The following is a 144,179-nucleotide window of genomic DNA, read 5'->3' as shown; positions in this document are numbered from 1 at the left end:
GATGAAGTAATGAGGCAAGGTATGGAAGGGGTGCAGAATGAGGTTTTGGTAGAATTGCCAGACAGACAAAATGTGAAAAGAATGATCAAGAAAAATCGAGACAGACGTTAACATTAATTATCCATACAATGTGACTATACAATGTCTATGAGCAGTTTCTTTTGTATGATAGTGGAAGAGATAACCCAGACAGGTTACTGATATTTTCAACTGAAAGCAACCTGTAACGTTACAGGTCACCGGTTGCCAAAACCTATATCACGAATGAAGAACGTGTAGAAAATATTGTTAGGCAATAGGAGGAATATAAAGAAAATGGACAGCTCAAACAAAACCGGTACTTGAGGGCAGTTTCTTACCATTTGAAATTACACAGCAACCGCAGAACCCCAAAGATGGAAATCAAAGAAGGAAATTACACTTTCTAAGAAATAGCTGCAAAGAATGTATGATCTTTGTTCTCTGAAATAACTGAAAATGAGTCTCATGTTTTATTTCAGTGATTCCTTTTTTTGCAATAAGCAAAGCTAGGAAAATTTCAAGTAAATAAATTTGGACTAAATCAGGTAAGGACAAAATATATATAGGACGAAATTTTACATAACACTAAAATGGCATGGACGAAAGATTTGTGGACAAAATTTGATGCAGGACAAACGTACAACTGGACAAACGTAAAATAAGGACCAAATTACGAATAGACGAAAACGTAATGGATTAAAGTATTTGTGGCTGCAAACTGTTGTTGTTGTTATCTAATGCCGTGCTTTGGCAACGAAGCCATTAGTGTTCTTGCTCTCCAATATTTCTCTGTGGTGGATTCATCAGGTAGAACCACAGTCTACCATATAGTAGACTGTGGTAGAACTTCACAGGTTTGTAGATGATATTCAGTCATTTCTTCTTCTTTGTTGCATAGAGGGCAATTTGAATTTGTGTAAATTCCTATTTTATTCAAGTGTTTGGCCAAATAATCGTGTTCTGTAAGCAGTCTGAATTTTGCTACTGCAGATTTACGTGGGATTTCTGGAATAATTTCTGGTTTTTTTATTAAAATGCTCCATTTTTTATCTTTGGCTTTGGTACATAGTGCTTGCTTTTGCTTGATTTTATATTTATTTTTAATTAGTCTTTTGATGGATGTAAAAGGTAAGCTTGTATTTGTATTCTGAATTAAATTGGATCCTTTTTTGGCAAGAAAGTCAGCAGTTTCATTTCCAGAAATTCCGCAATGTGCAGGTATCCATTGCAATTGAATTCTTTTCTGTAGTCTTTGAAGTTATTGGATCATTTTGTGACATTCTTTAATTTGGATTGACATCATTTTATATGAATTTTTATTGCATATAATGCTGCTTTAGAATCAGAGAGAATGACAGCATTTTGAAATGTATCTATTCTGTACAGTAGGTGTTGGAGTGAGATATGAATAGCCATTATTTCCGCATCAAAATTTGTTGTATGATATCCTGCTGGTTGATAAAATGAGAATAACGCACACGTAATTCCTGATCCTGAGTTATCGATAGTAGACCCATCTGTGTAGATATGTATCCATTCTTCTGGTGGGTATCTATTGTTCACGGCTTCTAATGCTAGTGCTTTTAGTACAGGTTTGGAAGTTTCAGATTTTGTAACTGGTTCTTCTAAATCTAGTTGAATGTTAATTGGTTCGAAGGTTAGAGGGTTTTCTCTGCTTAAAATGTTTTCTTTAGATTTAGGGAGATTCAATTCTGTTTTTATTTCCGTGACTTTGGACAGGAAACTTGTTTGTGTTTTCAACTTGGTTGGTTGTAACAGTCTTTTTTCCCATTTCGTTTTTAACCGCAGCATTTTTTCATGGTGTGTTAGTGCCTGCTCCTCTAGAGTGAGACATATTGGAGGGTTATGGGTTAAGGCTTGCATTGCCGTGATTGGGGTTGATTTTGCTGCACCAGTTATTAGTCGCAGAGCCTGATTTTGGCATACTTCTAGTCGATTGAGGTTGAAATTATTTGCTGTAATTAATACCTCCGCATTGTAGAGAAGTTTTGGCTTGATGAATGTTTTGTACGTGATGTTCAAAGTCTGCCAATTACTATCCCACTTTGCTCCAGCTAATCTCTTTAAAATTGGAAGTCTTTTTGTTGATTTGTTTACTACTGCTTCAATATGATTTCTCCAAGATAATTTTGAATCAAAAATTGTCCCTAAATATTTCGTTTCATATGTTTGTCTCCGGTTTGTTTTCTTGAACTAATTAATCTAATGGCTGCAAACTAAGACCACGTGTTTACCACTAAGTTATATACATCTCACAAAAGCCAGTGAAAAAAAGAAAAAAATGCCTTTAATTGGTGTAGCTTTTGTGGATAGTTACCTAATCAGTTGATAATTTTTAAATGTAGTTGGTTATGGAGAAATTGAGGTTATGTGATTATTTTTCATGTTTTAAAATGGATCTTTTTACTGTATATAATATGGTGGCCAAATTATTATTTGGCTATACTAGTATTGAGGCAGTTTCCTTCGTACTCCGCTTATACACCTTGCATATACGAATATGTGACAGGTCAGGTTTGGTTAGTTTAAGCTTTTATGATATTATGCCTAGATATATACGATCAACGGCTAAACTAGCGATGAGGTAGTTCCTTTCATACTCCGCGTATACACCTTGCATTTACGAATCTGTGACAGGTTAGGTTTGATTAGTTTAGGTTTTGTTATGCATTGCATGTACGATAAACTGCATCTCCACAAAAAAGTCCCTTATAAATTCAACGATTTTCACTTTAGAAATCACCGGAACTACCTCAGCGCTAGTTTGACTCGATCAACTGCATCTCCACAAAAAAATTCCTTATAAATGCAACGATTTTCACTTCCGAAATCGCCGAAACTACTTGCGCGCTAGTTTCACCGTCTTATTATAAATTATGTAGTGATTAAACGATTTAAATAATAACACCATTAGTTACCAGTACTTATCTTGTGTATAATCCTGTCCGAACAATTGTTCTGTTTAGTAATTATTTTCCTATGTTTTTCCGAATATGTTTCATTAATTTTTATTCCCTGACCCAGTATTATAATATTAATGCATGACTTCAAATAATTTACCCACTATATCATATACAATAAAAAGGATCAATTTTTAGAATGATTAAGATAATCACATGTAACCTCAATTTCTCTATACCAGTACCTGATTAAATTTAAAAATTATCAACTGATTCAGTAGCCTACCTACAATATAACCTCTTGGTATGTGAGGTTAACTTTTGACACGTTATTGTTCAGTATTTATTTGTTAATGGTACGTGTACATAATTTATTTGTTGGATTTTCCCAATAGGCGGAGTTTGAAGGGAACTACCTCAACGCTAGTTTAGCCGTTGATCGTAGGTATATGTCTAGGCAAAAAATTGTAAAAGCTGAAACTAACCAAACCTGGCCTGTCACAGATTCGTATATGCAAGGTGTATAAGCACAGTATGAAGGAAACTACCTCAATACTAGTATAGCCAAATAATTTGGCCACCATATTATATACAGTAAAAAAGATCCAAAATTGACACTAGTCCTCAAATTGCAGAAAAGTATACTTAAAATCATTAAACAAGTTCCTATTCAGACTGAAAATATAAAAATTTTCAGAGAACTAAAAATCTTACCTGTACCCTGCGTATAGTATAGTATAATGTATAGGTCAACTGATGAATTGTTTAATCTTACAAATTGAATTAATCTACTTCATATCAATTGTACAATTTTGTATAGCTTATCGAAAATAAGTTTGTAAATTGAACTAATTTGATTGTATATGTTTGTATAGTTTGGCTGATGAATTGTATATGCTTTTAAAATGATTACTAGTCTGTGTAGTTCTACTGATGAATTGTATATAGGGCTACTGTAAATTGAATGGTAGTCTGTATAGCTCAATTAAAGAAATGTATATGATGTAAATTGTATAGTAGTCTGTATAGCTCAACTGATGAATTGTTTATGATTATAAATTGAATTAATCTAAATACTGTTATAATCACAATCATGCCATGCTATGAAAGAAAAATTTCACAACCTCGAGCGGGAATCGAACCTGCGACTTCCTGTTCTCCGGTCAGGCAGGTGACTATAATAGTATTTAAATTCATTAATATGTCACATCAACGGACGTGTATATGTCACCAAACATCGTAAGATGGAGATTACATGAATTAATCTACTTGATTTTAATTGCACAAATTTGTATAGCTTAATGAAAGTATGCTTGTAAATTAAATTATTCTGCTTACTTTGTATTGCATATATTTGTATAGTTTTGGCCGATGAATTGTATATGCTTTAAATTGAATAGTAATCTGTATAGCTCTGTTGATAAATTGTTTGTGTTTGTAAGTTGAAGTAGTTTGCATGATATGTATTATCAATTTCTGTGTATCACATCTGGTTGAATTGTTTATGTCTTAAATTTAATTAACTTGTTTTGTATTATACATATAGCTCAACTTATGAATGATCATTTGCGTTTGTAAATTTAATAATCTGATTGGCTATGTATTGTATACTTTTAGTAGAGCCATCGATGTAGCTCAGTCGGCAGACTTGCTGGGCTACTGATCCGGAGCTGTGTTCGGGTTTGGGTTGGATCCCCCTTTGGTCTTTGGTTTCTTCCAAGGTTTTCCACAGCCATGGGACTGAAGCCGGATGGTCTATGGCGAGTCCTTGGCATCAACCCCTTTGATTGGATTTTTCCGAGGTTTCCCCAACCAAAAGGCAAATGCCGGGTAATATTTTGGCGAATCCTCGGACCTCACCTCATCTCACAACATCTCGCCAGAATATTGTAAAAAATTGCACAAAATTGTAAAAATTGTAGAAAATTACTAAATTGTAAAACTGTAAAAATTGTAATTGTAATATTGTAAAATTTTGACTTGTTCCACATCTTAAAGCTTCATTGCTCATGTAAGATCTATGGAATAAAATAAATGAATGAATGAATGAATGAATGAATGAATGAATGAATGAATGAATGAGTGTGCTTTATTCATCAAAACATAGGTTCCTTTAAAACAAATTCAACCTCTCATGAGTATAACACCAGAACATCCCAAAACATACATTTGAATTACCACAGGCTTATCAGAAGTTTTAACAGCATATCACATAGAGGTAGCAATTTATATAATAAACTTCTACAAAAAATCAAAGAACTTAACATAAGAAAATTAAAAAAACAGGTAAAGAACATTTTATTAACACATATGCCATTTTCCACAAATGAATATATAAATTTAAAATGTTAGTAGTAAACATTCTCTCCTTGATACTGCCCTTGATCATTTTATGTTCCAGGTAACCTAGAGTTGAAGACAAGACGGAAAATTAAACAGAGAAGAGAATGGATGGAAAAGTGGAGACTGAAGATCAAGCTTAACCTATATATTTAACATTTTTTTTTTTTTTTTGCATGTCATTTAGTATTAAGTTGTACTGAAATATACATTATCTTGTATAATCCATACTGTTTTTCACTTTCAATGTGTACTTACTTACTTATTTACATGTGGCTTTTAAGGAACCCACAGGTTCATTGCCACCCTCACATAAACCCGCCATTGCTCCCTATCCTGCGCAAGATTAATCCAGTCTCTATCATCATAACCCAACTCTCTCAAATCCATTTTAATACTATCGTCCAATCTATGTCTCGGCCTCCCCAAAGGTCTTTTTCCCTCTGGTCTCCCAGCTAACATTCTATATGCATTTCTGGGTTCGCCCATAAATGTTACATGCCCTGCCCATTTCAAACGTCTGGATTTAATGTTCCTAATTATATCAGGTGAAGAATACAATACGTGCAGTTCTGCATTGTGTAACTTTCTCCATTCTCATGTAACTTCATCCCTTTTAGCCCCAAATATTTTCTTAAGAACCTTATTCTCAAACATCCTTAATCTCTGTTCCTCAAAGTGAGAGTCGAACAAGTTTCACAACCATACAGAACAACCGGTAATACAACTGTTTTATAAATTCTAACTTTCAGATTTTTTGACAGCAGACTAGATGAAAAGCTTCCCAACCGAATAATAACAGGCATTTCCCATATTTATTCTGCGTTTAATTTCTTCCCGAATGTCATTTATATTTGTTACTGTTGCTCCAAGATATTTGAATTTTTCCATCTTTCCAAAGGATAACATTCCAATTTTTATATTCCCATTTCGTACAATATTCTGGTCACGAGACATAATCATATACTTTGTCTTTTCAGGATTTACTTCCAAACCTATTGCTTTACTTGCTTCAAGTAAAATTTCAGTGTTTTTCTTAATTGTTTGTGGATTTTCTGTCTGTTATCCAGAACCTTTCTAATGGCATATTCTAGAGCAGAGTTAAAAAGTAAAGGTGATAGTGCATCTCCTTGCTTTAACCCACAGTGCTGTAATTTTCACTGGGATACATTTTAATTAATTGAACTAGTTTCTTGGGAATACCAAATTCAATAAGACTATTATATAAAACTTCTCTCTTAAAAACCGAGTCATATGCATTTTTGAAATCTATGAATAACTGATGTACTGTACCCTTATACTCCTATTTTTTCTCCAATATCTGTCGAATTCAAAAAATCTCATCAATAGTCGATCTATTACGCCTAAAACCGCACTGATGTTCCCCGATAATTTCATCTATGTACGGAGATAATTTCATCTATGTATGGAGTCTTTCAATGTATATTTAAAGAAAATATAATTTTGCATGTGAAGTCTATTTACTCGTAGAATTAAGTTTATATGTATTATATTGTATGTTATGTCATTCATCTTGTGTACTGACAACACCATGAATGCTTGTAATTCTATTGACTAATAAAGATCTAATCTAATCTAATATTAGGGGATAAAAAATGAACTGACTAGAACTGCTTTAGCACTTCAAAACCCTAAACCTCTCATACAGAACATTACTGAGTATTCGCAGTATGTTATAACTGGAACTTGGAAAATTCAGGTGGCCCAAATTTTGTTTCTGGGTGTGTACAACCAATTTTTGTAACTTAATTTGCAAGGCACTGTTAGAAATTTATTATTATCAGAATATATGCTTTTAAACAATTTAAACGAAACTTCCAGTGCTCTGCTTTTATAATTTTGTAGCCAATCATTTCAATGTTAGTATTCAGGCACGATCAAACATAAAAGTACAAAAGCCCCAAAAGTTGTTTTTATTTTGTATTATTTTACTTATGGTGTAGTTTAATATTTGGAATATAAAAGCAAACTATTAAAATAATATTTATCTGATGCAAAATTGGTGTCCACCCACAGAAGATGATGTTGTATGTCTGATGGGATAAAGAAGGCATCGTGTACTATGAATTGCTTCCCAGGTATTTAACCATAACTGCTGACATTTATTGCCAACAACTCAGACACCTTGTGGGCGCAATTGAAGGAAAACAACTGGGGAGACTACTGCATCAAGTGCTGCTGCAATACAATAATTGACAGTCACACTTCACTCACAAGACGAAATCAGCTTTCCAGAAGCTTGGTTGGGGAGGTGATTTCACATCCCCCATATTCTCCCAATCTTGCGCTCTCAGATTTCCATTTTTCCCACTCTCTATCCAACAATCTCCAAGGGAACTCATTTGATAATGAAGATGCTTGACGATTACTTTAACTCCAAACCAGTAGATTTATTCATACGCGGAATCGAAAAACTACCCCATTTTTGACAGAGAATCTTAGATAATGTAGGAGAATATAGCAGTGATCAATTTCTGTCTTTTATTCATCTTAGATAAAAACTTCTGTCACAGCAAAGAAACGCTACGAATTTTTTTATCAACCCAATAGTTGTTGGAAGGGTGCTGTCCTTATAATCATTGGCGAAGCTAAGGTGTAAATACTGGGTAGGATGAAAAAATCTGCTTACATTACATTTTTTAATACAGCAGGTCCAGACATTGATTTTTCTTGGTTACAAAAGTAACAATTACTCGTTACTTTTAATTCTGATCAGTAGCAAGTTGTTAATCAATAGCAAGTTGGCGATTGTACTGAGAGAACTTAATCTTTCATTCTTCATTGAATTACGAAGATAATTGTTTACTGTCTTCAGTGTCCTCATACTCCTTCTGGAGAGAAAGCTGTAGTAACGGGGAGTGTCAAGACCAATTTGATAAGTTGTGTTACCGTACCTCTGTATACATGGTTTGAAGACCATTGCTAATTATGAATTTTAGGAGATCTGCAGGGGGTAAATACTTTTCTTCGTATATATAAATATTCTTTAATTCATTCTCTAATTGTTCTTTATTCAAAAGGGGATACGTATATGGACAGTAGGTTATTTAATTTAATTACAGGAATATTTAGTTTACATCCCACAAAGTTATTTGATCTAGCAATTCAACAAATTTTATCTTTTCAACATCTCAAAACGCGTTTCCATGTGTGTAGTCAGTGTTTCCAAAATTTTGTAGGTTAGGAGTTTGAGGAACATAAACTTACACTTATTTCATTTAAAGTCGTTTTAGAATTTTCAACACATGATCTCACAGTTTTCTGATCTCATATTCTTTATTACCCCAATGGTCTCCTTGATTTCAGTATTACCCATATTTATGTCTGATATATGGTAAGTTTTTTGAAGTAGTGCAAACAGGGGCGGGGGGTGTAAATGCGCGTGCTGAGGTGTGAGGTAAGCAATCAGTAACAGAACTACTAAATAAACTTTCAACACTTGTGCAGTCATGTTCAATATGGGATTTTTGGGATTTTGTTGTAGGGAGTACAAATTATTTGGCATCGAACTTTATGTATGGTACCGGTAGTGAAATTTGGAATACTTCGAAATCAAGCTTTGACAAGATTACATACTCCAGAAATGTTATATTCTTTTTAAGAAAAATAGCTTGATACATATTGTTACAACAGGATACACAGAAGTTGTGAGAATTAAGAAACCTTGGGTCACAGGGAAAATGTGAAGAAGATGGAGGAAAGTAGAAAATGTAAAAACTTCAACACAGAAGAAGGTAGAAGAAACTATAGGAAACTAAACAACGAACTAAGAAGAGAAACTGATAAAGTAAAGGAAGACTGGATGAAAAAGAAATGTGAAGAAATAGTGAATCTAGAGAGAAAAGTAAGATATGATTTAATGTACTGCGAAGTAAAATGTTTGGACTTCACAAATAAGAAATGCAAAGCCATGTGGTTGATGGAGGATGACATTGGAAATGAAATACCTTAACCGATAAACAGTTGGAAGGAATATGTAGAAGAGATATGAGACAAGGAATCGTCCAGATTACTTAGCTATAAAAGATGAAGAAACCATATCAAAATATGAAAAAAGGATTTTCTATTTTAAGGGAAGAAGTTGAACTAGCGCTTAAGAAAATTAAGAATGGGAAAGCACAGGAGTTGATGGAATCCCCGTTGAATTAGGGAAATGCTTGGGTTAAGACAAGAAGGAAATTCTATCACTATGCAAAGAAATATATGAAAAAGGGGAATGGCGTGAAGATTTTATGGAGACAGTGTTGCTTCCAAAAGCGAAGAAAAATAATACCAAGAAATGTAAGGAGTTCAGGACTATTAGAGATAAGCTTAAATGATATTTTCAAGTATCTGTGACAATTACATACTGGTATTTGACTTTTATCGGTGATTTTGTTACACAGATATTTTTATAATATTGATAAGCAAAATATGCATGCATTACACCAATATTTTGTCACACTGTTAAAATTAACAGAAAATATTAAAGAGCAGTGAAATGTGAATGCCACTTCTTTGTACATGTCACACATCAGTGATTTATATGGAAAAATCCAACAAATAAATTATGTACACGTACCATTAACAAATAAATACTGAACAGTAACGTGTCAAAAGTTAACCTCATGTACCAAGAGGTTATATTGTAGATAGGCTACTGAAGCAGTTCATAATTTTTAAATTTAATCAGGTACTGGTATAGAGAAATTGAGGTTACATGTGATTATCTCAATCATTTTAAAAATTGATCCATTTTATTGTATATAATATAGTGGATAAATTATTTGAAGTCATGCATTAATATTACAATATGGAGTCATAGAATAAAAATTAATGAAACATATTCGGAAAAACGTTGGAAAATAATTACTAAACAGAACAGTTGTTCAGACAGGATTATATACAAGATAAGTACTGGTAACTAATGGTGTTATTATTTAAATCATTTAATCACTACATAATTTATAATAAGACGGTGAAACTAGCGCTCAAGTAGTTTCGGCGATTTTGGAAGTGAAAATCGTTGCATTTATAAGGAATTTTTTGTGGAGATGCAGTTGATTGAGTCAAACAAGCGCTGAGGTAATTCCGGTGATTTCTGAAGTGAAAATCGTTGAATTTATAAGGGACTTTTTGTGGAGATGCAGTTTATCGTACATGCAAAGCATAATAAAGCCTGGTGAAACGAGCATTGAGGGACTTCCGCCGATTTTAGCAAGACTTCTGACTTCTGTTGCATTCAAATAATTACAAAATACGATAATTTGGTCCAGGGAGCATCCGTTTTTGGTGCAAAGATAATTCGTTTGGCGTGTTTCTTAATTGAAAGTGGGTCGGTGTCTATTCCAAAATCGGCGGAAGTCCCTCAACGCTCGTTTCACCCAAAGCCTAAACTAATCAAACCTAACCTGTCACAGATTCGTATATGCAAGGTGTATACGCGGAATATGAAGGGAAGCACCTCAACGCTAGTTTAGCCGTTGATCGTATATGTCTAGGCATAATATTGTAAAAGCTTAAACTAACCAAATCTGACCTGGTGAAACGAGCATTGAGGGACTTCCGCCGATTTTAGCAAGACTTCTGACTTCTGTTGCATTCAAATAATTACAAAATACGATAATTTGGTCCAGGGAGCATCCGTTTTTGGTGCAAAGATAATTCGTTTGGCGTGTTTCTTAATTGAAAGTGGGTCGGTGTCTATTCCAAAATAGGCGGAAGTCCCTCAACGCTCGTTTCACCCAAAGCCTAAACTAATCAAACCTAACCTGTCACAGATTCGTATATGCAAGGTGTATACGCGGAATATGAAGGGAAGTACCTCAACGCTAGTTTAGCCGTTGATCGTATATGTCTAGGCATAATATTGTAAAAGCTTAAACTAACCAAATCTGACCTGGTGAAACGAGCATTGAGGGACTTCCGCCAATTTTAGCAAGACTTCTGACTTCTGTTGCATTCAAATAATTACAAAATACGATAATTTGGTCCAGGGAGCATCCGTTTTTGGTGCAAAGATAATTCGTTTGGCGTGTTTCATAATTGAAAGTGGGTCGGTGTCTATTCCAAAATCGGCGGAAGTCCCTCAACGCTCGTTTCACCCAAAGCCTAAACTAATCAAACCTAACCTGTCACAGATTCGTATATGCAAGGTGTATAAGCAGAGTACGAAGGAAACTATCCCAATACTAGTATAGCCAAATAATTTGGCCACCATATTATATACAGTAAAAAAGATCCACCAGTATTAAAAGTTCCATGGGTGATATCTTCACAAGAAGTCGAAAAGCATAACATAAGCGACTCAGCTTCTCAGTTAGATGCTGTAAGATGCTTTTCTCATGTCAGACTGGAATCTATTCGTACCGGTATACCTAAAAATTTAGTGCATTCTACTTCCTTAATTATGGTATGTTTAAGTATTATGTGAATCTGGTCAGATGGATATTGGTTAAATGATATATAGACAGTTTTATTTAGGTTTAATTTTAGCTTATTATTTGCTAGCCACTGTTCTAGTTTTGTTGATGTTGCATTAATTTTTATTTGCAAATTCTCTTCCTTATTATCACTGAATATTATGATTAAAAAGGGTTAAAGTGTTTAGAATAACCATTATTTGAAAAATCAAGATATTAAGCAATTAAGTGAACATGTTTAAGCACCTACATATATAATTCTGTGGTCGTTATTGTTTAGTCATCTGTCCGAAGACAGGTCTGAACCTCACAAATGATACCAAACATAGACAACATATTTATTGGAAAAGAAAGAATAGGTATATCTCAAACAACCCCAATAATTAATGGTCTTTCAGATTATAATCTTCAACTCCTAAATATAAATAGTAACACATACTGGTAATCAAAAAAACCAACTAAAGTGTGATTAAGGAATATAAACAGAGAATCATTAAATAATTTTGAAATAAAACTTAAACATGAAACATGGGAATCAGTATATAGTCAAAGTGATATGAACAGTAAATTGAGTGAGTTCCATAAAACACTTCTAAATATTTTTGAATCCAGTTTTCCTGTAAAGTATAAAAATGAAACAATATGCAATAATAGATGGATTACACAAGGTATTAAAATCTCATGCAAAACCAAGAGATCATTATATTGTACATATAGAGCAGAAATAAAAATGATACAAACTTAAAACAACACTATAAAAATTATTCAAAAATATTACGCAAAGTAATCCAAAAAGCTAAAGAATTACACTATAATACAACAATACAAAATTCTGATACTAAAATCAAAACAACTTGGAACATAATTAAAAAGGAAAGTGGACGATCAAAAAGTAAAGTAACAAACTATAGGCCTACACTTATATCTAACAATACAAAAAAGTCAGACCCAAATGAAATTGCAAATATATTTAACAAATATTTTCTTACAATAACTGATAGGTAGCCTCAACATACCCCAAGATAATGTTACTAACAGTTTAGACTCTTTAACATAATATTTTCAGACAAAATTCCCAAATATTGAAATATTTCCAACAAACAAAGAAGAAATGATTGCAACTTTTAAAAATCTAAAGTATAAAACTCCTCAGGGTATGATGAAATAACAAGCAAAATATTAAAAGCGAGTTCACATATTATAGCTGAGTCACTAAGTTATTTATGTAACTATTCAATGTTCATTGATATATTCCCCAAGATTTTAAAACATTCAGTGGTTATTCTTATCTTCAAAAAGAGAGAAACAACCTGTCCAGAAAATTACAGAACCATGTCACTTCTACCAATCTTCTCCAAAATCTTTGAAAAAGTAATGTATAAAAGATTATATCAACATCTAGAAAGATGCAACATATTAGTCTCATAACAGTTTGGATTTAGGAAAAACAAAGGCACAGAAAATGCAACATTTAGTTTAACTGATAAAATTCTGGAGACAGTTATTAAAAAAATTACAAGTTGGAGGGATATTCTGTGATTTATCCAAAACATTTGAGTGTATAAATCATAAAATGCTGCTAGACAAATTAGATTATTATGGAATTAAAGACGTTGCACACCATTGGTTTGACTCATATCCCATAGATAGGAAAGAGAAAGTCGAAATCAATAGGTACAACTATGAAATCTACCTCGACATGCGGATGACATATGCTCCCGTTCCCAGCATGCTCTCACGCATAGTGCGGAGTGGGGGGGGGGAGGGTAAGAGGGTTATAGCATGCGCGCCGCGAGGAGTCCGAACTGAGTTTTCCTTGTAGGATACGTATAGTAGACTATATTGTAAACCTCTTCTGTATAATTAAGACTTAATAGTTGTACTAAGTTTTTTGACTTGTTCCATATTCTAGCTGTGAAGCAATGTACGAATACCATGGAATGTTAATAAATACAATACAATACAACAAGGCACCACTTATAAGGCAACTAGGCCAGGAGATAATGGGGAAAGGTGGCCAGTTCCTTTCCTACTCCATTGCATACATCGCTGATTAGCTATATATTACACTAATCAGATGTATACAAACAATAAATTGTTCTTCCTCTGACACATATTGTCAAGTGAGATGTACTGCCTGATAGATATAGGCTACATATCTGTCAGAACCCCAATCAGAGGTAGCTTTTTGCTCATATAATTAGTGGTATGTAATAGGTACCGCTGGTAATTATTGCTATAATTTATTGCATTGTCTTGGAATGATAAATTTTTGGTATTTGCAGGTGAAATAATAATAATATAATAATAATAATAATAATAATAATAATAATAATAATAGCCTATTATTATTATTATTATTATTATTATTATTATTATTATTATTATTATTTATTAACTTTTATTATTAAATTGCATAACACAATTATCATGGATAAATATAATATTATTTTTATCCATGCAATTAATCTTTAAAGTGATGTTGCTTCTCGCCATCTATTGTAAAATAGCAGAACTGTGGATTGATATTCATTTCATTATGTTGCGAATTTAAAGGATGTTACAATGGAGGTAAGGGATTACGAAGAATAATGTGTTGTATGTATACATTTTTATGAGTGTTATCCTTGTTATATAGATCGAGGCCTAAAGGTTATGGCTTTGTTGTAAATGTTTCACGAAAGGAATGATCATGTACTACATGTGTGCCATCTGTTGGCACTTAGTAATTTATGATTATTCAGGGTAATTCATACATTTATTTAAATGACAAGTTGTTTATAGTATTTAGTGTTTTATTTAAACTTGTTCTGATAAATTTTTTATTTATTAAATTAATTAAATAACAAAATATTTAAATGATAATCTTTGCTGCCAAGCCATCACATATTCTCTGCTTTTTTTTCGTAAAATGTGCCGTGCACTTCTAGTCAGATGTTGTTCAATGTTATGGACAGTGTTGCTAATTCAGCTGTTTTCCCGCTAGATCTGGTGTTCTTCTGTTTTAGTTTAGCGGGTAAAATTTATGGAATTTATATTGTTAATATAGGGATTTAATGGGTATTTTTATCACATATAGTAGCAAAATAATTTCATTTAACATTGACAATACAGCCACTTAGCGGTTTGTGCACACTTTAATAGCGAGTTTTTAAGTATCGGGTTGGCGACATTGGTTATGGAGGTAGCGAGATTTAACGGTTTGTGTTCAAATGTGCTTTCATTACTAAACTGTCAGTATAGTGGAAACCTTCGTGCAGTGTGTTAGCATTAAGGAAAGCGGTTGTAAAGCGGAGAAGTGAGTACATAACCAAGAAAATGATTTGTAGGTTATAAGTTGGTCTTGATGGAATTCGTTTTGGCGGGAGAATAAGTTACCTGTCATATTTCTTGTGGAAGTTTTTTTCCAATTCGTTTAATGATTAGCATTGTAATTACTTGAATGCCTTAATTTCATATATTTTAAAATATAATACGCCCGGAGTTTATCTCGAGAAAATATACGGGTTTCATGTTTACATTTATGTATTTATTTTAGGTTATAAAACATGTATATAGTTGAATTTTATTGTGGTTACGCAATTCAGGGAAATTTTCATTGTATGTCAGAACTAAATTCGTACATATTGTGTTTAAATTTAAAGGTTCTTTAATCTGTTTTGCACATTCCGAAAAGATATGTGATGTAATAGGTTACAGAAAGTGTACTTGAATTAATGTATGTTCAAGGTTCGCTTGTGCAATCCCGGGCGCTAGGGTTTCGTATCATACACAGAAACAAACTAACCTAAACCTACTACCGTTGTAAGCAGGAGTCTGTTCGTTTTCTCCGCACATCAATTATTCAAACTATGCAGTAAAGAAATCGGTAAAGGTTCAATATGTGTGCGCCACTAGAAAACATTCCAGAAGTACTTTGAAAAGCATTAGTATTTATAGTGTGGTAAAAAAAAGGTAAAGGTATCCCCGTAACATGCCATGAAGGCACTTGGGGGGAATGGAGGTAGAGCCCCATGCTTTCGATGACCTCGGCACTGGAATGAGGGGGATAAACTCCAGAACATGGATTGCACCCTTTCCCTCTTACTTCAAAAATTCCAATCCTGTGCACACAAAATAAATTATTGGCACTGAAAAGTGCCTTTTCGTAAATATAATGATGCGCATTCGACAAACGCAGACAAATCTGCTCTTTTTAGTATTTTAAGACATGATTTGGTAGGTGCAATCCGTGTTCTAAAATTTTCCCACTTAGTCACTCATAACGAGTGGACCTCTGCACATGTGTGTGGACATGGTCCCACTGTCATACATCTATGACGCAGTGCATGAGGGTAGGCTACTAGAGGGAACCCAAGAGGTGCAACTTAAACTGAGAGGATTCGATCCGACATTGAGATGGGAATCCAGTGTGGCTTAGTGGACAGAGCATCAGCACGTAGAGCTGAAAACTCGGGTTCAAATCCCGGTGCTGGAGAGAATTTTTCTCCATTCCACTCATCTTTCATCATATGATGACGCAGAATATCTGCACGGAAATATCGTATGTATTTCGGTACATCATAATAATATGAAATATACACCTACTCTAATCTAACCTAACTTAACCTAACCTAATACACAACTAACCTAACCTAACCTAACCTGTCACATAATACTACACACCTGTAGTAACATTCCTCACATTTAATATAATTTTGTCTGCATGAAATGACGGCCCTATTACTGGTATCGGTAGCCATCTAGTGGAAGTGGATCGCAATTTCAGGAGGAAAATATGGCGACTTTCATAATAATTAGGTTTAGTTTGTTCATTGTATGTTTTGTGACATATTAAATGTGTTAATGTTCGCTTCCCCCTGTGGCCGGCCAGCAAGCGTGGAGCATTAGTTAGCGACGTGTATCACTCCTCAAGCTTATCCTACTCATTTATTTTTATCACTTGAGTACTAACCTTGTTACAAAAGATGCTGAAAGTGGTGTCTATCTGCATTGATGCATTCTTGACATCTTCTGATAAAATTTCCGTTCACACGTGGCCTTGAGAATTTTTTTTAAAGTGTTACAGTAAAGCAAACTGATTGTTGAAACAGAACGCAATTAGGTCAGGTGACTGCAAAATGATGGACAGCTGTTGAGTTATTCTTAAGCACGTGTGGCAGCACATTGGTAGGCTATATTATTGGGCGGCCGGGTAGCTCAGTTGGTAGAGGAGCTGGCTACCTACTGGAAGGTCCGGGGTCTGATCCCAGGTGGTGACAGGATTTTTTGTCGTTGCCAAACTTTCAGAACGGCCCTGAGGTTCACTCAGCCTCGTATAAAATTGAGTACCGGGTCTTTCTCGGGGGTAAAAGGTGGTCAGAGCGTGGTGCCGACCACACCACCTCATTTTAGTGCCGAGGTCACGGAAAGCATGGGGCTCTACCTCCATGCCCCGCCAAGTGCCTTCATGGCATGGATACCTTTACCTTTACCTATTATTATTATTATTATTATTATTATTATTATTATTATTATTATTATTATTATTATTATTATTGCTACACTGCGTGCTTGCTGTTCATCGCTCGGCTGCAGGGGGAAGCGAACACATTATATATATATATATATATATATATATATATATATATATATAGATAGTACAATAAAATTGAAATTTGTTGTGGTTGTGATAGAAGTATTGAAAATTGGTTTATAGCGCCACATTGACAGTGAGAAAAGTGTGCAGTATTCGTTCAGTGGCTGGTGGAAACTCTATCTTGACTTGACCTTATTATTATATAATTTCATGTTTATAGGCATAAGAGATCATTTTAAAGATATGGTGGAAAGGTATGATATATCACTTAAAGGATTTACTTCTCTGTCAAATTTATATAGGAATGGCAAAGCAGCCTAGGTGTGTGACAAGGTTAGTGGGTTAGTTGGGGGGGGATGTATAAGTAACTAGCCTACTAATGTGACAAGGTCACATATATCCACTCAACTAATCCACTAACTTTGTCACATACCTCGGCCGCTTGGCCGTTCCTATATAAATTTGACAGAGATAGAAATAATTGCTTTCATGTTTCGTGTTTTCCGCTTTTATTCTCTTTTTCAACATGTAAAACCCAAAAATTGGCGATTTTGAAGAACAATATTGAGCCTATAAATTTGGCAGAGAAGTAAATAATTAACCACTTAAATAATCCCCTCAACTATCCCACTAACCTTTTCACATACATTCCTTATGGGTTAAATAAGGGAATAGCCAAGTGATATTAAGCCAAAGTATGTGAAGAGGTTAGTGGGTTATTTGAGGGAATTATTTAAGTGTTGACATCATACCTGTCCATCGTGTTATTAAAATTACTGCATAAGAGTTTTAAATCACAGATATGATCATAGAAAATGAGAAACACATTTATTTCTGGACTAATATCATTGATAGTGAAGCAAGAGAGTTCATATGGGAGATGTGTTGTACAAAATTAATACGTCTGGAGATTGGGTAATTATGTACTAACCATCTTCCCACAGTAGAGATCTAGGGCACATACATATATTACCAAATATATACATACAAGGTGAACTGTAAGTAATGGTATTAATTTCAGGAGGTTATTCTTTGAGATATTTCAAACTGAAATTTGAATAAATTTATGCTCGTTTTTGCTTTCTTTTCGAAAAAAGAAATTGTTTTGTAAGAAACATTTCATAGAGTGTTTTGGGAAAGCCATTGATTGAATTCCCAATAAGTTCAGTAATTGAAGAGAGCAGTGTATTATGATAATAAATTGAGAGAATTTTACATTTGCCCTTTAAATGGGCAGACATTTCATTCGGACAGATGCAACTTTTCATTCTGCACAAGAATTTTACAATGATTCGATCCAAATTCAGTTCTGTGTTCTGTCTAACAGAGTAATGGGTAAGTTTCGAGAAGACGCCGGTCTTTTACAAGGTATGTGACAAGATTAACGGGTTAGTTGAGGGGATATCTAAGTGACGTGAGGCTGAGGAATATGTGAGAAGATTTCAATGATCTTAAATCATTTTAATCACGTCGCTTAGATATCCCCTCAACTAAACCACTAACTTTGTCACATACCTTATAAAAGACTGGCTTTGTCTTGGAAATTACCGAGTAATGCATTAGCCATACCTCAACCTAATTCGGAATGTAATTTTTGTGAAGTGTGTTAGTAAAGATATTTTGAGTTGTTTTGTATTCTTATCACGCTTGGGAGCAATCTTCACTTTTCTGTTAATCTTATTTCTGTGTTTGAATATATTTTGTAAATAGGTGAAACATACAGGGATTTGTTTTTACACTTACAGTGAAATCATTGTAAGAACTTGGCTGACATTGTTACATGAGTTTATTATCAGTAATTATCTTTCAATTTCTGTATCTTCATCATTATTATGTGATAGTTTCAGAATGGCTGACCAAGATGGTGACATTCAGGCCTATGTGAATGGTCTGAGTAATTTTCAACTCTATACCGTCCTAAGGGCAAGAGGACTGCAAGTTGGACCAGTTGTTGGTAGGCTCATGCTTGTATGTCTATATCTTCAGCCTTCCTTCTCTTACAGTTTTAGTGACATGAAATTTCCATCCAGAAAATCTATTGCGATTTATGAAAATTGACGTAAAAAAAAAGAGTTACAATCTTTCACCCACCAGTGAGCTATATTAAAATAAACAATTTTACGAAGATATATACTTTCTCAATTTCTTAATAAAATTCAACATTCACGCAGTAGCATTTGGCAAAATCTGTTGGTGGGTCGCAAGTGGTCACATGTTGGCATACTGACAGGTTTATACATGCTTTCCTATGCAGACTTGTCCACTCCATCCTCTACTGCTTAGTTTCCTTGGGATAGACGCTCCACACTACCACTATAAAGCTGAGGGAACATGACTACCTGGGGCCAGCCTATATATTGTAACCAATTTTAATATTGTTTCTCTATTTACGAAAATCGGAATTTAAAAGTTGAAGTATACTTTAATACTTTGACGCAACTTAGTCCATATGTCTCATCTTCTTCATGACTACAATAGTTTGTCTGGAAACATGTAATATTTAATTTTCCATAACTAACAGCGATTGAGTTCTAACATTACAACTACACTGTTTTCGCTGTAAGAAAAATCCTAATGTAAACATACGCACATTGCTGTCGTATCCGTGATTGGCTCCCAGCTGAAACACTCACATGACGCAGGAAAATATACTTCGTATTTGGAAACCATAATCTTGTATTATTTGAAAATATAAAATTGAATTATAGTTAAATGCGATGAAACATATAACTTCACTCATTTATAAAACACTATGTAAAAGAAAAGCTACTTTTATATTTTGTTATGTACTATGAACGCGGATGAATACAAACAGTAATACCGAGGTAGTCTGTTCTTGTAACAAGCTGGCGTCACTTGAACTCCTAGTTGTTCACGTAAGCACGTGGTACTGAAGTAAAGCTTCTGCATCCTCGGTGTGTGTGGTTATTAAACATAAGAGTGGAAACCCTCTCAAAATCGGAGAAAAGCAGTCTTAAATGTATATAATAAGTTAAGTGAGTTTTAATTACAGTAATTATAAAGTAAATGTTTCCTAAGCAAACGAATGCATAGTAGTGAGGTTAGGCCTACTTGATGAGTAACGGCAAATGTTTAACATGAAACAGAATGTAAACAGTAGGTGGGAACACGTACTGAGAATCTATGGCGCCAAACAGCGGCCAATGAAGCCTCACTTCGGTCACGTGCTGTTGTTTATATTAGGATTTTTCTTACAGCGAAAAGATTATAGGCAACATTGCTTAAGTGCGAATGGCTTGTGTTGTTCCAGGTGGCTAAAAAGCTGCGACCACCATGAACTAAGTCGCATTAAGAGGAAATAGTACAGTAGTTTATAATGAGACTTTCAGAAAATTTCTCCTTTTCTTTATAAACCTTTGTCTTGCTTCAGTATTTCACCTACACCAAAACAAAAAATGCTTTTACAACTTTTATCTGTGCACTTGGATGATTCAGAGTGGTGGAGGAATGTATCACTATAACTCACAGCAAAAACGCCAGATCAAATGTGCACTCTTAGTGTTGCTTTCAGAAGAGGGGATGAATTATTTGTAAGAGGAAATTGTATTTTATAAATTATTGTTAGAGTTTCTGGCTTTATTCTTTATTTTATTTTAATATTTGTATGATGCTTAAAAATACAGTTATGTCCTTTTCTTTTAATTTTAACAACTGGTGTTTCTGGAAATGGGATAGAGTGGAAGGCGTGTTCTATGCATGCATAGAGTTTTCCATCCCCATCTTTCATACTTCTTCTGTCTTGCACAAAAACGAATTTGGAACGCACAAATAAAGAAACAAAACTCTAATTTGATCCAAAAATGTATGTAATAATAGATAAATAAGAATTTTTCCTTAGCACATTTGAAATGTTGTTCGAAATTTTGTCTTATTTCATTTTGAATATATTAAAATTCTAGACATAGGATCACAATTATCAGTAAATATGTAATTAAACTTCATGTGATAATTGTGATTTTCAGCCTCCACACGCCAGATGTATGAACGTATTCTTTATGAAATCTTGCAACGTGAACGAGGAGCAGGTGACCTCATGGTTGGTGATCAGATCTCTGGATCGCCAGACGAAGCAGCGACGCAAAGTCTGAGAAGAAGGTATTCAGAATCAATGCTCTCTTCCCGGGAATCTCAAAATGCAGGTGCGGCTGTGCCTGAACCAAGTTGTTCATGGATGGGTGCTGGCAGTTCTGCTGAAGAAAGGAGTGATGAAGCTGGAACTTCTACAGACCAGATTCCTGTCAGGAGCCGGCTTACACGACAGCGTGTTGGCTCAGCTATAAGAAAACGGAATGTCATTGGTAAGATTAGAATTTAATATTGATAATACAGTGGAACCTCAATACAACAAATTTCTGGGATTAGAAAAATCGTATTGTTGTATGAAATTTTTCACAAATTTATGTTCTGAAAAATAATGTGGTAGAAATAAGTGTAAAACTTTACATACTATGAAATAACATTTGCTCACCATTTGTCTAGGCTACCCTGCTTGATTTTTTCTCCAACTACCAATTTAATGTAAGTAATCTCATGTCTGTCTTTGAAACTTCGTAGACAACTACTGCTTGCTTTGAAGTTCAAATGCAAAATTAAGTGCTTTTTGACACACAATATGGCCTGTTATAGGAATGTTAAGTGTCCTTATTTCAATAAACCATTTTAAGGTAGCTTTTTCAACAGTTTTAAAATGTTTACATTCAGGGTTAATTTGACCACTTGTGTTCACTGTGTAGACTCCTACTTTCCACCTCAGTCTGCTTCAATCCCGTATTTAAATCACTAAATGCAGCTAATTTAGTCTCCAAACTGATTTGTTGTTGTGTTACACCTGCCGTTGCTAACAACTAACCGCGAATGTAAAAAGTTCCAGCAATGGCATAAACCATGAAGGTAAACCTTGTTAAGGATCATGTGTCTTCGAAGCAGGTTGTAACGCATTCCTTGCACAGAATGGCAAGATCGTTGATGAAAGTGAAAGACTGTAGATGAATAATGGGGAAACATCTGTGAAAGGACAATACCAAGTGAAAAGTGAAGTAGTGTTGAACATGGAAACCAATTAAATTTAAAAATGAATTACAATTTTTTAATTAGAGTTTCTCCAAAATTTGACTATCATTGTAATTATGGAGAAAACTTAAAAAAAAATAGGAAATACACTGGAACGGTTAAATGTACAGTTGCGACAGGGCTTTTTTGTCATATCAGATTTCATTGTAAGAAGGCTTGACTGTACAATGTAGGCCTAATTCACACACTGTTCAATGCATTTGTTGGACTCTGGCTGTACGACTCTAGTGGTAGCAATTGGTGATATATATCTCTGTATGGTGCATGAAGAGAGGTTCGTGGACTATATTTTACTGAAGTACAAGTTCCAACACATGGCATAGCATTAATCAACTAATGTATAAGTTCAAACTTTGTTAGCAGAAAGCTTCACGACATTTCGGCAGTTTCCAAATTAATTTTCCAGACAATCTTTAAGAAAATTTGCACAGCAGACTAAAATTCTTGTTTTCACTCAGAGAGTAACCACAAAACTGGAATTTAGAATTTACAAAGTGTCAGAAGTGCAAAGTTAAATTCCTAGAGATCCTGCCACCAGAATCGCTTATTGCATTTGGCTTCTTCAGTCAGTGGGCACTGTCAGTTTAAATTTTGAATTAATTTTATTTTCTTATGAGGTGTGGTTTTATTTGTTTGGAGGAGTTAATTCACAAGTCCCACACCGTGGCGTCGTGGTCTAAGGCATCCTGCCTAGGACTCGCGTCACGGAATGCACGCTGGTTCAGGTCCTCATGGGGGAAGAAAATTTCTCATGAAATTTCGACTAGTGTATGGGACTGGTGCCCACCCAGCATCGTGATGCACTTGCGGAGCTATGATAGGTAGCGAAATCCGGTTGCAAATGCCAGTTATAACGGCTGGGGGGATCATCGTGCTAACCACAAGATACCTCCATTCTGGTTGGATGATCGTCCACCTCTGTTTCGGCATGTGGGCGTGAGGCCAGCAGCCGGCTGGTTGGTCTAGGCCCTTCACAGGCTGTAGCACCACAGATTTTATTTATTATAGTTAATTCACAAAGTAATTAGTATTGGCTTAATAAAAAGCCAAAGCTAATTCACTCTGTTGTAACCCTTCCTGCACATTCATGGTCCATATATGATACACTGTTCAGTGGTTGGACAACTATCCATTACTTGTACTGAGAATACATCTATATGTTACGAAAAAAGAGCATGGACTGGTGGGATGATGGAGGCATTCCGTGATATTGTGAGCAGATATAGCTGGTTACAGGTGGCATATTGTTTCCAAGAAACATATCAACCAAAACTTGAATTGCAGTGTATTTATCGGATTATAAGAACTTTCATTACAGCTTTTTCTGTATTACCTCCAACCCATACCAGTGTGTCCCATCTAATATAATCGTTGTAATGAGTTCTCAAAATGTTTGTATTTGTCCCAAATTACTAATAGAGTTGTAATAAACAACAAAAGTAATTTTTTACATTGGTAGACAAATCCTGGGTGCCAGGTCACTGAGACATCTATAGTCCCAACACTGTTATTTCTGGCGTGACTCCGCCCCTTTGCTTACGTCTTAGAAAGTAAAGGCTCTATAAAGTCTACTAGTAGTAGTAGGTAGGTAGTATCGTTCGCCATTTTTGTTCTCACATTGCCGAGCTACCATACGAGGAATCTATTTGCCACACCGTTAAACATTATCATGTCGTAGCTCCTATGATAATAAATCAAACGCAATGTAATTCAGCAAATAATTGAGCGGCAAATAAAGTCTTCGTGTGCTTTCTGCGAATGCCAAAAAAAGAGCTAAAATGGCTGGCAATTATATTAAGTATTTATCGAGCCTTAAGAAATGAATCTGCGAATCACAAGACACACACGTTTAAATGTAGCCGACCTGCAACGCGATTGGCTGCCGGAAATTAGAGCGACGGGACTATAAAAATGTTTTTGTGGTGCCTGAGATTTTTTTATGGAGTTCAAAATTTTTATTACTTTTATGTTGCTGGGATTAATACATAATGTTAATAAAAGTGGTTTAAAAAAGTAGTTCGAGTGTGTAATGTGTTCTATTAATTAATTATAATATATTTTAGTAAATGTGTCTTTATTCTAACTTGAATGGTTTTCTCATTGGATGTGCGGGTAAAATGTAGTGGCTCCTGAAGAAAAGGGGCTGGCACATGAACACTTTGGAGTTTTGTCTATCCCTAGGCTTTTCTTCATTGTTTCTAGAAGTAACTTCTCTTGATTATGATGGTAACAATATCTGTTATTGTATTGGAAGCTTGTTAAAGATTTCCAAAAACAAATTTATTGTATGAAATATGTATTTCAATATTATAGTATCCACATAGTTGCTGTAAAAAGGATAATGTACTTATGTAGGTCCATGTCAATTGAATAACTGATAAGAGGATTGTGGGATAATGGGATACATGACACATTTTAATTTTCTATAGTTCCCTGAAGGTGGAATGAACAGTTTACAAAACATTGAAACAGTTTCCTTTACTTGTGTTTGAATATTCTGAAATTGTATGGACCCTAACATTGAACATTATCCTCTCATGTGAACCATATTAATTTTTTTCTGAAATACCAGTTCGCACTGTTTAGCCACATTCCATGGACCTGAGTATTTGTTCTCTCATTGATTGTACTACTTATAAATTGCAGTTGCCATGAAAGAGTAGTCATAACAAGCTCGTAATAAACAATTTACACGATTTGCATTCTGTTTAACTAATGGGGATTGGTATAATTGAAATAAAGAATTTTAAACATTTTTATTCCACCATTTGTTTACAGATCCCAGCATGCAGCTAGAACTGGCAAGACGCTATGGCCTCACATCTCTGTTACCTCATGACGAACAGCGCTCAGAGTGAGTGTCCTCTTTCATAAATAAATAGAGAAAATTTTAAGTTAAAAATTTATTTTTATCTTTATTACAGAAACATGTTTTCAAAAGCCAGAATTACTTGTAACTGTAGGCAGATCTGTGTGCTGTGCTATGAGGTCTGTCCACAAAAGTATTCAGCCATTATAACATCAAAAAGTAGCCTACAAAGAACGATGTCACATTAGTCCACTTCAGAGCTCACACAATTATTTCAGCACCCATTTCACTTTCAAAACGGTCTGTAATGCCCTCTTTTGCGACTGTGTTAGCTGTCTTGTCATATTTTCCTTAATCTCGTATTGTCTGCAATTCCTCCCTTTTAGTGACAATAGCAGAGAGCCAAATTTGGTCTTACAGACCTGGGTTATACGATGAAGAAATGGCAGATGCATTGTCATGATAAAACTGCCAGTCACCACTTGCAAGCAGCTGTGGCCATTTTCTTCTTAAGTTATCAGCAGCCTCAGACAGTGAAGAACTTCGAAATAGTGATCATTTTTGTGTCCTTGCAGTTGCTGCATGGTCTATACCATTGACATCTGGTTCGAGTCCTGTCCAGAGCTGGAAATTTTCATCGAAAAATCCATTGTCTATCCAGGAAATTGTGGTGGGGAAGGTCGCAGTTGGGTTTTTTGCTCAGGGTTCTCCCACTTCATCTGATCTCCATTCCATCCTCACATTCATAGCATTTCTCCGATCACTGGTTGGTGACATGTGAAAGGGTCAGGTTACAGGAATTCTGCATTCAACCTGGATATATAGCAAACCTTAGCGAGAATGCACCTATGCAGGGGTTAGTGTAAACTTCACTATGATGGACATAGTACTAATGGTTCACCCTTTGCCTTCAGGAGGAGAATGAAAATGGTGATAATTTTTGTCTGGTCTAGAGGACTGTACTTATTTTAGACAACACCTTTCTGATGGAAAGAATCAATATAACCTTGAAGTTGCTCCGAGTTCGCCATGCTTCCTCCAGATGTGGAGAATCGAGCACCTTCCATTAAGAAGATGGAATTTCTGTTTCAGGGTCATAGCTACAGACTCATGACTCATGCTGGTAATCGCCGTTTTGAGGAAATATTGGTCACTGCTAATGGTCTTATATAACTCCTGCGTAACTTCAGCATGAAATTACTTCTGTTCTTGTTAAGGTGCGTACACACTTAGCGAACAAACAACAAACAAATGCATTCGCTGATTGAAATCGGAACGTGTGTACATCGCAGCAAAGGCAAACCGATCGTTTGGTTTTCCTTCGGAAGTGATCCGTCTCTTGTCGGTACATCAAAGGAAGTTGGTATTTGTTGTGGACGGGATTTGCCACTAGCTTGTAGTTTGTAGAAGAATGCAGCGCTTAGTTCAATTTCACCAACAGGATGTCGAAACTTGAGTAGACGGAAGATGCTGTTATAAATCTTATTAATGCATATAGGGAGCAGGAAACTTTATGGAATCCCAAGCATCCTACTTACCACAATAAAGTAAGGAAACATGATGTTTGGGAAGCTATTGGAAAGATGTTCAGCTGCAAGATAGGCAAGTCGAACACGTGCAAAATTTGAAAATTATTTTTGTTTATTTATTTTCAGTGAATACATATTTTTCGTTTATTGTAGGGAGCAGAAGTCAAAAATAAAACTGAGTCCCTACTGACATCATTCCGGAGGGAAAGACAGAAGTCCACAAAAAGATCTAGAATAGGGAGTGATGAAGTGTAAGAGTCAACTTGGTTCGTGTATAAACATATGTCATTCCTTTTGGACAAATTGACGCCCAGAAAAAAACAAAGCTCCAACCTTGTGCACACAAAATAGATTATTGGCGCTGAAAAGTGCCTTTACGTAAGCATGATGTGCATTCGACAAACACAGACAAATCTCTCTTTTTAGTATTTTAAGATAATTATTGTCAGTGAGGGATCCGTATATTGAAACTTTCCCGTCTTGCAGTTGTACCTTAATAAAATCTTTCAGTTCCTCAATTATAGCTGTACATACTTGTGGAACAATCCTGGTAATCAGCTTTTTCGACACTTTGAATAAATACATTAAACTTGTATACAAATCTCATGTAGCAAGATATCGAAGTGTTAATGCTAGCCTTTCCTGAATAGGTATTGCTTCTCGTCAGCCTGTGTCTTTCTTGGAAATTTTTGGCCATATTTTGCACAGTTATATTTCGAAGTCTGTTTCTGAAATGTGACAGAAGTTGTGAAACTGTCCCGATTCCATTCGACGTAAATCATGAAGCAAGTCCCACTATATTGATTACGACTTTCGTAGAGTGGCGTCTGCCACCATCGCCTTTTGGTTATTAACTTTCTTTTTATTAAACTGCCTATAATAACAAGGCTGCACTTGCTATAATTATATTTTCGTCTGCTATTATTGCAGATAATCAGCAAACGTGAATGTTTTGTGACCATTTGCTGATGATTTGTACGTTGCTCCAAATAGCGAACAAACAACAAAATTTTGCTTCATCATTAGTTCGTTGTTCGTTCACTAAGTGTGTATGCACCTTTACAGGAGCTGCAGAACGAATTTTTTGCCACAAGTATAATGCCAAGATCGTTCATGGAAACTTTGAAAACAAAAGTTTATTTAATCATCAGATCTTTTCTAATTCTTACACTGTCAATTGCAATTTTTTTTTCCTTCATTCCAGCCCACATGAGTTAAACATTTTCAAGTTTTGTCTTTGTTCAAGGCTTTCCAGAATTAATGTTGCTTTCAGTGGATTCCAGGCCATCTTTGAAGTGTAGGCTTCATTCATTGAATCATCTAAAGCTCACTTAATCACTGAATAAGTTTCGAGGAAGAATGTAACTGGTTGGAAGGAAAACTTGATACTGATACACTTGCTCTGTCACTGTGAATAAGATGATCACACAGTCTACAATAGTGTTTCACTCCCAATAGAATAACCCCATGGAGAGTGACTGTTTACAGTTGTTCGTACCCCTGCCTGTCAAGTATGAGTTTCTGATAGACTCTGTGTATGTGGATATTTTGCATGACTTTCCTCGCCTAGAACATTTCTCTGCCATCTCATGGCATGACAACAGTGCGACTAACATATAGCTTCTTGCACTCAGTGTCACTGAGCTGCTTTTGAACCTAAGCTGACTGACTACTGTATGTGTGTCTGACTGCTGCAAGTGTATCTAGTTGGTGGCTCTGTTCTTTGGCCTTTAAATCCAAACAAACTATTGTTGGTGTGTAGACCAATGCTGGATGCATATCGACTTATGTATGAGAAGGAACCAGTACGTCAAGTAAAATAGACAGTGGTATGAAAAAGGGAGATGTGGCGAGAAAGTGTGGGATCAGTGTGTCGAGTCTTTTTATGTTCCTCAATAATAGAAAAAAAAAAAAAACTGAAGAAATTCTTGATTGATTCCATAGAACCAATGCAAAAGAAAAAATCAGGACAGCAAGGTTTCAAGCTGAAGATAAAGGTCTAAGTTTCTTATACAAATGATTTGTAGTGTTGTATACAGCTCGACCAAGTTAAGTCTGCGAGCCGAGAGGGGAAGTTGGAGACAGTTCTGTAGTGAAAGGAGGCGGTAATGAGAGGAGACCAGTACAGTCTCATATGACAGCAAAGTTTTCTTACTGCGCTTCAGTTCATAGAGCGGTAACAATTTAAGACGCTTTGAAATAGACTGTACTTCTACTTCTGCTTGACATTGAGGTTTGGCATTCTGATTGGCAAGCGTGGGCATAGGAGAGAAAGTTGCATGAGGGGGGGAGGCTGGGAGACAGTGTAACTGTTGCCTTTATCTGAAGACAAGGACAAAAAATGCGTGCGCTCTGTAGTGTATTTTAAACAATGTGCACACATTGAAATCTGAGCGTCTAGTGACCTATGTGGCAACTGTGTTTTGCCTCTACATTCCATCCCGATATCCCCACTCGCAGACTTGTCTTGGACAAGCTGTATGTGTGTTTTTATTAAAATACCACTTTTCTTTCCTTTAAAATGTGTATGTTTACTCAGAAGGAACACTACATACAGTATACAATATTCACATGGAAATATGATTCAAATTTTACTTCTATGTTTGATGTGATTAACATTCAATAATGCTGTAAAGGAACTTTTTTCCTTCATTCCAGCTACTAGAGTCTTTAAAGGTAATGTTTATCAATGCTAATGTGACTAACGATATTTCGTTACAATGAAATAATCTTGTGTGTCCTTTCAAATTTGTTATAACATTTTACTATATATGCCTCCACGTCAGTTCTTCAGTTAGTGAAAAATCTGCATGTGAAAATCACATTTTAGATATATACTTTTCAGAAAGGAAATTGTCAAACAAACAGTAGTGACAGATCTCAAAGCAATTTTTGCACCTTTAGATGATGTTTTTCCTTGTTTGCTTTTTGTTGAATTGAGTTACCCATAGTTACAGAAATGTGAACGAATTATGTTTCCAAGAAAAGTGTCTTATGCCCAAGTGCTGGTCAGTAATGTACATGTATTTGCACTCCATGTTATACAGTGAAAATTTTATTACAAAATATGAGACTGTTTTCTTTCTCTTGCCTTGACAGTGAAAATGAATATGCAGAGCCAGGCAGGCATTACTCCAGACTGCAGCTGGTGTTTTGCTCAGTGATAATATTCCTCATTGTTTGCCTGATTGTCTTGCTACTAATCTCGGTAAGTAATACATATGTAGGTATGTGTGTATGCAGGGTGTTAAGAAAAAAGGGTCTAATATTTTTAGAGGAGATAGTACAGTATTCACAAAAACAAACCAAAAAAAAAAGTCTAACAGACATGGGTCCTAAAATTAGTATCTTTGAAGAAACGAGGACTGTGAAATTGGTATCGTAACAGCAGCATATCTTTCAAATATCTCTTTGCTTGTTTCTTTTCTGGATATGTCATATCTGCCTGTTCACTGCATTGGAATAAGTAGCGAGCAAGAGCTCACATTAGAAGATGTGCTGTTGTTACAATACCAATTTCACAGTCCTTGTTTCTTCAAAGATATTTATTTCAGGACCCATGTTTATTAAATTTTTCTTGTTTTTATGAATACTATCTCCTCTCAAAATATTGGACTCCTTTTTAACACCTTGTATGCGAGGTGTGGAGATTACATATTTTTAAGATGGTACCACAAGTTAACTACAATGATGTACAGCCTTAGATGTAGAAAATTACTGATCTTCTGTAGCTTCAATTTCTCCAAATTCACTTCGGGCAGTGCCTGGTTCACACTACTAGGGAAAAGAAGTATATCTTGCACCTGATTTACTTCTTGAATATATCTTTGTTATAGTTTAGTTACAACACTTGACCTATAAACAGACAGAAAATGCAACAAACAAACAATTGTTAAACAGAGAATGAATATGATCAGTATATTTGAGTTTTACATGACAGCTTGTAGCTACGCTCAAGAAATATTCCTTTGAGGATGAATTTCTTAAGCATGCGGAATTGTAAATATTTCACACAGAAGAAACTGTATTCATCTCTTGAATATCTTATCAAAGATACCCAAATTTGTTGAAGGAAAGTGAACATGACATACTTAAAGAATAGTTTGCAAATTACCAAAGTTATAATTTTCCTGAAATAATTGTAAATGGACCTAGAATAGATATAAATTGGAGAAAATTGCTAATTTTATAAAATAAAAGTGTAAAAGTAAAATTTAAAATATTTTGTAAAGTTGCATTTGCTGTACTGAGTGTGTCTCGCAGTAACACCTACAGAAAGAGTTCTTAGTGTTGTGAGAAAGAAACAAATAGAATTCATACCTACGTTAAGCACATCAACATTGGAATTACTTCTTATGCAGAAATTAATACTTCACAAGGAGAATTACTTTTCAAGAAGAAATTTGCAAAACAGCTGTTAGATGTGCAAAACATGCAACAAAGAATGTTTTATCGCAGATATGACAAGTAACTTGTAATTATATATGCGATTCAGATCTGACCTACAAAGGGGGAGGAGGGATGAATAAATTGTGATTACTCTTAACTCATTTCAAAGGTCGGGACCTCTGCATGCCCCACCCAAGAGAGAGGGGGCCAAGAGATTCTTTTAAATATATAATTAAATAACAGATTTTCATGTTTTGAAACATTATACTAAGGTTTTTTTTTAATCCATGTGGCAGGCTTCAGAAGGTTCTGATCCCTATGAAGAGATTGAGGCAGCCGCAAAGCGAGCAATTGAAGAGAAGAAAGAGTTCCGGCCATCCGAATAACTTCAGCATTTTAATTGAATAATGGCCCATCCAACTGCTAGAGAATTTTCAGATTTGCAACATTAATAATTTCTTATTATTAATAATAAAGTATTGCATTAATATTTAAGTAGTGCAATACTGCGTACAATGTACGTCAATCTTTCTTCCTGAAATCCCTACGCTCTATGAATATATGTATGAATTACATGTTAACTGAAACCTGTCATTTTGAAAATAGTTCGGGATGGGCTGTTGGAGTTTTAATGCGATATGCAGCAGTCATATATATTTTATTTAAGGGTTTAAATTTCTTTGTTATAGACACAGTGCTGGTACCATTTGCCAATAAAGTTGCGTATCATTTTATTAATTATAAATATTATAAAATGTATTAGTTCCAGCATCGTGTAGCATACGGCACCTATATTCCAGAATTTTGTGTTCATGTATTTAATTTATATTTAGTCTTATTATTTGATTTCTTACTTGTTCTTACATTTTATTTTCTTTCTCAGTATTTATCATAAGGTTTTCTTTTGTATTTGATACATTCAGTAGTTTCTGTTCATGTACAGGCCCAGAAACAAAATTTGGGCCACCTGAATTTTCCAAAGCACTGAGCATGTGCAGTATGTTATAACTGGAAGTTGGAAAATTCAAGTGGCCCAAATTTTGTTTCTGGGTCTGTACGTATTTGATTCCTCTTCAGTTCTGTTATTTTATTTTTGTTCGTTCCTGTATGCATATTTCAGTAGTTTTGTTTAGTCTTTTCATTTCTTTTAATTTGAAATAGCTTATGGCCTTAAATTTCAGTATGTAATCCTGTTAGTTTTTGTTCTTAATTTATTATACAGTGATTTAATTTATTATTTATATATTTAATTTCAATTGGTTTTTTATTCATTGTATTGTAGTACTTTCATTAAATATTCTAAATTTATTCGCACAAATTTTGTTTCTGGGTCTAAGCATTTCATTCCTCTTCAGTTCTGTTATTTTATTTTTGTTCGTTCCTGTATGCATATTTCAGTAGTTTTGTTCAGTTTTTTCATTTCTTTTAATTTGAAATAGCTTATGGCCTTAAATTTCAGTATGTAATCCTGTTAGTTTTTGTTCTTAATTTATTATACAGTGATTTAATTTATTATTTATATATTTAATTTCAATTGGTTTTTTATTCATTGTATTGTAGTACTTTCATTAAATATTCTAAATTTATTCGCACAAATTTTGTTTCTGGGTCTAAGCATTTCATTCCTCTTCAGTTCTGTTATTTTATTTTTGTTCGTTCCTGTATGCATATTTCAGTAGTTTTGTTCAGTCTTTTCATTTCTTTTAATTTGAAATAGCTTATGCCCTTAAATTTCAGTATGTAATCCTGTTAGTTTTTGTTCCTAATTTATTATACAGTGATTTAATTTATTCTGTATATATTTAATTTCAATTGGTTTTTTATTCATTGTATTGTACGTTCATTAAATATTCTAAATTTATTCACAAGGCAACTTATTTTCATTCTTCGTAAGTGTTTTATGTTCATTTGTCAGAAATAGTTTATCTCAAAATAGATCCTTTGTGTATGCAATGGAAGAGCTACATTGCAAACCATATATTGTCCAAAAAATTTAAATTCACATGAGAGACAAAAACAAAATACTCCTAAAGTCACTTAAGATTTAGTTATAAAAAACTTTCTAGTGTTATATTGAAATTAAGATGGTAAATCATCTTAGTTGACTAGTTTAGACTGCAATGCTAGTCACCTTCAGATCTAGTGAGGTTCTTTCTCATTTTCAGTTTCTTCTGGAGTTGTTTTGGTGGGGGGGGGGGTGCAATTAGAAAGTTGTTTTTATACCTAAATCTTAAGTGATATAAAGTGTCAAGTGTGTAATTCTATACTCTTTAAGTATTGAACACAACATGGGAAAAACATGCTTCAATCTTAAAGATTATATTATCCTGAATTAGATAGCATGAAGAGTGAAATCACTTCGGAATTGTTGTTACTTACGACATTATTGGAATTTAAACCATTGCAGGTCTGACATCTCATTACATACAGAATAGAGAAAATGCAAATTGATTAAAATGTAGAGTATAGAATATATAAAACTGAACAACTTACAGAAAACTAAAAAAATGATTGAAATTCAAAATATCAAATCCAGAACAAATTAATTATGGTTTAAATGTCAAAAAATACGAAGGTGAAAAAAAGAGGGTTATGCCATGCTGCAATTTCTGGCATCTCTGATACAATTTACTAAAAGGTGTTCTGAATTCTTAACACATTTGAATGATTCAGAACCATAGTGGGCGAGGCACCATTTACTAAAACCGTAGAAAACACGGGTTAAAATGAAGTTATCACCATAATTCAATGGAAACATATTGTATGATGACGCAGAACATCTGCATGGAAATATCATATGAATCGCTCCATGCAGAAAGGGCTTCAGTCCATTAGACCTGGTTTTGAGAAAACTAAGGAAAACTGTCTGTACTTTGTATTCCTTTCTGCATAGAACTCTGAGCCTGATGCTTCAGTTTCTGTCTTTCCAAGCATTGGACTGAATATCTTTCTGCACAGGCTGATGGAACCATCCATAAAGATATGATTTCCATCGATATCTCGTTTTTTTTTAAATTTGTGACTGAAGCCCTTTCTGCATGGAGCGATTCATATGTACTTTGGTACATTAAAAAAAAAATCAGATGGCGCTTATTCCGTCGGATCCTGGCCAACTAGTCACTCATTACGAGTGCACCTCAGCACATGTGTGGACTTTGGTCCTAGGTTCATAGATATCTATGATGTAGTGCAGAGGGCAGCCACTAGAGGGAACCCAAGAGTTTGAACTTAAAACTGAGATGATTCTTCCGAATCCGGGGTGGAATCCGGTGTGGCTTAGTGGATAAAGCGTCAGCACGTAGAGCTGAAAACCCGGGTTCAAATCCCGGTGCCGGAGAGAGTTTTTCTCCATTCCATTACTCTTTCATCGTATGATGACGCAGAATATCTGCATGGAAATATCATATGTACTTCGGTACATTAAAATAATATATAAGTAATATAAAGTATACACATTCAAACTAAATGATATGTCAATCTTCATTAAACTATGGTATTCACTTAACTTTAACCTTTGCTTTCTCCATTTTTAATAAATGGTGCTTGACCACTATGGCTCTGAACCCTTAATTTGTTGTCTATTCGGGTATTCAGTCAAACAATCATGACCCAATATTAGTCGAAAGTTAGCTACTGATTCCTTTCTTGGTTTGTTACTAAATTATTTTCAGCTACTGTATTTTGTATGTTTTGCCCTTTTTTCCTTTTGATTTACCAACTCTGTTTTATATGTTTCCACAATTTTTTGGTGAACAGTCTTTTTGAGTGCCTTTGGTGGAATAGGTTTTTGGCTGAGAAATTAACACATTAATGTCCGTAATTCCCTGTGGAAGAGTTTAGTGTGATATTTCAATGATGTGTTCTTGGAAGTATGGGCAAAACGAGGTGTCTCAACGATTAGTGGCATAAGGGGCTAATGAAGTTCTTGGAAGAACTGTAAACACCATAATTTTATCTGTGTACCATCAACCTAAGGTTCCACTCTAGGCACTAGCATTAGTGTGACTATATTTTGTTACTCGAAAATGAATGCAACTTCAGTAAATACTACATGGCAAAGCAAACCTCCAACATGGAAAATATGTGCAACAACAACAACGATGTGACATCATCTTATCGTAACATAAACAAATACTTGGTCAACTGCAGTGCCCTAACCTACAAGACCAAGTCGGAAATTCACCTTGTTGGGTAATAATTTTTTGCTGTATTTTGCCATTACAAATTTATACCTACCATATGACTTTACACTCTGTCATTATATGAGATTTAAGGGCTATATCAATTATATTGAACACCAAAAAGTCATTACGCACCATGAAATATTTTGAAGCAGGAATCAGCATGATGTGCAGGATCACACTTACGAGAACCAAATACACGAAATGTTTGATGCTTGAAAGTTTCCTCGATTATATGGCCTTTACGTTTATTATGTACTTAATCCATTGCTACGGAAAATGACAAGGAGTGTCGGACCTCTGAAACTAGCTGGGAAATCCTAAAACATCAGGAGTTGAAACACATATTCAAGTTTGTATTAAAAAATGGAGATGTCATTCCCAAGCCATCCTTAAACACAAGTGATACCTACAGACTCAAAAAAATGGCCCCACAGTTTCTTAGTATGGATGCTACAGTGGTCAGTAGCTACAAACTGATCCATAATATTAATATTGTATTGCACTACAGGATCTGGACTGTTGACAGAAAATTTCTTACCTTGATTTCTGGAATATCTGCTTGCTTTTTTTCGTGGGAATAACAGTGTGATAATTCGTGAACATTGTAACGACACTGTTATCGTTCCATCTAAATACAAGCAAATTCTTCCAAATAGAGGATGCCATATCACCTCGCGCTGTTTCATTCAGCTCCTTCCTTCTATCAGGAAGATTCATTGAATCAGTAATACTATTTTCTCATAGTTTCAGTGCCTTGAGCTATCAATGGTAAGTTCTTGCATAAGTCCAGTAGATGTAAAAAGTTTGTCAAATACAGACTTTCCTTGTGGTAAATACACATGATGAACTATACTCAACATTACTGCCTTGGATTTGTAAGTGCCCACAGTCATCTTTGTTGCCATACAAATTCGAACTATTGTAATTAAATTGTGATAACTTCTACATGCAATTATTTGTTAATATAACGAAATTACAATTATCCTTATTAAATGTATATAATGTAAATTACAGTATAGGAGTTTTAAGATATAAAATATTTATATTGTTACTTTAATTCCAAAACAATAATGTTACTTTTATTTACAACAAGAATTACTTTCTATAACCGAATTTAAACACTCCCGTCAACAATGGGTATTTCACACCACACAGCAACACAGTATTCGTTATTGCACTCCACAGACGACAATAACAATTCACTTGGATTATTGAAAACAACAATGTACTCCTAATCTCAACTGATGTTCACAAAGCACTATTTACAAAACAGAACTGTCATTCTTCTAGCTCATTCACTCAAGTTCACAGTATATCGAACTCGAGACTTCCAGAGACAGTCCACTGAACTTCGAACTCAAGACTTCCAACTGTGTTGCTTCCGCGTGGACGCTCACTGCTGCTTCACAAACTCAAGTCGAACCCCGGTCTCGAAGGCTGCTTCACAAAAACTGACTGGCTTGCTGTCCAAACTAAAACTGGCTTTGGCCTTCTTCGCGTCTTCTATTTATTACCAAATCATAGTTCTAGAATGTACTGCATCGAGTGTCTTCCACCTGCTTCTCGCGGCTTCTGTTTCTGGACGATTCTCGGTCTCCCCATCACTCGGATTCCAGACGTTCCCCTTACATCCGTTCCCTCCAGTCCGCGCGGCCGCAGTCTTTCTACCCTTCGCTGCGCCACAGTGCCCGCCGACTTGCGTCTTTCTCTTCTCCGCCACCTCGCAGAGCTCGCCTCGTCTCGTGCCCCAGCGCACCCTCCCTTCTGCCGGATGCGTGATCCACTCTTGAGGCAGCGAGAACTTTCCATCGTGGTTGCCACATTGCTCCCTCCTTAGGGCTGTCCATCCTAGACAGTCCAGGTGTACCACCATCATCTTCCCTCGGGGTTGTTGCTGAATGCGGTACATCAAGTCGTTGATCCGGGTCACCACGCAGTATGGGCCATCCCAGACACGCTGCAGCTTCGGTGATTTTCCTTTGGTCCTGATAGGTCGATACAGCCACACCAGGTCTTCCTTCTGGAATCCTGCTGAGTTGGCTAATCTGTCATAGCGCACTTTCATCCTGTTGCTGGCCATCTTGAGGTGCTCTCTAGCCAGTTGATGGACTCCATTCGACTTCTCGGTCAGTTCTGCAACGTAGTCAGTCACTGGCTGGTTGATGCTGGGTGGCATGCCAAACAGCAGATCACAGGGCAGGCGCAGCTCTCTTCCGAAGACCATGTTTGCCGGTGTCATCCCTGTTGTATCGTGGACCGAAGCTCTGTAGGCCAAGAGGAACAGTGGGAATCTGGCATCCCAGTCTTGCTGATGGTTGGATACCACCTTCCGCAGGTGCTCTTCTACGGTTTTGATGTAGCGTTCCACCATGCCTTCGGACTGTGGGTGGAGGGGAGTGGTCCTGGTTTTATGCACCCCCAGACGAAAAATTCTCCCATCAGGTTGGATTGGAAGTTGCGCCCCTGATCACTATGCAATTACCGGGGTACCCCTAATCGGCAGATGAAGTTGTCAAGTAGTGTGTCTGCCACCGTCGAAGCCTCTTAGTTGGGAATCGCATACACTTCTGGCCATTTTGTGAAATAATCCATGGCTACTAGCAGGTAGCAGTTCCCTCGATCCGGGAACGGTCCAGCAACGTCGATGGCGATTCTTTCAAAAGGAGCTTCCATGTTGTACTGCAGCATGGCTCCCCTGCTGCATGTCCTCGGTCCGCGACTAGCTGCACATTTGTCGCATCTTTGGCACCATTGTTCCGTGTCGGTTCTCTGATGCAGCCTGTAGAACCTCTGCCTTAACTTGTCCAGCATCTTGTTGGCTCCCAAGTGGCCTCCAATCACGCCAGCATGAGTCTCCTCCAGCACTTCCTTCACCTTGCTCCTGGGCAGGACAAGTTGTTCTATGCGGGTCCTTCCATTGGCGGACTCCCAAATCCTCTTCAGGATACCGTCCTTGATAGTGAAGGATTCCCACTGGGTCCAGTAGCTCTTGTAAGTGCTGCTACGGTTGGCGATATTGGCCCACACTGGTCTGTGACCGGACTCCACATCACGCAGTAGCTGTCCAATGTTTGGGTCCTTCAACTGCTCCCTCCTTATGGCGGTGTTATCCCATCCTGGGCTCGGCTGGGCGGCGATTGCTCGGACTGCATGGGCGCCATCTCACTCTTCTACTTTCAGGCAGTGTTTGCAGCCATCTGGGCACTGGCGTCGTGATAGCGCATCAGCATTGGAATGTTTCTTCCCTTGGCGGTGTTCGGAGGTGAAGTTGTACTCATGCAGACGTTGAACCCAACGGGCGGTCTGCCCCTCCAGATTCTTGAAGCCCAATAGCCAGGTAGCCAGGTGAGTGCAGAATGGTCTGTCCTCAGATGGAATTCTTGGCCATACAAATATTTGTGGAAATGCTTCAGGGCTTCCACAATGGCAAGAAGTTCTCTATGGGTGATGCAGTAGTTTCTCTCAGGCTTGGATAGTGTTCGACTGAAGTAGGCAATCACCCTCTCTTGCCCGTCCTGTTCCTGAGAGAGTACTCCACCGATGCCTACATTGCTAGCGTCCATGTCGAGCATGAACTTCCTTCCAGGGATGGGGTATCTCGGTACAGGAGCAGTGCAGAGTGCCTCTTTCAGCAACTGCAAGGATGACTCCGCCTCGTCCGTCCATTGGAATTGTTTCTCCTTGGTCAGCTGGGTTAGAGGCTTAGCGATGTTGGCGTACCCAGCAACGAACCTTCTGTAATAAGTGCAGAGGCCAAGAAAGCTGCGCAACTCCTGCTTGTCCTTTGGTCTCTGACATCCTCTGACGGCTTGCAGCTTCTCCGGATCCGTGGCCACTCTGTTGGTCCCTACTACGTGCCCCAGGTAGCTGACCTCCTTCTGGAACAGATGACATTTCTTCAGGTTCAACTTCAGCCTGGCTTGTCGCAGTCTCTCGAACATTTTCCTCAGGTTCGACTGTTGTTCATTGAAGGTCTTGCCGACCATGATGACGTCATCAAGGTACAGCAAACAGGTGTCGTATGTCAGGCCTCTCATTACGGACTCCATTAATCTCTGGAATGTAGCCGGGGCGTTGCAGAGGCTGAACGGCATAACGGTGAACTGTCATAGTCCCTGGCCTGTAGAGAATGCCATTTTCTCCTTCTATAGTCCACGCAGAAACGCAGGTCCCTATTCTTCACCAGCACCACGGGTGATGACCAAGGGCTATTGGATTCCTCGATGACCCCTCTTGCTTTCATGCCCTCCAGCTGGTTGTCAATCTCCCTCTGTTTAGCTAGAGGGACACATCGAGGAGGTTGTCTGATTGGGCGAGCATTTCCGGTGTCGATGCGGTGCTGAACTTTCTCTGTTCTCCCGTAGTCATTTTCAGACAGGCTGAAGACGTCCTGAAACTCTGTCAATAGATCGTGAACTTGTCTTCTTTCTCCTTTGCCTAAATTCTCCGCCAATTCTCGATCCAGCTCTTTCAGTGGTGGGTCTAGATCTGGACGTGATGCAGTGATGTTTCTTGTTATCTCCTAGGGACGTCACAGACACTACCGGCTCGACGCTGCCTAGTACAGTTCTACTAGGCACCTCCTTGTCCCGATTGGTGACATTTAGGATCCTCACTGGTAGCACTTTCTGGTTTGGGAGTCGGGATCTGGCCACATAAACCCCATCTATCGGAGTTATTTGCAAATCGAGCAGGTTTCTCTTAGGCTGTCCATCCAGTCATGCCATCACCACCATCTCGCAGCCTGCTGGGATTATCACCTGACTCTCCAAGGTGAGTCTGCTGGCCATTGGTTGGCCTTCGACGTCCCTCAGGAACACTTCATCCTGACCAAAATGGAGTATACGGCGCCAGACGTCCACCATCGCATAGAAGATCCGCATGGTGTCCCAGGATGACGTCTTCAGTGATGTTGGCGACGAACACCCACATCTCCAGTCTCCTCTTTCCCAAGGTCAGATCCAGGAAAACCTCTTTTTGGATGGGCAGGCTCTCGCCTGAAGCAATACGTAGCTCATATCGACGCAGCGGCGTCCTCCCAGGTAGGCCATGCATGACTTCCAGTCTGGCGATAGTGAGCGACGCCCCAGTGTCTACCAGTACTCTGCATGGGCGGCCTCTTATGCATCCGTCAGCAATCAGCCCATCATCGCATCTTCTGTTAACCATCTTCAAAATCAGCCGAGGGGATGGTGATGACGGCGCCGACGTGCCCCTCCTCGCATCGGCCCCTTTTAGTTTTCCTGTCTGTGACCAGATCGGTCACAGTCCCTCCTTAAGTGTCCAGGTTTGCCGCAGGACCAGCAGGTGGGCACTCCTCGTCTCTGTCGCTCGGGTGACTTCGGTTGTTGTTCCTCCACGTCGGCCATCGCGACGCTCCTAATCTGGTGCGATGCCGAGACGTTCGCCGTCAACAAAGCTTCGTTGATGGTGCGATGCTCGGCCAAGAGTAACTGTTGTCTGCCGAAGGTGTAGACCGCCTCTCCAGCGACGAGGTTAGGAGGTAGGCCCCTGAGGGCCTAATGGGCCAGTTGTTCCACTGCCATCGCAAATTCTTGTAGGGACTCGCCTGAATGTTGGACCCTTGTTTTCAGTTGAGTCCTAAACGCTGCTGCAAGTTGATGTTCACCATATTGTCCCTCCAAGGCCGCCATTATCTCAGCGGCTGTCCCATCTTCTGGAACACTGTGAAGAATCTCCGACGCCTGTCCCTGAAGCGCAGCCAGCAGCTGAGTAGTTTTCTCTGCCAGCGTCCACCCATTGTGCTCTGCGATTGCCTCGAACTGGCGTCGGAATATCGTCCAAGACGTCGTACTGTCGAACTTCGGCGTCTTGACGTTCCAATGTCTGGCTGCAGGCGATGGTTCCACCGGGCCACTATATGGGGTCCTCAATTCTGTTGCCGAATTTTGCATGACTCGAACTTCCTCGGCGATTATCTGTTTCTGTTCTCTAGCCTGGCGATCCACCAATGCGAGTATGTGCTTGTTTTCCTCAGCATTTTTATCTAGCAACTCACTTGTCTGCTCTTGACGATGCTCGAGAGCGCGAATTTTGCCGTCGAAATGATCGACGTCCTGTCTTAGTTCGGCCACTGTCTCGTTTATAGTTGCAAAATTCTCGTTTAATTTGTCAAAATCGGCTTAAAGTTCGTCTTTCACAATGGTAACAATTCCATCGAAGTGCGTCGAAACGCTAGCGATTTGCATAGCGACGTCACATTTAATCTCCGTTTTCACTTCACTTATATCGTTCTTCACCTCACTGATATCGTTCTTCTTTTCTGCTTTTACTTCACTTATGTCGTTCTTCACCTCACTGATATGTTTCTTCATTTCTTTGATGGCTTCCAGGATCTGCTGTAGGTTCTCCAGTATGTCGACAATGTCCCGTTTCTGACACCAAATGTGACTTTGATTCCAAAACAATAATGTTACTTTTATTTACAACAAGAATTACTTTCTATAACTGAACTTAAACACTCCCGTCGACAATGGGTATTTCACTCCACACAGCAACACAGTATTCGTTATTGCACTCCACAGACGACGATGACAATTCACTTGGATTATTGAGAACAACAATGTACTCCTAATCTCAACTAATGTTCACAAAGCACTATTTACAAAACAAAACTGTCAGTTCTCAGTTCACCATATTGTCCTTCGAAGGCCGCCATTATCTCGGCGGCTGTCCCATCTTCTGGAACACTGTGAAGAATCTCCGACGCCTGTCCCTGAAGCGCAGCCAGCAGCTGAGTAGTTTTCTCTGCCAGCGTCCACCCATTGTGCTCTGCTATTGCCTCGAACTGGCGTCGGAATATTGTCCAAGACGTCGTACTGTCGAACTTCGGCGTCTTGACGTTCCAATGACCGCCCTCACTGTTGTTTTTCGAGGATGACCAGACCTTGGTTTATTGTCTGTTGACCCTTCTGAGTTTTTGCCGCCGAACTTACGAGTTGTTGTGATATACCAAAATCTTTAGCAATGCTAGACTGTGATTTTCACTTCTTCAAAGCATTTAAAACAGCTTGTCTCTAGTTCTTCTAGCTCATTCACTCAAGTTCACAGTAAATCGAATCCAAGACTTTCAGAGACAGTCCACTGAACTTCGAACTCAAGACTTCCAACTGCGTTGCTTCCGCCTGGACGCTTACTGCTGCTTCACAAACTCAAGTCGAACCCCGGTCTCGAAGGCTGCTTCACAAAAACTGACTGGCTTGCTGTCCAAACTAAAACTGGCTTTGGCCTTCTTTGCGTCTTCTATTTATTACCAAATCATAGTTCTAGAATGTACTGCATCGAGTGTCTGCCACCTGTTTCTGGGCGATTCTCGGTCACCCCATCACTTGGACTCCAGACGTTCCCCTTACGTCCGTCCCCTCCATTCTGCACGGCCGCAGTCTTTCTACCCTTCGCCGCACCGCAGTACCCGCCGAGGCAGCGAGAACTTTCCATCATGGTTGCCACAATATTATTGAAGGAATGTGTAGCAGTCAAAAATTTTGTTTGTGGACTTTACCAATTTCTTCTGTACAATTGATGTGAGGAATAATTTTAATAAAACCCACCTGATACTAATGGAGGATATTTGAATCTTTGCACAAAAAAAAAGTAAATAAATAAAAATAAAATAACAGACAATCAACAATAGCTTTATTGCCTTGGTAACTTAAGTTGCCTGGGATAACATGGGAGAAATTAACAAGAAATGACCTGAAAACCATATAAAAAATGAAAGCTTGGTACTTGAAAACTGTTCTAGGTGTTTCAAAATTCACCCTGTCAAGACTGACATACAGTAGTGCTCAAAAGTATTTTGTAGAACACATGTCACAATTGCATAAAGAGAAGTATTGACTAGAAAAAATGGCAGTGGATAATTGAAAAGTATGTATTTCTAACTCATTTAGTTTAAACAGTGTTATCTTGCATAAAAAATAACTGAAAATTCTTCTGGATTAAAAGTAATTTGTAAGTCCAAGTATGTAATAATAAGACAAATATTCTGGACTCCGATAGAAAAATCAGTATTTCATTGTATACCCCCGTGCTTTGATCACAGCAGCACATCTGTTTGGCATTGAATCTACAACATTTTGCAATCGCTCGAGTTGAAGTTGTGACCATTCTTCCAATAAGGCAGCAAAGAACTGATCCTCATTTGAGTAACTTCTACGACAAACACATCAATTCACTTCATCCCAGAGATGTTCAATAGGATTAAGATTCGGACTCTGGCTTGGACAATCCAAAAGTTTGATTTTTTTTTATCAGCAAATAATTTTTTTAAATGACCATAAGTGTGTTTTGGATCATTGTCCTGTGGAAAAATTCAACTACGTGGCATATTTTTTCTCCCATGTGGAACCATATTCTTTTCTAAAACGTCATTATACATGAAATGATCCATATTCCCTTCTATTTGGACTAGAGAGTCGACTCCACATCTAGAAAAACATCCCTACACCATGATGCTACTACCACCATGCTTAATAGTCGGTACCTGATATTTTTTGTTGCCTCTTTGGTTTTCTGGTCAATGTACATATTGCACACCAGCAGAAGAAAATAAATTAAATTGACTCTCATTACTCCAAAATACCAGTCTGTAGTGTTTCATGTTTCATACATTTTTTGCAAACTCTAACCTGGCCTTCCTATTTTTTGGATTTATGAGTGGTTTTCGTGATGGTCGTCTACCATTTAAATCACCAGCTATTAGGCGACGTTTCACAGTAGAGACGTGAGGGTTCAGTCCATGGTGCTGCTCTAGATCATCCATAATTTGTTGATCCAATTTTAGTGAATCAGCAACCAACTGCTTACAAATCATTCTGACCTCCCTCACTGTTGTTTTTCGAGGATGACCAGACCTTGGCTTATTGTCTATTGACCCTTCTGAGTTTTTGCCGCCGAACTTAAGAGTTGTTGTGATATACCAAAATCTTTAGCAATGCTAGACTGTGATTTTCCCTTCTTCAAAGCATTTAAAACAGCTTGTCTCTCATCGAAGAGTATTCCTTTTGTTTTGGCATGCTTGCAATGGTCGATAGAAATAAACAAGCACTGTCTAAATACCTAAACACCAATATTTAATGTATACCATGCCACCAAATCAAACCACAAAATACTTATGAGCTAATGGAATATACATTTATATCGTTATTCTATGAACTTGCCTGTTTCCTAGATACGTAACCACAGCAACATGATGCTATTCATGGAATGCTTTGGGTTGTTGTAACTGCATGCAAACATTACTGACAACATAAAAAACTTAACTACAAAATACTTTTGAGTGCTACTCTATGTACTGACTGAAGAACCCTTCTTGTTAGGAGATATAAGTATCTACTGCCAGTTACAGAGAACGAGAAGAAGGTTCTGCAAGAAATGGTGCAGAAAAGAGAAGACATTTGGCTGGAATTCAACACAGATGCCATGATAAACAGAGACTGGATGAAACCAAATCAAGAATTTTGCCACACAGGTGTTAGACTTGCAGTGCATGGATTCCATCACAGAGTATGCGAAAGGAAACAATTTCATGTGCTAAACGAAAACTGCCAATGCATCCTATGCCACTCGCTCTGCAACAGATATCATATTATGGTGTGCAAAAACAGGAAAATAATTTATTCAAGAATATAGGAAAGAGTGAAGAACAATCATGCACATTCATGCCCATTTATACTTATAATTTGTTGCGGTAAACTCTTAAACTATGATTCACAGGTCATTAGTGTAAACTGATATCTTCTTGCTATAGAAAGATGGAAACAATAATACTCTGTGAACTACGCACAAATCCTTCCTTAATAGCTGTTTTCTTTGAAAACGTGGCTTAGGCGATCATTTACTTTCACAAACTATGGGAGAAATATATCATAATATATTGTATTATATTTATGGATATGTTGGCGTTTTCCAAAATAACCACCAGAAGCTAGTCGGAAGTTTGTAATTGGAAGATGGTTGATGATTCAGATAATGGTATTTCTTGAAATTGGATATTTCTATTTTGTCCATATGCACATGACTTTGTCCATTAATTGTTTGTGAAACTGTAAAAGCTCAGCTTTTAATGGCTGTAGTTTATCAGTTCACTTTAAGATTGTGCGTGATTGTTGGCTATCCAGAAGTCAGCATATTCAGTGTTGTGTATTTGTGAACTTCAGTTACAAATATGGCCTATAAACCATTGCGTGGAAGACTTGGTATAAATTAAATGATTGTGGAAAGGTGGCGAACAGAAATAAAGTGTTTCGTAAGAAATGCAGAAAATCACAAGATGTCTCCAATGTCATCTTAAACATGCTCATTCCTTCCAAAGTGGATGTACATTTGCTAACATTGCTATTTCCAGTTCATCTTCTCAATCAATCTTGGAGCACCTTACAGTGAAGTCTTTGAAATAACGAATAAACTTATGAACTATTGCCAAAGTATTGACGTGTTTGGCTGGAGCAAATAGATGTGACTGTAAATATGTATAAACTGGAAACTTTTTTTTTTCAAACTTTTTGTACCATATACATGAATGTGAATTGATTTCTGATAATTATTTGCAATATACATCGATAAAAAGAAATACTTTTAAAAAAGGTGTGTTGTTCTTTATAGCATATGGAATTATTATATATCGATTGTGTTTAGGTAAAAGGACTTAACCCTCACTTTTTAAATGTGACTTTTTTTGCTGTAATTAGTTAAAATTGAATTACAAAAGATATGTTTTTTGACAATTATATGTACATTCTTTCATATAAAGTAACTAATAAAAATGTGCTAAAATTTAATTCTGTTTCTGAAAAATTTACCTTTTGTGGGATAAGCCCTTTTACCTGAACACTGTTGATATGATATTACCTTTGACTGAGATTCTGGCTGATATGTACATCTATTATCAGGCAGTACATCTCACTTGATGATACGTGTCAGAACAATTGTTTTGCATACATCTGAAATCTGATTAGTGTAATATGTAACTAGTCAGTGATGTATGCAATGGACGGAGGAAAGGAACTGGCCATCCTACTGCATTGTCTCCTGGCTTAGTTGTCTTAAACTTGGGTCTTTATTACGAAGATACAGTGCATGTATTTATTATGGCCCCAACAGCCACCTATGAAAAGCCTAAAAATCGCAGTTCTCAGTAATTTGTGCAAATTCTGTTTCCCTCCACTTCCAGGAGATCGTTGAGGTAGAAAGCTGAGGCAAGTAGTAATATTATTTGTTGGGAATGAAAGTGTCATTTATTGATAATTTGGAGATAGCCTGCATTTACTGCAAGTTGAAGCAAAATATAACAATTGTTTGGACTTTCTTTCATTAATGTGTGAGAAGTTTTTTTTATGAATCAGTTTGTGCGCTCCTAGTTCAGCAGGCATTCTATTTGCCCATCTTCATTCTTATTAGTTGTTAATTTTTTGACCCATTTGTAGACTATTAGTCGCTGGTATATCAAAGCTAAGATTAATTTCGTATTACATTTTTTAACAACATTTTTTTTATTTTTTTTTTTACTACATGGTGTGCCGCACTTGCATTGAACATTTTAAGTAATTTGTTTACCCTAAGATCTTAAGAAAGACAGAGACATTGAGTCTTCTTCCTGCCATAGTTTCTTTCGTTGGCCATTAAATTTGATATTAAATAAATTACTCTTTCAGGATGCATATTTATGTGGTTGCAGTGAACATAATACAATTTACAATGAAGCCCCTCAATTATTTTTTAGATTATTGTTTTAATACAACTCTGATAAAATAAAAGATGCAATGTTGTATCTAACTCCATTACAATATATTTTAAATGTATCATTGCATTAACTTATTAAGATACGAGATGTAAGATGTGGAGAGCATGGGTTCACAATTATTGTGTGTTATGGAAGTTGTTCAAATTCTTGGATTATAGCCACACTGTAAAGTTTCATCTTAAAAGTTTAGTAGCCAGGATTTTTTAAATGTGTACCTCCTGTGACATGACATAGAGATTTATTTAGAAAAATGTTCCAATGATGCACTAATTACATTGAGTTTTTGTTCTGTTAGAATCTTAATTCTGTCTTACAATTCTAGCATTTAGCAATTCATTTTCTCTTAATGTAAGAACAAGTTGTCTATTTCTCTACTTGAATCTGAAACTTCAGGGAATTTCTCTCTACACTGCCCACATATGTCTTGGTATTTGTCTGTTTTTATTTATGTGCTGTACCCAGAAATTATTCGTTCTTGCGTGAATTTTTTTGGCTGGCATTTCAGTGGTCTAACAGTCTAATTTAGTGCACACATTTAAATCAAATTTCTTGCATTTGAAAGAACTATTACTAAAAGTAACGACATGTATTGATGTTAAGAGACTTATTGCACTGAATAGTGCACAATGGGGGGTAATGATGGAACTAAACTGTATGACATACATGCGTATTACGTGACCTTGATATGGTGCAACATCAGTCAATTATGATTTGGCCCACTCTCTCTCTCTCTGTCCAAATACAAAGCTAACACACTGTAGTTGCTTTTGTACTGAGACATGCAATTAATAAGTAAATTCGAATACATGAGATATGATATATATCACTTCTTATGAAAGCAAATGACATGAAAAGAATAATCAACTCGTGAATAGGCCTATAGGGTTAGCTTTTAGAGTTAGTATACCTATTTATCAATCCAGAGTTGAAACATCTGTCACTGCATTGCCACAGCTGCAGATTGCATTTTACTCGTACTTCCAACTGCTTCATTCTCATTTTCATTTCCACTTTGATATTTCACAAATTCATTAGTTCCTTCTTTTTATTTTACAAAGAACATATCCTTTTTAACATTAAACTTACCAAAAATAAACACAAAACAAGAACACAGCATGTCAAAACACACATAACTTTGATACATTTAGCGATGGTTGATATTGATAATGTTAAATGCAGATAAAGTGCTTGCATGTCTGCAGTCTGCTTGAAATATTGGCAACGTGAATTTCATCTGTGGGGATATGTAGGTACTGCACCACACAAGGAAAATTCAGTTAAAACGAATAATCAGTAACCAAGTTCCTTTGCTATTTATTTCTTCAAACTTTCCCAACCTTCATGTGAAACCGAGATACAGCTGCAATCCTGAAAAGAAAGTAAATTATGCATTTGTAATGAAAGAGTTTCGACATGTAAATGTGGTCAAATATACGGTATCTTTTTCACGTGAAAAATGAGCCCTATCATATAAGACATTCAATTGCAAATAGGGTTGCCAACCCCCTTGTATTTCCCAGGATCTTCCGTATTTGGCCCTAATTTTTAAGTCTCCTGGCTCCCATATTATTTTTCTCTTTGAACAATTTTTCTCCCTTATTTTTTTATTTTTTATTTTTTTTGCATAATGTAAAAAATTTTATTCTAAACATTTGATTGTTGTGATTAATGATTGTTTATTTATGTTATTTTATTGGGTTATTTTACGATGCTGTATCGACATCTAGGTTATTTAGCGTCTGAATGATATGAAGGTGATAATGCCGGTGAAATGAGTCCAGGGTCCAGCACCGAAAGTTACCCAGCATTTGCTCATATTGGGTTGAGGGAAAACCCAGGGAAAAACCTCAACCAGGTAACTTGTCCCGACCGGGATTCGAACCCGGGCCACCTGGTTTCGCAGCCAGACGTGCTGACCGTTACTCCACAGGTGTGGACTTGATTGATTGTTTATATGATTAGTTTTGTTGTTCAAGAGATGCATTACAATATGCATTCTTTACAGAACGTAATGCTTGCCAAGAATGGGTTTTAGTGCCCACTTCTTTAAAATGAAACAGTGTTAATGTTATAAATTGGAAAAACTGGCTAATTTTGTTCTAAGCATACCAAGTAGTTAGTAATGCTCATACAAAGAGAGTGTTTCGTCTCATAAACAATAATTGGAGCATGACACATTTAATCAAATGAGAGCTGAAAACTGCAGTCGACTTCAATGATTACGCGAGAAAAAAATCTGTCTCAAAACACTCTTAATTTAAGTCTAGTTGCCAAAGTGTAGAATAAAGTTGGTTTTTAGTAACTGAACCGAATAATTTGTCTATTTTCTATGTGACATTTTGTCAATTCATTAGTCTCCCGTATTTTCTTCAAAAAAAGTTGGAACGCTAATTGCAAATATCATTTTCTGTTTAATTAGAATGTCTCGTCATTCTCTAATGATATGAGGGCTGAGTGAAGGTCACATAAGAGATATGTAATGCATGGCTGTCATAATGGTTTCTTCATCAATAGATCCAGGTTCAGATGGAGGCCTGACATACTACCGTAAAATGGGGTGATTCCGACCATATGGTTTGAAACCGATCATATGCACGTGTTTCAACAATGGGAAGTGTGCGCGTTTCACTATAACAATAATCACCAGGTCGACTCATGTTTCTTGTTCTTGTGTAATTGAGCTACAACAATGGCCAGTTATAGCGCACGATGTCATCAGATTTTATTCTCAACAGACGTTTATAATGTTTGTGGCGTTTATAGAAGAAGGTGGTGTTTAATATAACTTCTTCTGTTGTAATTTACCACTGTTGTTAAATTGGTAAGTCATGATATTTTTAATTTCTAACAAGGTTCTTTAGTACTAGTATTAATTTGCATGCTCATAGCTAATGTCATTTTGATGCTACATATTAATAATCACAATATTACGTTTTGTAGGGTGAAACCGATCATGCGGGTTGGGCCGACAAGAAAATCCAACTATAAACCAGAATTTCTCCTCAATGCTGTAAGAGCTGTACAGTCAGGCAAACTAAGTATGCAAAAAGCATCTGAACAATATGGCGTACCTTACACCACATTAAACGGCAAACTTAAAAATAAGTACAAAAGCAAAATTGGTGGTCAGACAGCACTTAGCAGTAATGAGGAGAAACAACTTGTAGAAGGTGTGTTGTGTTGAGCAAAGTGGGGATTCCCTTTGAGGAACAAAGATGTTAGAAATATTGTACAGACATACCTAAATAGAAAAGGGAGGGTAGAGAAAAGATTTCAAGACAACCGACCTAGTCTTGAATGGGTAAGAAGTTTTCGTAATAGAAATAAAGAACTCACTGTCAGAATGGGAGAAAATGTAAAGAGGGCGAGGGCAGCAGTTTCTCGATCAACAGTGACTGATTATTTTAATAACCTTGAAGTGTCCTTGAATGGTGTTCCTCACACCAACATTATAAACTATGACGAGACGAATTTTTGTGATGATCCTGGTCAAGAAAAAGTGATAGTGAAGCGAGGCACTCGACATCTGGAGAGGATAGTAGATTATTCAAAAAACAGCATAAGTGTGATGGTAGCTGCTGCGGCAGATGGCACAGTGCTCCACCCTACGCTGTTTACAAAGCAAAACATCTCTACGACACTTGGACGGAAGGAGGTACAAATGGTGCGGGCTATAACAGAAACCAAAGTGGTTGGTTTGACCTTGCACTGTTTGAAGCATGGTTTAAGCAAATCTTGTTACCTTACATAAAAAAATTGGAGGGACCAAAAGTGTTAATAGGCGACAATCTGTCTAGCCATCTATCACTAAATGTAATTAAACTGTGCAAGGAACATGACATCCGTTTTGTATTGTTACCAGCTAACTCTACCCATTTGTGCCAGCCACTTGATGTGGCATTTTTTCGAGCCCTAAAAAGTTCGTGCAGAAGTGTTTTAGATGACTGAAAATAAAAAAAACAGGGGCGTGGTACCGAAATCTGAATTTCCAAGGTTACTGAAGGGTGCCTTTGAAAAAATAGGCATGAATATTTAAACCTATGTCGTGTCTGGATTCGGGAAGGCAGGAATACTTCCATTATGTCCGAATAAAGTCATTTCGCAGATTCCTGAAGAAGACAGGTGACAATAATTCCGAAGGATCTTGGACATCAGCATTTGAAATGCACTCGTTTTGGTGAATCATCAAATATAACACCTCGTCGAGCAAAACGCTTGCCCCTAACTCCGGGAAAAGGAATTGTGGCAAGAGACATTGTTGGAAGTGATGACAGTGATGAGGATGGGAAATCTGGAGTCTCTCAGGATTTAGTTTCTATTTCCACGTTATCCGACAATGAAGAAGAAGAAGAAGAAGACGAAGATGATGAAAATGACGGCGAAGAAAAAGTTAAAGGAAAAAAGAAACAAAATGGACGTGAACATAATGGAAGTGGCATAGAAAATGGAAAAAGGAATGAAGAACTAAATAAAAATGATTTTGCCATTGTCAAATTCCCAACAAAAAAGCGGATTCGATTTTTTATTGGTAGAATTGACAGTATAGATGATGATGATGACACATATAATATTACTTTTTTAAGAAAGAAAGTTGCTGAAAGCAGTGTGTATTTTGTCTTTCCAGAAATTGAGGATGCTATTGAAGTAGAATAAAAACAAATTGTACGGAAGGTTGTGCCAGAGCATGGAAGGCGTGGTACATATATTTTTATATTTTCAATAATATTAATGATTATGACATTGAATAGTAAGTCACATTGTTTGAAAATGTGTATCAATGCAGCTAGCTTAAGATAGAAATTGTTTTTATAATGCCAGTTGTTTATTTGAGAGAATTTGTAGGACACTGTACACATCTTATAATAAGTTTGTTAAAACAGAAACTGTAATAAAATTTGATTTATTTTATGTACAGGTTTTTTTAAAACTCAAAACAGTGGTTGGTTTCACCCATTGACAGTCTGAATCCGATAAAATAAAGAAAATAAATATGTGATCGGATTCACCCCAACATGAGAGGTGAAACCGATCAACAATTAAATGTTCAAAAATAAAATAAATAATAATTATGAACAAAATTAAATCATGGACATACCACCCTCAAGGTTCAATGAAATTAAATTTAAATTTGCATTATGTTGTAACAAATCTATATTGTTAATATCTACAAAAAAACTGAAAATTTTGATCGGATTCGCCCCACTTTACGGTACCTTAGCTTTGCACGATCAGCACCTCATATACACAGTGTTTATGACTCTCAGTGTGCAATTTTCCCGATCTAGGTGGACAAACATCAAATTTCGACTTGTTTAGTTGTGCATAGGTGAATATGAATTCGTGTTCTTTAACATTTGAAGAATGGTGTGAGTAATAGCTTTTACTGGCCAGGTTGTGATGAAATTTGTGGTGGACAGAGAAGATGTAGAGGAGTTTTCTCGGGGTATTCCCAACTATCTCCAACTTTCTTTTTATTTATCATTTACAGTAATTAAAAATAACTTAGAGGTAGTATGTGTTTGGTAACTTTGTGTATATCGATCATACTATACTAGGGGCAGAAGAAATAGGCGGGTATGGCGAACCCCTAATTCACAACCCCGACTCCTATACCCCTCAGAACCTGCTTGGTGTATGGTCCTGTCCCAAATAACTTACTCCTCCATTCACATGTTTTGCACTATAGGAAAGCTTAAAAAGAACAAATAAAATAATAACGTGATTTATAGTAATTAAAAATACCTGATTTACTGAATATTATTGTTTTGTTTAGTCGACTGTCCGAACATAGGTCTAAAACTCATAAGTGACAACAATAAGGCATCACTAATGAGGTAATTAAGCCAGGAGATAATGAGTTATTGTGGCCAGTTCTCTTCCCCACCATTGTATACATCGCTGAATAGTAACATTATTACACTAATCAGACTTTAGATCATATTATCATTTATAATATTTCGCAAGTTAGCCATTTCACAAATATATTAATTATTATCATGTAGGCCTAATGTAAACCTAATACTAGGAATCAAATATTCAGCGTTACACACGATTAGTATTTTATTTTTATGTGTTTTCAGAATACTGTATTAAAATAGTAACTACTAAATAATGTTTATACAGTTATCAACTTTGTGAATCATGTGGAAATTAAAATTTAAAGTGCAAAAAATTAACATATTTTTTACTACATGTAGAAAATGGACACGTTATTGTAACATGAACGAGTTTCGTAATAAAAAAAATACTTGTGTATTAGAAGCACACTTAAGAATAGCTTAGCTTAACAAAAGAAATGATACAACAAGTATGACTAAAAAAAACCTTTTCACAGGTTCTCTTAACCGATCGTAGAGAAACACTACACGCCTTGGCAGTGGCTGTCTGCGTTGATGATAGGACACTTTTAATGTCGTCACATACTTTAAGTTCTTTCAAGAAACAGTAAACTCGATAAATAACGCCTTTAGTATGACTTCTGACAGGGCTCGACTGAGACATGATAGCGATTACTCGGATGGTTAGTATTCAAAAATACTGTTTATTATGTTATGACATATTTTTTCGAACAAACTATAATACAGTAATATCACAGACGAGCACTTGTCAACAACTAGCATTCGAACGCAGCGACAGGAAGGTCTCTTTGTTCAGGTCATAAACCGCTAGAGAAAGTGTGGAGTGAGTAGTTTCCGTACAAGACCAAAAAACCGCCTATTTCTTCTGCCTTTACTATAGCTTCACTTGGCATGGAAAGCAAGTTGCGAGTCAACAGTTCATGCTGAAGTTCAGTAGTCTTTCCACATTCTCCAGTATTGTGTGTGTACGTACTTACATCTGTTTATGTGTATACCTGTGTGTATAAGTTGGTGAACTCGTGTACAAAATACCACTTGGATTTAATAACAACAATAATAAAGTATTGTTTAAAGGCAGCTTATATGCAATGAAAGATAATTTTTACTAAGGATAGACAAAACTAAAAGAATTTCAGGAGCCACCCCCTTTATTTTTGGGAGCCACCACATTTTGTACTCACATGCAATGAGAAAAAAAATCGAACAACAATTAAGATATATTGAATTATATTAAATAATGTGAAATATCTGTGCAATGCAAACACATGCTCTGAAGCTATGTAGGAAAATATCTTGAGATTTGCAACAAATATAACGATATTAATTTAAAAAGCACATTCGAATTTCTTCCTACAAGTTTTTCTTTTTTTGTCAACATTATGAATTAGTCGCAGTTGCATGAAAGAAATCGAAATCTTAAAAAATTTTGAATTCAATAAAGAATTCAGGCACCACATAATTTTTTTTAATTGCCATGGCTACCTGGTGTCTAGAATTTCTCTACCCCTGATTTTTATAGTGAGTAAAAAACATCTAGATACTTCAGATCTGATTAACAAATGAAAAAAATATAAAATTTCAGCACGAACTTAAAATAAAATAAAATATGAGCATGTGCTTTATGAGTCTATGCATTACAGTCATTGTCTGTAAACTACTCGTCCGAGGCAGGATCGCCAACTGTCAGCATCAGACTTAAGATGTCACCCAAACCATATGTTCGACTTAGTCATTGCACAGTGGCCAATATAAACCAAAGTGCATGTATCCATTCCAGGTCTAGCCCTTGAAAAGCCAGGCCAAATATTGGGGGGGGAATTGCTCACAAAATATTTGAAAAGCAACTATACTATAACACCTATGTTGCTATATTTAAAAAGTGAAAATCTGGAACACTTTACTTTCATTTTTAAAATAATGCAAAATAAAAATGGGGAAAAAAAATACATTAGTTAACTTTCTTGTATTAGTTAGTATAGTAAATATTAAAATAACTGAATTCTCTCTCTTTCTCTCTCTAAAAAAAAAAAGGGCTTAACTCCAGTGGTCGCATGGATTACAATAGTGATCCGGGCAGCAGCACCTATTGTATCTGTCATCTGGGTACCTTTTGTTTGTATATTTCTTTACCCTCTCAGCTAGTCGCTGTAATTGGCAAGTATTAAGCAAGTGTTTTCTTGGTGCGTTTAGCTTTTGAAAAAAATTTGTTTCATTTTTAAATTCTGAAGCGTATGGTGTATATAAGTGTTAAATTTAGCTCTAATTTATCATCTCTTATTGCACAAACATTAAAAAAGATTACTACACATTTTCAGCCTAAGAAAGTAGTGCGCTAAATAGTCGAGGAACAGCCGTCTATTAGAATGCAAGAGAGATAAGTATGGAGGTAAACAACGGAAAATATGGGATCTACTGAAAAATAAAATGGTCATTATCCCAATTTTTCCTCACCATATGGTCTCCATCTCTCGATTTACTCTATCATAGTTTTTTTTTCCAATGTTTGGCCTGGCTTTTTGATTACCTGACCCAGGATGGTTCTTTGCAATTAGGTTTGCTTTGGTTCACAGTACGCCCATATATGCGATAATAGTCTAAGTCCTTTAGGTGTTGGATCCCGGACTCATTTCACCGTCATTATCACCTTCATCTCATTCAGACGCTAAATAACCTGAGATGTTGATACGGCATCGTAAAATAACCTACTAAAAAAATAGTCAAAGTCTGACAGATGGCATTCGTGAATCTGATGCCGACATCTAGGAATTACGTAAGTATATCTTTACTCCCTTCAGAGCAGGAAATTTTCTTTCTGATGATGCACAATTGAGAAGTTTATATATTGTACTTCTGAAATGGTGCTGTCCACTTTGGTTATGCATAAGTAACTTAGCAAATGAGAAACACTTTCTGTACAGAATTCCTTGTTTAAAGAAATAACTGAAAGTTCAGTTCTTAGCCGAGGAAACTCAAAATAGTACCCGTAAGAAACTTTCAGAGAAGTAAAATAGTGTTCTGGTTAGTAATGTGAAAAAACACAGGAATATTTTAAAGCGAAAAGTGAGATGCAGTTAAGTGGACCAATACCTGAAAACACCTACATCATTTTCTTTTTAATGATATAAATTATCTTTTGTTTATGTGTTCTATGTGAAATCTTTCTTTGCATCCAACATGTAGCTAGTCTGTATTATTTCACTATTATCCTCGACTTGAGACCGATAGTTTTTTTTACTGTAAAATATCTAAGAATCCATCAGCATGAGGAAGAATTGAATTGAACGAATGTAATACAATGTGAAATCAAATGCCTGAAGAGAATCAAGGAAATCTCTTGCACCATTTACATTTCACTACCTCACATCTCTATTTTCAGTAATTATGAATTGAAAGAGACGTAGCCACCGGCATATCTCAGTCGGCTAAGGCACTTGCCTGCCGTTTCGGAGTTGCGCTCGGGTGTGGGTTCGATCCCTGCTTGGGTTGATTAACTTGTTTGGTTTTTTCCGAGGTTTTCCCCAACTGTAAGGTGAATGTCAGGTAGTCTATGGTGAATCCTCGACCTCATCTCGCTATCACCAACCCCATCGACGCTAAATAACCTAGTAGTTGTTACAGTGCCGTAAAAGAATGAGAGTATGTTAAATGTAAAAAAAATGAAGCTATACCCAACAGTATGTATACAGAATGTTTCTGTAACTATGTGTGAAACTTCTGGACCTAGTAGAGTAATTTGAAGTAAGGATCTTAAGTCCAGTAATAACTAACTTAGAAGTTAAGAGCCTTGATACTAATTATACCGGTAACCATGTATCAGGATGTATGCAACCCTTAGCACATTCGAGTAATTTTGGTCGAAATTTAAGTGTTATACACAACAAAAAATACTGTGTTTCTAAAGAAGGTGTGCAAATGGCGACCTCCAACTTGGATGCAGGAGTTGTAATGTCTCAGTAAAGACTGTCGCATTCTCACCAACTTTGCTGGTGTTGTATGAAAGATGTCGCCAGCAAATACAATTATATTCTTTCAACAATGTACTGATGTCCCATAAACAAAACCTTTAACAAGGTGCCATAGGAAGAAATCCAGTAGGGTTAAATCTAGGGAGCATGCTGTTCAATGAACAGGACCTCCTGTTCCAATCCATCTCAGGTAAATGCTGACATATTCACCAATTCCATGTGTGAATTGTGCCAGGCTGTCATAACGTTGCAGCCATATTTTTCAACGAAAATCAATTTGAGGGTCCTCTACAAACAATGGAAGCATCTGCTTCAGATCTTGCTCATGAATTTCTGAATTAGCTGTTACTATAACACCCTTTAACAGTTGTACACTCTTAGACAAAAAAAATGACCGGGCTCCAGATTCTATGTCCGATTCGGAAGACTTTGGGTGCATTCGTCAGAGCATGATACACACGCGGACGAATTTCTTCTGTCATAAATGTTTTCAACACTCCACTGCCACCACTATATGATGATTATATAATATGCTTCTTAAAGAGTCATCGTCTCTCTCGCATAGCGTAGTCGGTAGCATTGTGGTCTTGTATTCGAAAGTTTGCGAGTTCGAATCTCAGTCTATACTTTGTTTTTTCATTCTCATTTTTCACTTCTTGTATACTGATAATAACCAATATTATGAAATACTTAACAGAAAGTTAATATTTACAAAGGGCAAGTTAGATACATAATAGCAATCCTTTCCCTTGTATCTTGTATTTAAGAGACTAAACGAAATCTTCTCGGATAGAAATAAACAAAAATAAACCTTAAGTAAAAGAAATCCTTCTCGGATAGGAATAAACAAACATAATCCTTTTCTTTGTATTAAACAAAATAAAGAAATACTGGTACATCTCGGAGACCAATAAACAAAAATCAAAATAGACGAAAAATTCAATACCGGATATGTAATCCCTCCGCGTCTATAACCGCCTGCATTCTACGGGGTACATGACTTTGAATCGCCTACACAAGAAGCAAGGCTATTACAAAGCAGATATGTAAAGGCACTATTTACAAGTTTAGTCAATATCTGGAACGCATTGGTTTTGTCTTTAACATTATTCATCTCGTTTTTGCAATACTATTAACATTATGATGATGATGATGATGATGATGATGATGATGATATTATTATTATTATTATTATTATTATTATTATTATTATTATTATTATTATTATTATTATTGTATTTGTATTACTATGAATATTATTATTATTGTTATTATTCTGGTTGTTGCATTATTATTATTATTATTATTATTATTATTATTATTATTATTATTATTACTGCTACTACTACTACTACTAATACAAATTATAGTAACTGATCAATACTCCTTATGGTGAAGGGAGAAGATCCAAGAACTGAGCATCTATTTTAATTCAAGGGTAATTAAGAAGAAGTCTGCGATATTACTGAATGTTTTTGTTTAATTTTTCAACTAATCCAAACTCCTGTGCACGTTAATAAATGTATCATTTTTTTCTAGCTAGATAAAAAATAAAATGAAACAACTATATATGCTTACACGAAGACGGATACGAACCCGGGTTTTCTGCGTGTGAAGTCAAGAGTTTTACCACGGGGCTATGACACATACACAGTTCAAATCGTTGTTTGCCGATATAAGAGTATGTTCTTGGATCTCGCTGGTTTCGTCCTTGCTACTCTGATTTTAGTCTTGTGTATCAGGTGCACAGCCGAACGGAACTTAGACAAATTTACGCTTCAAGAGTCCGGTCATTTTTTTTTGTCTAAGAGTGTACACATTATGGTTGCTATATTTAAAAAGTGAAAATCTTGAACACTTTGCTTTCATCTCTAAAGTAATACAGAATGAAAGAAGAAAAAATACAGTAGTTAACTTTGTTATACCAGAGAGTGTAGTAAATATTAAAAACACTGAATTCTAAAAAAAAAAAATAAAATAAAATAAAATAAAAAAAACAGAGGGCTTAACCCTCCAGTGGTCTAGTGATCCAGTACTTTATTTACTCATATGATTGGTGATCTGGATGACAGCACTTATGGCATCTGTTGTCTGGATACCTTTCGTTCATATATTTCTCTGCCCTCTCAGCTAGTTGCTGTAATTGACAAGTGTTTTCTTGGTGCATAATTAAGTTGGTGCATTCTTGGATCACGACTGTGATCTGCATAGATGTTCTCAGTCCCTAAAATTACGTTTTTACAGCATTTATTATATGATGTAATTGTAGAAACAATTGTTTTGTGAAAAATGAATATAATTCGACTCTGTTAATGTGTAATCATTAATAATTAACCATAAAAAGTTTAAAAATAAAATTATAAGTGAAAAAGTAACTTAGAATATGGATCACAACTGTGATCCACGCGACCACTAGTGTTGCATTTGAGCGCAGAACTACTGGAGGGTTAATATGTGTTGTTATAAATAAATAAGTAAATAATACACTAGAGTGCTATTCCTATTGGTTCATCCACTTCTTACTTCCCTTCAGGAACAAAACAGTGCATTAATAAGATTGATTTTTGTCTAGTAATACAAATTGAATGTCATGATTAGGTACATAAATGGAAGTCTACAACTTTACAGTAATTTAGAAACTAAAATTTGAAAGCACAAGCCGTAACAAAATAGTTCTCTCGTTTAAGAAATTTCATCCCTGGGGTTTTGCTTAAGAAATCAATCTCTTGTTCAATACAAACAAGAACATTTAATTTTTCAGTTTATTCATCAGATTGGATCATTGGATTGCCATTGTTTGTGTTTTATTTCAAATCTAATTTTCTTTCGCTAAAAATTATTATTTTTCATGTACAGCACACCTAGATAAATTGACTTTTAGATACTCAATGTCAACAAAGTCCAGGAATACTTTAGGCAGGGGCAGCATTTGGGGTAGTGCCAGTGTGCCATGGCACCGCCAAATGAAATGAACAAAAAATAATATCCTAAAAAGCAGTTGTAATAGTTTATTTCTACACATTTTATTCGTATTTCATCTGAACGAGCGCGCGCACAGATCGGGACGCACTCTTGCAGCGTTTTTCCGAACTTTGTAGCCACTTCTGTGTGGCACTGCCTACGTCCATATAACACTGTACAAAAGGCTACTGATTCTAGTTTATATACGTTTCTTATGGCAGACTTTGAGCCGAATTCAATTTGACTCAGGAGTTAATATTCCGCCCGCTAGAGCACAGTAATGCAGAAATTTCGCTAGATGGCAGGGTTGTTGGAGATGTTAGGAAGGGAACCATGAACCGCAGATTTGCACGAAAACACAAGTTAAAGTTCCGCGCCAAATGTTAATGTAATGTTGCCAATTCAAAACTAATGCACATAACTTGGATTTGAATGTATAAAGTATTATCCATTTAACTATATTGAATGCAGAGATAGTCATGGTTCTTTTTAGAAAGATAAATATTTTTTTCATATTATGTAACACTGTTTGTTAATGTTGTGTAATATTTGTTTTATTTTGCGGCAACTAAATATCGCTACACTGTTGCTATAGTATTGATGCTTTCGTTAACGATACATGAGATCTATGCAGGACATGAACATGTGTTATTCAGGCCGCTTGCCTTGGATTCATCGGCCTGTTAAATAAAATGCAAACGTGTTCGTTTATTATCTATATCACTGTTTATCTCGTGTGTTTTTGCCAGTAATTTTATTAGTTATAAAATTTATTTGTATTTGACTAACAATATTGTGAACATTTTGCATTATCTGTATCTGTAAATTTCGTTATTAGTTTCGGAAATGTTATTGTAACTGTTACTAGATGCATTATTAACTATACACCTGGTAAAATAGCTGGTTTAATTAATGTGTTTTATTTAACATAATGTAAACGTGAGCTGCGATTATCAGTTTCACTAGGGTAATTTGCGTAAAACCTTTTTTTCATTTTTGGCATCACCACCAGAATGCCTCACCGGCCGCCACTGAGTTTAGGAGAAATAAATCTTCTGTTACACAGACACATTCACTGACACTGTTTACACATGATGCAGATGGTCCTGAAAGAGATTCACACTATAACATACTCACAGTAAATTGTTATATGCATCTTACACTACAGTTTAACTTTGGGTGGGCTCACCAACGCTGACAAATACAAGGTTATACTGGTATAGCCAGATGGGGTTAATGATTGATGCAGTACATTGTAAGCAGCATCAAAGACAGAATTTCACTTAGGACCTGGGTGTTAACGAAACTTTCAGTAGAAAATTATATCCATACTGGGGTTTCACAAGAAACAAGAGATAAGCTTCGAAGAAGCTATAGAATTTTATTGATTGATATTCCTTTCAGAAAGTTGTTCGCATATTATCTGGCTGGAGAGATCATAATTTAATTAAAATTCTCAACGAAAAATAAAAATAATTCGGCATGTATTATTATGAATTTCTCCTAAGAAACCATTTTTTTTTTTTGTTTGATACAAAGCAGAACATTAAATTTTTCAGTTCATCCTACGTAATACAGATATCACGCAGAAAATACATGAGTTCTGATCAGAATTGGACCACCATTGTTTGCATTTTATTTAATATAAAACTAATTTTTTATTAAAATTATTACTACGACTCGGATTTCTATGACATGTAGGGTTGCCAACTTTTTTTTGAAGAAAATACGGGAGACTAAGGAATCGACCAAATTTCACATAGAAAATTGACAAATTATTCAGCTCAGTTACTAAAAAACAACTTTATTATACACTTTGGCAGCTAGACTTAAATTAAGAGTATTTTGAGACAGATTTTGTCTCGCGTAATAGTTGAATTAGACTATAGTTTGCAGCTCTGATTTGATTAGATGTGCCATGCTCCTGTTTCGAACATCTGTCCAATTATTGTTCATGAAATAAAAGATTCTCTTTGCATGAGCATTACTACTTGGTAAGCTTAGAACAAAACTCGCCAGTTTTTCTAAATTTATAACATTAACATGATTTGGGGGGGCAAAGGTTAATTGGGATTTCCCAGTCTTTGATGGGGTCAAAAACCCTGATTGAACTAATATTTAACCCTTATGGTGAATTTCAGTGAAGTCTGGAGGGCCTAATTAGTCAAATCCACTCTCCTCATCTCCACGCTGGGGCCCCCTGGGATCTTTTTAAGATGCGAAAGAGAGAGTGGTGTGCAGAAAGCAATGGGAAGATATTGTATTTACCTTTCCCAAGAAAAATTGCAAACATGGCATGATGAGTCTTTCCACGGTAAAAGATACTGGATGTCAACTATCCACCCATGTTGGAAAAAGAGCAGTTTGGCTTCAGGAAGGAAAAAGGTACGAGAGATGCAATTGGACTGCTATGAACAATTCGCGAAAGGTACCTACAGAAGAATAAAGAAGTATATGTAGTATTTGTGGACCTAGAAAACGCGTTTGACAAAGTGGATTGGAATAAACTGATGGGGATCCTAAAGAAAATTGGCGTGGATTGGAAAGAGAGGAGGCTATTCAGTAATTTTTATATGAAATGAGTCAAAGTCAGGATAGGAGAAGAAATGTCAAAAGGAAGTGAAATAGGGAGAGGAGTACGACAAGGATGCCCTTTATCACCTATCCTGTTCAACATCTACTTGGAGGATTTGTGAAGAACTGTTTTCAGAACATGGGAGGAGTAATAGCAAGAGGAAGAAGAATAAAATGCATAAGATTTGCTGATGATATGGTGTTGTTAGTAGAAGAGGAGACGATACTAAGGAATATGCTACTGGAGCTAAATGACAGCTGTGAGCAGTATGGAATGAAGATAAATGCCAACAAGACGAAGACCATGGTCATAGGAAGAAAAATAAATAAGGTAAACTTGCGAATTCCAAATGAGGCTGTAGAGCAAGTGGACAGCTTCAAATACTTGGGTTGTACTATAAGCAGTAACATGAGCTCGAAGAGGAGAATAATGCAGGAGCTGGGAGTCTGTTAAATATTAGGAGCAAATATGGGGGATCCCAGGAAATATGGGAGAGTTGGCAACCCTAATGAATTGTCATATTTTTATTTTCTCTTTTACAAACTTAAACACATTTCTAGCTTTTCTGAATACAATGACATGATATTTTATGTTCATGTAAATGCATATTTTCCCATATTTTAACATTGTCATATTTGACCAAAAAAGTGGCAGAAAAGCATATTTTTGATCATTATTACAATAATTTTAACAGTTCAATTACTATTCTTTTCCTTCGAAATATTTTATGGCTAAATTAAGTTTGAAGAATTCACCAGAACGAAATTGTCAAACACAAAGGACAAAATAATGTTAGCAATATGGCCAGATTGTTCTGGTCGGTTTCACCTTCACCCTCTTCACCCCTCCAAAATATGTGACACTTAAGAGGTTCCAATCCTGTTGTTTTTTTTAGTTGGTTATTTAATGACACTCTATCAACTACTTGGTTATTTAGCGTCGATGAGATTGATGATAGTGAGATGGTATTTGGTGAGATGAGGCCGAGGATTCACCATAGATTACCTGACATTCGCCTTACAGTTGGGGAAAACCTCGGAAAAACCCAGCCAGGTATTCAGCCCATGTGGGAATCGAACCCACGCTCTAGTACAATTTCCGATCAGCAGGCAAGTGCCCCAATTGACCAAGCTATGCCGATGGTTATCCTGCTGTTGCCAGATAGTAATTTATAAACAGTCAGTGACACTGTTAACATGGGTGTAAAAGAATTAGTTACACAGAGGACAGACGTTGGGCATTTTTCACACCTCTTTTCACCTGTCTATTATTTAAAAGCTGAACAGTCCGCTATGGCCACAACAAGGAGTTAATATTCACAAAAAAAAAAAAAAAAAAAAAAAAAAACAATTTTGTAGAATTGTGAATAAAAGACTTTTCTAAATAATTTTTGGAGAATATTTAATTTGCTTTGCACCATATCTTCAAGTTTTCATTCCGTAAATTTTTATCTTTAGACCATAAGTGCATGCATAATTCCAGAGTTTTTAGGTCATAGAAATCTGAGCCCTAATTATTATATTTCATTTACAGCACTCTGGATAAATTGAATTGTAGATACTTAATATCAACAAATTCTTAGAAATCGCAGTACATAGAATGACATTACCACTTTTTGGTTAAGGACTCTTGGAAACATGTGCTTCCGTGCTTCTGTAAAAATTCTCGAAATAAATTTTTCTGCAATATCACAATAATACTTTCTCTTTATATTTCATATAACGAAAAAAAAAAAAAAAAAAAAAAAAGAAAGAAATCTGCTCTTTAATCTAAATGACGTAAGTGTGTCATTGACTTTTTCAAAATTAAAGGGAGCATAGCAGATATGCAAAACTCATCTTGTTCTAATAGAGAGATTTTTGTATAGGGCAGGAATCTTGTAAATATTTAACTACTAGCCTGAACACTACAGTAAGATAAATATAGGAAAGGAGTTTAGTTTTTTCATAGGGCAGAGTACACATATTTCCAAACAAAAATGGCCAGAATAGTAATAGTTTTAAGTTCATTTGTAGATATATGAGACTGCGTTGAACATGGAGTGAAATATTGGAATACATACTGACGCAGATTCATATTTCCTGCTTGTAATATTTATTAATAAAAAATTACAAGGATGCATTTCTTTATACCATAATATTACTCAATTCCTCAACATTTCCTTAAAAGGGGAACATTAATTAAACATAATATACGTACATCATTGTTAAATGACACTGAAGCATGACTTAAATTCTTACTACTATTTAAATTCACCAACATGACAATTTTGAAGACAAGATCTTCAGACTTCACTAAGGTTGCCAGATGTGCTGTATTTTATGGGAAGTCCCTTATTTACAGATGCCTAACTTTTTTATATTCTTTTTCCCCAGTTTTAGTATGCGTACCAGTATTGCATTGTAGAAATATCTTAGCAGTCACTTTTTTTTATTAAGAACAATGTCCTTAAAATGAGACAATGAAGCAAATAAATTAAATCTTTAACTTCTTCTCTTTCGGTTAAATTAATTATATTTCCAACCAATAGATGTGCATAATATTATTAATATAATAATTATTGGTATAGTAATAAGTGTTGTTAGTATGTGTGAAGAGTATTTGAAATGGTAAACTAGTGATTCTTCTCCACTTGAAACAAATAAGACGTGTATCTATTTAGGAAAATAGAACATTTACTTAATAAACTCTGCAATGTTACATCTTTCCAATCTGAATCCCAGATACAATTTATATACCTTCTAAATTTTTTTAGGGTAATAAAAATAAACTTTTGGTTAGTAATGTAAAACCTATAATGGTGTAAGAAAAAGTTGTTTTTTCCTCTTGCTGTGCTTTAAAATGCTAGTGTGAGCTCTGGGACAGTGCTCATAGATTTTTCTCTCACTCATAACTTACTCTTTTACGAGTTAAATGATGTAGCTATCCCTTATTTGGATTCTAAAAACCTGGCAACCCTAGACTTCACACAACCTTGGAAGGAAAAACTCTTCTCAAACAATAAATATCGATATTGAAATGTTAATGACATCAATTTCATTTCGGAGCACATTCACACAATCATACACATACACACAAAACTGCCAAAAGGGAGTGTGGGCAGTGATTAAGCTCTGGTCATCCCTGAGTTACTAATCACGTTAATACAGTCATGCCCTATCACCAGTTTATATCGCAACAAAACGAAATGACAGTGAAGTGGAGATATTTATATCATTCTCCGATTCTCTACTAACACAATTCATCAATTCATTCACCTACCATAGCAATAAAATAATTGGAAGTTTTGTTAGTTACCCTTAAGCCCAGTCTCGTTTAGAATGCATTATTATAACCAACTGTAGTCGGTGATGTCCCTGTTCAAGTGCATTAAAGCAAATTATCACATAGAATATTGCTGCTTACATATGTCTTTCCACTTAAAATCTATTACAAAACTGGTGAATTTTAAGTTCTGAAATGTAAGCAGTAATAGGGCTTTGCCTTTATACATCAGTACATACTCTAAAGACTAACCATTCAGGATTTGTGCGTTTTGTGCAATATATAAAGTTTTGTAACATACTTCCAATATTATTGAGTCTAGACTGATTTTGCAGGGGCCAAGGAGGAAAAGATTGTATTACAGCACCCGTAGAGCAGAATAATTAATCAGTTTCTAAATGTACATACTTTACTAGAGTTGGGGAAGAGACAAAATGATTTTTAGTGACTTATTTCATAATATTTACTAATATGGTGACTAGCAGAATTGGTGCTTCACCAAGGGACTCCCTTGTTTACGTTATTTCAAAGCAAATACGAAGGGAAGTCAGATAATAAGGTTCCCTATTTTATTGCCTCCTACATTCTTCACATGAAGTTCAGACTTTGGTTGCTAGATGAAAGCATTAATAAGGCCCAAATGCCGCCATTTTCCTCAACTACATAGTTCAACAATTACTACTGCACTCTTTATGTGGACGCAAGAAGAGGTTCAATCAGTTATTCGGTTTTTGTGAACAAAAAGGAACGGCACCAATCAAAATTCATAAAGAACTTGCGAAGCTGTTTATGGCAAAAATGATGACCAATGAACGGATTTATATGTGCTAAAAACATATAAATATATTCATTAATAGTTTTCTGCCTAAGGACAGGTCTTTCACTGCAAACCCAGCATTCTCTAATCTTTTCTATTTTCTGCCTTCCTCTAAGTCTCTGCATACAATCCATTATATCTTAATGCTGTCCATAATCTGATATTTTCTTCAGCCCCAAACTTTTCTCCCATTCACCATTCCTTCCAGTGCTTCCTTCTATAGGCAGTTTCTTCTTCGCCAGTGACCCAGCCAGTTTCTTTTTCTCTTCGTGATCAGTTTGAGCATTATTCTTTCTTCACCTCCACTCATTCTAGCACAGCCTCACTTCTTATTCTATCTGTCCATTTCACATGCTCCGTTCTTCTCCATATCCACATTTCAAATGCTTCCATTCATTTCTCTTCATTCCGTCGTAATGTCCATGTTTCTGCCACATATGATGCCACACTCTGTACAAAGCACTTTACTAGTCTCTTCCTTAGTTCTCTTTCTAAAGGTCCCCAGAAGATGCTTCTTTTTCTGTTAAATCTTTCTTTGCCATTGCTATCCTCCTTTTGACTTCCTGGCAGAAGCTCATGTTACTATTTACAGTATAGTACACCCCAAGTATTTGAAGCTGTCCACTTGCTCTATTGCCTCATTTACTATTTGGACATTTGCAGTCTTCATTTTTCTTCCAATAACCATGGTCTTGGTCTTGTTTGCACTTATCTCCATTCCATACTGTTCACAGCTGTCATTTTAGTTTCAGTATCATATCCCTTAGTATCGTATCATCTTCTGCTAACAACTCCATATCATCAGCAAGTCTTATGCACTTTATTCTTCTTCCTCCTACTATCACACCTTCCATGTTCTGAAAACAGTTCCTCACTAAATCCTCCAAGTAAATGTTGAACAGTGTAGGTGATAAAAGGCATCCTTGACATACTGCTCTCTCTAGTTGACTTCCCTGTGACATTTCTCCTCTATTGACTTTGACTTGTTGGTTCATATAAAGATTACTGAATAGCCTCCTCTCTTTCCTATCCACACCAATTTTCTTCAGAATCCCCATAAGTTTATTACTCTATCAAAAACCTTTTCTAGTTCTTTATTTTTCTGTGGGTATCTTCTGCCAGTTGTCAACATTTGAAGTTCATTGACGTAAATACCCACGTTTAGAGTTACTTTTATCGGAATATGTAATACTTAAAAATTTAAAGTATAAAATGTTTTACTTCTCATTCATTAAATATAAAATTCAAATCACACACAATCTTTTACACCCTGTTACTAAAACAATAGATTGTTGTTGTTTAGTCAACTGTCCGAAGACAGGTTTGAACCTCATAAATAACACCAATAAGGCATCACTCATTAGGCAACTAGGCCAGGAGATAATGGGGTAGGATGGCCAATTCCTTTCCCCCTCCAATGCATACATTGCTGGTTAGCTACATATTCCACTAATCAGACTTCAGATGCATACAAATAATTGTTCTTCCTCTGACACATATCGTCAAGTGAGATGTACTACACATATTAGCCAAGAAAGTTTATTTAAAGTGCTTGAAAATGAATATTTTTCTGTTGTCTCTGTTTATATTGACTGAAACTGCGTTCAACATCACATGATGCAATGGGAATATATTTTAAATTCACAATTTTCTAGGTTATCTTCACATTTGAGTATTTACATATCACTGCAACAACATTTCGTATTTCTTCACATCCAGGGTTTTTTTAAGTACAGATTCAACTTTCACTTTTTACTGCATCTGCAACTTCACATGTACCGCAATTCAACTGTTCCACTGTACTATTCACAACTTCAAAACTTCTGCAAAGTGAAAGGGCTCTATATAGAAGATTTTGAGTGCTTTCGTAATGCATGAAAAGTATATTGAATGTAAATTAAGTCATTCTTCACACTTGTGTCACAGACAACCGTTTTCAAAGCTTAAATTGAAACTGCATCCTCAGAGTCCATGGTATGCAGAATGTTCTTAATAGAGTCTATGTTCAGCATAATATTTAACCATTTGCAGCCACGTACCCCACCTGGTTAGAATTGGCTTAGGTGGCAATGGAATTTGAGGGTACATTTATTTCAAAATATGAATTCTACTGGGAGCTTTGAGAAAACTTTTTACAAAAGAAATCAACAAATCTGCATTAGGGTATCTGCCTCTTACCTCTTCTACCACACAATGAAAAGCCAGCACTACAGAACAGAAATGAGCCATTTTAGGATAAACTACGTTAATGCTCGTCCAGCTTCCATCATATAAAGGGCGGAATTGCTAATAAAAAGTAACAATTTATCATGCAAAATGCCCCCCTAGCCACAGGATACTTATAACTTCATTGAACAGATTTGCTTTAGTTTTGTTATTGCAATTTTCTAAAACATCACAATGTAACAGAATACTTTCAGAATATTCTTTATCTGTGTTCTCATGAATGGAAACCGAAATTGAACTGAGAAGCTCGCTTGCAAAAGGTACCAACTCTAAAAAGTATAATTTTACAAGAAACGAAGAAATTAGTTTGAGACAAAATTCTTTCAGACCTGAATTTAAATTGGATCAATGTGATAAGATCGGTAATTGGGTTGTCTACAAAGCATTTATGTTATTGATTGTGCTGTTCAGATTTTATTGCATATCGTATTTAAAAATGGAGGTGGTACTTTCTGGCATGAAAGTGATACATATGATTTGACTGAGTGAAAACAGCAATTTATGTAATGAATTATAATGTAGACATACATCATCATTAACTACATTATATTTAGAGCCTAAGATATTTACAAATTACATTTATATGTCTGTTGTAACATCCTCATCAACTGTTTCGTTATCAGTTGTGTCATTGTTTTTTTGAAGTGATCTTTCTTTTACAATTTCACTATAGTAAGTGAAGTGATGTAATGCTGTATATCCCATTGCTCTTATAAGGTGGATTACATCCTTCCTCTTAGCTTCGTGAATATAATTTTGATATGAAACTTGTTTATATAGGTCTAAAATATTCTCAAACTTCTTCCCCTGTTTTAAAAATTTATTTTTCTCTATTATATTTATATTATTTAATTCTATAAATTATTTCTCATATATTCCAATTAAATCATTAACAGAAAAAAAAATAATTAATATAAAAATTATAAATTGAAAATGATAAGTAATTTATTTTCAGTATTTGATCCATCAACAAGTATAATAAACTTATCATTAAAAAGATGCAATATATGTTATCCTTTACACCTCACTTATTTTCAATATTTTTCAAGATGTTACAGAAACTTGTGGTAGTTCCTGGCAATTTACCCACTGGAAATCAATTATGAAGACATAAATTTCCCAGTCTCACGAAATAAATCCTCATGCTTCCAAGGAAGTAACATAGTTGCGTTTTTCCGTATTTTTTTCGATCAACCCAAATGCTCTCTCTGTGGACATGTATGAGCGCCCTTTCACCTGAAAGAACCATTCTATTCTTAAAGCAAAGTGATGTGCAACTGTACAGGATATAAAAAGATTATAGTACTTATTTATTTTGTATAGCTGTCATAGAATAAATGTATTGTAGTATTACACAATGTCTGGAAAATCGTTAGAAAAAATCCCAAAGACTTAAACTTAGTCTACTTCATTCGGACCTCTGTGCCCTCGATTTTCTGATCATTAATAAAAATGAGTAGTATTTGGGGAAATTCTTTTATCATTCCTAACAATCATACTTACTTACAAATGGCTTTTGGAGAATCTGAAGGTTTACTGCCACCCTCACATAAGAACACCATTGGTCCCTATCCTGAGTAAGATTAATCCAGTCCCTACCATCATATCCCACCTCCCTCAAATCCATTTTAATATTATCATCCCATCTACGTCTGGACCTTCCCAGTGGTCTTTTTCCCTAGGTCTTCCAACTAACACTCAAAAACCTTTCTGGATTCACTTATACGTACTACATGGCCTGCCTATCTCAAACATCTGGATTTAATGTTCCTAATTATGTTAGGTGAAGAATACAATGCGTGCAGTTCTGCATCGTATAATTTTCTCCATTCTCCTCTAACTTCATCCCTCTTAGCTCCAGATATTTTCCTAAGGACCTTATTCCCGAACTTCCTAACAATCATAGTTCGAAAAATATAATAGGTCTACCATATCTGCCTATAGTAATATTCCACTCCAGTAAGCCTATTTCTTTTGGGTAATGGTTTATTCTGCATTAGATCATAGTTTAGTCACTGTCAAACTACAGGCATTACAGAAAGCATCATCATTTGAGGAAGTTTCATTTGGTTCAACATTGGATGTTTTATTAGGGACCTATATTTTATTCATTTTTGCAAGATTTTTCTTCCACGTATTTGGCTTCAACAGTCTCTTCCTTCACTTACTATTTTCTTCAGGATAATCACAGTATTCATCAGACAGTTCCGAATTAATTTATTGCAATTTTTTACATGTAACATACAAGAAACAACATCATATCGAAACATTATTCTTGTATGTAGCTGTCCTGTCCTATGCAGACCGCCATCATGCATCATGTGAAGCAGAGATTGACTGAATGGATGTGATATTTTTGGCATAGAACTCAGCGGGGATTTGGTACTTATTGCAATGAAAGCAAGATTATAGAGTCCGGATTTTTATGTAATATTGATCATAAAGATATGTTACATAAATATGTAACTAAAAATGTCAAAATATGTATTAAATTATGTAATATCATAATTGCACAGGAAATTAAAAAGAAATTGTTCTCATTTCTTAAAAAAATAGTATTTATTTTAAATAAATAAGAATATACATCTTGATTACACAACTTTTAACACTATATCACTTCAGAATAATTTCATAAAAATGATACATTTATATACCTATGTCACAATACAGTATAGTTTTGATTCGATTTTGAAGTTAATCAAGGCATGAAGCGTAATGTGCCACAAGATATTCCTTCATATTTTCAGGAGATGAAGTTCTGTCGATGATCGGACAGTATGTTCTTATGCACCGAAAATGATCTCTTGACATCGCATGAGGTTACTGCTGCATATTTAAAAAAAATGGATGTAGCTGACAGCAATGTCTTCTGTAGGGATCTGGATAACAGTAATAAACTGGTGTAAACCGACTTTTTTCAAGGATTGCTTCGAATTTTTTCACAACCACCTCAGTGGTGGTCTTGTCTTGAATGCTGAAATATGTGTCCCATTATGTACTGATAAGACTGAGTTTAAATTGTATAAATATTTTTTATAATTTCGTTTTAGCTTATGCTCAGATATTGATAATTTTCTTTGAAAAGCATTTAATTAAATGACATTTGGTATGGATGTTAATGTTATGAAAAAATATGTAATTATCTTAAAAATATGTACTATTGTGCGAAATATGTGAAAATATGTAACATGGAAATTAAATATAATAATCTTAGTAGCCTAGTTCGCCAACATTTCGAGTTTTCAGACAGATACATGCTAAGGAAAAAATATGTAATTACATAAGAATCTGGGCTCTAATTGTAAGATATAATTAAACATGAATGTGGTAGTTTTGGCAACTCTTGCTTTCACTATCTTTTAGAGTGTGGTATCACTTGTTACCAGTAGCGGATGGTGGGTTTGAAAGTTTAGGAGGCCAAGAAGTGTCTGATGAGAATATAAAAATGTAAGGCCTGTGATGTACCTCATTACCAAGCGCAGAATTTATAAGTTTTAAGAAACTAAAATTAGGTTTTCCAATTTATGTTTTAGGATTAAATCTTATGTTTAGGAATTTATATGATTTTATGGGGAAAAAAAATAAACAACATACTCTTAATATATTACAACAGCTTGGTAAAGATTGCCTCTCTTTAGGACATTTTAATTCCTAACCTACGAATTAGGTCTTTTAGGTCATATTGAATTTAAGAATCTTACTCTTTGCTACATAAAACGAATAAGAAAAGCAATATTTCGAGAGTAACGAGATAGCAACAAAATTGATTCGAACCTAAGAATCCGGGGCTTGCTCATTACTATTACACAGTCTAATTTTACAGGAAATTAACTCTACAATCCTTTTTCTTCTCAAACCGACCAATTAGGTCACAACATACTGAACAACTGCTACTAGAAGAAGCTAGAGACAAATCTGCATTTGTTTCTAAACTCTCGATATATTTAAAATACTGCCCCTGGTAGAGGGGCAGAGAAGGCCTGACGGCCTTATCTCTACCAGGTTAAATAAATAAATCTAATCTAATCTAATCTAATCTAAATAAATATATCTCGTAACACAAAAGAAAAAAATAACAGGAACACCCGCAAGTGTAACAATATAAAAGAAAACTTTTACACATGGAGAGAAAACTAACAATACGTGACTTAAATTTCTAAAAACCAAGAAGAGAGAAAGAGAGAGAGCTTCCCAATACAGCCGAAACAGTTGTCAGCGGTGGGTAGGACATCTCCAAATTCGGCTCCCCTCGCAGGAGACAGGTTACAGCGCTATCTGTTATTTTTCAGGACGAATTATGTGTACCGGTACTATCTACAGTACAGCAAGCGGGCATCACCAATTGGATGTGGTCGACTTTACGTAACTTACATATTAGTCGTAGTGAATATAAAATTAATATAAAAGGAAAAATGTTCGTCATTTGCTATAACTTGTTTGTGATCTTAATTCAGCTGGAATTATTACTGCCTTATTGTGTTCTGGTAAAGTATTAGGGGAGCCACGACCTCTCTTGCCTACCCTGAAAATCCGCCGCTGCTTATTACTTCATTTTCGAATTTTTTGGAGTTGGTAACTTTTGGAAATGAGCTTCTCAACTGTCTTCAGTTTCTTCGCTTATCTTCTGTAAAATTTTTATTATATGGCTGAAGCATAATTTCTTCTGAGCCTTGACTCAGCCTGGTTGGTTCACTGAGTATATTTCTCGAAGAATTTCATGAAGTAGTGATTCTTCAGTTTGTAAAGAGCAGGCCTAATGTCAGCACAGATGAGAGCATGACAGAGGTCGGTGTTGAACTAGGACCTTATACTCGAAGATTTTGGGTCTGTTGTTTGTTTGTCCGATATTTACTGGTTGAAATATGCTGTTACATCAGGAATCTTTGTTTAGATGTCACTTTAAACTCACACAATTACAAAATAATACTTTAGTATTGGTTGAAACCTTCATCCTTAAATTTTTAAACTTTTTTTTTTATTTTGAACTGGTATATTCTGCTATGTTTTGGTATATTGTAAGTGTTAACATCTTCTCTGATTACAAAATGCAACTGAATATAACAAAGGTTTGCATGTGATTGTTGAAGTAAAACCTACAATGTTTAGAAACTTAAAAGTTTAAATATCATTTGCCCTTCTATTGTTGAGAGGATTGTTACTTTTAAAATAACAACAGAAACCATTTTTAAAGATATAATTATTGTAAATGATTAAAACTACTGTTTAGATCTATTTTTAAATGTTTGAATGTAATGAAATTTCATAATTTTATAATTAGTCTTAATATGTGCTATATTTATCTTAATATTTGGTAAATATATTATTACAATATGTGCTAAATAATCAAATATGGGAAAATATAGAAAATAAATATACACAAAGTACACAAAGATAATCCAAAACAAAATTGATTTTAACTTAATACATAAGTATTTACATAGAGATTCTTTAATCCTTTCCTTGAAATGGCGTCGTAAATTTAGTGACAGTTGAATGAGTCACAGAGGAACAAAGGAGTGGGCGTCCTTCCACATGAGCAGACCTTGTTGCTGCAGTTGAGAAGGTTTTATGCTCTAATCATCAATTATCACTTGAAGATTTGGAAGATGAGTTTTACCTTTCAAATGACACAAAGCTTTACAAGAAAAGTTTAACCGTTCATATGGAACAATACAGGACTTTGTTTACCAACGTTTAAAGTACCAAAAAGTCTGCTGCAGGGGATCCCTCGACAACTGACAGAGGACCACTAAAAAACTATATATGTATATCCCCCACCAATCTCTTCTGCTTTAATGAACATGGTGAGGATTTCTTGGAGCAAATCATTACTGGGGATGAAACGTGAGTACACCAGTATTATCCTGAGACAAAATTCCAATCCATGCATGGAAGCATCCAAGGTCTCACACCGTCAAAAATTTCAAGACATCATCTGGCACTGGAAAACTGATGTCGACTGTGTTTTGAGACATGCATGTTGGGGTTTTATCCTCGTAATGAAACCGTTAATCCTCCTCCTGCTGCTGCTGCTGCCTATGAAGCTACTCTCAAAAAATTGAGGAGAGCTATACAATAAAAAATGTCTCAGATGTCAGCTAAGGGGGTCCCATTGTTGCATGACAATGTCTAACCATACACAGTCCATTCATACCACACTGAATGTTTTGGAATGCTGTGACTGGGAAATTCTTCAGTAACCACCCTAAAGGCCTGATCTGGCACCTACGGATTTTCATCTCTTTCCCAAAATAAAACATCTTCAAGGACAGATTCTCACCTTCTACCGACAGGATTTTGAAAAATGAATTTCTCTATTAGACATGTGCCTCAACATAGAGGATGACTATGTCGAAAATGGAGTAAGGAAGTATCCATTGTTTAGATGTTAGTATTTTAGTAAAAATAAAGTACGAAAAAAGTACATGAGTTGGTAACCTTATTTTCTGACTTTCCCCATATTCTGCTCAGTCTTACATGGATTCTACAAACGGAGCTATGCGAAGGATAAAAAAATTCTAAATTCATATGTTTATGACTAAGAGCTATTTGGAATGCTTCCTCTTTTCCTGCATTTTGGCAGCTTTTTTCTTCATGATTTGCAATCGTTTATCTGCACTGATAATGTTTATGTTGGGCATTACACATTTCTGAGAATTAGCAGCAACAATGCTTGGTTTCGAACTGATGCTTGGTGTTTTAGCAGCAGGTAGTGGTAGGCCTGTAATAAAGGAATAATTATTTTACTTACTTTCAAACACAGAGATACACGAGAGCTCTTCAATATTTATTCAAACCTGGACTAATCATTCAAAATTCTATATTTATTCCTTGAGTGAAGAGCTCTGACAAATAATAATGTAACCCTTAGCTGTATATGGAATTATTTAGATTTATTTTTTCACATCAGGCACAAGAATTTCCTTACAAAATTGGAAAGTCATACATTGATGAAAAATATTTTGTGGCACGTTATGTACAGCATGCCAACATTTTGCAGTATGATATGGATAACAGGTTGGGTTGGGAGAGACACACTTAGGCCTTAAAAATCCATCATCCTCAACTGGGTCTGCATCCGATGCTGATCATGGTAATCATTACAGCACGATTAATGCTAACATTTTCAAAATATTTCACTACTTTCGAAGTAAATATGTGCACCACTGTGGTTCAGTTGAAAGTGCGCATGTTGCCCCATCAAGCAATCTTTGCTTCAGTTCCAAATGTGGGCAGTGGAAATTTATATTTCTACTGTGGGACTTTGTGTTTGTCCCTTACCTTGTATCTCTCTGTGGTGGTCTTGCACTGGGTGACCGTAAGTCCCAGTTTTACCTGGACTATCCCTATATTTGGTACTTTGTGTCCTGAAACGTTTACTTGAGATGTAAAAATATTCCAGTTTCCTTGCAGAGGTTGAAACATGTCCTGGTTTTCTTACATCGGTGAAAATGTTTTGAGAGCGGTTTTATTTTCTCCTCAAAATGTAACGTGATTAACTGAAAGTATGTTGGCAGCTCCATTCAGGTTTCAGAATTTATAGCAATTGTCAGAGCATGGTCTATAACTCTGTTATGAAAGATTTACATCGCAAATTAGAAGAGCAGTCTATTACTTCATCTGAATTTGGAACTTCTAGTGATGCTTTTTTCATTACTTGTGTGGAGTACATCAAGAAATGAATCCAATATGATGAAGAGTTCAAATTATTTGAATGGTCACTCTCAAAAAGAAATTAGTGTGGAATGACGTAGAAAATAGTATAAACATTTTATTGGCAAAGTATAATGCATTAGCAGGAAATGTCAATGGAAATTTGTATTATAATTTTATAACGCAGTAGGTCAATGCATTAAATAAATTCTGAGAACACAATAAGAGTACATTACTGTATCTTCCAAGGTTAAAATGAAATTTGACAACATTCTCAATTATTCGTGCTGCATGTTCAATACTTTAATTCTCTAAGAAATGTGGAAATCTCTAGCGAGAAAGAGCTGCACACGGCCTTCAGAGTCTGACTGCGGATTACCTGTACAGTATTTGCTCCCTTGTTTAACAGTTTCATTTCTTCTCGCATTATGTAATTCTATAACATGTTCTGTAAAATGAGATGTGTAGTCTACTATTGTTGGAGGATCGAGTCAAAGTGATTCGCGGAAGTGAAAATGGTTTATCTGAAAGAAAATTAGCAGACAAACTTAAATGTGACAGAACTCAAATTATTTCAGTTTTAAAGTCAAAAGAGAAAATTATAACCGAGTGGAAATCAATCCATTGAAAGACTGCGACTGGAGAACATATAAATGGACTTCTTAATACGTTGAAAGATCATTTAGAAAATGAAATAATGGAAAAAAGTAATAAAATAATCCAGAGTTCTATTTATGATTTTCTAAATCGGAAGTAATGAGTTACAGAAAAAAATTGTAACAAAGTTCTATACACAATTCATTACAATTAACAGTACATTTTTAGTTCTTTTATTTTATATATGTACAGCAGTTTAACTAATTATTTGTGTAAAAAGAGCCTCCCCCTATTAAGTGGCTACCCCTTTTGAAGACCAATTTTACATGGAACAATAAGTAGTCGTTTAATACAGGTTTCACTGGGGGGCGAATTTAAACATGTAGAATATCTATATAGTCCCGTTATTATTTTAACCATGGCCCCACCTAACCATTTGTAAGTTTTGGTGTGACCCCCCTTTACATGGTTGGTTGGTACCACATTTTCAGAATCCAGCAAGCTGGGAAATTCATTACTGAATGCTGTAGAATTGCCAGTTAGTGTTGCATTATCAGTGGTGTACACAGGATTTTGCCAAGGAGGGGTATTATTAAAATTGTTTACAATTTACATTACGGTATTTTAAATTTTATGTACCCGTATCATTATTATTATTATTATTATTATTATTATTATTATTATTATTATTACTGTTACGGTATATTTATTAATATTAAATTTTTGAATATCATTATAAAATTTTTGAAACGTAATAATTTTACAACCATCCAATTTTTAACAAATTTTAACTTCTGTTTAATTTTGTATAATACAAAATGCTTGTGCCACTATTATACTTACACAATAATCATTTATATATATATATATATATATATATATATATATATATATATATATATATAGTCGACATTTACTTGTATATGATAGGTAAGACACTTTACTTTACATAACAGGAAAATACATAGAAACAATCAAATATATTGAAATAAATTTAATGAAACAGTATAATGAAACATGGAACTCCCAAGGATGAAGAATGAAACTGGCATGATGAATATATTGAACGAGGGGTCGGAGAACTAAGTCTTATGTCGATGTAGATTTTGTTACTCTGAAAAATTAGAGAAGGGAAAACGATTATGGATTAAAAAAACTCAAATCTAAATATGTCATTTTTTTTTTAGTTTAAGGGGAGGGGGTTTAATCCTGTAATGCCCCCATGCGCACACCCCTGTGCATTATAAATGTTATATTACAGGGTTTTAATGTATAAAATATCCTGGAGGAGTCGAAAGGCTATTGGTTCACAATACAGAGAATTTGTGAAGATAATAACACTTTATTACCCATCAGCTAAGTGATGCAAAAATAGCAGATGATGCTTGTACGAAGATGTGTATAACGTTTCTTATATAACCATATAGATGTTCAGAAAATAATAAAGAAAACATCCTTGAGATTTTAAGATACTGTGTCTTAATATATTATAAAAGGCAGGCTAATTTGTACTCGTAGTTGGTCTATAACTGACGCAATCACTTCACAGAGACAATTCAGATGTATACTGATTGAAGCAATGGTGGAATGACAATGGCAAGGTAAACTGCCACACAGCCACAAATTCCATATTAAACTTTAAGGAAAACACATCCTTTGACCATCAGAAGTTACAATATGGGGTTGGACTGAATGCGATGTACAGATCTGGTGCAAATAAACTTTGGCATATCAGCCATGTTCCAAGTCTTTCAAATATTCCAACATTTTTTCTATCTCATTCACTTTTGTATTATGAAAGGAGGAGGAGGAGGAGGAAGAGGAGGAAAATTACTTGCTATAACATAAACAAATATAACGAAATTTGAAGCTAAAATACTGCAACCCCACATTATCCTAGTAAGAAAATGTTATCATTAATGTCTGATTTCTTGAATAAGCACACAATTAATTCTATCTCACATGTGTGAACTCCAACTGCATTGTTTGTCTTTGTAGAAACTATGTTCTTCATTCTTTATACTACTGAGATGGTTCTTAACAGGGGTGTACCCAGAAATTTTGGGGAAATCATGGATGTTAAGTGAATTGTCCCAAAGAGAAATGGCCTAAATCCACAAAAATGTGAGTTATTATCAGAAAAAAATAAAAAAATAATGTGTCCTGATGTTCACCCACCAATATTCACAGAACTTTATTAGCCTTTTCTTCGAGCACTAAGGTTTATTTATATGGCAATGTGCCTTAGAATATCTTGGTGTTTTGGTGAATGATAAGAAAAATCACGTCCTTAACTGTCCTAAGATAGTTTCGTATTTGTTGTACATGATACGCATGAGTCAGTGCAAATTCAAGGAGTGATTTGCACAATGTACATACAACGCAGTACATGTCTCACTTAAGGCTGGTTCACAATAAAGCGGGAATGGAAACGACAACGAGAACGGAAATAATGTTAAAATGCATGCATGTAAATGTGAGCATTCACAATAGTGCTCACATTTAAATACATGCATTTTAACATTATTTCCGTTCTCGTTGTCGTTTCCATTCCCGGTTTATTGTGAACCAGCCTTTACTACAGACACAGGATTTTATTAGCCTTTTCCTTCGAGCACTTGGGTTTAATTCCACGGCAATGTGCATTAGAATATCTTGGTGTTTTTCAGAAAAAAAAAACACGTCCTTAACTGTCCTAAGATAGTTTCGCATTTGTTGCACTTGATGCGCATGAGTCAGTGCCAAATTTTAGGAGTGATTTGCATAATGGACATACAACGCAGGACACGTTTCACTTACTACAGACTGGCAACCTTGCAAAAGTCCACTTATTTCAGCGGCACCATCATATCCTTGGCCATACATATATTGCAAATTTATACCGAGGGTTTTTATAATGGTAATGATTGTGGGAGACAAAGATGATCCACTTCGATTACACACAGTAACTATTTTATTGATATCAGAAAATCTTTCCATACAACAAATGATGATGTGACACAATCCACATACCTTACACAAAGGGAAAGTTGCTTCACACCAATGTCAGTGGTTTCGTCCACCAACACATTAAAATAACTCTATTTACAAGCTGCTTCAAGATCACTTTTTGAATACTGGGGCTTATAATTGAAGCATTATTTTCACATGTTTCTAAATGTTTCTTTAGTAAACTATCCACAAAAAAATCTTAATAAACTACTGGTGTGGAATTTTCCGTCACTTTCCTCTGGTTGCTGTTCGGATAAATGTCCTCTGTCTTTGTGACCATGTAATGCAATTTCCTACCTACCACATAATATAATAGTTTTGGCAATCGGAATTAGTTTCTGCTTTTTTTTTGTATTTGGTCCCTATTTGCTGAATCCATTTGTACTACTATGCTTTCACATCTATTTTCAAACACAACTATAAAATTGTCTGCAAATGAATGACATATTTTGTGATAGATTCGTAGGAAAGGAACTGGTAACCCTACCTATTATCTCCTGGCTTAGTTGCCTCATAAGTGATGCCTTATTAGTAGAGTCCTGCATTTGGTTACCTAAAGCCTCTGAGCAACGCGCAACAGAGTAGGCATGTACGGAGTATAGAGCAGCGTACACACTTCAGGTCTGCTGTTCAGTGAAACATGTCAAAACAAAGCTGGACAGTTTGAAATGAGTTCTCCAATAGAAGAATTTGGTAACGACCACTTCATTAGGAAAGAAGAAAACATATTTTATCATAAAGAAGGAGTTTTTCTTTTGAAACACTTAAAATGTTTACAGTCACCCGTTGTAATGTATAGAGACTCGTAAAGCAAGTAGTCAGTGTAAATAATTTTGTTTTTACTGCGATTTATTCCACTATTGTAACTTCCTCCATTTAGCTATGTATATTTAACTAAGATGTGTACATAATTACATAGGCTGTGTCCAATGTTCACGTATAAAACAAATGGGCCTCTTCATAATTACTTTCTGTAATCTGGCATTAGAGACGATAATACATGGAGACAAAAACAATCTACAAACATTTCTAAATGAAGAGAAGTTGAAACATCAGAGCCGAAATATATACATATATATCTATATTAACTCATTTTTAATTGTGAATATTAAATTTCAATCTTTACAATAAATTATATTATTTACGGTACTTCTAAACTCGTTTTGCTTTGATAAAATATATATGGCTTTTACTTTTTGGGTAAAAAACATATTGTGAAACAAAAAAGTAGGCGTATGTAGAATTTAGATGCGTTTTACTTATTGTGAGAATAATCTTCTGTTTATGACTTGAGGCTTTCCCAGCGTTTGATATAGAATAACTCTTCTCGGGTTCTCAGCCAGGTGAGTTGGAGATTAGGTTCCAAGCTTTCGATTGCTAGCTCTGCCATCTTCTTCAGGGAACGAAGTCGAAAGCTTGGAAGCTAATCTCCAACTCACCTGGCTGAGAACCCGAGAAGAGTTATTCTAATCTTCTGTTGTCCATAAGATGACTTTAAATAAATATTTTGTTTGTTATTAAATACACGTAACAGAATATTCTGTATACGTGAATAGCATTCTCATTGTCCAGTGCCTATATGAATAAGCAGATCTAAACACCAGTGGCGTAGCGTCAATGTAAGCTAAAAAGCTTAGCTTCCCCCGTTAATAATAATTCCATAATAAACCTGCAGTTTATGGAGAAAAGTATTTATTAATTTTAATAGAATTTATATTTACGCGTTAAATATTGTGACGCGGCAGCTCAGGATGATTTGTGATGCAGCAGTAAACAAGAAGCCTGCACACACCAGCTTCCAAGCAGACTGGTTTCTTCTGTGTAATCCACCCCGCAGATTTTCCATCCCTTTCTAACTAAGCTACGCTAGTCGCAAGGCTCGCAAAGAAGCTAGCTTTAACATTTAAAATAAGTAGTTTCCGAGTTATCCCTTTTCGTCAGTTGTGTTCAGTTGAAGTGTTAGTGTGCACTGTGGCTGATATAATAAATAATGAGCAAAATAACAGTTCCTGACACTAATTTACTTTACTTTTTTTTAGGACAATTGTATTATCAAGACTGACTTACGAACAAAAGTTTGATTTAAAAAACAAATGACCGACTCCCTTGCTGTCAATGAAGGACACAACCAAAAGACAGACGCATACTTACGTAATTATACTAATATTGTGATTTCTCTAAGTATGACAGGGAGTGAGCTAATGTTATACGTATACGTGTCTATTTGTTAAGAGATATGTGTAAACCGTGAAATCATATTTTATTACGTATCATCTGAGGTCATGCCTTATTGGTGTTACTTACGATGTTCCAACCAATATTCGACTGCTGACTTGAAATTGACTACTATTTATTTTAAGACTGTATTTTTGTAATACGTTTTCTCATATTGCATGAAAGACAACTTGAGTTAGCTTCCCCTGCTCAAAATTTCATGCTACGCCACTGCTAAACACACGAAGCAGAGCAGGCAGACTCAGCAAAGCTAGTATGATCCATGTGCATCTAACATGTACTCAAAGTAACCAAATGCAGGACACTATTTATTAGTGTCACTTATAAGGTTTCAACCTGTTTTCGGACAGTTTACTAAATAACAGTACAGTAGATTCATTATGTCTGAATTCACTCTTGACATTCTTTTCAGTTTGAAAATGATTTCACAACAAAGTTCCCAAATTTATTTTTGTTGATGACTTCTCTTACCAACATTCATGTTTCTAGCAAATAAGCAGCGAAATTTGCGAGGCATGCCTTTAAGTGTTTCAGAATTAGAACAATGATTTTTCTTAAACTCAAGATTTTGTTGTCAGATAGTATAGTTTAATTTGTTTCTGAGGGATATATATCCTGTAAACCCCCTCCTCCCACGAATATGCTCCTGGTTCTTAATGTAATTGAACTTTCATTTTCTTAAAGAAAGGCTTGTTTCACTTATGGTTAATAAGTATTAAATCATTAACTCACCTTCAGTCTTGTAATGTTTAATGCTGATAAGATATTGCTACAAAATACGAGAAGGTATGACAAATTCTTAGCCTGATATGGAAAAACGTACTGTATATCAAAACAAATTTTATTTAACATAATCACCTTTTAAATCTACACACTTAGCACAATGAACATCAAACAATTTCGAATCTTAAAAAAAATTACTCCTTCATTCAATAAAAACATCTTTGTTGTTTTCAAATGTTCAATGGACATAAAACAATTCAACAATTCTAAGTCTTTTACAAAATTACGTCTTCATTCGATAGAAACTTTTTTTTTCTTTTCAAAGCTTTTTTTTTTTTTCGGAAATAGGTGATAGTCTGAGTGGGCTGAAACTGGCGAATAATGAGATGGTCAATCAATTCAAAACCAACTTAATAAATTTCCTGCAACGGAATCTTAGACTTGTGAGCATGTGTACTGTCTTCCAAGAACAGCACACCACTGGATATTTGACCACAATTTAATAATGAAGAATGATACATTTTTACCTTGTTCTGAGTAGTCTGTCATAATTATTCCATCTTTGCCCCAAAAACCTAATGTAAGGGCTTTTCCTGCCAATTTTGAACGCAAAATTTCTTTGGGTCAGGAGAACCAGATTGTTTCTATTATTTTGACATTATTTCTTTCTGGATTGTAATGGTGGATCCATGTTTCGTCTATAATTACAATACTATCCAGAAAGTTAGAAAAATCATCTTCAAAACAGCAGCAAAGCGACTTGGAAATTATTACTCCAAGTTATTTATGATCAGCATTCATGCTTTCAGGGATCCATTTAGCAGGTAATTTCCTCCTACCCAAATCATGATATATGATGTGTGAGACACATTCGCAGGTCACTTTCAAAGTCTCTGATATAATGTTTCAGCCTAATTTGTCGATCTTCCAAAATGTGTCATGCATGGCATTGATATTTTCTAAAGTGGTCACAGAAATAGGTCTTCCAGCACAGTGTTCGTATTTTATCTCTGTTGTTCCTCTCTGCAATTCAGTTTTTTATGATGGCATACGAAGGAAACAAATCACTCAATGTACACACCATACCCAAATAATGTTCCTTGCCTGACCAATTTTATCAAAATGGAATTTTTATTTGAAATAATATCTTTAAAAATTCACAATAATCCAATAAACCTTTTATCACCAAACATGGAGTAGAACTAACTATCAACCAATATTCTCTTTTTGCTTTTGTTTATACCGAAGGTCTAAGGCTAACTATATATCAATATCTCTTAGTATATCCATTCCGAGTTAGTCTAAACCTGATGGGTATATTTATCGATTGCACATATTCGAATTTTGCTGGTCTGTTTCATGGTGATAACTGTGCGGTTATTTCCTTCATTTCTCTCTGCCAACAAGTCCCAGATGGCAGGCATGCAGAGCCATACTTCCGAGAATACTGCTCACGCAAGCATGGCTATTAGAGGGCTTGTGCACACTGAGTGTTTAAGCATCTTGAGGGATTACTAAATGTGGTTTTGTATTGTGAGGTCACTACATTGTATTCCTTAGATCACCAGCCACTACACCATCTGGTTACCAAAGGTACATTACCTTTTTTAAATACATTTTAACTCTACTAGGCGCACATAAAATCAATGTCAATACAACATACAACACTACAATAATGCATAAACAAATTTTATGAACAAAGAAGGTGTATGATTAGCCAATTTAACTCTTATTAAATGACTTACAGTTACTGCTTTTACCCGAGATACTTTCTGAGAAATCAGTTTCGATATATGCTTCTTGATTTTGTGAAGTTGTTATTTTTAGAATTGAGGATAAATTCTATGCTGTCAGTCTTGAACTAAGACAAGTTGTGTACGAAAATAACTGTTCAAATAAATAGGTGGAAGCAAAGATTGCTAATGTCCTTAGCAAATTGGAGCATTTGACAGTATTGCCAGGGAAAATATGAATAAAACTTAGGGATTCCTACTTCATTATGTCTATTTTTAATAGAGCCATACTGAATTTCAATAAGATCGATTTGAATGTTACAATTTGCTTTCTGAACATCTAAGGAAAATGGGGCAGTAAACAAGGAGAAATCGTCCTTATATGATTTAAATTCTTCAAACCTGTTTTCAAAATCACTCATGATTTATAATGAGAACATAATGACTAAAATAGGAAGAACTGTAGGACTCTTTGAATTGGAAAATAGGAAAGTGAATTAAGCTGCCGCTGTTCAGTTGACCTTCCCAAAGTCTGAGCTTTGATTTAAAAGTCTTAATATGTTCATAATGAAAATACAACCCGAACTTTCCCTTGTAGCTTTATATTTAAATCTTTTAAAGTGCCCTATAATATCCACTTACTTACTTACTTACTGGCTTTTAAGGAACCCAGAGGTTCATTGCCGCCCTCACATAAGCCCGCCATTGGTCCCTATCCTGAGCAAGATTAATCCAGTCTCTATCATCATATCCCACCTCCCTCAAATCCATTTTAATATTATCCTCCCATCTACGTCTCGGCCTTCCCAAAGGTCTTTTTCCCTCCGGCCTCCCAATTAACACTCTATATGCATTTCTGGATTCGCCCATATGTGCTACATGTCCTGCCCATCTCAAACGTCTGGATTTAATGTTCCTGATTATGTCAGGTGAAGAATACAATGCGTGCAGTTCTGTGTTGTGTAACTTTCTCCATTCTCCTGTAACTTCATCCCTCTTAGCCCCAAATATTTTCCTAAGCACCTTATTCTCAAACACCCTTAACCTATGTTCCTCTCTCAAAGTTAGAGTCCAAGTTTCACAACCATAAAGAACAACCGGTAATATAACTGTTTTATAAATTCTAACTTTCAGATTTTTTGACAGCAGATTGGATGATAAGAGCTCCTCAACCGAATAATAACAGGCATTTCCCATATTTATTCTGTGTTTAATTTCCTCCCGAATATCATTTATATTTGTTACTGTTGCTCCAAGATATTTGAACTTCTCCACCTCTTCAAAAGATAAATTTCCAATTTTTATATTTCCATTTTATATAATATCCACTACAAATACGAAATCCTGAAGCCAGATATCGTCACGAAATTTACCAGATGATTCACTTTTCATTTCCAAGAATATTTTAATCTATTCTCGAAGAAGCCAACATCATTTCAAAACATGGTAACAAGACAGCCAACAAACTTTTGAACAATACTGCAAACCCTCAAATTCACTGCTCATGTCACTTGAGTAAAGACGAAAACTGATGTTGATTTTGTCCCTTAGAACTAATGAAATTCACGGTTTTCTTTAAAAATTTCAAATTGTGATCCATTTTTATTGTTTTTGAGCAGCGTATGTCCTGCTTGGCCAGCAGCTTAGCGACAAATCCCTTGTGTTTCCCCATCATATAAGGAACTCCATCTCTTGCTACACACATTAGTCTTGATGATGGAAGATTATATCTTTCCAAGTCGTCATGTTCTACCTGAAAGATATCCTCACCAGTTGTGGTATTTTAAGGGAAATTATGTCGAGTAACTCATCAGTTATATTTAAGTCTTTATCACAATCACAGATGAACACAGCTAATTGTGCCACACCACTAATATCTGAAATTTCATCAACTGTAATGGAATATGGCATGAAACTTTTTTTGCCAACAATTGTCCAATTAAATTATTTCCAATGTTATCAGTTCTCTCGGCGACAGTGTTACTTGACAATGAAATGTTCATGAAAGCTTGAATCTTATCAGGACAAAAAATTTCGACGGTTTTCACAAGACATTTATTTACAGATTCATTTTTACTAAAATATTTAAAATTTTTTTTGCTATAAATTGTGCAATTACATAGCTAGCTTCCACAACAGCTTCATTGTCTTGTTTTACACTTGTGAACATAGATTGTTGCTTACCAAGTGCAGTTTTTAACGTCTCCTAATTTATCTTCTCTTGTTTTTTTCTTGGTACTGATCATATTTTGTGTGATGAGTTTCGTAATGGTGTCTTATATTATATTCCATTGGAACACTTATATTTTGCCCACAAATCAAACACGTAATTTTACCTCTAATTTCACTGCAGAAGTAAGCGAGTTCCCATTTTTCTTGAAAAACATGGTGCTCACTTTCGATTGTTCTTTTCTTCATAGTTGATGGTTTGGAAAACGACAATGCCCTTTTCAAGTAACTGTCAATACACAGGAAAACACGATGATGGTTTTCAGCTAATCACAAATTTATACAGCACATATAGAAAAAATGTATATATTATTTTGCAAGACCTACAACTATCAGCAAAGAATCTTAAAATATTACTGAGTAGTCGGTAAGCAAGTTATGCTGGATCACCTAATGGAAATATCTTCAGGTAGAAAATTGTGTGAGACTGAGAAGTACAACCTGATAATGTTTAAGATGCTTAACAGCACTGTCAGTATAATAAACGTTAAATGAAATAGTTTGTCCTACACGAACTTTGTAAACCTAAGCCAGAAATACTTTTATTGAAATTCTTAGAATAATGTACTACATACAAGTATTTTATAAGAGCTACAGTATCTTTAGGGCTGATAGAAAATTAGTTGTCCAAGCAACTTCTATTTTATATTACCGGTACATACTGTATATACGCGAATACTCTGCGCATATTATTCGGGGAATTTAGAGAAGAAAAACTGGGGTGCACACATTATTTGAAATAAGGTTGGTACCGCTTCATCTCAAACACTGGATCCTGTTATACTATAGCACTGTCCAGCCTCACACCTCGGTCTATATGGCGTAGAGTTGGACAACACTATTGTTTTTCAGAAGTTGATTCCAACGATTTAATCATACATTATGAATCAATTCTAATGATTCATTCACGATTCTTCCCAGTCTGCGATTCCAACTATTCTTTTGAATCGTCATCAAATGACTCACAGGACTCTTCCCTTTGTAAACCACTAATAGAACAAAAATGCTCTACATCTCTCACATACATAACATGAGAGGTGTGACATTGAATGGTCTCTTTCTGATTGGCTGGAACCATTCACCATGATTCCATTAGTCTACAAAATTATCCAAGATAGTGTTTCTTAATTTGCTATTTAGGTACAGTCCCAGATGCTTCTAAAACAGCATGTGAAGATTATGACACGTTTCTTAAAACAAATTGATATGTTATTTAGTTTTGGAGTACATCATTATTTAGAGTTGATTTCTTGTAAATAAAACACAAATTAGTTATTTTTTTTAGTTTTTTCTCCAAAAATTAAGGTGCACGAATTATTCGATGGCGTGGAATATTCACGTATATACGGCAATTTCTTTTGACATATACAGGATGATTCATGACTAATGACCCGCACTTTAGGAATCAGTTCTACAGGACATTTTGAGCATAAAATGTCATAAACATGGGTCCGATTAATTATCATTAGCTTTAAAGTTATTTGTAAAAATCCAAATGTCATACAGTGAATCAGCTTTGAGTCGCTTGCAACGTAATACAAACATTGGAACGTAAACTAAACAGAGGGTTACACTGTGACGTGAGGTATGGGGGTAAAGGAGAAGATAGGTCTGGTGATTACCTGCTGCACTTCTCAGGGACAGCTGTGAGGAGGTATAGAATGCTAAGCGCCATTCACATTTATGCAGCCGAATGCACTGAAGTGGAAGGAGGAATATTTGAAAATATGCTTCCAAACTGAGGTATGATTATTTTATGATTAATGCAGTATTCTGAATTAATATTTCGGTGTATTTTAAGCAAATAATTCTTAGTTTGTTCAAAACCACTGCTACTTTCGTAGGATTCAACCAGTTGTAACTCCTTAATGGTCGATAATAATCCAACCCATGTTCATATGACATTTTATGCTCAAAATGACCCATGGAACTGATTCCTAGTTGTGAATCACCCTGTATAATTATACACTGAATCTAAATCTTTAGGGGCTGCAAGTTTGACATAACTGGTCTAAGATATCCTTGGAATAGAGGTATGGAATGAGCGCTGATTCAAGTCTTCATGGAGGAAGAAATTTTCTCATGAAATTTCGACCAGTGCATGGGACTGGGCCCACCCAGAATCGCAATGAATTTGGAGAGCTACAGTAATAGTGAAATCCAGTTCTGCGAGCAAGCTATAATGGTTGGGAGATCATTGTGGTAACAATATTGGATGATCGTTTACCTCTTTTGGGGCATATGGATATGAGGCTAGCAGGCTTTGGCCGTCTATGGGCTGTTGTGCACATTATTATTATTATTATTATTATTATTATTATTATTATTATTATTATTATTTTGCCATTATTCCTCAACCAAGGAGAAAAATAAATGTGAATTTCCATTTTAAAGAATTTCAAAAGTTATTTCTCAATATTTCGTCACAAAAAGTTCTCCAGATAAATAGCAGACTTCTCTCTTAAAACAAATAGTGAGCACACACATCAGGGATCTGTAATACAGTCTTTAATTTTGGTTATGATATCTCAGTGCTTCTTTATCCAATGCTGAAGACCACCCGTTCAGCATTATTTCACTTGCCATGCACTAAAAAAAAAAAAAAAATAAAAAAAAATAAAAGGAAAAGAAAAAAAAATGAATGGATTCTCTTTTGCTGCAAAATTCTAAACCATATTAACTAGCTTTCTGGCCAACTCTTATAGTCCTTGGTGACAATAATGAAGAAGAATGAATAAATTGAGAGAGCACTATTGATAACTATTAATTTGAAATTCAGATTATTCAGAAAAATTAACTGATTAAAAAAATGACTATTATTCATTTTTAATGAAATATATGCTTAGTTTAAAATAACCTACTAAAATAAATGCTTAGTTTATTAGAAAGTGTATGCATATAGAAGCAAAAACACTAAATTGCTCTTCCAAAGTCTTGTTTTATAAGAGAAATAAAATAGGTCCAATGGAGTGGGTCTAGAAATGTTTCCCTCCTAGAACATTAGTATTAAATAAAACACATTATTTTCTTTAAAAATATTTATTACCAAGTATATAATCTGTAGATTTACAAAATGTGTAAAAAATTTGTACTGTGTCCTCCACACGTGCACTGACATGACTGGACTGACAGACGTGCTCGAACACACCTGTGCTTATAACTGCTGGACATGCATCCTACACACTTTTCCAAAGCTCTTACTCTCTGTTAACTGGTGTTGCATAAACCACAAACTTCAAGTTGTCCATTCGTGAACGTCCAAAGTGTTACAGTCTGGAGGCCTCGGTTGCCATGGCACTGGGCCTCCTCATCCAATCCACCGCTGTGGGTATAATGTATCCAGGTAATCTCTGGCTATGCGGCTGAAGTATCAGCACATGTAAATAAGAATGTTGTTCTCACGTTATCAGAATTTTTTTTACACATGTATGTGATGCCACAACAGCCACTAGGCAAACATCAACATATCAACGAAGGAATAAGTAAAGAGTAAAGCACTTCGTAATGATAATGAAACCGTGTTATTCTCTTTGGCTCAGCCTTGTGTGGAGGTCTGAAGGTTCAAATTCTGAACATCCTGCATAGAAGTATTAAGAAAATACTTGATAATCGCTTTTAAACTGAACTTTGTATTTTTTTTAATAATATATGAGGGAAAAACAATTTCTAGACTAACACCCAGAGGACATTTTCTTATGAGCCTGGTCCCTGCATAACCTTCCCAAAGTTTATAAAGGGAATTTTGAGTTGCCCTGTGGAATATATGAACCTTCATTCATAATTGCCAAATGTAATTTTAATGCTACAACTCTGAAACTAAGCAAGAATTATGACAATTTAAAACATGTGTCTACTAAATAACGACTGCAAAGGACAATGGTTGTTGCGAGAATTAATTACAAAATTCTTTACTACAAAAAATTCTGGGTTCAAGAGATAGAATTTCACCAATCATCTCGTTTCATTTTAATATTTACTTTTGTCTCTTTGGTCAAAACTACATAAATATGCATTTCACTTGGTTGTATTCAAAATTTTACATATGAAATTTCTCTGCATTACATCTATCTGTACTTATTAACATGAAATTTTGTCTGTAGATGGAGCCTATAGGGAAATTTATCCCACATAGTTCCATCAATTTATAATTTGTAACTGATAAAATTATGTCTGATACTTTTAACCTTTAAAGCAACAAAATATATTTAATAAAATAACAATCTGCCAATTGTTTTGGAATGTATAAAATACTTTGTTACAGTATCACATGAACATATTTAACAGATTCTTGTCTCAAGTTGATCTTTCAAGAACCATAAAAATTAAACGAGAAAAATAGAAATGGAATATGTTGTAGAAAATATACATAAATGCGAAGGAAAAACAAAACCATAAAAATCTATTTTAATGTTTTGATAATTAGAAATGCTTCTGTTACAATAGCATAAATGAGTCTAAGTATTTCTTTCAGGAATAACAAATGATATAATTTCATAAATTATTTTACACGACAAAAATTTTGTTTTTTTTTTTTATGAAGGAAGGAAACATAAATACCAATATTAGTTAATGTCATTACAATAGGTACTAAGTTCAAAACCATACTATTAAATCTGAAAATATTAAACTCCCCTATGTATGATATTTCTTTTTTTTATAACTGTTTTAAGAAATTTTGCTCTTCTCTAGCACAAAAGTATTCTGTTAAGGTTGCAAAATAATTACAAAAATAGCTACTGTATATTGGTTGGTGTAATTCTCGACTGCATGCTTTGCACCACTTTCCCATCATGGATTAGACCACATTCAATCAATCAGCTTTTTCAATAGAACTGGGTCTCATTCTGATGATCTGCAGGCACACATCCTGGAGCCATAGGCAAATGAAAACTTTACTGTGTCATATAATTTGATATTAAGATGTCACGGTTAACGAGGTACCAATTTAACTAGTTCACACCACATTTAAGTAATTCTCTTCTTCAACAGAACTGAATTCCAATATTGTTGCCTTACAAGTACACTATTTAATGAATTCTTTACAGATTCATATAATTTACGTTAAAAATTTCATGGTTAAGCATGTGTACGAATTAAACTGGTATGGACCACATATGCATATAATAATTATACCTGGGCTCGCTTTCAGTGCCTGCTGACACTCCAGTCTCCATGAGTTTGGTGGTCAGAGGACTGACATGACGCACACATTCTTATGCATTGAAAGGACAAGACTAACTTAGCACCATTATTTTTCAAATTAAAATCGTGAACATGCCGACATTGCTTACCTTTTCAAAGAAGCTGTTGAAATTATTCTCTCTGTGCTTTGAGACAGATGTTGTAGTGTCGTAACAAATTTTCATTCACACATTGCAAGTCTGCTTGCAAAATGTTGGCTATTTCTTCTCATATGTTATTTTGCAGTTCAACTAATGTTCGCAGATTTGATTTATGCAGTGTGTCTTTTAAAGTCCTCCACAAAAAAATAGCAGGGTATTACGTCTGGGGATCGAACAGGCCACAACTCTGCACTAGTTATTCTGTCACCAAAGACGTCACCAATCGCACACAATGAAGTCCAAGCTGTTTGAGCTGTAGTCCTATCTTGTTGAAATACACCACGCATTCTTTCTTCTACAGTCCAATGAGGAAAACACTGTTCCAAAATTACAGATACACACCAGTCAGCATTCACTGTTTCTTTGAAAAAATAAGGCTAATTATTCTATTTGAACTCACAGCACACAACATTCCAATCTTAGGATCATATAGTGGATGTTTGTGTATAAGTCTAGGCTTTGCGTCACTGCCAATTATTTTGACTATTCACTAGGCCCTGTTTCTTTTAAGAAACAATTAATGTTGCCTGGTACATATCCATAATTTTGGAACAGGTTTCTCCTTACGTTGAAGAGAAATGAAAGCATTAACTATCTCAGCAAGATGGGGCTACAGCGCATACATGAGGTCGAACCTCATTGCTTGCGATTCCTGAAGTTTTTGGTGACAGAATAAGTAGGCCTACTTGTGCAGTGAATGAAAATGTATTACATACCTACCTTCATTACTGTTGCACATAATTTTTCCCCTAACAATATTTATAATAAATACAGAATAACTAAGATGATGTCTCTTGGCTCTTAAAGGATCAATTGCTCTCCTAATAAATCACTTCAGATGATAACTTTGTTTCATGTAATCTCATTATGTATCTTGTTTTATTTAATCTATGTTAGTTATTTTATTTATTTTAATGTCTTTGTAAACTAAAATTTATTATGTATCTTGTTATTTATTGTATCTTTTGGTAGCTTTACTACTTCTTTGAAGAACTTAAGTATGTTAAAATTAAATTCATACTAGAAATATTATTGTGTGTGTGTGTGTTTGTGTGAGTACCTAATGACGAACCTATGATCTGTAATAGACTGTACAAGGAATAAATAAATACAATACAATATGATGTTACAACATCTGTCTCAAAGCACAAGCAGAATAATTTTAACAACTTCTATGGAAAGGTAAGGAATATTAAGTACGTTCACAATTTTAATTTGGAAAATAATGGTACTAAGTTAGCCTCGTGTGTTCATCTAATGCATAAGAATATATATATGCATTGTACTGATCTATCAACCACAGATCATGTGGGGATTGGAGCGTCGGCAGGCAAGCTGTGTGTGCCTGTGGCCATGGTGCCACTGAAAGCAAGCCTGGGTAAACTGATGGCTCTTTATAAGTCTACAGAAGTGAATTATAGTGTAATGGATTTGTAAGTACAATTTTATTGCCATATTTTAATGAATTCTTTACTGTTTTACACCAACATTTCATGGCTAAGCAGGTATGAATTTAACTGCTTTCATAATCAGCCTATTTATATGCATAAGGATATCCAGTAAAAATTAATTATTGAATTATGCATCAATACTTCTACATATACAGTTGTTTGAACTTTACCAATTTTCTTTAACTCAGTTTTAACCGAAAATAATACAGAGCCATTATTATCAATGGTCCCAGAAAACAGAAGCCGGTCAGCCGGCCATGCCCTGCATGGTTTCTGCCATGCGTGTAACTGTTTCTCCCATGCAATAGACCTCCAGTAGCCATATGGCATTCAGTGCGCTTAAAATTCGTGTTATTCTTCAAGTGTACAACGTTAGTGTATAACGTTTAATGATTATTGTGCATTTAGGTAATGCCTAGCAACAAATTCTCATTGCGTGAACATGTGTATATGTACAATATGTACATAAAAGGCAAAAGGTCGTGTGCAAAAACAAAAATTTCGAATAAAGTTTCCAAACAGACCTGTGGCTTCTGCCAAAATAATTAGACGACTTGCTAAAAGATTCAAAGAAACAGTCTCTGTGAACAATCGAAAATCAAGCAGAAAACGTAGTGTTCTTACAGAAGAAAAATTAGATGAGATTGGTGAAAGATTAGAACATACCCCTCGAAAATCTCTAAAGGGTTTAGCACAGAAAACTGGAATATCTCAGTTCTCTGCAAGAAATGCAACAAAATTATTAAAACTGGGCTCCACAATGCCCAGATCTAACACCCTGTGATTTTTATTTATGGGGAACACTGAAAGGTAGGGTTTATAGGAAAAATTCTCATTATATAGATGAACTAAAAGACTATTTATATGAGAAGAAATCGAAGCTATCAATGATGTGGAACTTCAGAGTGTTGTTCATTCTTTCATCAGAAGATGTCAGTTGTGTGTGGTGGCAAATGGGGGCCATTTTCAGCAACTGCTGTGAGCATGGTAAGTCCAAATTATTGAACATTTATTGTTAGTACTGTTATATAAGCTTATTGGAGAAATCCTGGAGAAATGGTTACACATTCAGCGGAAACCATACAGCACATGGCCGGATACTGTTTTCTGGGACCACTGAAATAATAATGGCTCTGTATATATTGTTACTTTTATAACCTCTCAAGTGGCATTATGTAAACTGTTGTTCATTCTAATAGAAACTGTTAGTAATGAAACAGGCTTGTAATGGATAATCTCAATTGTTTTCCATTCATTTACAACCAAAGTATTTTACATTGAAAAATGTACTTTCTATTCTTAGGACAGTTTGAAGAAAGGTCAATACATTTAAGATATAGTTATATAACTAAGATATGAAAGTGGTATTTTATGTAATGATATGCTTTACCGCGTATATATGTCTGATATTAGCAAACCAAATCAAACAAAAAAAAAAAAAGAACAAAGATTAATTTCTTTACTTCAACAAACTTAAAACTGACATTTAAAGAAAATAACACTCCCGTCTATATATTCTGGAAATTAGAAACAAAATCTTGTGATATTAACAATGTTTACAATCTTTATAATATACCCTGAATTTGATGAAGCAGTTTGCTGAGGCTAGAAACACAGTAAATAAATAATGGATTTAAATTATGAATATCACCTTCTTTCACAATTGAGGAAAAGCCAACATTTGTGTCTATTAAGGGAATAGAACTGTTAAAGATTTAAATTAATTCTAAAATAAGTAAATATACCACCCTGCAAAGCATATTTCAATCATAAATATCTCCTTGGAACAGCAGTGGTATCAATAGTTCTTGCTATGATTGTTTGAAATAGAAATAACTTTACATTTAAAACTTAAATAGTAATCAATAAAATCTAATCAAAACATCCTAAAAGTTGCTTCACTCAAAATACTCTTGTTATGTTTAATTTTTATATTTGAAAGCATAACGGAAAAAAGTGGATTTCGTAACTTGTTCCTATATGAAGGTTATAATAAATATTTCTTTCATAAGATCATTCTCAGGAAATTATTTCCCAGTGTCACATAATCTAGGTCAGGTTTGTATATATTTTAAGCAATTATATTTCTCAAATATTACGAGGACTTATAAATAACTGCATCCCTACCTCCAAATGCTTTATTTGCAGTGCTGAAGTTAGGAGATGTGTTTGATTTGGAGGAGACAGCTGTGAAGGAAGGCTTCCCCGTAGAACCAGCAGATGGAGTATTGTATGGTGATTGTGCTCCAGACTGCTTACTGGAATTGTTGCCAGCACCTTGCTGAAATGCATTACCAACATTTTAATGGAACAATATTTGCAATACAACCGATCACATATTCACAATCAAACAGTGTTTAGAGAAGACAAGTGAATATAATATCGCTATACATATGCTTTTTATAGACTTTAAACAGGCATTTGATAACATGAATCGATTTAAAATTCTGGAGGCTATGAGAGAATTTGGTATCCCTACCAAATTGGTAAATTTAACAAAAATAACCCTTTCCAAAACATATAATAAGGTAAAGATACAAACAAAACTATCTGATAAATTCTTAACAGTAAATGGGGTGAGGCAAGGAGACTCCTTATCTACAATTCTGTTTAACATCGGCCTTGAAAAAGTCATTAGGAACATTGATATAAATTTTAATGGTACCATATTTAATAGGACCAGACAGTGCATGGCCTATGCAGATGATATTGTGGTCATGAGTAGATCTCTTGGAGTGCTAAATGAAATAGTAAACCAAATTCAAATAGAAGCAGAGCACATGGGGTTAAAAATTAATAAAGAGAAAACTAAATATATGAGAAACATAAGACCAAGTGGCGTTTGTAATAAAGATATTATAATAAATGGACAGAAATATGAGGAAGTAGATTCTTTTAAATATTTAGGAGTTCTAATTACCCAAGAAAACACTGCAGATGCGGATATGAGGCAAAAAATTGCTGGGGGAAATAGATGCCTGAGCGCCCTTAACAAAACTTTGAGAGCAAGATGCATAAGTAAAGAAGCAAAACTTACATTATATAAAACAGTCATAAGACCAATTGTGCTTTATGGCAGTGAAACTTGGACTCTGTTGAAGAAAATGGAACAACAACTGATGACATGGGAAAGAAAAATTCTAAGGAAAATCTATGGTCCTAAATATGAGAATGGGCACTGGAGAATTAGATATAATACAGAACTGAAAACTCAATATAAATCTCCAGATATTGTTGCTGAAATCAAAGCCCGTAGGTTGGAATGGTTAGGACATGTAATCAGGATGAATGATCAGAGAATACCAAAAAAGATTCTAAACACAAAACCAGAAGGCAGGCGCAATATTGGCAGACAGAAACTAAGATGGTTGGATGGAGTGGAGGACGATTTAAGGACTCTAGGCGTGAGAAGATGGAGGCAGAAGGCTCTGGTTGGACAGGAATGGACCAAGATCCTAATGGAGGCCAAGGCTAGACTACAAGGGCCGAAGTGCCAAAGAAGAAGAAGAAGAATATTTGCAATAATTATTCACACAAAATAACTAAATATCTGGTAAATGTCAGTTTAAATTCTTTCTGCTTAAGCAAAAAGGAATACCTATTTAAAAATTAATCTATGCAGTGGCTAGATCTGTAAAAAAAAAATCATATTTCAGCTTAAATTTTGAAGATTTACTTCGGAGTTGCAACTCACCATTTTACTCATTGCTTTGGTGCAGTTTGAACAATACCATGCAGAACGTGGGTCATTCATATCTGCCTCAGCTACGGGTGGTTGATGGCATTCTTGATGGTACAGGGAATGACATTCTATACACTCCACCAGTTGATTACGTGCAACTACATCCATTCCTCTGTGTACATAGAGCAAGATAAAAATTCAAAGATATATACACACACACTAAAAGAGAGGTTAATTGCCAATGAATATCTGATAATGTGATAATGTAAAAAAAAAGTTTCTAAATGTTCACTATTCACTCATAACATGAATATTGCAGACAGAATTTTTTTTTTCCCCAATGTATACTACAACGCACCAGTGTGATGATTATGATTAATGGAGCAATGGTGGAATGACGGTAGGGGAAATGGCAGTACCCAGTGAAAATCTACCACACACACCAAAAGAGAGGTTAATTGCCAATGAATATCTGATAATGTGATAATGTAAAAAAAAAAGTTTCTAAATGTTCACTACTCACTCATCATAACATGAATATTGCAGACAGAATTTTTTTTTTTCCCCAATGTACACTACAACGCACCAGTGTGATGATTATGATTAATGGAGCAATGGTGGAATGACGGTAGGGGAAATGGCAGTACCCAGTGAAAATCTACCACCTAACATCATCACTGTTCACCACATGGACCCACCGGGATTCGAACTCAGGTTACTAGCATGAAAAATCAACACTCTAGCTGTTCAGATAATGGTGCACCGAAATTTAAAATATCATATGCCATACTTAGAACCTTATCATTAAGTGACACTTGTACTACCTGTAGTTCTAATAATGGCCAGAGAGGAATTTACAAAATTTGGGCCCCTGGGCTAGTCTTAGTATTATTATTACCATTACTATTACTACCACCAGATGTCTGAGACGTATTCTAAATAAAGATGGCCGGAAATAATAGCAAATGAAGAACTGTGGAGAAGAACTAACCAATCACAAATATATTACCAAATAAAACAAAGAAAATGGAATTGGATAGGCCACATGCTGAGAAAGCCAGATGGAGCTATTGAGAAGACTGCAATTGATTGGAATCCACAAGGAGTAAGGAAGAGAGGACGGCCTAGAAAAACATGGAAACAATCAATAGAGGAGGAAGTAGAGAGATGGGGGAAAAGCTGGAAAGAGATGAAACAGATGGCTGGAGATAGAGTACGCTGGAGGAACTTTACTGCTGCCCTATGTTCCACCTAGGAACAACAGGATACAAGAAGAAGACTACTACCACCACCACCACTACTACTACTGACAAGGTTTATTACTTACACCCCTTTAGCGTTTCTTTTTTTTTTTTTTTTTTTTTTGCAGTCCTTAGACTATAGCCTAGGTTAACCTAGTTGTAAATCCCCTTGTTAATGACTTTCAACATGCCTTAACAATGCAGCCACAAAAGAATCTCTTAAAGTCACTGATAATTACTATTAATAGTCACTATTTTTATTTAAAAAAGATTCTACACGAAAAGCTTATCTTCTAGGATTTCCTGGGTCAAAACATGTATGTTGTTCATATACTGAATATTCTAACATGATTATGCACTGTACAATGGCTAAAAACTCCGACACCTGGAAAATTCTCTGTGAATCTTCTGTGCTCTTGTTGGACAGTGTTTGTGAATATGTGTAAACACTTGCCGTTGTATAATAAACTGAGAAACATCCATTCCATTCGCACGATTAAAACAAAAATTCTGGTTTGTAGTAAATGCCAGAGCCAGAAGGAAATTTACTTCAGGCCTTGATCTTTGCCAGAGTACACAACTTGAGGCTAGTAAGAGAAAATCAGTCATGATACACCTTTTGCCAATAAAAGACTGCTTTGCAGTCAGATTATAAAACAGAAGCTTTCTATTTGCACTACAAATTCAATTTGTATTACTAGCGACAAATATCAGATACGCTTTAAAATATAGAGCTAGTTTAGCCTTATTTTTTGGGGGAATATGCATAATCAATAATGAAAATTACAATACAGTACTTCTTTCCTCATAATGTACTTTGACATGAGACAAAGGCAGCACATCAGGACTGTTGGAAGTGTAGTTAAATATGTGGTAACACTATTCCATAGATATAAATTCTTATTATACTTTTCAAATGTGAATAGGCTTTAAATAAAAAACATCAATCAAATAATTGCAATGCTCGAGTAATAGCCTATGAGACATCTTCAGTTAAGAAAATCCAAAAATCTCACTTGAATATCTACTACCTTTCGCTTCATAGTCATGAGTGTAAAATACTTCACAATGCTGATTATCAGTGGCAGTGCATCCTATGCATTCAATGGTTCAGAGAACCCCCAGGAAAAACAAAGAAAAACAATTTAATTGTTTAAATAAATTTATTTATAATTTACACTACCATTCTTTGTTTCTTGCTCATCTTTAATAAGTTTACTTGCGGCTCTGATGTATTTTTATCATATGAAAACCTATGAACCGCACCGAGCCAGCTTCTGGACTTGCGTGCAGGACGAAACGCAAGGGTATTTGCTGCAGGGCAAACGTGTGGATGTACTGGCCCTTGAACCAGCACAGCTGTACAGTCATGTATTTGTGAGACAGCCAACACACCATGGTGGAAAACGAAGGCCTCGTGATCCAAACCGGAAGTTAGCTTCAATCTGTGGCTGAGATTATGCTTTTAGCACGTGTAGGCCTATGTGTGTGTTATTGATTGTTTTATTTATTAGTGGTTTCTTACAACTCTTTAAATGTCCATTCGGTCGTTCTTGGTGTTTTAGTTTTAATATATTCATCTGTGAGTGTGACCAGTATTCTTTTCCAAAGAAAATGAATAGTGTTCAATATCTTTTACAAACAAATTTTTCAGTTTTAATCTTGGAAGATAAGTGTAAAATAAAGAAGCTTGGAAGGCCGTTACCTCAACTCGATTTAAAGCAAGCACAAACAAGCCGAGGTAAGACATTTGCATGGCTTTTAATGTAAAAATATATGAAAGAAACAGCTGGATTTGCGGTTGTGAATCTACAAATAAATTATTTTGTTCTCATGCCTGCCATTTGCTAAGGGTAAAGATATGAGCTGGATATGCCATTTGCCATTTGACACAGAACATTAAGAAGCATGAGGAATCTATTGCTCATAAGAATGCTTGCCTAAATTTATCAGTCCTTGGAGGAACATAAATTAGGCAACAGCTTAGCTCAGCTTTCAGGCAAAATATTGAAAGACAGAATGATAACATAAGGAAAAAGCGCTATGTTTTTTCAAAGATAATTCATCATCATCATCATCACCATCATCATCATCGTCAGGCTCATTTTAAGGTAATTATGTACTTTAAAGAACTGTAGTAAATTTGTTTTATTTTTCAGAAATGAGATATTGTTTAAATTGTTGGAAAACTATGTAACATAATAAAAGTAGTGAACACCTTGTCATTTTAAGCACGAACAGCCACTGATGATAATTTATCACTAAGGACAAAATCTCAATGTAGAATATAGTCAGTGGATTAGCGTGATATGCATACATTACCTGCAAACAACGCAAGTTAAATCTTCTTCTAGAATTTCAAGAGCAAGACCATCATCATCGTCGTCTGGTTGAAGAGAATCTTCATTGATTGTCTCTGTATCATGAATGGTCATGGCGTGAGGTGAGGGAGCAGGGGAGGAATTTCCAATTAGGGGAGGTTTGGAAATATCACTGCTCTTTGGTCTTTTGTTGATAATTGTCTCACGGTTTGATTCTGGCACCTCATCTGCACTGATCTGAAACAAATAATCAAGTATGTTTTATTGTTTAGAAAACATTTTAACTACACACAAATCTATTTGAATTATTGATACAGGATTAATAACAGTGAAAGAATACACTTTCTCCAAAATATCCTAGCCTATTTAGGATTGCAATGTTCCTCTCTAATTCCTGAAGTAACTTTTCAGTCTAATGTGGTTTTAGACTTTCACAAAGTTCATGTGATGCAACACATAAAAGTGAAAATTTTCGAATGCGTGCAGGTTTTTCAGCAACTCATTGTACAATGTATAAATCTTACTATTTTTCGTCAAAATATCATCTTGAATCCAAATGTGTCTAATAGTCCAGAGCATCTTATTGTACGAAAAAGACGGTATAAAAACATTGCGAAATTTCATGTCAAACAGTGTAATAAACTCAATAACAGCAATTCACTAATACCCAATAAATTATTTAGTTATAGGTGTGATTTAACACATTTCAATTGAAACGAAGTTTTTTAAGTGCAGCTACGAGAGACTGAAGCAGATGGGAGAGACAAATCATGTTCTTGCTACCCCACATGCAATGTCCATCATGGCTGCAGGAAACTTATTTCTGAGGTGCCTAAAATAGATTATGCGGAACTTCATTAACTTTATCAGGAGTTAAAAATAATCTGTTCAGAAAATTAGAAAGATCATATAAGAAAATTATAATAGATACATGTAAGTTAGTATGAATTGTTTCGTGACTTCTGGGTAGATGATATCTACCGTCTTCTCTTATGCTGCGCCACTTAGTGGTTTATCTTTCAAAATACCAGTATGTAGGAATTTTCGAAGTTTTTTTCCTATCTTATTAAGCCTTAATGTGGATACAATTTGTAGCTTTGCACACATCAAAGTTATACTCAATTTTCCTCTAAATCATATGAGTCTTAATGTCAATAATCCCTCCCTTCTGGATGATGCAGGTTATAATTTTCCTCTAAGTGAACTTACCCCACATAGAGAAATCCATGGAAGTGATATCAGGGTTTCTTGGGAGGCCAAAGGAAGACCATGGTTTTATGTGTACAATATTCAATTTAAACATGAAACAAAAGTTGAAAATTGTCACGAAGTGTCGAATTTGAGAATAGCATTCTAAGTGAATCTGACAATGATGAGAACTGATTAAACAAATTTTCATAGACGAAACTACCTTCATCATTATAATTGAGGCATTCCCTGAAATAACAACCTAACGTATGTTACCTCATCTTTCTGTTTCCAATGTATATTGAATCCTTAATAGCACATCTCCCTCTTGACACAATATTATTTCCCTCCAACACAGCGCCCTCTAGAAACATTTCAATGTCGTTTTGCTCAATGGTGTTATATGAGATCTAAAATGTCTGATGCTCTGTATCTCAAACTCAAATTTTTCAGTTATGTTCTTGTTCCAGAGAATGCCTTAATTAAAGAGTATGGGTTTAACTACAACTAAAGAGATTCATGAATACTGTACTTCAAAAGTTAACAGTGGTAAAAGGTTGATGCACGACTGTGTGTTATGATTATTCATACCTATGGATTTCTTCACAGAGGGATATGTTAAGAACACTCTATCCTGCATCACCTCAAAGAGAAATCACTGACATGATAACAACCATTACACCTAATATGATCCAGATTATTTTAAGGGAAATCAAGTATAACCTTATAGTCTGCATAGCTATGAATGATGCTCACAATGAGATTCACTGAGGTAGGAAGCAAAACTTGCTTCTTCTATACATTTTAAAAGAAGAATCAATTGAGGCATTGTGGATATTAGGAAATTCGACAAAAAATCTGTATTGCGAGTTTGCCATAATATCCACAACACCTCAATTGTTTTGTTCAATTAGTTTGGAAGTTATTTGAATATGAAATTGTGAACATCTTATTTGATGACCATGAAATTTTATATATGATTTTTCAAATTTTCGATAAAAAAAAAAGGCTTGGAGATTCACAAAAAGGAAAGAATTGCAATAGTTTGTAATTTTGATTCATTTTAAGGTATTTTGTTGACATGTCTCTACAGATGTGAATACATCACTGAAACAGGCTCAGAAACTGAACTCAGATTGCGTGAATACGATCCCAGTACAACAGAAATAAAACAGGTAATTCTTTGAATAACAATAATTTCAGGACACACAGTCCATCAGTAATCCAACCTGTTTGGAGGGCACTGTATTTTCACTCTGTGTTCCACAAATTTAATTCACATAACTAAGTCTTACTTTTTCGAAAATCTTCTTTTCAGATTCTTTAGAGAAGTCATCTTTCCTTCCACTTGAAGAAGAACTTGATGACTTTGAATTCTCTCTCTTGCTCAGTGGTTCCTATAATAAAATTTGTAATGTCTGTAATATGTCAGTAATTATAGTGAGAATTGTGATGAAATGTTATCTAAATATTATGATTTTAAACCATTTTGAAATATCTATTAAGATAGGCTACACACTAATCTCCTCTTTCCAAAAAAATATAATTTATACACTATACTTGGGCAGCAAAAATGGTGCTAGCGGATCTCGTGAAGGTGGGAAACTGAAGGTTCTAGATCTGGGCCTGCATATCCTGTTACGGAGTTTTAAGTAAATATGATAATAGAGTAATTACCAACATACTTTTTTTTAGTTGTTTATTTAACACATCTTTATCAATTACTAGATTTTTTATCATCATGAAATTGGTGATAGTGGGATGGCATTTGGCGAGGTAAGGTCGACAATTTGTCATAGGATTACCTGATATTTTCATTACAGTTGAGTCTCAATCAGATATAATCAGCCCAAGTGGGAATCGAACTCAAACTCAAGTGCATCCCAGGATCAGCACATAAATGTGCTATTGCCTGAGCTATGCTAGTGGCTGAGATGTATTTATTAGTACACTACATCAGGACTACATAACAGCATTTACTTACAATTATTGGATTAGTAGCATAATAAGTGTCTAAAATAAACACGTGTAGTTTTGAGACCTGTAATTTGCGTACATAATTCGAACAAATAAAGAAGAACGATGAAACACTTGTTCCAATTCTAAAAGTAATAGTGTTATTGACAGACTTCTGTTAAGAACAGAAAAATGTGCATAATGGTGCTTTCAACTCCAGAAAAATTGGAGCCTTACCTCAAAACATAGACTACTACAGTATATGATTTTCAAAGGAAACTCATACATAGGCATATTTACATTTACGATTTGAGGAGAAAGCCATACATAAGCATATTTACGAGTATCACACAAGGTATCTACATGGTATCTGCTGTCAAGATTTTAAGCATAAAGCTAGACATTATAAAGTTTTAATTTAAATTCAATATCCAGCCGCACACGGCACTGGCATCTGATTTCCATTATTTAAGATCAAAGGAAACTGAGAAATGGAATATCTTTACAAATATACAGGTGGAAAAATTTATAGGGTGGAAGTGATATAACTGTGCAGACTAAAGGGGACAATAAAATACATTAAAATAAATAAAAAAACTATTTTACATTTTGTAATTAAGTCCATGGTTAATTAGGATATTAGGCTGAAATTCTACGTAGTTTGAAAACAGCGCATTGCTGGCTCATTTACGAACTCAGTCTCAAGAGCAGCATTTCGTCCCTTAGAACTGCAGTAGGATTGCCAAATTTCCTAATAGTATTCCGAAATGATACAGTGTTAAAAGTTGTGTAATCAAGATGTATATATTAAATAACTGTAATTTTAATATGCATTCTAAAAGAGGATTGTTCTTTATGGTATGTATTTTTCTTTTGTTTTCCAATCGCATGGTACCGGAATCGTCATTAGATATGGGGAAAGGAGGTATTTCGGTTGTTTAAAAATTTGCAGCTGGTTACTTTTGTAATGTACTAGTTAGCCAAGTATAAAGTAGAACAAGAAATTAGAGTTCTACCATGCTTATAGAAGTTATGTTCAAACTAAGGCACAGAGAACGAAATGCAAATGTTACTTATTTCACTAGAAAGTGCTCCAAATTACAAGCTCTGCAAATTACTAGATGCCTATCTATCTCCTCTATGAACTAAATAAAATAAAAACTATACAGTAACTGAGAATCGAACCTATTACTTCCTACACACAAGCCAGATGCTTTACCCCTACTCTATGGTGATTCTAATAAAAAAATGAACAGCTAGTTGCATGTGAGTAACTACCTTCACAAATGACATGAACACCAGCTCAAGGAGCACAGATTCGTATTTACAGCATTGCCTGTGAATGTGCGAGATTACGTAACTTAAAAAAAAATAGAGGCAAACATTACATCCGGTATAGGTAGAATAACACGAAATAATTATTAAAAGCTAAATACGCAACTGACAAAAAAACTTGCTCTTAAGAATTTACTGAAATGCATCCTAAAAATGTCTCAGCTGATAGAAGTAGTACACAATGTTTGCATGTGTATTGTACCTGTATAAGAATTTATAACAAATAGAGAAAAGTTAAACTTTTCCTTCTTCAAAGGAATTTTTCAATCATACATTTATTCGGATCAAATATCTGCACATTTAAAGGACAAAACTTAAATTCTTTCAATAATTTATTATCATAATACACTGCTCTCTTAAATTAACTGAGCATATTGGGAATTGAGTCAATGGATTTCCCAAAACACGCTATGAAATATTTCATATAAAACTATTTTTATTTCGAAAAGAAAGCAAAAACGAGCAAAATTGTATAAACATTTTTTGTTTGAAGGAATAACCCTCTGAAATTAATTATATTACTAACGGTTCACCCTGTGTGTGTGTCTATATATATCAGAACCTTTATTTTATAATCTCATATTCTTCTTATTACAATCTACTTATTGTTTTTAGTTAAATTTATTTACCTTTTTAATAAAGAGATTTGCCAGAGTCTTGCTGCTACCATGGCGTTGTCTGATAGCTTCATCAAGCATAGAGCGCAGCTGATCCTCAGAATCCTTCGCCTTAGAGTGCATTAACCTCAGAGCTCGAGCAAATGTTGGGTCCAAATCAAAGGATGCCATCATTAGCGGCACTAAGTTGAATCAGAAACAGTGGATAATCATTCAATTTTGAAAATATGATATAAAACTGTTGCTTACATTCTGTAGCAGTTAATTTTTGTCAGCAGTTGAAAGAGTAGAGTTGCGTACTTCGATGTGTTGAAATCACGTCCATCTAAGTTAGATGAGGTTTATTAGATCTGCAAGGTATGAAATTAGTTCCATGAGAGTCGTCAAAAATAAAATAATGTTTTCCCATATTAGTCTGAGTTGGTGAATGAATGCTTTTTTACATTTTAGTTATTATGTGTTGCTTTAATTAGTAGTTTCAGAATGTACCACTAGTTTATAGCGCTAATATACAATCCGGCAACAGGATTAGATATGAGTTTAGAATAATGTTCGTAAATTTGCTGCATGATGATCCATCTGCTGGTGGTCTTACATCCACTTCCCTCAGCAAAGTTGAACGATCATCCAACAAGTACAGCGGTAATATGTGGTTAGCACAATTAACCTCCCAGACATTACAACTCTCTTGTGAAACCGAATTTTGTTATTCACTGTGCTGGGTGGGCAACGGTCCCATACACCAGTCGAACCAGCACTCATTCCATTAATTCTAGTCCAAGGCATGGTGTCTTAAGCCATGGAGTTACGGTGCAGGATGAATAATGCTCGTACTGTTACAAATGAAATTGCTTACCTTTCCGTGACAAAACCAGACACTTTTGCTATCACAAATTAATACTTCATGCTATCTAGTGTTAAAGAATGGATAAGTATGGCAATATTATTCATAATTTTGTTGTCATATGTGTTGGTCTGTGCTTACAAAATAGGTACTGGTACAAGCTGGCGTAGGCTATATGCAGAACACAACATGTCATTACAATTTCTATTGCTAGATGAGCCCTGATATACCATAACAAGATTAATTCAATTACTAAACATTGTGTATCGTGAAAATTGTTTCATTAATTGAGAATTACTTAATTCTTAATTGGTTATTTTATGACGCTTAATCAACTGCTGTGGTTATCTAGCATCTGAATGAAATGAAGGTGATAATGCCAGCGAAATTAGTCCAAGGTCCAGTGCCGAAAGTTACCCAGTATTTGCTCTTAATGGATTGAGGGAAAACCTTGGAAAAAATCTCAACCAGGTAACTTGTCCCAACCAAAATTTGAACCCGGGCCTCATTTCAAGGTCAGGCACACCATTACTCCACAATGGTGGACTATTACAGTGTTATTTGAGATATGTTTGATAATATGTTAAATAAAGTATGCAAATTTTCATTGTGTTTCAATGGAATATACATTTTTGTTTCCAGAAAGCCTGGATTTGTTCAATTAAAAAGTTTGCTTTCAAACTACTTTCTTCAGCTTCTTCCTTTACTTTGACAAATTGGTTGGTTTTCTTTTCTGTGTTTTTCCTTCTGATTTTATTTCTGAAACTGCAGAGCTTACTTATTACATACTTACTTACTTATGGCTTTTAAGGAACCTGGAGGTTCATTGCTGCCCCCACATAAGCCCACCACTGATCCCTTTTCTGAGCAAGATTAATCCAGTCTCTGCCATCATATCCCACCTTCCTCAAATCCATTTTTATATTATCCTCCCATCTACGTCCCGACCTACCCAAAGGTCTTTTTCCCTCTGGTCTCCCAACTAACACTCTATATGCATTTCTTAATTCGCCCATATGTGCTACATGCGCGCTTCTGTATAGGGACAGCAGCATTTCTCTAAGGTTAGGGCCCAGTTTAGGTATGTGTGTGTGTGTGTGTGTGTATATTAATAAAAAAAAGTCATATAAACATGCGTCCTACTCTCAATATTTTCTAGCCCCTAATTTTCGATTATTACACACACACCTAAACAGGGCTCTAACCTTAGAGAAATGACGCTGCCCCTATACGGAAGTGCCCTGTCCATCTCAAACGTCTGGATTTAATGTTCCTAATTATGTCAGGTGAAGAATACAATGCGTGCAGTTCTGTTTTGTGGAACTTTCTCCATGCTCCTGTAACTTCATTCCTCTTAGCCCCGAATATTTTTTAGGTTTCGTAACAGGGTTTTTTTATGGTGATTAATTTTTAGCTTAGCACAACTTACTTTTTAAATTACATTTTTCTAAGCTTTCTGAGAAGCTGATTTTGTTTTCTAATTTGCCTGTTCATTTTGTTAGGTTGTAATTTAATGGTTTTGTGAATTAATTTAATTTCAATTGAGCATTGTGTGAATGTAGGTTTTTTTATATGCTTAACAGCCTTCTGCAATTGAAATATTTTCTCCATTGAGAGCTGATGTGATTGGTTCAAAATCAGATTTATTTTTCTTTGCAGGATGGTTGGCTTTTCACACTTCTGTTACAGTACTTCTGTGCCCCCTACTTATGTCTGAAGAAATTTGTTTAAGTTTTGGAAAATGTTCAAACATGGATGGTACATTGCTAGGATGCAGACATTTTCTTGTAGTGGTAATGATAAAATCAGCTTTAGCTGCAGACACGTGATATTGTGCTTGGTGTTCAAAGAGTCCCTGACTTATCATCTTGGTGAGAAATGGTTAAACAGCACTTCTTCTGTAGTACATCATATTGTGGAAAATTATGAAATGACAAGCCATATTTATTACTGTGCATTATTTTGCAAAATGGCACAAGATAATAAACTATTTCTAGTCACATAAAAACAGCAGACTAACATCTTAATTTAATGTAATTCTTAATTCTAACGTCTAATGTGGATATGTATTCATTTTAAATTTTTGATCGGTGTAGAGAATATGAAGTTTGTTGCAATCTCGTGTGTGGAGAAAAAATTTTGAGCAGTTTTTTTTTCTTGTGAAAAATGATTTTTGGACGTTGTTAATAATAAGTGATTAATAGTAGAAAACACGTTTTCAATTTCCCCCAATTTTTTTTTTTTTTTCAGGTACAACATATTCTCCAGAAATGTAGATTTCTTTTTTAGATTTTCAATGTGCCAAATGGTACTGATAAGAAACAGTTACACAAAAGTAAAAAGTGTGTAGAAGCTTCCATGAAGACATAATTAACTGTAAAACAATCAGTTAAAGAACAAGTGGTATTCTACAAGGTTTTCAGGAGTCCTGAACTATCAGCACATGTTTCCCCACCACAAGAAGCATTTAGTTGAGGGAGAAAGATAGAGCTTATATTGTTGCTTCGAGGTCTTCAGAGGGAAGTCAATGGAAGAGATAATGTTATCAATGACATAATGAAAGAGAATTATAGGTAGTAAGAGGAAGGGATAACAATGGCAGTAAAGTCTGGTGAAAATAATGGAGTACAGTCAGTGTCATCTAGGATTGCTTAATTTTTTTTGTTGGTTATTTAACGACGCTATATCAACTACTGGGTTATTTAGCATCGAGATTTGTGATAGTGAGATGGTATTTGGCGAGATGAGGCCGAGAATTCGCCATAGATTACCTGATATTCACCTTACAGATGGGGGAAACCTCGGAAAAAACCCAACTAGGTAATCAGCCCAAGCAGGGATCGAACCCACACCCGAGCGCAACTTCAGACTGGCAGACAAGTGCCTTAACCGACTGAGCCATGCTGGTGGCTGGATTGCTTAATTGTATGGAGGTAAACCAATCAGCATAAGTGAACTGAAATATTAGATTTTCAAGTAATTCTCCCTGGTATTCTCGGCAAAGTGGTTTATGCAATCGTGTGTTGGATTTGAATGGCAATGCTTGCATTCGTAATGTGTCAAGTGAAGTTCAGTGAGGAGAGAAATGATAGAACTTTCTACAGCCTGCCAATATGGCACAGCTACAGTTGGAGCCACCGATTTTGGCATATAAACTTGATGGCAGTGTCCAATCGACCATCTACTGTTGTCCTGTAGGAATGAGTTGCAATAATGCTCTCATTCGTTGTGTATTTTTTCTTACCCCTCAGCTCATATCATTATTATGAAACATAGAATACTACATTCTTACTGATTATTGTGCTTTATAGTGGTTCAAATAGATAGAATGTGTAAATAATAAACAGTTTTATGTCTCTCCTGAAATGTCTGGACAAATCACATACTTACGTGTAATAGATCTAGGCCACCGAATATTGACTCAGCTGTTGAAAAATGACAACGAAATTATACACATGGGCTTAACATAAATAGTATGGTTTTAAATACTTCATTATTTGTGGATGATTAGTGCTCATATCCGGATCGGAAAACAAATGACAAATTACAATGCATTATCTTCAAAAAATGCACGATGACCTGTAATATTAAAATTTCCAATGTTCAATCTAAAACAATGGGAGTTGATAATTTAAGATGTAAAATTATAATTATTGATGAAGCAATAGAACAAGTATCATCCTTTAAGTAATTACTTAGGTTGCAATATCTCATACATAAAAGAAGACGATATAGACCAAGAACTAAACAAATTTCAGCAAATGTGTGGAATAATTTGCTGCTCACTCAAAAATAAAAGTTTAAACGAAACACAGATGAAACTCTACAAAACTTTATCCATTTCACTTTTGACTTATGGGTGCGAAAATTGGAAATGCTAAAAGAAAACTGGAAAGCAGTGGAATGAAATTCCTCAGAAGTGTGGCATGTAAGGTATTCATTATTAGACCATCACAGAAACGAAGACAGAAGGTACCAATTAAATACTTACAATCTAGTCCATTGAGTAGAAGAACAAAAAGAAAATTGGTAGGAACAAATTCAAAGAATGAAAGAATAAGAACTTATATATTACCAAAAATACTCCTTAACTATAAGCTGAAAGAAGGAAGAGGTGTTGGAAGACCTAAAACACAATGGATAAATGATATAATTCTCTAAAGTCGGAACAGGCCTTATAGTCTAAACCCTGATGCTGAAGAAGACCTCAGATGCATACAACAATTGAAGAGGTGGATTTCAAACTGGCCTAAGTCAAAATGACAAGTTATGAGAAAAATGACAAATACTGATAAAACAAATTTCACGCTTCTAATGCCTGCATGCTTTTTTTTTTCAAATGGATCTAAGTCAAGACTTAGGAGAATCTGTTAAATAAACTTACACAATAATATATGAGCTTGGAAAGGGTAAATTAAAACGTGAATATAACAAGTTAAAATCTAAAAAAAAAATACTTAGGACATTTGTAATCCACCTCTTCAATTGTTCTTCCTGACACAAATATCAAAATAATCAGTTAAAGCCATAAATTCAGGTGAAACTAAATTTCAACTTGTGACTAAGTTCTAAGACTATATATTAAGAGTAGTCAGATCTTAAGATAATACATGTTAAAAATCAATAAAAATGTTAATGTTTATGTCTGTCATTACATTAACTCTTAATTTGCTGTTAATCAGCTTGACAACTGAAGTGAATAAATTTAATTAGACTTGAAATTTGTAATGCGATTAGCATAAGCATAGGTACATAGTAGGCTAAGATGATCAACACATTAAATTAAAATAGTCATACCAACTAATAGTAATGGGCTGTACTTTATTCAAATAGATTATTTCCCCAAAAAAGCTATGCAAATTGCTCTTAAATTGTTGTTTTTGGTTCAAATACATCTTTTTTCTGTGCCTCGTATAAGTTGTCCTGGAATGAAAATTATCATATAATTGTTACAATATTGTATTCAAACCTATATATTACGGTATATAACTGGCATAGGCCTCACTTATGCAGTGAATTTTTTAACATTGGTAAAAACACCCCATCACTGTACAATGTCTCAAATGTGTAATACCACTTCAACTTAATCATTATGAAATAAAATGGAAACACCATATTGTTTAATTAAAAGTAAATTACTCAGAAATAAATCTAAAGTTACATACCAAGAGTCAATATAAATATATTAATATGTCCAATTTCAAAGTGTATCGTTACCATACTACAAAATGTATTAAACTCATACTGATGACGTCATGGATTTGATTTTTCTTATCTATTTGTGTTACGTTGGTAACCAGTAGTGATGGTAATAATGCACCAAAAGTTCATGAGTTACCACTACTGAAACAAATGAGTACGTACACAGTAGCTCTGACTCCTTGTGGTTGAAATCAGAATTACCGACAGCCATATTGAAGCAATGGATTGTGGTGTACGTGAGTAGGGGTTGGTTGTGAAATTGGATCTACTATTTGGATTAATTACGAGGCAATGTAGTTTATAATGTAGAAACGATGCACAAACAAAATTTACAATAATACTAGGATGTTCATTTATTCGAAGCATGTCTGAGTTCGTTTCGAAACCGTGTAAACTGACCACTTGTTGCAAGGAAAAATATTCCTATTGCAATTGATGTCCTAAATAAGGTGTAATTAATACAAGTTGATAATGTGACATCTTTATGGTGTTTGTAGATTACTTATACATTATATTCCGTTGTGGCAAATGCGAACATAAGACATATTCACGTACAATACTTAATTTATGATTTAAGACTAAAAAAGAATAGCATTTTAATTTGAAGCTCGTCAAATTCGTGAAGCTTACCTGATTAATTGATAGGAGAACATATTTTATAACGAAATGAAAAAGTTTAATCTTACGAAGACTGTAAAGTGAATTTCAAAGAGAGGGTCTGTGACTCGTTTGAATTCTGGAAAGAAGACAGAATGGCAGCAACATTTGATCCATATGACAAATCAAGGTAAAGTGAATTTCATGGTTCACTAAGTATGCGTTTAATATTTTGTGGCAATAATGATAATGTAACTCTCACATGCTTAATGTAATGTTTAATATTAGCTACTGTTCTAATATTAAGTGGGCGGAAAATTGGTGTATTTCATATTTAAGTTACCGTTATTTTAACATTGGAGACTGCGTAGAACATGAATAACAATGTTTCATAGAATATTAGTCTATTTTTAAGTTAATCTGAGTATCCGTCTTAGTAACTGATATTAGAAGTAATAAAACACAGAGATAGTCATAATTGCTGGATATTTTTACCAATGCATGCAGTGTGTTGTTTTTGACATATTTCCTTGTCACAAAGTATGTACCATACTTTCCTTGGATAATACAAAACGAGTTTCATAATTTTATTATCGACTGATGGAAGTTTTCAGGAATTGTGATTCAGAGGGACAAAAGTTCACCTCTTCCTGTAACATAGTGACGCACGATTACCGTAGATGAGTTTTTCTTGTTTTGGTTTTAACAGTTGCATGTTACGAATAGCATAGAGAACTAGGCCTAAGCATGTGGTTTTACTTTCCGTGACCCAATACTACTCCAGAATAACATAGAACTATCCACCTGTTGTATGTAATAAATTAATGAATGGATATATCATCGTCATAATGGTATGTGCTGATGACACCTGTAATTTAAATACTTAAATTTGCTCGAGAGGCCCAGGCTCAAATTTCTGCATAGTTGGTATTTTTGGGCCTGGACCGCATGAGCAAGAAAGCATTTTAGTGCCAGTGGAGGTCATATTTTGCCATAATTACATTTAAATTGTGATATTTTCGCTCATGATATCTTATATGAACAATATAATTGTGATACATCTGTTCATTACTACGTAAAACGGTGAATATTTATAGTAAATTAGGCCTATTCTATGGAAAGTGTTGGGTACTGGAAAGTAAAACCATGTGCTTAATACTCTGTATTATTCGTAGTACACAAATGTTAAAAAAAAACCGTGTCTCCTTTTGTATAGTTTTATAGAATTACCTTATTGGCTATATACGTCCCGTAAAGCCTTCAAGTTTCAAAATCACTATGAAATGTTCGTTTTGAAAAGTAGGTTTATTTTATTGTGTTTCATTATTTGTGTTTGAGATTCCAATTTAATAGATTGTTAATGTTAATTTCCTTTAGAACGTATAACTTTTCTATAATAATACATCAAATATTTGTGTACCTCGTTTTTACCGTGACAATGCATTTTAGTTCTTTTTAGCTTTCTGATTATTGTATTAATTGTGTCTTTGTTTTGCGAAGAATTTTAGATAAGGGCGCAAATAGCCATAGTCGTTGACGCGCCCTTTTTAAACCCCACTAACTACATCAAATTTATTTATACAGCGAAGTCCGTAAATACATACTAGGCCCTATAAGCAAGGTGGAAATTGACGGAGGGGATGCTGGGATTGCTTCCCCCTCTGAAGAATTTGATTTCCTTTGCTGAAATAGTATTAATTTGTCTCAGCCAGAGACAGAATTTATTCCCGTTAGGTGCTCAAAGTTTTAATTTCCGTATTTTACGTGTTATGTTACTAATGCAGTAAACAACAGTAATTTTCCTTTCTCTTTTTTTTTTTTTGTATCAGTTGAGTACAACTGCAATACGAGTCGGCCAACAGTGCTATTTATAATCCTTGATCACATATAACAGATTGGCCATCCGCATGTTAAAAACGATAACATGTGGAAGAGCATTTTAATGCCAGGATCGCCACTGTCGATTGGGAAGGACTGCTAGATGGAAGTACAATTGCTCCATGCAATTCAAATGAGAGTTAGGCCTATAACATGATTTTTTATGCGGTAGCTAGATGTAGCATAGTGAAAGTGATGAGTTGTTGCAGTCAAAGCCTATAAGGCTGAACAATCTGTTATATATATGATCAGGGTTATTATCAACATGAGTTGGCAAACTGTTGTTTAGCAGTTATAATTTAAATTTGCATTTTAAAGGAAGCCACACAACTCGTTTTTACAGTTTTAACGGGTGGAGAAAACTGCATGGGTAAGAATGAAGAACAAATAATGAATATGATTTTTTTTTAAATATTAATGTCCCCCCACCCTGAAGAAAACATTCAATTCGCGCAGTGTTAAAGAGAGTGTGATAAACATGCTGGAGTTTCTCAAATCGCTAAATTTCATGATATTCGAAATTCGCTAGTCAGTGATAAAAGTGAGTGAAACTGACTTTTACACTACCATTCTCCCGGCCCGGAATGTGTGTGTGGGAACTCTGTGATCAGCTTTACGAAAGATATATAATAAAATGCAAAAATAGAATCAAGTCAATTAGCGAGTACAGCAAGTAATAAAAACAAATCAACTCTTGCACACTTGTGCGCATTTCTTATTATTATTATTATTATTATTATTATTATTATTATTATTATTATTATTATTATTATTATTATTATTATTATTATTATTATTATTATTATTATATTTTCAAAATCCATGAGACAGTTGTAATGAACTTATTTTGGGAGTCTTATACAATTGAGTGTTCATCCATTGTAAATAGAGATTGAAGAGTTGAGAGGGCATAATACGTGGAATTCTCAATCATATGTGCGTAAATATTGTTTATGTCAAATTGCGTCATTAATAGGGACCATACTTCGACCCACGAGGCTACAAGTTTAAATATTACTGGAATTTTTAAGTGGACGATGCACGTGCATCTAGCAAGCGAAATACTTTGACTGCTTACGTGACTCATGTTTGGTCAAGTTGGTCAGAATAAAACATAGACCACTTTAACAATTACGCCAATATTTACAACTTAAATTATTGACACTGTACACATGAATACGCTATTTTTACTATTATACGCTATAATAAAGAATATAGGCCTACATTGATCACTCCTGGTTGGAACAAGTTACCTGGTTGAGGTTTGTTCCGGGAGTTCCCTTCATCCTGTTAAGAGCAAATGCTGGTTAACTTCGGTACTGGACCTTGGTCTCATTTTGCTGGGATTATCACCATCCCATTCAGACGCTAGATAACCATAGCAGTTGATAAAGCGTCGTAAAATAGCTAATTAAAAAAATACATTGCTCAAACATTATTTACATTATTATGTACAGTGTTGTGTATTGTAATGCAAGATATTTTATTTAGGCCTACTAATAATAATAATAATAATAATATAGCCTACTTGCTATGTAAATAGTGTATAATAGTGTAAATATGTTTGATCAGTGTAACCCTACATTCTTTATAATAATGTAAATAGTAAAAATAGCATATTCTAATGCATGTAGTGTAAAGGGGCTATCAGACATTGATTACTTTCAAAAGCTGATTGTCAAAAAGACTGCTCTTCGGCTCTTAGAATATGATCTTTCTTCAAATACTAATTCTGTAGACTATGATTTTTACTTTTAAAATAACAATTTTCCTTCATCATGTTAAATAATTTCCTTGGTCCGAATTATCTTATTTAACACTGATCCATACATGATCACACATGTATGATATACTTCGTGTTTGTTCATACTATGTTTGATGCTGATTTCCTGTACACCATCATACAAGTGTGACATATATAAAATGTGATACAGTCACTCTTGGAAAAATCAAGAGAGACAATACTAGTAAACAGTAAAGGTAATGGAGCACGAAGAAGAGGCTTTTTGTGCTAATGATAAAGTAATAACAGATTTTGGATGTAAAAATTATTCCAGAATAGAGAGAGGTCCAAGCATCAATATATTTCAGATGAATTACTGTTGACTCAGCTGATTACAAGAACTATCTTCAAATGGATAATGAGACGTACATTGAGCTTGTTGCGATGATTGCACCTTAACATCGAAAAACAACACACTATGATGAAGGAACATATACCTCCATGTTGTTCGTCATCAACATTGTGATACTTGACTACTTGCTGCATATTCGAAGACAAAATATCCCACTGCTATTGCTCTGCAGATGATCGGACCCCTGGTGTTCGAAACTTGTGAAGAAATAATTGCTTCATTTAATTTAGGATGCTCCCTGCTATTGCTCTGCAGATGATCGGACCCCTGGTGTTCGAAACTTGTGAAGAAATAATTGCTTCATTTAATTTAGGATGCTCCCTGTTGTTATTATTATTATTATTATTATTATTATTATTATTAGTAGTAGTAGTAGTAGTAGTAGTATTTAATTTATTATTAATTGTGTTTATTATTAATTCATTTTGAATCTTGCGTACACTACTTTTAACACTTGAATATAATTAATTGATTAACTAGTGGACTTACCAGTGTTAATTTTGTAAGATTTGTCCGGCTTACAGTTGTTTCAATGCTTCACGCACCATCCTCAGAGCCTACTAGATCACGGCGTCATCTCGAACTTCTCTGCCTGTTATGTGGGTGTGTTTGATTGTTGAAAGGTGTTGAAGAGTGGAGTCAAATAGTGTGTGTACTGAAATTGATCTGTGTGTTGAGAATTTGATTGGGGTGTGTTTTATAAATATACAAACACACTAAAACATACCCCGATCAAATTCTCAACACACAGATCAATTTCAGTACACACACACACACACTATTTGACTCCACTCTTCAACACCTTTCAACAATCAAACACACCCACATAACAGGCAGAGAAGTTCGAGATGATGCCGTGATCTAGTAGGCTCTGAGGATGGTGGGTGAAGCACTGAAACAGCTGTAAGCCGGAAAAATCTTACATAATTAACACTAGTAAGTCCACTAGTTAATTAATTATATTATTAATTGTCATTATTGGGTAATTATTTACAACTGCCACCGGGTATATATGCATTTGCAATGTGAATGCATGCATATATACATACATACATACTTGACCTGTCTCGGAGCATTTTAACCTCAACCTCAGATTAATCCATATGCACATGTGTCAGCAGTTCAGAATTCCCAGTTCCTGCTTTTAATCGAGAATCAATAAATTTCACTCGTTCCAAAGCACGATGGAACAGGAAACTGGGAATTTAGAATCAGTTCAAGTCTTGTTGGAACGCACACTGAGATACTAAGCATGAGCAGGCAGTTCAGAATCGATTCAGAACCGTGCTGGAACAGATCTATTCTTAGCTGATCTGAGGTAATCCATGGAGCTAAAAATTGCATCTTTCCTTTATGACCTCAAATTTATTAGCATGAAATCTGTATTGTTTTATAATATATATCGTTTGCACACTATACTGTATACTGTATTAGCATTCACTCATACTTTTCATTATTATAATTTTTATTATTATTAGTCTAATCAGAGTACTGTATGATACATATTTAAGAGTTTACCGAGTTCGTGTCAGATGCTCAGTTCCGACACGGCAGGCAGACTGTGCAAACAGCACATCAATGCCCAACTGATAGATCTATTGCTTAAAATACTATTTCATTAATGTTCTCTGTTAGAGAAATGTGACTATATTTATTTATTAAACAGGCTCAAGCGCACAATACTGCTACTAGGTAGTGTAATGGGTATAGCGCTGGCCTTCTGTGCTCGAGGTTGCGGATTCGATCCCGACCAAGGTCGATGGCATTTAAATGTGTTTAAATGCGACAGGTTCATGTCAGTAGATTTACTGGGATGTAAAAACTCCTGCTGGACAAAATTCCGGCACACTGGCGACGCTGATGTAACTTCTGCAGTTGCGAGCGTCGTTAAATAAACTATAATTTGATAATAATAACAATAATAATGATAATAATAATACCACCGGATTGGGTGTATGATAATTGTGTAGAACTCGGCAGCTGTTCACATATATCACTTTTGGACTATTCTAAAGGTGCATCTACATGGTTTCATTTTCCATGAGCATACGCATGCAATCTGGGAAGAAAATTTAAAGAATCAAATTTAAAACGCGCGTTCAATTAACATACCTACATGAAGATTTTGTGTCTATATTTTTTTTAATTTTATTGGGTTATTTTACGACGCTGTATCAACATCTAGGTTATTTAGCGTCTGAATGAAATGAAGGTGATAATGCCGGTGAAATGAATCCAGGGTCCAGCACCGAAAGTTACCCAGCATTTGCTCATATTGGGTTGAGGGAAAACCCCGGAAAAAACCTCAACCAGGTAACTTGCCCCGACCGGGATTCGAACCCGGGCCACCTGGTTTCGCGGCCAGACGCGCTGACCGTTACTCCACAGGTATGGACTTGTGTCTATATGATGTGCTGTTTTGAACGCCATCTTCACTATATATATATATATATATAATATCAATCTTGCCTCCATTGATTCAATGCGTAAAGTTGAAAGAAAAGTTGAACCGTGTAGAACTGTAGATATGTAGATGCACCTTCACACCTTGCAGGCACCCCGGTTTCACCAACTTTCGTTATTATTATAACGTCTCGTTAAATAATTTAATTAAACATTAGTCAGTTTTTGCGTTTCACCAAGCATCATTATTGCTAACGCATCTTTAAACTCGTCGTTAATTTAGTAGGACCTATTCGTCGCGTTAAAACAGTAACGATGCATTAAGAAGTCAACAACATGGCGGACGTATTCGATGCTGAAATTCTTTATTTAGTACTTCAATATAATGGCGAACTTATATGTTGTAATAACTCTCGGAATAATCATTTTGAAGATTTAAGTGATAAAGAATTCCACGAAAGCTACACATTAAGGAAATAAGCAGTAAGAATGATTCTAGAAGAAACTGAATATAGGTTAGAATACGACAGATGGAAACACCCACTTAACGCCTCTTCAACAGATTCTTCTCGCTTTAAGATAATGTTACGGGAAGTTTTGAAATAGTAATTGGTGATATGGACGGAGTGTCAAAAGCTGCATTGTCTAGATATGTAAATAAAGTATCCCTACTATCAACATTACGACCACAATAGTCATTATTTTTATAATAGGTTTATAGCTAAATTTCCTGTCGTCACTGACAACGATAGATTGTGTACATGTTCCAATCATCTCTCCAGGCAGTAATATGGCCAAAAGATTCTGCAATAGAATATCTTATTTTCCATTCAATATTCAAACAATTTCATATGCCTGTGTAAAGCTCCGCATATAAAAATTGTGGCTAAACTAGCGCTGTGGTAGTTTCCTTCGTACTCTGCTTATACACCTTCCGTGACAGGTTAGGTTTGGTTAGTTTAGGTTTTTGTTAAGTCTTGCATATACGTCAACTGCATCTCCTCAAAAAATATCTTATAAATTCAACGATTTTCACTTCCGAAACCAGCAGAATTACCTCAGCGCTAGTTTATTGAAATTGTAATAGGTTAGAATACGACAGACAAGAATCACCCACTTAACGCCTCTTCAACACATTCTTCTCGCTTTAAGATCATATTATGGTTAGCACATCATTCCAAAGGAGGATGCCTTTTTTAATGAAAAGGGTGCAAAGAGGTTTTCTTTTAGGAGAAAATGGATACCCCTTAAAATCCAATTTAATGACGGCTGTCCTGAATTCTGCCACATAAGCATGGTAAAATTGTTACAGAGTACATAAATCTGCATGAAATACAGTGGAAAAGTAGTATGCAATTTATGGAAGAGGCGATTTCCCGTCCTAAATTTAGGCCTAAGAACAACTGCTTAGAATGCTTTGATATAATTAATTGTGGCATCAATTCTGAAGCTGTCGACCTTATCGTCCGCAAAATTGTACTGCTCTACATTCCTCTTATTTACATTTGGAAACATCTGTTTTTTTTTTGTTTTTAATTACGTTATGACAACATACTGTATTTAGGAAGAATATCAAGAACTAAGAACTTTTAGATGTTCTTAAAATTACTGCCTCTTACCTGTTCGCCTATGCCAAATAAAGCCAGCCATGATCATATGTAACTAATGAAATATGTGATTTCGAAGCCATGGTCGTATGAGAAATAAAACATGCAAGATAGAAGTACAAAATCCCCACGTTAGTAAACGCATACTAATTTTAAAGAAACGATGCTTGATGAAACAGTCAACGTTTAAAGGTCTCGTTAAAATTAAACGATCTATTTGTTGACAAGTCGTTTGTGCTGATTTAAAGAAGCTTGGTGAAACCGGCCAACTCATATCCATGTTTGTTGTGCATTATGTTGATTTTTGACGGTTTAGGCATACTGTAGAAGGTTTATGACGAGGGTTTATTGGGAAGTAGCGGGGAGCTTCACCCCCCCCCCCCGCAGTATACATATAGAGACATATACATAGTACTGTATATTATTTTAGTACTCAACCCATATCTAATTCGCTTTTTTCATTCCTACTGTTGAATTGTCAATGTAAAATTTTGAAGTAATAAAAACAATGATAGGCCACCGGCGTGGCTCGGTCGGTTAAGGCGCTTGCCTGCCGCTCCGAAGTTGCGCTCGGGCACGGGTTCGATCCCCGCTTGGGTTTTTTGCGAGGTTTTCCCCAACCGTAAGGTGAATGCCAGGTAATCCATGGCGAATCCTCGGCTTCATCTCGATATCACCAAGCTCATCGACGATAAATAACCTCGTAGTTAATACAGCGTCGTTAAATAACGAACTAAAAAAACTGTAGTCATAACCTGTACGGATATCGTTCGTAAAATTTAAATTGAAATCGTTATCATATTACATGAATTGATAAATTTTTATTGGCAGTTGCAATCTTTTTACTGGTGGTATTTTTTGTAAAGAAATTTAACGTCTAATTTTTCAACGAGCTTGTGATCTAATAGTTACGATGGGATACCACTAAGCCGAAGGTTACTGGATCGATTCCCGTTGATCCCAATATAAGTATAATTAAAATATATGTGTGTTGATATGGAATTGTAGTGAATGTAGTAGAGACGGGGAAAAAGAGAGGGAAAGGGTAAACAAGATAAGAGTTTTTATTCCGCATACCTTTAGTGTCGCAATCTAGTAAACGCTTGAGTTAATGTATAACTGGCATATCTGGCGGCTTCAGTATTGTGCACTTGTTCCCTTAAACATCTACTTATAAGAGCGTATTTCTTCAGTAATATAAAATCATTTTCAAATAATTTATAACTTGTTCAGTCAGACACAAAATCTGCATGCATCTTAATTGAGTGTTCGTTTTCAACGTGAGTCTTGCAATATTCTCCTCACACTGCATGCGTAAACACATGGAAAATTGAACCATGTAGATGCACCTTTATAGGCTTACTTTATTATTATTATTATTATTATTATTATTATTATTATTATTATTATTATTATTATTATTATGGTAATTGCTGTGCGTCTCTAAATATGAACTGCTTACTCACCTTTCCCTTGTAACCTGTTGAAAATACCATTGGTTCATAAATAAATGGGTAATGTGACTCTGAAATTTTACTTTTATTTCTTTTTCTTACGACTTAGCCTTTTAGGAATAATTTTGGTTTGTAGCGGGCGGCCGGGTAGCTCAGTTGGTAGAGCAGCTGGCTACGAACTGAAAGGTCCGGGGTTCGATCCCAGGTGGTGACAGGATTTTTTCTCGTTGCCAAACTTTCAGAACGGCCCCGAGGTTCACTCAGCCTCCTATAAAATTGAGTACCGGGTCTTTCCCGGGGGTAAAAGGCGGTCAGAGCGTGGTGCCGACCACACCACCTCATTCTAGTGCCGAGGTCATGGAAAGCATGGGACTCTACCTCCATGCCCCCCAAGTGCCTTCATGGCATGTTACGGGGATACCTTTACCTTTTTTTGGTTTGTAGCTACTGAGTGTCAGTCTTTCAGAATATACCAAAGAGTACAATGGATTTTTTGTTGTCTGTGGAGCAGAGACGCAATTATTTTCGCAGCGGACTTGGAGAATGATTATTCTATGTACTGAAGTAATTCTTAAAAGTTGTGTGTGTTAAATATCATCTGCAGATTAGAAGCGTAAAAAGTAGTAGTTTAATAATTATGGAGAGGACTGCACAATACACCAACTTCTGTAGCAAATGATTGAAAATTTAAACATCAGAAATCGTATGTATACTGTAGAAGTGTAGCCTGTGCCACTGTGAGTTTGATCCACTATGATTGTATATGAATGAATCAATTGCTAGGAAAGCAGGCTATCGTTTCGCAGTAAGGAACGAGTCATTGAAGGCCAAGGCTGTTGTTGACAGAAAGTGCAGTTAGAGTCCATACGAACGCGTTTAAATTCATAAAAGCTTTTCGAATGAATGAATGAATAAATAAATAATGCAAACAAAATGCTTAAGAATTTAGACTGGTAGGATTCGAGTCTACGACTAGATCTTAAAACTACATGAATTTTCGAAACTAGTATGGTGCTGAAGATGACGTATGTATACGCACATTACCACCGTTTTTAAACAGTTCTCTTCCGTCTACGGCATAAACTTCACTACAGCTCTCGTTTTTGTTCCCCTACCACTACGAAATCAGTAGCATTTTTATTTAAAATGTCTTATATGAAAATATGTACAGTAGTGGCAAAAAACCCGGACCGACCCTTGTAGCTGATTTCAGAGCCTTGTTCACTCCAGAGCACGATAGACTGGTAACTAAGACTTTCGTGGTTCGAATCCTGCCTGGGAGAGAAACTTTTTTTTGTTCCTTATTCAAATTTATTCCCAGTACTTTTCGATTGCAGCGATATTTTACTACTTAATTAACTTATTATTCCCAGAACATGAATTTTACCAGCAATCCAAAAGTATTGGAAATACATTTGAATAAGAAACAAAAAAAGTTTCCTTCCCAGGCAGGATTCGAACCACGAAAGTCTTAGTTACCAGTCTATCGTGCTCTGGAGTGAACAAGACTCTGAAATCAGCTACAAGGGTCGGTCCGGTTTTTTTTGCCACTACTGTATAATAGTTGTCTTCACAAGCTATTTACATGTACGTGAAAGTGAACATAAATATTCAATTCGTCACGTTTATAGTTCCCCTATTCCTTTAGCCTCCCCCCCAAAAAAAGAATAATTGTAGTCTATACTGTACGTATATCGCAACTACAAGAAAATCTTTTGGAAGAGTTAGAAATCCCCGATTTGAACAGAATTTAAGGCGTGTGCTAGCTTCGTGAGGTAATTCATACCTTCCCGCAGTTATTCTTTAGAAACAATTTACAGCAAAATTTTAAACTGGAGCAGCTCATAATTTTTTCATGTTCAATCATTCGGTATTTTTTCTACACGTTTATAATAATACATTGATTTAATATGAAAGACGCTTTTTATAATAATACATTGATTTAATATGAAAGACGCTAGCAAGGAAATAAAGATAAGCTTGGTTTAATTTCGTTTTGAATCTAAACGGTTTTCCTTTTCATCGTAATGAAATCAATTCCTAATACATAATTTACATTTTATTAGCAGAGTCCGAAAGTTCGTGAAGATAAACAAAATCTGACGTTGTGCGAGATGTTTCCCTTCATTCATGTATTTCTTATACCATTCCTCAGGTCACAAGCCAAAGTCCTTCTATTATTAGTATCAATACAAACTCCCAGAAATAGCTGAAGTAGGAGACAAGACATGTCAGTTTGAGTAAAGGCAGGACTGTGGAATGGAGTTCTGTTATTAAGTATTATGAAATGCCAACTTCGTTCACGCATATAATTATCAATGGAGTTAATAATTGCGAATAAAGGAACGAATTTCTAGATCAACTAGTTTCATTCGTTTCCCTTAATAACTTCGAATTATTTGTACACATTTTCGATAACAAGTATGCTTGGTGTAATGAATTGAAATTAATTTTCATATCTTCTGTGTATTATAATGCACATTTTAATTAATTCAAATACAAAAATTTCCATAGTAAACGGAAATTTGAAGTAAGGATAATAGAAAATCTTACTTCAGAATTTTGCTTCATTAACATTTTTGTACGAGGTATATAAACATAAATATAATTGCCTGTTTAATACCTTTCTTCGAAGAAAAAAAAAAAAAGATAAAGGAAAAAAAATCGAAATGTTCATTTCATTAATTACCGTACTATAAATATATTTTATTAGAGATATCAGTTCTTGTGGGATGGAATATGATAGACGAAAATTTGTAATATCAAATTGAAAGGTTCGTAAGTTATGTAGTTAATCATAACCAAATTAATTACGAGTTCCTTGGTATATTGCTTTGTTTTGAAGTTTATATGCCAAATGAATAGTCAAATTTATCCACGCAAACATAAAAAACAACATTATATACACCCATATTCATAGCGAATCTAAGTATTAATCGAATTTAATTAAGTCACTTTTAGTAAAGCTAAGTGGCACATTTTGCTTGTGTATGCCTTCACTTCAACCTGTTATAAAGGCTTTCTTTCTGTAGTTACAATGTGCGCCACCTTTCTCCTCGGCATTTATGTAATACCACAGTCTACTATATACAGTCACGAAGCTTGAGTTTTGAGGGTGCTAGAAACAATAGACTGTGACGGTACTATTTTGCATTGCCTGTAATGAGGCGATATTAGCGATCCCAGTGGTGAGCAACTATCTAATGTTTGCATATTTACTGCGTATTGAGCTTCGCGACTGTATATACTAGACTGTGGTAATACTGTAGTTACACTTTGTGTGGTGATGTACATTTATACTTTCAGTGTTTCTTTACTTAATGCAGGTCTTCTAATTTCCTAGCATTTGGACGAACTATGTAGACATAGAAGTGCAAAATTGTCATTAAGATATTACTCAAGTTTAGGGCTTCAGAGACACCAATTTTTCTGTATTGCTTCTGGAAATTTTGTACTCTGATCTTGAAGAGGAATATTTTTATAGAATTAGATCTCATTGAAGTCACATAGAAGTGTTTAGAAAATGTTAAGTAAAAAATGTGTAGTTGGTTGAATCATGGTGCCTTAATAGCCTTCAATTACTGGAAAGAATTGATGCATTTCGTTAGTATATCCTTGATGTTTTATGAGATCAATCATACTGATACGTATATCGAACATACACCATTTTTTTTATTCTGCAGTTGGTATTTTGGTCCAATGTCCCGGCAGGATGCAACAGACTTACTCATGGGAGAGAAGGAAGGTGGTGTATTCCTTGTGAGGGATAGTACTACTATTCATGGGGATTTCGTCCTCTGTGTCAGGTAAGCTGTACGAGCTCAAAATACAATGATAGTGTGTGTGTTTTTTTCAGGGAGATACAAACATCAAATTTATTAACTTGAAAATATGATGAATAAAATTTATCGCTTTTCTTAACCAGAGATATTGTTCGAATTTTTAGTAGGTGATTTCATATGCATTGTTTAATTTCGAACGAAACAATAGCCATTCAGTTCAGAATACACTGTTTTGTGACCTGCAACCACTTAATAAATCATCACTATTGTATCCCAATCATCCCACACATCACCACATTCCACATTAACTTATGTCCTGTGGACGCTTAAGCACATATTTTTTTTCAGTGTGGCGCAGCTTCAGTTAAAAAAAATTACTAGGTTACACTTTCATTTGCACACTATCTAAGATGCATTGACATATTTAATCAAGTATGATTGAAATCTTTTATAGGGAAGATAGCAAAGTAAGCCATTACATAATTAACAAAATTCAACAAGGAGAACAAACGAGATACCGAATTGGGGATCAGATGTTTCCAGATCTTCCACAATGTCTAGCATTTTACAAGCTCCATTACCTGGATACTACACCACTAATTAGGCCAGCACCTCGAAGAGTTGAAAAAGTCATGGGCAAATATGATTTTGAAGGAAGCGTAAGTTTTAATTCTTGCTTTGATTCTTGTTAGTCATTTCTTAATTATGGCTTATGGTATCAGATTAAATGTATTTCACTGTGTTGCTCAGTTTAATAAATGGTATGGTGTATGTGTGTGTGTGTGTGTGTTTTTTTATCCTTCTTTACAAGCATGTTCCATTACAAAAATGTAGTACTACATGGTAATAGATTACACATTACGATATTACTAACTCTTCTGAATACAATGTAGACGCATTATTGATAGCCTATTCTACTTTCCATAAATTTACTATTTGCAACGTGTCACCATCTATGCTACTGTTGAATCTTTTAAATACAATGTATACACATTATTGATAGCCTATTGTCCACACCTGTGGAGTAACGGTTAGCGCATCTGACCGCGAAACCAGGTGGCCCGGGTTCGATTCCTGGTTGGGACAGGTTACCTGGTTAAGGTTTTTTCCGGGGTTTTTCCTCAACCCAGTATGAGCAAATGCTGGGTAACTATCGGTGCTGGACCCCGGACTCATTTCACCGGCATTATCACCATCTCATTCAGACGCTAAATAACCTAAGATGTTGACAAAGCGTCGTAAAATAACCTACTGAAATAAAAAAAAAATAAAAAACATAGCCTATTCTACAGGGTGAATCAAAAGTTTGGAACAACACAAACATTTTCCACATGCTCGACCCTCGACCACCACAGATGCTACCAGCATTTGCACGACCAAATCCTCCACCAGTGACACACCCGATTTCAGGCCTCAGGCACCCCAAAAGCTGCCACCCCGGGTGCAACCCCGAAACTTCAAATGGAAAGGGATCAAAATCATGTTATTGGGAAAAAATCAATGGGCCAATCCGTTTTGAGATATTTTCAATCTCAAGTCATTTGTGTGTGTGTGCGTGCGTGCGTGCGTGCGTGTGTGTGTGTGTGCGAGCGCGCGCGCGCGTTTTTAGGAAATGGAAATTTGCAGTCACTTTTTTAGCTATTGTCCTGCATTTAATCAGACACATTTGTACGTCCAGAGCCTGCTTTTACTGATTCATTTCTTATCATGGTAAAGAATGCGTGAAATGTATGAGTCATTAATATTACGATTCTCTAGCTGAGAATAAATATGCACGCAAGCTACTGGCATTCGGCTGCACTTTTTATCACATAAAAATACATGAATCATATTCCCATAAATGCAGTGCAGTTCCCAATAACGTTTCTTTAGAAAACAGTGACACATTATAGAGCCACACAATAAAAAATCTTACTTTTCATATTCTGTGATGATTACTTTGATTCACGTGCATTGCGAAAGAAAGGACGCAGTATTCAAAAGCCAAGAATTAAATTTATAAATATGAAAGTATAAAATATGAGAAAGACATTTGGTATTTCTGTGCTACTGCATACACTATTTACAAATACCAACCTTCTATGTTAATTATTCATTGCTATATTTTAACCTCTCTTATCCCAAAATTTTAGTATAGTTAATGTATTTTTATATATATTTTTTTTTATTTGGAAATTTCAATACATTTGAAACTTTCAACTGATGCTATCCCAAGTTGAGTCTTATATATAGGAAAAATGTGTAGTTTTATATTATGAAATGTAGGCATGTCAGTGCATGAAAGAAATATTTTTCTTCTTTCCCGAGTAGTTTAATGTTCATTTTAACTTCCGTTGCTTTACTTAAGGAAAATGTGTATTTTTGTGTACAGGATCAAGATGATCTGCCTTTTAAAAAAGGAGAGGTGTTGACTGTGTTGTCGAAAGATGAGGATCAGTGGTGGACGGCAAGAAACAGTCTAGGTCAAACAGGCTCTATTCCTGTGCCATATATACAGAAGGTAATTGGAATGATATAGAAATATATACTTATTGTAACCTGTTCCTCATAAACAGTATCTTCGAAACTTTCGAGTTTTCAAAATTTAAACCATTTAAGTTTTTTTTTTTTTGTTTTTGTTTTATTTGCGACAAATGGGTGATTCCAGTGTTTATGGTCATACTCAGACATGCTTTTTGCCACTTTTTGGACTTGAGACATCATTTCTTTGTCGCTTCAATTGTGTTTTCCAGCAAAGAGATTGGAGATGAAAGTAAATTCATAATTATACAGACTTAATCTGTCCAAATTCTCTGATGCATTTAAAACCAATAATGAATTATAATTAATGTTGTCTAATTGTAACATACTCTAACTGCAGGGGAGAAGGTGGACTGCCTCTTTATAATCTTGCTAAAAGTATAAAATTTTTTGCTGTATTGATATTTGCACCCCCTCTCTTTTTTCTCTCCCTCCCTCTTCATTTCTGTCCTTCTCTATCTTCTCTTTTACTCCCTCTTTTCTGTTTTCATTTAATAAATCTGTTGAGAGTCCTGAAAGTAACATTATTGAATATGTAATTGTACATATTTGCCATAATAGTTTGTAACGTCTTAAAATATTATTTCGAGAATGAAGAAAATAATTTATTTGTGCTATGTCCATAAGTTCTAGTACAGCATTGTGATAGCATTCATGTTACGAAGATCTTAAATTGCTTTTCAAATGCAGTGTCATCAGTACATTCCAATCCAAGGTATTTATATGCAAACCACTTGATTTACTACCAATTTATGCGTTTTTATGAATGAAGATGTAAGTGATAGGAAAGGAACATATTGTAAGATTCCTCTATTATCTGGTTTTGAAAACTACAATAAACATTTGTATGCCTTTCTCAGAATTACTAAAGGCTGTGAGTAATTTATGTAGGTTCTGAAACTGGAGATCATGCTATTTTTGTAATATCATATTTTATACTTCTTTTTATTGAAGGATCTCTGCCAATTAGTATGACCTGACTAGTAAATAAAAGCTCAGTGTTATAAAATCACCTTTTAAATGTTTATTTTTACCTGTTACTATCATGTCACATCCATTACTTTTTCCATCATCAAAGTAATGTCTGAATATAAATTTAGGATAATCTAAATTCCTTATTTTTGTGCTCGTTTCAGCATAAATTGGCTAAAATTCTATAGGTTTTAATAAAAATGCCTTTATTTTGAAATTCCTTTTTGTTCAATAGCATGATATTGTTAGTTCTAGAATAGAATGTAACTCGACCTGAACACATCTCAAAACATGATTACGAAATAATTATTTGGCAATCACAATAAACCAAACTCTGCCGACTTCTTCTAATTGCCACAAATGTGATTTTCATTGTAGAAACATCTCCAGACCTCAGTAATTTCCTTTCGCAAAAATGATCGTTGTTGGAACTTCTTCATTTACAACCAAGATTCTGAATAAGTGATACAGTAAAGTGATATATCACAATGTAATTTAATATTTAACATTTTTCTCGGACTATGCAAATTGAACAGTATATCATATAAATTTATGCAAATGGGCATGATGGATATTTCACTGTTGTACTTTCTAGGACATTGGTTCACAAAATGGAAGTCATGTAAGGAGCTGAGAGAGGTTGCGAGATGATTTACAAATTAATACAAAAAGTTTTATTAACATTCATTCATGTTGTATTTAGAAACATAAACATTGAACATAAGAATAAAAAAATATGTTTTAGTAGTTACAGATTAAAAATAATTAATGTGTAATATGTGTATTATATATTTATCATTAAGCATTACTTCCGGCGAGATGGTACTTCTCATATTTTATATACAGTACATTGCAATTCATGCAAGCCATATCATTACTTCAGAAATAATTAATGTAAACAATGTATCTCTTTTTCAGAAAGCAGTTTCTCAAATATGAACTCCATATTACATACACAAAATGATGTGATTTTCAAATTCAAGGGAATTTCTTGCTTTTGATTTGATGATCATAGAAAATAAATTTATTTTGCATTAAAAGTATATGATACTCAAGGTGTTCATACATTCTTTTGATTCATAACTGGGATACAGTCTTCGAGATAAAAGTCTACTTTAAACTTTCCAAACATAGACACATATTTCTGTGAGTTTTTCCTTCATATTTCTGGAATTTCAGTCACTTGAACGAAAATGTCTAAAATGTATTCACTATCCATCTGTCACTGTCGTACCATTAATTGTTTTGAACTTTTTTCGGAACCTATTCAAAACGCTGTTCTTTAAAATTGTGGAAACTGAATTATTTGTCAGTGAAAACAAACTCAATATTTGTCTATCATATGTAGCTAAATTTTTCATAAGTTCTTTAATACACTGAAATGAATAAAATTTCTTTTCGTCAATTGATATTGATGAGAAGTCGAATTTCTTTATAAATCTGCTGATTTTATCCCTAGCTGTTATTATATTAACGTCTTGGTCTTGCAAACTATTATTCAAAGTGTTTAAATGCTCGAACATATGAGCAAGGAAGACCAATCTAAGAAACCAAAGAGATTGTTGGCAAAATAGGTTTTCATATTCTGATTTCTCGTCTTGCATGTACTGGTACAATAAAAGTGCTGCACTTAACTGTAAAACTATTTTCATCACATTACTCCACAAATGCTGTCTTACTTTCATATGATAAAGAATATTTTCATATAACGAACACATGTCTTCACAAATGTTGCTGAAAATTCGATTTTGCAAAGCTCTTTGATTATCGTTATTTTCGATTTTACAAGAATTTGTATTTTTCGAATGGGGTTAAGTACCAATATGGTAGTGGGGGCAGGGTCGCAAATTAAAGTCTCGCCCAAAAGTGTGTTGCGCCTTCAAAAATTTGAGAACCACTGTTCTAGGAAATACCCATTAAAACTGTAATGCCCGTGTGCACCATTCTCGATTAAAATTTGACCATGGTTAAGTCGGCACTTGACCATCTTCAACGCCAATTTGCGGAGTATCAATCTCGATCAAAGTTAAACAAGCGAGTTGATGATGATCAAATTTGATCACGGGTGTGGGACCGATTATCTTGAATTGAACATGGTCAAGTCGAGAAAACCAAAATGGCAGCACGATTTGACGTGCTTGATGGAATTGAAGATGAAATGATGTATCTTGAACACGCAAATCACTGCGGAAATAACAGAATTGGTGTTATTGTAGAAAGAGTAAGTTTGTAGATGAATAATAAAAATGTTTTTTTTTTTTTTTAATTGGCTTTATATATGTTTCTGCTTTGGAAGATCGGGACTTTACTGAAGACAAAATATTATTTAGGCCTAATTGTCCAATTTTGTTAAAATAATAATAAAGTAGTTATTCTATGCCGGTAATAATATAGCAAAACTAAATGACCATTTTGTAGAATGCGAGATTATCACTTATTAGCTATAGATTTGTCGTCTGAAACTATTAGGACCTACATGACGTTTTGGACAATTAGGCTATTTACGCTTGAATTAAGAGAAATTACACGGATACCTTCCTTTTCCTCTTACTCCAAAATTCCAACCTTGTGCACACAAAATAAATTGGCACAAAAAATTCCTTTTCGTATGCATGATGATGCGTATTCGACATACACAGACGAATTGCTTCCTCCCCCCCCCATTTTAAAATAATTGTTAGCGAGGTATCCGTATACTGAAATTTTCCCAAATAAATTATTGGCACTGAAATGTGTATTTTCGTAAGCAAGATGATGAGCATTCGACAAACACATACAAATCTGCTCTTTTTAGTGGCCTATTTCAAGATAATTGTCAGTGAGGTATCCGTATACTGAAATTTTCCCAAATAAATTATTGACACTGAAATGTGTCTTTTCATAAGCAAGATGATGAGCATTCGACAAACACATACAAATCTGCTCTTTTTAGTAGCCTATTTCAAGATAATTGTCAGTGAGGTATCCGTATACTGAAATTTTCCCAATTATTATCAATAATATGAAATAACCACTGTATAAATTACGTTACAAATGATGTGGAATTATGTAAACACATATAACTCATGTGAATTGTGAGGTTAAATCCAACCAGGTAGCCTGCTTTTCTCTTAGGGAACTTCCGTCAGTACTTTTATTCTGTAATATGGATGCATAATTGCTGACGAGTTCTAAAGGAATTCCCACTTCGAACTGTGAGAAGTTCGGTGCTCTTTTCTTTTTTTCTTCCATGATTATTGAAACTTGTTATTTGAAAACTGCGAGCATATTTGAAAGCACTCCGACAAACAAAAACGAAGCGATAATTGACAGAATGCATTCGTTCGCTGTTTTATACGCGGTAACCTAGCGCTCAGATGATTCTTCTCAAGCGAGCACACCGTCAGCTGACGGTACTGAGTTGATCGAGGGAAAATGTCGGTGCACCGCATCTGTAACTTGATCATTGTCAAGAATTAACCATGTTTCCGTGATTGCTGATAAACGGGCTAGATGATCGAGAATGGTGCACACGGCCATAAGTGATTAAATTATTTACGTAATTCTTTCATTCATATAGAAATTTATCATAATTGTATTTTAAAATCACTTTTATGGATACATATTTTAGGACAAGATATAAACATTAAACTTTCTTTTAAATAATGCCCTCTCATAAATTTAACAATTTTAAATTGCAGTATGAAGATAATCAGCAGTCTTTGACTGAAACTCACCGGCCAGGATCAGGTGGTGGAACAGTTAGTCATCAGCAAGAAGCAGCCATACGTAGGACCAATATTCAGGTGTGTCCCGTTTGTTTACTTATGTTCTAGAATATTTTAATCTAACATTATTCAATTACGATCAAAGAGCAAATTTTTTCCTTACGTCATAAAAAAATTCTGAATATTCCATCTACATGCTGTTTCACAAGTAAATATGGAGTATTGTGAGGCTGCAAAAATGGATTGGTAGTTTGATGGGAATAATCATTCAACATCCATGGTAAAGGGGGTGAAGTTTTTGACATGTATCTTCATTTGTCCATTCATTTATCCAATCATTCATCTCTCTATATTGATCTGAAAGACTGAGAGAGCAATGATGCAGTGTCTAGAAAGGATATAGATAGAACAGTTTCATTGCTTTGGATGAATAAGAAATTGAGAATGTTTCGAAAATTAGCTCTAACTTAATTTTTTCTCCCCATTTTTCTGTGTGAAGGTGAAGATACAGCCAGTTTTATTAATTTATTTACTTATTTATTCTGGTGGTGCTACGGCCATCTTCAAAATGTTGTAAATTCTTTAATCATGAACCATGAAAAAAGTCCTTTCAAACATACCTTCTATGTTGCATGGACCACAAATTTGAAGGGTTTTATTGTAATTCAGTATCTGCAAGTTCCTGTGTCATGTGCCTAGAGTGGTGTGTTCTGCCATTGCCAGATTATTCTGGTGAGCAATGATTCTTCACTGCTAAGCAGAAGTTTGAACTCGTATATTTATCTGATTCCTCAATATGAGTTCAAATTATGTGACTAAGATCATATTCAGCTTTTAAATATTTAGGCTCCCAAATTATAGAGAAAAATTATGCAAGTATAGACATATAAGCAAGGCTACTGTGCAACAATAAAAGCTATTATTCATTAGATCATTACAAAAAATTCTTAAAAAAAAGCAAAAACAAAAATATCTCTCAAGAAAAGTTCAAACAAATTCATACAAAACTAAAATAATACCTAGTGTGATGTATGGAAGCGAAACTTGGACACTTACTAAGACAGATGAAAAACAAATACGTGAGAAAGAAAAGTGCTAGAATAATTTTTGGGCCAGTAAACAACAGAGGGAGTGGAAGTCAGGAACAAATAAAGAAGTCTACGAACTCTATAACGAAATGAACTTGGTAACATCAATCAAGGTGCAGAGGTTAAAATGGTTGGCACATGTATACAGGATGCCTGATGAAAGAATGCCAAGAAAGACACTGCATGGTAAACCAGGAGAAAGAATATTTAAAGGAAGACCACATGCAAGATGGATTGATCGGGTGGAGTGTGATCTGGAAAGGATGGAAGTAAAGAGATGGAGAAGACAAATAGAGGACAGAAGTACATGCAAGGACATATATAGGGTGGCCAAAGTTCTAGAAGAAATGTAGCAACACAGAGAGAGAGAGAGAGATAGAGTGCGTGTGCGGTCATATTCACAATGCAAACACACCCAAGACAAAACCTTGCATTTAGGCTTCCTTTGACCCATTGTGCAGCCTCTATATGCAATGATTATCCAAGTCTGACAGGTTGCATTCGTGAATCCATTGATTACAGGTGGCCCATTCTGCCTCAAATCTGACAGAGCCAGGTCCTATTCTCGGACTTGTAATTGATAACCCAAGCCCTTCCTACATCAGCATTGGAAACCCAAAACTACCCCCAAGACTTCACCCCAGCCTATTTTTAACTATTGCAGATGAGACATGAAATGAGGAATAGGTGGAGGGTGTTAATCGAATGATGGAGGAAAACGGGAGTACCCCGAACTTTGAGAGACATTTTTTATTCTTATACCACCATACTAAAATTATCAAATTGGATTTATAATTTTCATCCTTCCTATTTTCAAGCAACAACTGTTATTTTCCCTGTGATAATAGTGTTTCCCGTGTTCTTTTTATAAGAAGGGGTGGGTAAGATAAAATTATCCTTAAGCTGAACTTCAATAACATTTTATATTTGTATCCTGAATTAAAGGTACAAAGACTGCATGATGAACTGTATTACACTTCACGATCTCTGGATAACTCTAGGTTATGGTGGCAATGTAAAATTGCAGTAAACGAGTTCTGGCTGGTTGATGCTTTGTTCTCCAAAAATCCAAAATTCGTCAGTTCAAAACTAAGAGTAATGGAATTTTGAAGTATGATAAAATATATTTATCATGATTTCTTTTGGTTGGAAAGTAAAGCCAGAGGTCTGTATTGTATATTTAAAGCACGTGAAGAATTTTGACCCTGATTGAAAGTACTCCAAGCAGAATTACTTGCCAGCTGTTTATTGTCCTGTCAGGAACACTTATCTCTGGGTTAGAACTTTGTCTACAAATAACGTCTTTTGAGACCAGAGGCGTCTAACAAATATAGCAGGAAACGGAAGTTACAAGGTATAACATAATAAGCAGCAGGGACAGGATAGTGGATGGTCACTTTAAATAACAAGGAATTATTGACACAGACTTCTTCCCTTTTCACTTTGCTTATTTGACACATGTTTGTTTTGATAGAGGAAGCTGCCTGCCTATGCTCGAGTGAAGCAAGCACGTGTACCAAATGCCTATGACAAGACAGCACTGAAGTTGGAAGTAGGCGACATCATCAAGGTGACAAAGATGAATATCAATGGGCAGTGGGAGGGGGAATTAAACGGCAAGGTGGGTCATTTCCCCTTCACACACGTCGAGTTTGTTGACTCTGAGAACAACGACGGGGCTGATGAGAGCTAAAGGCTACATCCTGTGTTCATTTGGCACATAGCAGCTTGAGTAACAAAAATGAATCTTGTATAGAACTTTAGGATTTATTATACAGTCTAAATTTAAATGTATTGAAATATCAGGAAGTGTCGTGAATTCTGACATCTGAGGGTATCGAGGCTGCTAGGTGTCTGCCATGAACAGGATGCTGCGCGACAAGGTGACAATTTGTATATAAGGACATGTGTATGAGCAATGAATGTCAGAATCGGGTAACAGCAAAGGATTGCCAGTGATACTGCTACAATATACTAAGGGAAAGGTGCAATCCCAAATGAATACTATTAATTAATAATATTAAAAGTAATAAATCATAATACATCTATACCGTAGTATACGGATGAACTTTATTTTGTGACTGGCTTCCTGGCTTGCTCCTAAAGTTCTTTCACAAAATGCTATTCAAATGACCAAAAGAATGATATATAAATAATTGTGTATGCATGAGTGTGTGTATGTGTGTGCATGTGTGTGTGATTGTGTGTACACTTGTACATTTATGAATTGTTTAGGTATTATTTTTAAAGCAAAAATGGACACTTTGCTTGAATTATATATATCACTGCTCAATTTGACCCACATGAATTTTATAAGCAGGATTCAAATTGTTGTATTTGTGTGCATGAATTACGGCATGGGAGCAACTGCCTCATCAATGTTCCACCTGTCTTCATTTGTTATAGTATTATTAGACTGAGGGTTTATAATGTAGGACTTATAACAATATAGCATCAGGTGGATGAAGAGATGAAATTGAGTGCTTAATCACAATTCACAAGATGGTACTATTGACTTTACATTTGAAAGTGATTCTGAAATACAGTATCTTAGACGAACTTAAATGAAAGTGACAACTGAGATGAATGTAATCAACTCGAAATATCTCTGATATTTGTGAGAAATCAACGTAATATTTTAAGCTTGCTGAATGTGGTTATATGCACGAAAACTAATTATTCCATCTACTTACATAATGCAAGCATGACTGTAAATGCTTCCAATTAGAAAACATTTTAAATATTACTATATTCCAAATGTACAATGCTTGTGGAAGTAAACGAGAAAAAATGCAGTAACCCAATAATGTTAGTAATGTATTTGCAGTGTTCTCAACCTTCCTCCCTTGTTCTTTGCAAAGATCCTCTTAAGATCTGGGCTTTGAGTTTTATTTTTCCCAGTGCTATTACAACATTTGTCATTGCAAATCAATATACTAGAGATTAAGTTAACACTTCCATTGTCCTCCATTTCTTCGACTGCAGAGAGATTCTTCCCTTTTCCTCACTTACTAGTTGATAAAGTACCCTGTACACAGTTTGTCAAATTTACAATGTGGGCAATATACCTGTGGTTGTTCTGGTGCTTTCCTATTCCTCATCTGTATGCTGATAACATTCTTTATGAAGATGATGGCGGGTGAGATTGAAAGGTGCACTTAACCAGAGAATGAATTGTGACAGAGTACTCGAACGGGTTTTGTTGAGTGTTGTTACTGTGTAACAGTTGCATCTTATATGTAGCATAAAAGCAATACTTTCTAGTTAACTACAAATCAGTCGTATGCGGTTGTGTCCGTCGGAATACGGAATTTGATTCATTTGAATATGCATATACGAAATAGAATGTATTAATATAAACGAAAGGAAAACTATTTATTTTATGTAAATCCTCAGTCTATCATCAGTTTAACTGGAAAAATGATAACGGGGTAGAAATTAGTCATTTTGCTGGCTGATTGGATCTCAAATGGGAAAATGAGTAAGAATTTGCAGCTGAATGATTGTTTTGGAAAGCTCAAGTAAATAAATTTCATTTACATGTACCGGTATTTATTGAAGGCATAAAAGTAAAGTGAACAAAAGCTTCACATGTAAAGAGAAAATTTTATGTATTTTATTTACCTTTTCCTATATCACTTCCATTTTTCCTTTTACACAAGATTATTTGGTGTGATAGTAGAGCCTTAACTGTATTTCAACATTTTCTTAAAGCTTATATCTACAGGATGTAATTGAATACCTATTACAAACTCCTACGGTTTGTAGAGTTGCTATAATGAATTTGGATTTGATTAGGAATCCTTGTTCAGAGATGCTCTGCTTCTCATGCTGCATACTGAAAATGTCTCATCACATTCCATCATGTAATGTTACCAGATCTCTGTCATTGATTTTTTATGTCATTGCATAATTTGCTGCAAGAGTTGCTTACAGTGGCGACCACAAGCTTTTGTGCAAATATTACCCTGCAAAGTATATTCTTCTAGATCAACTCTGGGCACAATGGGGAAGTGGAACGAAACTGACATCCCTTTTCATGTCCTTTCCGCTTACACTGTCTTATAAACAGATGCACAGTGGGCACAGTGCAACAATGTTGGATTTCAGGTGACCAGCGAGAGCAAAAGTTCGTAAAAGCTATGATGCAATCCTTACTGTACGTAAAACTATAATGCTGTAACTGACAGTTATGTAGCAGTATTTTCTTTTCCAAAGACCCCAAAGAAGGCAACAATGGTTATATTCATTCACAGAGACCAGTTTTAAGCCCGTTCCATCTTGCACATGAATCATTTCTGTGAACAACATATTGTGCGAGAAAATAGAGCAGTTCGAAGTGAACGGTAGCATTTTTGCAGTGTCTAGGAAAATATCAAAACTCACAGATGATGCAATCCTTTCATAATTTCCAAATCAGCCATTATGTTTGTCACCAAATGTAAACATAAAATTAAAGGATCAAAAGAAAGACGAAAAGAAGAGAAAGAAGATGCACTTAGTAAGTAGTTGGCAGATGACGTGACTTCGGATTTTCCAGTTCAAAAGTAGCATCCAAAGTATGAAATCTGATGGGTTTACAGTAATTTTGTTTTCTCTTGTACGGAGGAGGAACCCGAAGGCTCGCACTACAGCCTGTGGCTTATTGTGCTTACCACTCCTATTATGTGAATGATTGAGTAGCCAAACAACTGCACTCTTGTACAAGTACAGCACACCGCATCGTGAACTTAGTCTGTGCTATGGTATGGATGATATGTGAATTAATGATGGCGAAATGATAAAAAATTACCAGTGTTTGTAGTGCCAAAAATATTTGTGACAAAATATTATACCTACAAGAACAATGGCTCCATTTACATCAGCAACAATAACATTAGAGGCAGCAGTTATATAATCACCATCAGTGTTTTAGCAGCAGTGATATCATCACCATCAGTATTTTAGCAGCAGTGATATCATCACCATCAGTGTTTTAGCAGCATCAGCAGTGACACTACTACCAGCAGCCACAATAGGTAGGTCCATGAAAGCAAGCTTTGCTGTATTGAAAAAAATATATATATATAGAGGCGCGCGTGCGTGCACACACACATTCTCGTTCCACATACAAAAATAAACGTAACATTTGTATGAATTGTTCAATTTAGCACGTAGTTTTATAACATTTGGAAGGTAATAAATGTAAGCATCTAAACTTAAAAAAAATACAAAAGAAATGCGTTTATTTATAAGCATCAAAATTATTATAAAAAGAGAACATTCAATTAGGTTATTAAAAAAAAATTCTATAAAAGTGATGTCCTCCTGACTCAATTCTCTTTCCAATTCTTTGAAGAAAGACTGATGTGTATAAAAAGTACCTGATATTTCTGCTCTACTGGATGCCTTCTGGAGTTATTGGTACATGTTACAGGGTTATTTCAAAGAGAAAGTTTTCCACTTTGTACTGTTTATGTTGAAGTTCTTGTATGTATGTATAACATGAAACTTGCCCCATAATTCGCGGGTGCTCGTGTAAAGGGGTTTAGGTATGAATTGGGTAAACTGAAATAAGTACAGATTTGAACTATCCACAATAACTTTTTTCTTGTGTTAAAGGGGGTAAGTTATTCTTCCATTTATGATGCAGTTACAGTGCTCCATAGTTTATGACAAAGGGGTTTTAGTCAGTACCAAATGAGAGAAATTTACGTACCTCACAATTTGACTTAACCCCCTTTACACGAGCACCCGCGATTATTGTCATGTAGAAAGACAAAACATTGCCTATGTAGCAAGATTTTGACAAAAAAAATTGTCTCAAAACGTTGTAAAAAAAACACATACTTAAAAGTAAGAGTTACATTTATCGTATTGGTTTATAGTGTTCATTTTTAAAAGAGAACCATAAGGGAAAGAAAGCATTTGAGAACAGATTTGCAGACTATGCTAGAAATGAAAGTACCAAATGGAAACTGAGAAATGATACAATTTTTGGAAAATTTTCTTTCTTGTTTGGAGGAGTGAAACGAAGTTGACAACCGCATTTTGCATTGGAAAAGCAGTAGGAAAGCTGACTGTAGGAATAAAGACAGCTCTTCACCACATAACAAAAACTTATATTTTTCTTGTAAAATTTTTATCAAGTGAAATGGGGTTTTAAAACATGTTCTTTTGGAAAATTTTCAAACGAACCATCTAGAGGCATGTTTTAGACTATACACAGATGAGTGGGGGAAACTGCAATGTCTGTTATACAAATACCAGAATCTGAGGAGAAACTTTTAAATAGAAATCTTCAGTACTTGATGATATTAAAATTGAAAAATTTGCCCGCAAGAAAGTGGAAATTACTGCAACCATAGGGATTATTAACCAAATGCTGCTGTGGAATGTGGTTTTGAACGTCTCATTCATCACTATGATGATTATGCGGTAGAGAAAAATAATATGATGGTGTTAATGTACACTTAATGGCAAAAAGAATGTGCTGACTCTTGGTCGATAGAAATGCTAAGTTCTGTCATGCCGTTCACTCGTGTAAACGTAACGCACTGCAAGGCATTGCTGTGGTATCTCTTCATTGAAAGTCGTCCGTCTATAATGTAGTAAACCTTACGAGTTGTGTGTGGCCCAGTTGTAAGATGTCTGACATCCATACCAGAGGTTGTGAGTTCGCCTCCCGGTATGGTAAAATTATTTTTTTTTTATTTTAATTTTTAATTGATTTATTAGTGTAAATGTGAAATGGCATTTGTTCATAACTTCGTTATGCTTGCCTTGTAAAAATATTATTGCCCATCACCTGTGGGCTATTAATAGGCGAAACCTGGCCTGTATAAACAAAAATACTTGTTTCACATCCTAAAAACCGGACGCATATAAACATAAATAAATAATTAAAAAACAAACAATTTGTTAATATATTAACAAGAAAAGGCCTGTGGTGGGTGCAAATATCTCGTCCACAAACCACCTGTGTCAACAACTGCCCTCATTCTGCGTGGCATGGAGTCCACAAGATTATGGAACAGGTCTAAATTCATGGCCACCTCCTCCCACGCATCTAGAACTCTGTCCCACAATTTGTCAGCTGTCCGAATGGGTTCTGCCCAATTAGAGCGTAGGATCCATTTGACTGCAGCCCACAAATTTTCAATCGGATTCATATCCGCTGATTTTGGAGGCCAGTCGACCAGGTCGACATCAGGCCTCCTCGTAAACCGTCTTTGAATCTGGTTGGCGGTGTGTACCAGGTGATTATCCTGCTGGAAGAAAAGTGTTCCTTCTGGATATCGTTCTTGGGCGGAAGTTATCATTACATTTGCCAAAATGTGTTCGTAGACTTCTGCCGTAAACTGACTGTGGATGCATTCCAGAAGTCCTACCCCATCGTATGACATCCACCACCAACACGCATCCCATGAAGCGTTCATCGTATCGGTGGCCATCCATACAATAAACTAGGACAGGACCATTGTTGCTACTGGAGACAATTACCTCGTCAGAGAAAATAATATTTCTCCAATCGAAGTCCTGTCGGAAAGTAGCATATGCTAAATGGTCCACAGCATGATCCATCGTCAAATGTTCTCTCCTCACAGCTCATTGACACCAAATGCCACGCTCTCTAAAACATCTCACAGTGTGTGGGGAATCTGGAAAGTTGGACGCCATCTTCAGTTGAGAGACAGTTCTAAAGGGGTGATTCTCAACTTCTCTCAATAACATGGTGTCCTCTTTCCTTGTAGAGATGCGCGGCCGAACAGGAATGGGACAATTCACAACTTCGCCATTCTCGATAAATATTTAACCCACAGCTTAGCAGTTGACAATAGGACTCCAATCTCTCTCACCACCATCGACGCAGAATAACCTACACGAACCAGGGCAATTACTTGTTGACGGAGTGCTGTCTCTTTGCCATCTTCAAGCGTAATGATGAGACAGAACGTTTTATTAACAGACAGGAGTATTGCTTGGAAGGGAGGGAGGTTTATAATTTATTAGAGTTTGGGCATATTCTAAGAGATGTCACCACATAAATATAGCTTTGTGAGACATATATGATGGCAAATTTGTAATTAAAAAAAAAAGATTGTAGAGGATTCGAACCTTGAGCTAATACTGTTAACTCGTTCAATAGACTAATACTGTAACAACTTACGCTACTGAGACTGTTAATATCAGTTTGGCATAATACTTGGTTTTCCTGTACTTATTCGCTTTGGTTGATTTTGTATTTATGAATTTTATTATTATTTCACTCTTCAGAGGCCCTGATGTATCTAGAATCAATCCTCCATTCGATTTTATAACATATTTTAGGCTACCTGGTGAACTACGGCTTTGACGAGACGAGCATGTGCAATGTTATGTCTCTGGAACTTAGACATTGTCGATGGCTCATTCTTTTTGCCGTTAAGTGTACATTGCAGATTTTGTTGTCAAATGTGTGTTGCATAACCTGGGTAGCATCTATTCACGTAATTCTTCCATAATATAGACGAATTTGGTATAGGCTTTCTGGTATAGTTTCCTGACTTTGTTCAATGGTGTGTCTGCACAAATAAATACTTCACAAAGTTCTTCTAACAAAGTCGAACCTGAAGAGCAGGCTTCACTGTCTTTTAACCTGTAAGCACCTGTAAACGTATGTGTTTTTTCTCTTCACTCGTTGGTCTACAGTAAACTTTTTTCTGCTGAAACTCTCACTTTGCATAAATTGCAGAAAGGTATATTCTCATCCATGAGGAAAATTTTTCATCACAATGCGATATAAAATTTGTGTGCCATGCACCTTGCTCTGCTTTTCTTTGCATCAAGTTAGGGAGCAATTAATGCAGTCTCTAATTTCTTTTCTGAAGTCAGGCATCTGTTCAGATTGTCTCTTAGGAATTGGTTGAGATGTTATGGCAGTTGCACGGTATGTAAAAAAAATGGTTTTATACGATTCTTATAGTTAGAGTTGGAATTTAAGCACCCACTTGGGTGGCTTACATACCAATTATATATGAAGAATCTTGCTCTTCTTGAGGTTCTTAATGGAGGTACTGCAGGGCCAAAATAATACTCTGGAAATGTAGGAAATGCATTAGAATCTTGTGAATTATTGCCTGTTGTGATATTTTCTTCAACTAAGAGAGATTTACTGCAAACAGAAACAACGAAGTTCCATTATTTCAGTGCCCATCAGAAATACCGTTGTCTCTGGGAAATGTCCATTAAGTCTGTCATTACAAAGTCCAGGGAAAATTTCACATGCTGAGTTACAACTGCTAGTCTTACTTATATTGCATCTCTATATTGGCACTGAGACCCATCACAAAATTTAATAATTAAAGGAGTGAGAATGATACAGTCCTAAGCCACACAGACAAAATTTTACAGGAGAGCATGTTTTTTTTTCTCTTGTACAGAGGAGGGACCTGAAGGCTTGCACTGCAACCTGAGGCATATTGTACTTACCACTCCTATAAAGGTTTAGAGTCCAATGCTATTAGGTGCGGTATCATAATTTCTTCAACATATACTTACTGATACGTCATGTTGAGTATTTTTTATAATATTTTAATAGTAGCTTCCTCATACGTGCAAGAAAAGAACTTGCACAAAAAAAAAAAAGCATTTTTGTTAAAAGGGTGGCTTTGGACTATCTCATTCTCACCCCTTCAATTATTATAACTGGTCTATATGGCTGGGTAGAGCCTGCAAGATATTAGTCAATCAGAAAATCAAAGCTGTTATAGCATTAGTTTGTCAGTTGCAAGGATTTTACTATTAAGCTGTAATTATTGAACTGGTGATGCTGTTGTTCCGAAGTTTAAGTCTTTTATGTGGCAAATTATTCTTGTTAAATGACTTATTAAGAATACTATTTATTAAACACGAGTGTGTATAAGATTTAGCCACGTTTAATTTCGTTCTAAAGGCCTGGATCGGGATCTCACAGAGTGAAAGTGTTTGTGTAGCATTGGTGGAATGGTGATTCTGATTATAA

The 144,179-nt window shown here is 35.2% G+C and overlaps 3 protein-coding genes across 7 annotated transcripts; 2 read left to right on the top strand and 1 right to left on the bottom strand.

The window, feature by feature from the left end:
- The first annotated feature begins 14,845 nt into the window (after positions 1-14,845).
- On the top strand, positions 14,846-41,907 carry LOC138707497 (uncharacterized). Its single transcript, XM_069837004.1, has 6 exons — positions 14,846-15,002; positions 19,124-19,236; positions 21,266-21,601; positions 25,152-25,227; positions 29,811-29,919; positions 31,397-41,907. The coding sequence occupies exons 2-6, from the start codon at positions 19,131-19,133 to the stop codon at positions 31,484-31,486; spliced, it is 717 nt and encodes a 238-aa protein (XP_069693105.1). The 5' UTR covers positions 14,846-15,002; positions 19,124-19,130; the 3' UTR covers positions 31,487-41,907.
- A 6,006-nt stretch (positions 41,908-47,913) lies between these two features.
- Positions 47,914-112,174, bottom strand: IntS12 (Integrator 12). 5 transcript variants are annotated; one of them, XM_069837000.1, is made up of 7 exons: positions 112,018-112,174; positions 106,021-106,190; positions 103,396-103,497; positions 100,914-101,149; positions 97,363-97,522; positions 95,796-95,949; positions 47,914-48,416 (listed from the first exon to the last, which is right to left on the bottom strand). In XM_069837000.1, exons 1-7 carry the CDS (start codon positions 112,070-112,072, stop codon positions 48,388-48,390), a joined length of 906 nt encoding a protein of 301 aa, XP_069693101.1. In that variant the 5' UTR covers positions 112,073-112,174; the 3' UTR covers positions 47,914-48,387. The 5 variants fall into 5 exon arrangements, with proteins under 5 accessions (XP_069693101.1, XP_069693098.1, XP_069693100.1 ...); XM_069836997.1 differs by lacking the exon at positions 47,914-48,416 and adding an exon at positions 74,306-75,435; XM_069837002.1 differs by lacking the exon at positions 47,914-48,416 and adding an exon at positions 83,407-87,104.
- A 105-nt stretch (positions 112,175-112,279) lies between these two features.
- On the top strand, positions 112,280-137,802 carry Crk (Crk proto-oncogene, adaptor protein). The gene is made up of 6 exons (XM_069837003.1): positions 112,280-112,841; positions 125,812-125,934; positions 126,365-126,569; positions 128,282-128,410; positions 133,083-133,187; positions 135,672-137,802. Exons 1-6 carry the CDS (start codon positions 112,807-112,809, stop codon positions 135,888-135,890), a joined length of 816 nt encoding a protein of 271 aa, XP_069693104.1. The 5' UTR covers positions 112,280-112,806; the 3' UTR covers positions 135,891-137,802.
- The last annotated feature ends 6,377 nt before the right edge of the window (positions 137,803-144,179 follow it).

Source organism: Periplaneta americana, chromosome 10, assembly GCF_040183065.1.
Source record: "Periplaneta americana isolate PAMFEO1 chromosome 10, P.americana_PAMFEO1_priV1, whole genome shotgun sequence".
Taxonomy (NCBI): domain Eukaryota; kingdom Metazoa; phylum Arthropoda; class Insecta; order Blattodea; family Blattidae; genus Periplaneta; species Periplaneta americana.
The sequence above is the reverse complement of the archived record's forward strand: the minus strand, read 5'-3'. Positions and strand labels throughout refer to the sequence as shown.

Excerpts from the sequence above, each read along its gene's own strand:
- Crk (XM_069837003.1), top strand. The coding sequence starts at position 112,807 with ATGGCAGCAACATTTGATCCATATGACAAATCAAG. Across the intron at positions 125,935-126,364 it reads GATTTCGTCCTCTGTGTCAG|GGAAGATAGCAAAGTAAGCC; the intron begins GTAAGCTGTACG and ends AATCTTTTATAG. Across the intron at positions 126,570-128,281 it reads AATATGATTTTGAAGGAAGC|GATCAAGATGATCTGCCTTT; the intron begins GTAAGTTTTAAT and ends TTTTGTGTACAG.
- IntS12 (XM_069836997.1), bottom strand. The coding sequence starts at position 112,072 with ATGGTAACGATACACTTTGAAATTGGACATATTAATATATTTATATTG. Across the intron at positions 97,523-100,913 it reads TTAACTTGCGTTGTTTGCAG|AGGAATGGATGTAGTTGCAC; the intron begins GTAATGTATGCA and ends CTATGTACACAG. Across the intron at positions 75,436-95,795 it reads TGCAAATAAAGCATTTGGAG|GCCTACCACTACCTGCTGCT; the intron begins GTAGGGATGCAG and ends CCTTTATTACAG.
- LOC138707497 (XM_069837004.1), top strand. The coding sequence starts at position 19,131 with ATGGCTGACCAAGATGGTGACATTCAGGCCTATGTGAATGGTCTGAGT. Across the intron at positions 19,237-21,265 it reads GCAAGTTGGACCAGTTGTTG|CCTCCACACGCCAGATGTAT; the intron begins GTAGGCTCATGC and ends TGTGATTTTCAG. Across the intron at positions 21,602-25,151 it reads AAGAAAACGGAATGTCATTG|ATCCCAGCATGCAGCTAGAA; the intron begins GTAAGATTAGAA and ends ATTTGTTTACAG.